Source organism: Cygnus olor, chromosome 16, assembly GCF_009769625.2.
Source record: "Cygnus olor isolate bCygOlo1 chromosome 16, bCygOlo1.pri.v2, whole genome shotgun sequence".
In the NCBI taxonomy this organism is placed as follows: domain Eukaryota; kingdom Metazoa; phylum Chordata; class Aves; order Anseriformes; family Anatidae; genus Cygnus; species Cygnus olor.
Genome location: NC_049184.1, coordinates 7586300 through 7727517, shown reverse-complemented (window position 1 = coordinate 7727517; position 141218 = coordinate 7586300). Strand labels below are relative to the sequence as shown.

Sequence of the window (141218 nt, the reverse complement as noted above, 5' to 3'; positions counted from 1 at the left end):
GCATGATGACTTCGTGGTTATGAAACACCTTTAATGTTTGTGAGCACTTCAGATGAGAAGGACAAAAGATTATCATAAAGAAAGTGATTGTTTAATATTTGGATGTGCAAGTAGCAACTGCAGGGCTTAACATAAGGGAGTGTTTCCTCAGTGTGGTTTATGTGGATCAGTGTCATCCCTTGAAGTAAGTGATCTTCTAATTTCAGACTTAGCAAGCATAACATCAAGAGTTACTGGGCTTTTATATAATTGTGAAGCTGTTACGGACTCACAGAAAGTACAGAAATGCCCTTTGTTTTCTGTACAAACCTCACTAATTCTCTTCGTAGTGTGTGTGAGTATGATTGGAGGCAGGAATTGTCATGCAGAACTTGAGAGAGGTTTTCCCAGCGAAGAAAAATGGTGTTCTCTACTTCAGCTCTAATTTCACCATGTACATAAAAAAAATGTTGGGTGCTAATTTAATTTCTGTACACAACATTATGCAGACCTTAGAATTCCTTACTGATTTTGCATACACTGAATACATTAGCTAATATTCATATTTACAAGGAGTATATACATAAGTATTTAGACACCTATATACTGTTATAGCACAACTTTTCTTGAAGTTAGATTATTGCATAGTGCAGGTAATTAAACAGTGATCTCTATACAAATTAAAAGGGTTGGCACATCCTTTTAATATGGAAGTACAATTACAGTAGTTTTATGTGCATACCGGCTGCATAAAAGCACACCTACAGTTCTGAGAACCCGGGCCTGTGTTTTGTACGTGCTAGTGCTGTTTGCACATGCAAATATGAGGCTTACTCACATAGGGAGGCTGCCTTTGAAGCCCTACCGCTGCAGAATTGCTATGTAAATATGCCTACACTCTAAGAGACAGTAGATTTTCAAATGGTTTGGGAAACACTACGTGAAAACGAAGCCTCTTCTTCCCATTCCCTGTTAGCACTGCCAGATCCGAACAATACACAGCTGAACAGATGCGTTTCCTTTTTCTTCCCAGATTGTGCTGGAGTTTCACTGGAATGCTGCAGCGCTCCGAGCAATGGCAGTTACAGACTGTCACCAGGCAAGCTGCTTGTTCAATTTATTTCTGACTTGTTTACTATTCATTATAATTTAAACATTGTGCAGACTCGAGGTAAACTGACTGTATGAACAGCTGAGTCCCCGTACTCCCGTGCACATCTGAGACTGGCAGCTCAGTAGATGAGAAGTGTGCAAATAATCCATTCATGTTGCGTCTGAGCAGATTTTGGCTTACCTCATCCTGCTTTGCTTGTGATAATGTGGATGCTTGCAAGCACAACCACAGTATTTTTCTTTTTCATATTGTGATCAGGCTGCAAGCCAGAACTGATGTCAGGGACCAGTGTAATGAAAGCAGCAGGTTTCTGTAAAAGGGGCTGAGTGAGTAACGGCACGCAGGCGGCATCGGCAGGGACACCGCAAGTATTAAGACACTGTTTTGTTTTTGAAAGTCTGGACTCAGAATCAGCTGGGAAAGCCACGCAATTCCAAGTGCCTGCTTACAATGTAGGTCAGCTGAATGCAAAAGCGAAAGCACATGTACCAGCAGCATCTGCAGGGGGAAGGGATGTCACCAGGCAAGCGCAGAAAGCCCCACGCCGCCTGTGTCACCCGTGTGTCCCGGGGGGTGACAACGTGGGCTGCCCTGCCACGGGCCGGGACCCCTCGGTCCCTCGCTCCCGCACCCGGCCGGGCCCTCTCGGGCGCAGCTGGAGCCCCCAGCGGCCCGGATGGCGGTGGCACACGTCCGGCTCGCCCCCCACCGTCACGCGTCCCGGCTTCCAAGAAGCCGAGAGCGGGCTCGGGCCGGGGAAATCCCCGGCGGCCGCCCGGGCTGCGCCGCCCCGGGGCCGGGCGGAGCGGGTCGGGCGGCGGGGGCTGAGGGGACGGCCGAGGGGACGGCTCAGGGCAGGGCTGAGGGAAGGGCTGAGGGGATGGCTCAGGGCAGGGCTGGGGGGATGGCTCATGGGATGGCTCATGGGATGGCTGAGGGGGCGGCTGAGAGGACGGCTGAGAGCAGGGCTGAGGGGAACGCTGAGGGGACGGCTGAGAGGTGGGCCGCCGCCGAGCGCCTCGGAGGTCGTCGTCGGGCCCCTCCGGGTCGAGGCTCCCCGTGAAAGTGCTTCGGGAAGCGGGTGTTTTCCTTCCCCGTGGCTGAATAAAAGCGCTGTGCCCGCACAGAGTCATTCACTTGCATGAAACCTATGAATTTTAAGCGGATCACCGTTCCACGGCGGTGTGGATGCTGTTCCAGGATGCAAGCGGTGTAATGCAAATTAATTGAACTCCCAAAGTGGATTCCAAATTAGCATCCACACAGGAAATTAATTAGGAGGAGCTTTTGCCTCTACAAAGAAAAAAAAAAAGTCTTGAGCACCACAGTGCTTTGGGCGTTGCAAATGCTGCAGCAGGATGGGGCTGAGGTGTTTAAAAAGTACCCTAACCCAGCTGTCACTGTTTTCAGAAAGTCCCAACACACCGAGTGCTTTCTGTAGACTAAACCTGAAAAGTAGGTCACCATATTCTAAACTTCTAAACAGTATAATGTATTATTAACAATTCCTAAGGGGGTATTAAATATAATTATTTCTAAGGATATAGCAAATTGAATATGTTACTGTGAGGCAAGGTAAGGTGTGAACTTGCTGCATATCATCTATGCTGTGGTTTGCCCTGTGTGCTTACTTTTACCCTGTGGTAAACATAAAGCTACCCCCGCATGAAAGAGGAAGTCTCTCTCCAACCTGAGACATCTCAGTGAGCACCCTAGTAGAAGAGTAATATTTTTATTTCTCCTTAATGGCGTGAGGATGTTTCTAATGCTCACACATACACCTAATGTGCAAGTTATGTCAAATTCTGGCTATGGTAGTATCCCGTGGCATAGTGTTCCTCCAGTTAACCAAAAAGAGCTGCCAAGGCAGGTGATGAATGAAGAGCTCGAACTTCAGTGCCGAGGGAGGCCAGTCTGTGAGTAATGGTCTGTCACTGCCCTCAGATCATGAGCTGTTTGCGTAACTCTGGCTCAGGACAAACCCAAGCCGAAGATGACGGATGATGCCATACAAGCTTTCCCTCTTGCTCCAGTTGGCTCATTCCAGTCTGATCTAGATCAGCTGGCCCCCAAAGTCATTAGCGCTCTACAGCCATTTACTGGCAAGGGTGACAGAGTTTGTGGCCTCCCTCCCACTGTTCTGCAGGATGGCAAAATGGAAGGTAAACATGTAGAGGAGTTATCTGCTGCTCATGGCCTACTCCGAAGCTTCAGCAGGAGTGAGGAAAAGAGATGAGACCGTGGCAGGTAGCCTAGGCTAGTGTTGCTCCTCCGCAGCAGCCACCGCCCAGCTGATGTTCCTGGTGTGCATGGCTGCTGTATGCACAAACCAAACAGTATCATTCTATCCTCAGGATTCAGCCACTTCCTAAATCTGTGGTTTGGTCAGCAGAATAATATTTAGTGTTTGATGGCCTCGGAAAGTGACTAAAATTAGAAATGAGGCTGAATATGATTTCCAACTTTTTTGGACCAACTTTCATGGCTGGCATTTTCTCCTTGTCCCTCCTCCTTCCCCCGCAAGTTAGCTGCTTCTTACTCATGTTGGGGGCTCAGAGGAAAGCCAGTGGTGTCATTGAACACTGACTGACTTCTTATGAGTATGTAGGAAGAATATATATATAGGACTGAAGTGCAGTTGGACATACAGGACTAGTCAGAAGCTAGCTAGCTCATGCTGTGCCTGCCCGTAATAGCAGGAGCCTGACTCGGTGACACAGGAATACTTTCCACTCCGGTGTTCTTTGTGCTCAAATCCATTCTGCTGGGCATAGCACTAGCAGCTTTGACAAACACACCTTGCTGTTTCCCCCATCGTTTTTATATATCTGAAGCAACTAGAGGCAGTAGCATGCCTGCTTCTATTAAGTGGGTTTAGAATCTCCTCCAGGTAAGCTGTTTTCTTCATCCTTAAGAGAATTCTTCCTGCTCCTGCTCTAAGCAGAACCCTTTCCCTTGACAGATGGCAGCACGCTGCAGTACATCTCCTCTCCTCTTCCCTTCCCTATCCCTTTCCTTGGTTTTGAGATTAAAACCAGTATGGACACTGAAGTCGCAAAGACTTTTTCGTCAGTAATCCCCCCTCACTGTTGCCTGGCATTCTCTGTATGCCTTCCAAAACAACCAGATGGGAGAATCATGGTCATGGGCGAAGTGGCTGAGCCACACAGAGGGATTTGATAATGTAGCCACCCCTTTACCCCGTGGTCAGGCTTGGGCTACTCCTCTCCTCTGTATTTTCACTAGAGAAAAATAAAAGGAAACCGTTAGCTCAGCAACTCAAAAAAATCAGGGAAGGAAAAGGCTTCTCAGCAAAGGCAGGCGCCTCCAGCAAATGAAAAGGAGAAGGAAGAACTGTACACAGCCTGTGACTTGGTGAATGCTGCCACACATGATCAGGGCTTCTTGGCTGAAACCACGTTACAGTGGGTGGGGAAAGTTCAGAGTGGGGAAGGCACCCTGCTGTTTGTCCACACTCTGCCGTTGGTAAGGGTCTGCTGAATAATCTTTTCCTCATACTCATATCCGATCCTCTGGGCACAGCACTAATTTTTAGGACAGCTATGGCCTCCCTCTTTTTTCCTCTTTCCTCTTCATTCATACATCTAAAAGCAGAGATGTGGCAACACTCTGATTTGAGTGTAATCTGCTGCTAATACTAAGGTCAAGGAGCTGTTACAGTTTGGCTTGTTTTCTTGACATCTCCTATGGCATTATTGCCCTTCAGGAATTTGGGCAAAATCACAGTGACACTCGTCTGAGGAACCTGCTCCTTCCTCCAAGGACACTTCGTGTTCTTGGAACTGAAGACTGTCTCGTCGCTGCTCTGCAGTGAGTCCTTCTCCAAACTGCCTAACTTCAACGCTGAACAATACCTGAGGGGAGATATTTCCGTCTCCATCCCTGTCCTAGGAGGGTTTCATTGTCCATCTGAATTTAATCCCTCCATTCTTCCCTTGGCTCTCCACCATCCCTTTTGTGTTGAAGGTCCCAGTAAATCCAGGACTGCAGTTCTGCTCACTTTTGTTTAGTTGGATGTTTCTGATGGGCCCTCTCAGGTCCTTTTGAGAATTTCAGTCAGACTGTCCAAATCTCTGAAACTTGAGCTCATGTCAGGACACAGAAGGAAGCACGTTTCTCATGGATGGGGACTTTGCTGAAAGAATGTAACCCATCTCTTACCTCAGTGACTTCATATTTGTGGGAAAACAGCAAAACAGCAAGCAGCAGCAAAAAAACTAAATAAATTTTGCCCACATCTGCCATGCTGTTAGTGTTTTGTGTGAAAGGATAGCTGAGCAGGGGGGCTGACTTTTCCTTGTTCCTTTTTCTTTCCTTTTTTTTTTTTTTTTCTTGTTTAACTTCAAAATATGTTGTCATTTTCACGAGGCATGACCCAGCCTGAGGCCTTTTTCACTTCTTTGTTTGTTCTGAAGTGGGGCCATGGTTTCCCCCCTTTCAGGCAGTCTTGGCTTCAGGCACCTCAGCAGAGTGGGGAGTTGCTGGCCCAATTTATCTGTGCAGCTTCTTCTTCCCAGCCAGTTGTTCTGCTTCTGGGGCACCAGTACAAGCCTCCCCCTTCTCCTCCCTGCTGCCTTATCAGAAACCCAGCCTAAGACCCATATGGGCCACTTGCCAACGCATAACTCTGCTCAAACATGGAAACTCTTGATACTGCCTTTTAAACTTGTTTTTCAGGTAGTTCCTACCCTTTGAACACTGATATTTTTCAGGCTGTCATTCAAATAGTTCATCAGGTCTCAACTCCAGGCTCAGAGCTTAACAAATTAATGTGCCTGATTTTGTGGGCTAGTGTAAAACAGAACAAGACTTTACGAAGTACCTAAGGCATTCTATCCTAGTGAATTCCCCTAGGAACTCCTGCCTGTGTACAAAACCTCGCTTCCAGAGTTTGGGCACAAAAACATTATACTTTCCCCATGAGCATTTAAGCTTGGGTCTCCATGTGACAAGAGCTGTGATTTGCAAAAGCATGCTGGCACGTGTGTCCTAAGTTGGGCCAGGTTTATCTATTAATGCCAACAGATAGTTTTTGCAAAGGATATAAAATCGTATGTTTTCCAGTTTGAAATCAACTTGTAGGAAGTTGGAAAAGTGTTTCATGTGAAAGATCCTATCTGCCCGTGATGAGAGGAATCACGTCAGCCCTTAGAGTGCCGTGCGACACACCGTGATTAGCATGTGCCTTTCTGCAAAGAATGAAATGAAGCCCTGCTCCGGGAAATTAGCAGGCTTGTCCTTGCCAGCCTCCATCTTCAGCCTCATATCCACAGTTCTGTGGCAGCTTGACTGCTTGCTGGATCTTGAGCTGGTGGAGCACATCCCTTCATGAAATTGTTGCAGAATGGCAATTCCTTGGTTCATCCCAGACAGGGAGGCAGGTGTAGGTGAGAGCACGGAGGCATGAATCACTGCTGTTGTGATCTTATGCCCAGTGATAATGCTAGTTTCAGTTCTGCTTGTAGAAACCTTGAAGTGTCTACCCAGTAGTTCTTTGGTTTCCTCCCAGAAAAATGATATTGCTTGTTTGTTCGCAAGTGCTCGCTTTGGGAATAATGCACAGTAGAAAGAAAAGAAGGTGTTCCGTTGCTTGGAAAATTGAGTCTTTCAGTGAAGTGAAAAATAATCCCACAGAAATGTCCACGTATGTGGAAGACTTCTGAACAACCAGATAAAGCAAAGCAGTGAGACCCTGGAACTCTCTTGTGATCAAAGAGAATAAACTCCATCATTTAATCTGCTTTTGTAATTGTAGTGCTTTATCAACAAACAGATATTGCTGGAAGGGCAGGCTGACTGGCTTGTGCAGATGTGTAACATCTGTGCACATTTGGCCTCTGGAGAGTGTCCTGGTGATTGTTCATTCCAAAAATTTTATTGGTTTTCTAGCTTTTCTCATGAAAAGGTTTTCTCCGGCTAAAGGAAGAATGCTTTTTCCAAGGTCATTTTTGGTGAGGCTGTTTTCTGGTTCGCATCCAGCAGACCAGGGGAGGCGGACCACAACAGCAGAATTAGAGCTCAGTTTTCCTTACTAAAGCAGCCCCCCAAGCCCTATCAAGGGCATGCCATTGATGACAGCCCACCCTGGGCACATAGTTGTGGGCACTGCTGGATAACATGCAGTGCAGAGGGGACAGAACTCCTGACCTACTGTTTCACTGTAATCTTTTCTAGCGTGTAAAGAAGTCGGGAGTCTTGGTCACGAAATGAATACTGCTCAGAGATGAGCACTGTGATACATTTTGAGCAGCACCGGTGAAGGTTAGGCTTCTATCCCAGCGTGCACAGCTGGCTACTACAAGTGTTCGGGATCAGAATGAGAAGGCAACAGCATCAGTGCATCTCCATCCCCATCAGAGCTGCACGTAGAAAAGGGCAGCAGACCTTGCTAGGCATATCTGGCAACGCAGGGGACATGAAGGTGATGTCTCCCCACTGTCACAACACCGACGTGTGGCTGTGTGACATGGTCCCTTTAGGACAAGATTTATGTTAAGGGAGTTTCTCAGCTCTGCCCAGAAACGTGGAGCCAGCTTCTGCAGATGGGAGGGTATTTCACTTTTGTTACTATTTGAGGATCCATGGTATCCACGAGGCACCCTGCGTAAATGGCTATGCCTGCTTTCCCTCTGAGTGTAGATTTTTCCCTTGTGTAAGCAGAAGAGGTCAGATACCAGCTTCTGTAAGAAAACACTGCCTAATCTTTCTTCCTGGCTACACTGTGATCCCAGTATGTTGACTTTCAGAACCAAATGCATGGTTACATTTTTGCCAGAGTTTCACCAGTGCAGACCAACTGTTTAAAACATGCATTTGTCCAGGTACGTGCAGGGGCGGAGAAGGGACAGTGCAAAAACCAGTGGCTTTTCTGTTCACGTTGTTCATGCTTTGTGGTTTCTAATTTCCTTCCATGTGATAAGATAATGGGAGGGTCCCTCTGGAGAAAGGTCTTACTCTTCTGCCATCAGCATCTAGGTTTGGGTGGGTGTCTTGCTTGCAGCCCCAAAGGGACACTGTCTGTGACCAGCCACTTCCCAGCTACAGAATTCAGGGAGTCCTGAATTTTGTACAGGGGAGGGAAAACTTATTCTCCAACATCTCCTTCCCTGACAGACTCCGATTTCCCTCTCCCAACCAGCTGTAGGCTGAGTGATCTTTTGTGAAATACAGACTTCACGTGTAACTTGGTTATTCGCTGTTCAAAATGACAGTTTTTTCTGAATGTTCCTCTATGACCTGGAGTGGGGAGAAAATAGCAACATACAGGCCAGCTTAATGAATGATTTAATATGAGTAACTGTGCTTTAAACTTACATACTTGATTTATACTTCATCCAAACAGAGGTAAATGCTTTATAAAAGGTGGTTTCATGGAAGGAGAAACTAAGGCACAGTTCTGCTGGATTATTTGTCCAGTGTCATTTGCTTCTGGGAATAGGAACCAGAGTTCAATCTCACATGAGAATTGGTAAATAACATTTATCCAAAGGAAATATATTCCTTTCTGGAATACTACTGAATTTTGAGATCTTAGGAGGAGGTAAAAGGATTTTTTAGGTTGGGCAAGAAAGTTCCTTCTAGCTCCTTCTTTTCATCCCTCTCCAGTTTGTAAAGTCTAGTTTAAGTGCAGCAAGAATATTAACTGGAACCTAACTCTGTCTTCCTTTTCCACCTTTCTTCTTCTTCAAAATCCCTAGATTTGGTCTTACTTGCATGAACCAACGCTGTGTGCTTGAAGCATTTATCAGCTGCCCCAGCCTTCTTGGTTCTTGTTAGCTTTATTCTCAGCATGCTGATTTCTTGTAACTCGTCTCCCTGCACTTTCATTTGCAGTACGTGGCTCAAACGCGGGGCCTTGTGGGAGCGGGCAGCCTGTGATCCCGGGAAGGGGGTGTAAGCTCAGCACCTCCTGAACAGCCCCCGCCTCCTTGCTGTGTCAGCCCATAAACTCTGTGGTTTCTTTGTTTCAGCCTGGCGAAATTCCACCACCCTGAAATCAGCTCAGCCCTGCGAGCTGGCAGATGACATGGATGGTCTAAGGTTGGCCTTAGCTTTTGCTTATTTATTTTGTTTGCTGATGGGTGAGCACTTTGTCCTCTTTAAAAAACTGACCAATTCAAAATCCAGCCACTCTCCAGTACCTGATTGCACCACAAGTCCTGGAAAGACCGCTGACATTAACACGCATCTTGAAGGAATGTTTCCAGATATAATTTTGAGCTGGACTGGTTTTTTACCATCTCTTGCAATTCAGGAGTGCGTACCAGTAAATATGACTCCAGAGACATCCTGACTGTGTCACCATGTTTGCACAGTACATAGCTTGCACAGTGCGTTTCTAGACGTGTTCGTCACCACTACTGCACTACAACTGTTAAATAATAATTGCAATCATAACTGCACCATTGAGTAAGCTACAGCTTGCATTGGTTTGGACAGTCTGATTTTGGTTTTTGGATGTTTTGGTGTTTTTTCTAAATTAAAATGGTTCTTCACATTTCTATATGTAATATCTCTCCCCTTTAGCTGTCTTCCAGCCAAGACCTCTTCCCACTGTAGGCAAAGCCGACCAGCCGCTGGGATGACCGCGTGCTGCTCTTGCTACGAAGAGTGTACCCGTCTCTCCCTCTGAAAGCAGGACTTTTATCATACAAATGTATGGCACAAGATCCCATTTTAAATGCCAAATGAGATTCTGGGAATCCTCTCCATGGTCCCAGAATACTTTTAGAACTGTTTATCTAAGCTCTGTAGTGGTATGCCAAACCACCAGGTGTTCCTGTACGCCTGGGGCTCTGCTTGTTCTGGAAGGCTTCCTTGTTTTCTGTTTGTACAGTTATCATGGTCTGGATAGTGGGATCAGTGCACCTCTCCCAATGCTGTACGTGTGTTCCCGTTGACTTAAGAGGATCTTTTCACGCTTCTCCAAGACCACCAATGTTAAGATTATTATGGTCCCATTTCAGGGTCCACTTCCGAGGAGTGCAGTGGGCGTTGGACAGGACTCTGTGCTGGCTCTAAGCTGGGTCTGCCTTGTTCATCGTAAATACCACCCATGGGCATTGCTTGCTTCGGTACAGCCCCATTCCTTCTCAGGCAGGTGGGACCTTAGCTGTGCGTTCATAAACATGTTTTGTTTAATCTTATGCAGCAGCCACCGTGTTGCTGCTGTGTGAAAATGAGCTTATTGCGGTGAAAACTGGGTGAAATTCCATAGCCTTGTGTTGTGCAGAAGGTCAGACTGGATGTCCATCACATAGAATCATAGAACGGCTTGGGTTGGAAGGGACCTTCAAGGTCATTTGGTCACTTCCCTCATCAAATACGTGCTCAAAGTGGAAGTTGGTCATTTCTCCCTGTGAGGCCTCCCATTAATCCCATATTCTCCAGTCTGCCTGTTTAAATGCAGCCACCCGTAGTTGTGTTTAGTCGAAATTACTGTTTCTGACCTGATTTTTCAGGAGTGCTGAATTGCTATAAACTTCAGAGAGGTGTGTTTTGTAGTAAGCACTTCCCAATAACTGCCCCCAGCCTTATCTGGGATGTGAGTGAGGCAGGCAGGAGGATTTGGCATGCAGGACACCGGGAGGTTAATGTGAATTGCAGTGCAGATTCTGATTCAAGCAACCTCTCTTCAGGTACCTGGCAAAGTAACAGAAGAAGAAACTGGTTGTGAATAACAAATCCTTCCTACTTCACTGGGGTGAAGGAGACCTTTACTGGGTTACTCGTAACTGTTTTGCATGGTGACAGCCAGTGTGAAATTCTTACTGAGGGATTGCTTGGTTCAGGCAACTAAATCTAAGTGCCAGTGAAATGTTGTGCAGCGCCTGATACTTCCACGAGGCCTGCGCTTTCAAGGTTGTTTACTTGCAAATATTATAGATATTGTATAGATAAACACCAGTACAAATAGGCTTAAGAACCAAGCCCCCAGATTTCTGCATGCTCAGTGATGCCTAAATGATGCAAATAGACATTCAAAACAGTGTACAATTGTTATTTAAATGGAAGTATTCAGAGGTGCAGAATTGGTTTCAGTGAACATCTTGTCTTGGAAAAAAATAATGAAGAAAATGTTTTTTAAATAAAACTTTTAATTGACTCATCCCATTTTTTTTTTCTTCTCAATTTTCAGTTTGTGAAAGTCAACATTTTTTTCAAGTAGGTACCAGGGAAGTTTTGGAAGTCTCAAAAATATTCACAGGAAAGGAGAAGCAATTCTTGCTGATCTCAGCTTGGATCTTTGGGGGAGTATGACATTTTCTACAAAATTGACAGAAAACAGGTAGGATTTTCACTGCCTGCCAGGCAGGTTTGGAAACCTGCTTGATTTCCTTCCAGCTCACCCGCCCAGCTCCTCAGGAGCCTGCTGACAGACGGACTGAAAGCTGAGAGCCAGAAACCCATCTCTGCAGCTCTTCCAACCTCTGGGCTGCCACCAGCCCTCTGCTGGAGGTCTAGTGGGGTGACTGCCGTAGCTCTGTGCAGCCCATCACTGGACTATTTCAAGCCAGGTCTTCCAGACTAATGGGTCTCCCACAGCCTGCTGGGGTCTTCAGGATCTCTGGCTCCTGGGCAGCTTGGGCTCTTTAGCAATATTAACTGGTGGGTGCCCCGGCCCCTCGGCAGTTCTCCAGGCAGGCTGCTGCGGGACCAGGTCTCCCCGAGGGCTGGGAGCTAAGGATTGCTGGTTTCCACCGGTTGTCTCCTCTGAGGGTCAGGCAGCCGTTTCCCTAGAGGGCAGGTATGCAGACTCTCCAGCTGCTCCATGAAAAATTATTCAGCCTTTTTGGTATGGTTTGGTTTGGTTTTATTCCACTACAGAGTGAAAATAGCAAGCTAAAATCCAGAATTTCTTTCCTGACAAGAAAACCAATCCATCCAGTTCAGCTTTGATTCCAAGTAACGTAATTTTTTGAGGAATGTGAATTTGTCCAGTAATTCACGGTGATTTCATGGAAGTAGCTTTTATTGAAATTACGCCAATTGAGGAATATTCTCTAGGGTATAACTAGGAGTGTTTTGTGAGAAATATTAATCCTTTTGGAAGTTGTAGAAGAAGTGAATCCTGGATCACCCTGGGAACAGACCCTTCCCATCTTTGAACACCTTCTGCCCTAAGCAACAGCGTTGAGTCAAGCCTGATGTGGATCAAGCTCACATTATTCAGACCATGTTTGCTGGTTCATGTGTAATACAGCATCATCAGGAAAAAATGTTCTGATAGAGAAACCTGGTCCTAGGGCAGTATAAATCCTTGATTTCAGACATGTAAAATTTTAAATTTGGGAAAGTTATCTGATGGAGAGCCCCGTAGGTCAGGGTTTCTTCCTGTCTTTGTTACATCTTTTTTTGGCCCACAAAATTCCACAGTACATTGTCATCAGGCTCGTCAGCTTTCCGCGTGCTGAAGCTCCCTCTTTGGATGTCAGAGAAGGCCAGCTTGTGACATCTCTGCTGAGTATGCAAGTTTTGGCAGAGGCTTTGCCACATGCTCAGGATTGTGTCCGGGACCACGCTAGCTCACTTTGTCCGAACAGTTTTCATTAGCTACTGAAATGGGCTGGGGTGAAAGGTGAAGCCTGGAGATAAAATTTCCATAGAACCCTACCAGTGAATCACCGAGAGCCTATGGAATATGGCTTGTAGTCAAAAGGCTGACAACATTTAGCGTCACAGAGCTCTCAGGGACTGGAACCTGAGTGCTTTAGCCTTTACTAAACAAATACTTTTAATGATTTGAGCCTTAACAGGAAAGTCCAGTGGGGGCTGTTGAACTCTGGAATTCGCTGCAGGGGGGCACAGGAGAGATTAGAGGCCACGACTAATCAAAGAAAATCTGCTTTACATTGTACTGCTGCTTGCACAGCCCCCAGTTCGTATCTGTGACTCCCTTCTGCCTTAGAGGGAGCTGCTGCATGTGTAGCCTGACCCTTTCTTTGCTGCTGAGACCTCTGTTTCTCAGCTTTTTCATGTCAGCTTTTTCAGTGACCACTTCTCTCCCCTCAGCTGATTGTCCCCGTTCTCGCACTGCTCCTGTTTTGAATCAGCACACCTTTTTCCATGGTTGTGGGGTAAACTGAACTGTCAGCTGAAAGGAATTTTTCAGCTGTTCTGGTCCACTGCACAGCTGCAAAAACAGCTGTGCCAGCAGAGTGGTGAGCGTGGAGAGTGGGGGTTGTCCGTGCCACTGAGTGTGAAACCACAGCCTCTATGATTACAACTGAAAAATGCTGTGATGCTAACAAACCACTAACGGCACAGGCATTGGCTAGTTCTTCATTTTCCTTGCAGGTAGTGGAAGATAAAGCTGTGCCTTCAGGTTCCGCAGAGCCAGTAGCTCTTCAAACCAGTACATCCAGATATTTAAAGTAAAAATACTCCAAACTGAAGTGTAGGTGACCAGTTGGTTTGTTTCAAGGTTCATTCCAACCCAGCTCTCACTAGGGTCTCTTACTTTTCGATGTTTGTGATAGCTGGAAGCAACCTGGGTGACTTTGTACCGAAGCAGATGGGACATAAGCACACTGTTCTGCTAACTCATCTTCCCTTCAAGCACTGTGGAGCAATAACTTTCAGAAACAACGTGGTAAGATGCAGCCAGAGTGAAGTAATATCTCAAATAGCTTCCTCTGTTTCTGCAGTGTTTCTCTAACCGTGTTCATAAACAGCTTTGAAAATGCTTAACCTTGTGCTGTGTACCCACGGTGATCCTCCTTAGCTCCTCGTTGGTCCTGTGTAATATTTAGATGGATGGGCCTAAGCACCAGAGCACCGCTCTGCATCAGACAATCTTTTGGCTGCTTTCACATCCCAGTTGGAACATGTCTCTTAAAAGGCAGCTTTTTGCAGTTTCATACTTCAACTACCAACTAAACTCCTTATCAGTGTGATTCTATCAACAGGAAACTGGTAAGAAAAAAAGAAGTACCCAACCCCTACACCATGATGTTATCTAATCTCTATCCAATCTGCTTTCTGCTTGGGGACACATTCAACAGACTGCAATAACTGTATGTCAGAAGGTCAAAGAATCCAGGCCGGGGACAACAGTACAAATAACCAGTTGGGACTAAAAGAATCCAAAGTTAAAGCAGATTTTTAAAGCTGCTTAGTAATCAAAATATCTCACTGTGCAAATCAGCCTGTTTCTTGTGGTTATAGCTCCTCGCTTTCTTACTCGTTGGAATGTTTGCCACTGTATCAAAGATGTGACAAGAGAGGAAAGAAGGATGCACAGAAAGATGGACATAGGGTTTTGTCTTAAATTGTGTGCCTGTACTTTGCATATATGGAAAAAAGTGATTTCTTTTGTAAAATAGACTTTTTCAGAGTGCTAAAGTCAGTGTTCCTGAGGGGTTCAGTTATTACAGTTGTACGGTGATACAAGACCTAGCTAAAAGCTCTAAAAGAGAGAGAAAATGATGTGGAGGTTTACAGTGCTGAATTGTTAATGTTTGTAATTACAGTTAGACTGCTGTCAGCACCTGGAAAATGCTATGGAACTATTTTGATTAGAAAAGATTCAGACTACCTCTGGTGCTTCTTTTTAGGTGGGATTGTGCTCACCAGAGACTGAACACCAGCTGAAACAGCTGAAACGTGGCCCTTACATCATATGCAGCCCTGGCAAAAGGGAAAACTCATAGAGCAGATCATCTCCCTCACCTGCCCTCCAGAAAGAGGTGCAATAAGAGCGAAAGAATACCACACACCTCCTGACCAGCTGAAACAGATGGCCTAACAATCTTGTCATCCCTTCCCATGACCCCCGTGTTGCCTAAAACCTCTGCAATCCAATTACTGCTTTTAATCTGGTTGTATTATTGCACTAAGCGTATTATTTAAGGACTCTACAGGTATGGTTAGCTGGAATATGCGTGAGGCTTGCAAATTAGATGCTTTAATGAAAGTGGACATGGGTACATGTCAACAATCTGCTTAGGAGGAGAGTGAGGAGCAGGCAAAGTGGGAAGATCGAGAAAGAGAGTTTAGAATCAACACATCTGTAGCACTTTCTCTTATAGATTACGGACTTAACTCATTCCTGGTTCCGGGACCCTTTTCTTGGAATTGGTAGGGATATCCTCTTAACAGAAGAGGCTAAAGCCGTATGTGACTCAGTTTGGCCATGTGCCAAATGAATCCTGCTGCGCTTACAGTATGAGTAACAAAAATGGGAGTAGGTTTTAAGGGTATAAACTACCGGGTAGCTTTATTCAGGAGAAGTAATAATTGGAAAAATGTCCTTAATTGGGCTAGGAGTTTAGCAGACTTCACTATGAAAATCTGTAATTGTGAAATCACACATGCTGAAGAACTTTAACTCCCCTTTCTCTCTTCTGCACGGAAAAACTGATTTAAAAAAAAAAAAAACACTGGTTTTTAAAAAAAAATCTGATTGAGGCACTTTTTAGTATGATATTTGTAAGGAGTAAAATATGTCATCAATACCTGTTTTAGACAAAGGAGAGATGTTAAACCTTAAGGATTGGTCTGGTGCAGAGATTAGAAGATGCTGCACTCGCCATCACTGTGGTGCTGCTGCTTTCAACTCTGCAAATACCACAGTCACAGCGTGAATACACAGTGGAAATCACTTCTTGTTTAGTTTGTCTACTGTTCTCAGTGAAGATCTGTACACAGAGAATTCGTGCCTTTTATTCTTAGGTGAAGTCTATCAGCTGAACTCACCTGATGATGGACTTTAAGCAGTCCTTATATTATTTGGATAGGAGACCATCTGGGAATCTTGGGTATAGCAGACACCAGCCAGGGAACTGTGGTTGAATACTTGGCTGTATTAGATCATGAATGGAATTCCAGCTTGTTGCTGAGTTGGGGAATAAAAATGAAATGTGTTGTATCTTACAAGATGCAGCAAGGAAATGTGCTGCTATTCCATATGCAGTGAATGGAGCTGACACTTGAGGGATTTCAAGAGGCATTCCTGCTGCTCGATCACTGCTGTTTGAACTTGAACAAAGCATTCTGATTATTATTAATTTTTTTTGCATCCTTGTTTCTGACTGCAAATGTAGATGATGAATCTTTGAGAAGTTCTCTAACCTCTGCAGTTAAAAGAGTATAGACATTCGGTATGTGTGTGTGTGTGTGATGTATATAATCCCAGAATGGATATTGGAACAATGCTTATTGAATAAAAAGGCTAACTTTTTGCTTGAAATATATGTGTCTTTCTAGAATTTTGGACTTTTGGTCTTACCATTTCTTGTATAATTTTTTTCCCATTTCTCTTCTTTTCTCTTTTTAAATCAAAATGTCCACAGGCTGGTTGCAGAAATGCCCCGAGTCTATGCTAGATAGATTTAGGTTTTGCAGCCACTGAAACCTATGAAAATTGTCTTCTTTGCCTATTGCTGTTCTGACAGGCAACATTCAACCTGTGTTACTGGTGTCATCTCCTTGGTCTGGCGAGCAGTGTACTCACTTCCCTTCAAGTGGTTAGGTTAGTGGTTGTTTTGTGTCTATAATTTGGCTATGGGAAACAGATCTTCCTAGCAGTGTGGTACTAGAAAAATCCCTAGAACTATTTCTTGTTTTTTTCTTCCCACTCGGTATTGCAAAACATTCACGATAAATTACGGAATGCAAGCAAATCCTGTGCTGTGATCGTGGCTGCACAGCAATGACGATCTATGCTTCCTATAGCAGGTGGGTCTGCAACAGGGGCGGGTAAGAGCTGCCTGCTGTGGGTGACACAGGTGGCAGTCAGCTCTGGCACCATGCTCTGGTGCATTTACTGCTCTTGTTTCTGTTTGTTCAGCCGCTACTTTAGCTAAAGCAACACCTCGAAGACTTGAAGACAGAGGAAGGGAGTTCAAAACCTTGTTTTGTATCATCTTAAAGTTTCACAGCTAAAGCAAGAATAACTCACTGCATTTGTGCGAAGGTGCCTTTACCAGTGCAGCTCACAAGTTAATTAGGCCTGGTCCTTGCAGAGCACCTGCTCTCATTCAGCAGGGTTTATGGGTTTGGATACAGGTCTTCACGTGGAGATAGCTGTACAGGTGTGAAAGTGCACAGTGAAATGGCTGTGCTGAAATAACTCCTAACTAATTGTGTCAGGAGCAGCGTTTTGGAATAAGGGGTAGGGTGATGTACATACTTAAGAGGAGGAAGAGAAGGAGGAGGAAAGGGGTAATTACTACTGGGGTTAGCTGAAGCATTTCAACTTCTTTGTGTAAATAAAGCCTTTCTGACGAATGCAGTAGGCTGTGTGTAACACATCCTTGCTTATTCTTACTTCTTGCTCCTTACAACTTGGATACACTCCCTCCAGTCAGAACAGCCAGTTTCACAGAAACTGTCTGCTGGTCGCAAGCATCAACAGAGGCAGAGCTGGTCCTGGGAAGCTTCCATTTCCTAACGCAGCCACTGGGGCTCAGGGCCAGCTGAGGTGAAGAGAAAGTGGAGAGAAAATTAGGTGCTAAACTGTCACATACCAGCTTTAAGTAGGTCTTTCTGAAGTTAGCTCAGCCTGAGGTTGGGTCCTTTTCCAGAAACTCTGCAAGCTCTGCTGTTACCCAGTCCATGTTGTAGGCAAATTAGAAGCACGGACCTCCTCAAAAGAGCCTCCTGGAGAGAGGTGTGTTGGGGTGGTTTGAACCTCAGCAAAAAGCAGTGGTTATATAAACAAAGCATCCTGCCCCCTGCATTTGAAAGAGAGTATTTATGAAAAGAATGCTCCAAAAACCCACAAGAGGTGAAGGGACATGTAGAGCCGCCTACACCCTCCATCCTCCGTACACACTCAGTCACTGCAAAAACAAACAAACAAGACGGGACTGGCTTTGCCGAGATGGCTAGGGAGGCTCATTCAGAGCAGCCCGCTGTCCTGGCTGTAAAAAGTGAACGTGTATTCTTTGGAAAATGAAACATTGATATGAAGAGCGGTGTGCAAATAAAGGATTAAGAGGAGGGAGGAGTGGTGGCAGGGCAGGCACATATTGCTGCTGAAAGGTGCACGGTGGGGTAAGTGAGTCTGTGTGCGTGGCGGTGCTTATTGTATGTGTGTTTAACCGAGCGTGACTGCCCGCACACAGATACCCACCCTTCTGAAGGGAGGGACGGGAGGACAGGCCTTGCCATTGCAGCCTTGGGGACAGCTCCCGGCCTTGTAAATTTGTTTCTTTTGGCTCTGCCATAAGCTCATGGTGCTGCCTTGAGCAAGTCATGGGTGTGTGCATGTATCCATGTGAGCACATACATGTGCGTACCCATGTGCATATCTGAGCACGTTGCATGTCTGCACTTGCATGCAGCTGTATCTGTGCGGGCGCGTGCATTAACACGTGTGATGCATGTGTTTGTGTGCTGCACTCTGAGTAAATATGGCTATATCTCTGCATTTCTGCCTGACTTTGTAGGTTAGCGTTTGGTGGAAGCTGTGCATGATACGTGTGAGTGTGCAGGAAGCTGGTTTTGTGTCTGTGCTTCCCGTGTGCTTAGCCATCTGAGGATGGGGCTTTTCCATCTTTCCAAAAGCATAGGCAAATCTGAGCGACTGATTGGAGCAGGATAGCTACTGGGTATCTAATACAACAGTGAGGTTTTGCCTCACTTATTTTGTAGAAGCCTTACCTGTATTTACATCAAACTCTTTGCAGAAGTGGAAGGTGTCAGTTTTGATTCCACCCACATTAGGATTCTTTAATCTGCTCTATGAACATCATGTCCTTTGGATACAGTTATACCTCAGAAGTTAAGATAAGGCCCTACCTTTTTTGTCTGCATCAGTATGATCAGTTTATTAATTTATGTTGGCTTAAACATAGAGGTCCAGTAGCAGCTGAAAGCAACTGGGAGCTCACTGCCACTGGGCAAGATGACATTTGGTTGGATTGCCTCTTGACCTAGTTGGTGACAAATGGGATGTGTATATGGAAAGTTCCCAGACTCCATAGGCAGTTACACGACATGATTGAGCTCTGAAGAGGGTGGGTAGGGACATCAGAAGTTGATTTTAAACAGGCCAGTAATTCACCTAGCCCATCTTAGGGATAGAACTGGCTGCCTGAGATGCTTAATTTATTTCCACCTCTTGCTGTAGACAACATTTCCCTGTATCCTCTTGTTTTAACATCTCTAATAATCTTATATTACAATATATTTTTTTAAAGGAAAACACTTCTCTATGCCTACCAAAGCTGTTTTTCCCTTCAGACAATACTCTGTATTTATTTATGAAATAATACTCTGATATTATCTGCACTGTGCTGTGAATCGCAGTAGCCGGTTATTATGTCCTGGCCACATCTAATAGGTGCTGTACTCAGCAGAGCTGCGTTTTGTGGGGTTGGTTGCTCTTGTAAGATGACATTACCTTGTTGTGGGTACTCGGTGGTATCTTCTGTTCACAGATGCGGTGCCATGGTGTATTGTTTCCTGGCAATGTTTGCTTTTAGCGGTGGTACCATCTAGAGCCAGTACAGGTAACAGTGTACACAGTTTGCAATGTTTAGCCCAGCTGCTTTGTAGTTAAGCTTGTGATATTGGTTTATGGAATATTATATGTTGAGAGTCTGGGTTTGCCATGTGATGATATCCTGTGTAGTCTTTCAGTTTCTTATGGGAGCTGGGAATTCTTCTATTTGAGAAATTCAGCACTGAACTTCATTTTGGTCTGCTGAGTTTGTCTGTATTGTGCTAGACTGTCCATGAGTATCCAGTGCCACTTTGTATTTGAGTGTAGATCCTTTATGGTTTTGGACTTTCCATGAAATAGCTGTGATTTCTCTGTCAGAAGGGTTTTTTTTCATTGGTTTCCCTTACTATAAGATTAAATGAATCTTGAAAAATAGCAAGTTCATTGCCGAGGACTGTGTAGTGACTATGATCAGTGTTTAATTGGCTTTAGATACCAGCAAATGTGTAACAAATTAGCTTCAGTCTAAGGAATTCATCTTTCTGCAGGCAAATTAAAAACTGCAAAAAGATCCTAATGGCACAGCAGTGATGTGGTGCGTCTCTCCTTTGTGCTATTGAAGTGCATAGTATTGTGGTTCACATGTGACTTGGTTAGTAAAGCAAGTCAAATTAACGTTTGATAATTTTAGCTATTTTACCTGAGTATTTGCTCAAACAGCACCTGATTCTAGGGAAAAAAAATAAAAAATTAAAAGCATGACCATGTGTACAAAATGCATATGTAGCTTACTGCGCAATTTGCACGCACAATTACCCTGGTGACAAATGCAATTACACACGATGTTTCTACAGTTGCATGCACAAATTGGCAAGTGCTATTCAATTCGGGATTTTGATGTAGCATCGTGAATTTATTTGGCATGAGAAGACTTCAGGAACGCAGTGTCAATCTGCGAACGCAACACGCACACCTTTCTATAGGATATGCCTCTGTCCTAGCTTCCTCCAGAAGTGGGAGCTGAATTCAGTCTCCATTGCCTGGTCAGACATTAACCTTTTCCCTGGAAAGCACTGAAGATTTCTGAACTTCATGATATGTTCATCTGTCCCTATGGAGGAAACAGCATCTCAGTCTAAGTGATCTGATTACCTGCGATAGGATTTGAGTTCTCTGCTGATGGCTGTGCCCTCCACCAGCAGAAATGACCAGTATCTGTTCTGATCTTTGGTATATGGCCTGGGAGTGTTATTTAAGATGTTTGCATGGTTCACTAGCTCAGGGGGTGTTTGTTTGTTTGTTTGTTTGTTTGTTTTCCACGGCCCTTCTTTGTTGGTCTTTTCCTCTGGCGTAGTCAGGACATTTTTCCTTTGACCAAAAAGCCTCCAACAGATTGTCAACAATCCATAGCTCTTGCCCAGCTGACAGGTGTAGTTATGTACCCATACTCCACACATTAAAACAGGTCAGCTCCATGTTTCCAGTGTTCAAGCACTTGCAAGTAAAGACCATATTTTCAAAGCAGCCCACATCTCATTCCAAAACTTCTGTAATTGTAACTGAGTGTCAGAATGGCAAGTGCCTCTCAGGTCTTTCTGGGATGCTGCAGTTTTCAAAGGATGTGGCAACTTCCTGGAAAGGTCATTACTTGTAAGTTCCTCAGAATGTTTGAATGCATGCTACTTTTATTCCAGAAGGTAAAGACACTGTTTTCCTTACCAAACACAGCAAGACAATGGCAATAATTACTTAGTGTATATTCCTGCACTATGCAGGATCCACAGACTGCGGAGTATCTCCTGTCTAGACAGATTCCATTAGTTCTTTCAGGCTTTCACCTCAGGAAAATGCCTCTTTCATTGTTTATTCCGTCTGTCCACAGGTTTACATAGCTCCATATCATCCTTGGAGGTTTTTCCTTTTATTTTTCAAGAATAAAATGTTTTGCAATATACCAGTGTGTGCCTGTGTCTCACTAACACTGAAGACAAGATGGATTTTCAGACATTCTTTTCTCTTTCTGATGGATTCATTAAGACTGATAGTGGCTTTTAGTGGTCACTTCTCTGTTTCCTTGACCCCAGGTAAACCTTAGTCTGGTGCTGGCTGCTAGGAATTAAATCCAGGGCCCAAACTCCTGTAATCACTGAACATCACCCTAACGTGGATTTCCAGAGATTTTAGACTCAGTGGTGAAATGACAGCTCAGGTAAACTTTCTGCCTACTTAAAATTCCATCTGCAGTTTCAGTTTGGCACAAAGTTTATTTTCCTATTGCTGTTTTCCTTGTCTGTATGTTTGTGTTACTAATACTGCTATTTGTGCTAATACTGATATGCACAGATAAAGCCAGCTGCAGCTGAGACTGCTCCTGCAACCCAAAATGATTCTATAATCAAGAATGGGAGCCACTACTATCTTATCTCAATTTCAAGCTGAATCTGCATCTTGAATCAAAATTATACAGATCTCTGAGTCCAGCAGGCAACATGGCAGATCAGCATGAGTGTCCACAAAACTGTTTATTAAATCTCCCTGGCACAAGCGAGCAGGGAGCAGACCGGGTTATGAATGGAGCTGCAGATTTCCTGCACCCCGTAGGTCAAACCAAAGATCTGTAGCAAATCAGTAACCTGAAGGGAATTCCTGTGGAAACTGCTTTTATCCCTGCAGCATTTTGAAGGAGATGAGGTGAGGAGGATTCATTGTTACTGACTCCCCATCTCTTGCGGAGGTGAACTCACCGACTGCTGGTGACTGATCTCAAAGGGAAGCCATCTGTGTAAGTAATGAGTGAGTAAGGAAGCTTGCAGAGGGTTGGAAGTTTGCTATGGGTTAAACTGTGTGTCTTCATTTGCTGCTGTGGCTGGAAGGAGCTAGAGGGGAGCCAGAAAGTTATTTTGCTCCATGGGAGATCACTGAAATTATTTTTCTGGCTTACGCAAGGGATCTGATTCTCCTGTCACGTAGGGAAGCTTTGTAGACAAGTAACCTTAGCTGAGCTGCTTAATTTACTTCAGTGCAAGTGAAAAGAGAAATCAATGTATCACTTCTACAGAATTGGGCAAGCAGGAGCAATATGCATTTGTCTCCCTGTTGGCCTTGTTCCTTTCACTAAGATCTTCTATTGTTAAGCTGTTACTTCTTGGGCATCTTCTATCAGTGAATAATTATCTTCTATTTGTGAAAATAACATGATTGAAATGATTCTTCGCACAGGGATATAGTGGGAAGCAAGTCTTCCCATGTGTGAAACAATATTAGGCGGTCAGGCCTAGTGATGGACTTCTTAAGGGAAAGAGGAAGGAAATTATGAGGCCGTAGCCCCCCTCCCACGTTAGACCTCAGTTCCCATGTGGTGGAAGAGCATCTGGTTGATTATGCAACCCTCCCTACCAGAGCACAATTATATATACCCTGCTGAGACCTTTTCTGTGTGATTATGGCCAGGGTCTTATTGTTTACACCATACTTTGTCATTCTTCCGTGTTAACCACTTGTCTCTGTACCCCAGAAGTGCAGAAACCTCACACCAGGAGATCACCTCAGGTCGCTGTAGGGGGGCAGTGCGAGACTCAGGGCCCAAATCCAGCAGACACAGGTGTGCTGTGGAGGTGACGCCGTCTCTGTCCCAGTGGGAAGGTTTGTCATTTGCTGCTATGCGTGGTGAGTCACGGAGCAGCACTGCAGCTGATGGCAGCAGAGGAAGCCAACAGGGCGAGAACATGAGAACAGAAAAAGTTGTTTAAAAGAGGCACACAGTGGGCAATCCTTACCTTAGCTGCACAGCCTCTGGCCAGGAATGTATGGGGAAAAAAAAGACAGTTCTTAAATGCTCTCCCTGCTCAGCATTATAGATCGGACACTGGTTTGATTTAGTGGTAGCACAAGCAGAAGGATGTTTTTCTCCTGTTGCTGTCCTGAGGAATTCCCTCTGAGACCTAAATGTCAAGGTCTGTATTTTGTTTCTTGCGTGAAATCCGCACTTATTCCCAGGTCTGAATGGGAAGTCTTTTGTCATCCTAACAAACTTCTCAGACTTTCCAGAACGCTGCTGTGTTCACACTGAGTTGGAACAAACATCTTTTAACGCTTTCTGCACAAAACCCGGAGTCGACGCCGGCGCCAGTGTAAGTGGCAGCCTGGTGGTTCTGGCAGCCATTTGGGATAAGGAGGTGCCAGGTGTTGGTCTCAGCTCTCCCCTAGCCTGCAGGAATGCAGGCTATTCACAGGCTGCTCTTCCTAATCCAGTTGGGATCTGTCGAGGCTTTCTTAACAAAAACTTTCCTAACAAATACGTACAAAACTGTAGCTTGATAGAGATCTCTTTCTTCTGTTCAAAAACCCTTTTCATTGAAAATTCCCAAGCAGCTGCAGATGACAAAGCTGTAGATAAAGCAGGCACCAGGTGAAAGCTTTCCTGGGTCATTCTCAACAGGTTTTTGGCTTTGCACGAATAGCCAGTAGCAGAAGGGCAGGAGCTACAATGAGGTCGGTAGCTCTGGCTGGGAGTAGCCACAGGGGACAGATTGCTGGGTGGAACAGGTCCATTTTTCTCACCTCTATGTTAATTCTATATAATTTTAATGCTGTAGGTTTTTGGTCAAGTGTGTGAAGAGTTGTAACTGTGACAAAGACATCTATGCTGCCAGGAGTCCCCAGTACAAATGCAGTCCAGCTGGGACAGAAGCTGAATTCATGCTGGGCATGTTGCTGGCATGGTAGATTGACTTAGCTGTAATAGTGAAGTAACAGACCCTGTTACTGAGTGTCTGAATCATACACGGTGCACTTGTTTACCATATAAACAATGAGGTGGCTTTGCTTGTCCTTTTAGCCAAAGAAGACGTACTATGTAAATGGAATGATTTAACAATATTTGACTATATATCAGTTTCTCACCTTCAAAGGCTGTCCAAGTGGTTTATTTACCATAAATCTAACCTTGGACTAAAGCTGAGATGCTTAGATACCACAGTGATAGGCACCTTAGAAATGCTAAGGCAGAGATAAAGGGAGTATCATCAGATTGGGTGAAATGAGAAGAACTGTCTGGCCCCTTCACAAATACCAAGGATAAACAATAGCGATCTTTGTACTTGGGCTGTGGGCGTGTTGTCAAGGTAAATGAGACCTGGCAGAGGGCCCTATTGTCTCGTTTCCCACAACTCATTAAGATTTACTTGTTTTATCATCAATGAGTATAATAACCAGCGCTCTGATTATGCCACAAGGACATCCCAATGCCAATGATTCATGGAACAGAGATTGCGTTAATCATCAGAAGGGTCCTCTCAAAGCTTTCCTCCTCGTCCTGTGGGAGGTGGGAATGTTTTTAGAGTGGACTGCTCAGCAGGGAGCACTGGGCTGATATTGCACACTTGTGTGAAGTCCCTCGCACCCTTGATCCAGCTTCACCCCCTTAAGATTATCCACCAGCGACACCCTTCCCTAATGTGCAGCATCAACACCCACACACAGAGGATGAGTTGCAATAGGGCTGGAGGCTACTTCACTTCGGAGTCTTTGCCAGCAAGGATTGCAGCACATAATGAATCAGCTGGATTATGCTTACCTTGAACAAGTCTGCCAAAAACTCTGACCTGATTTCCTCTCCCCCCACTCTCATATCATTGTGAGGAGCCAAATGGGCCCTGGATGCAATACAGTGCCACTAGCTAAGTTGCCAACCCACAAAATTTTGCAATAATACACCTTTGTCTTTCAGTAGCATCTATTATCAAACAGTTCATAGTTATTGTTACAGACCTCAGTGCTTCAGTGGAGCAGATAAATGTTATTCCCCAGAGAGAAGGACCAAAGGAGATACTGAAAGATGAACAAGATCTCAGAGCAATTCAGTAGCAAAAGCAAGACCACGCTGGGCTGCTCTGCTGCACCAGATGTTTATGAACATGCACCTGGTAATTTCCAGGGGCAGGCACAGTACATGAGATCTCAACACTCCAGTTCCTTGTGCTACTCCACAACTCGCTTCTTAAGGAGATGATAAAAGCTCAGCGATGCAGGTAGAGTGGTACAGGGGGGATGTCCCTCAGCAGAGGGAAGCTCGAGTATGGCTGTCCCAGCATCTTGAGCTCAGCTCAGGGGGACAATTACTGCTGGCTGTACCAAGCCCTCCACAAAACACTTTATAGATGCTAGTTTAGAATACGTTCTTGGACATATATATCCTATAATACCGGAAAACTGCCTTTAAGCATTACTTTTTCTGTGGAAGGGTAATAGATGTGTGAAGACTTTAGTCTGTTAGGCCGTGTCTGTTCCTGGCGGTTGCTTTGCTGGAGATAATGCTGCAGAACAGAAAATACAACATGCTTATCTCTCCTGCTCGTTTCTAGCTGAACTAATGGATGTACCCTAGCTATCGGAGAGTTAATTGCCTAAGCATTGTGACTAGTGTGCCTTGTAGGGATTTGTTCTCACTCCCTTCTAATAGGGAAAGCTGCGTGCAGCAGTGTCTTGTTTTCGGGTTTGTTTTTAATACACATGCAATACATAATAACATTGGTGTACGAGGCAGCAACATCAAAGTGAAGGAGAATGGAACATAGTGAGAATTGTGAGGATTTTTAGTTCCCGGGGAGATTTTTCCACAGCCTTGGACTGGACCACAAAACCCAGCACTTCAGGATCTCTCCAATCCTTTGGTCCCACTCCAGATACGGGGGCTGGAGGGAGCCCGTGGCACCGTGCAGGGTGAGAAGCATGGGATCCTCCTGGCTGCAGAGCAGTGCCTGAGGCCTGTGCCTGTCACACAGCACAATGCGGAGCTTGCCCCCATCATCTTGTGGTGTGGGGACAGAGCTCAGCCCATTCCACTGAGACCTGGGATGCAACCACCCCTAGCTGAATTCTTCAGCTTTAAACCCCGGGCAGCCCTCTGCATGCCTGACCTTGGGTCGCGGGCTCACAGAGAAGAGGGAGCAGGGGTGGTATTCCGCTGAACAGCATTGCAGACAAAGAAGGGCAGGTCCAACTTGTGCAAGCAAATGCATAAACCCATGTTTGAATATAAAAACATTTTTGTGATACTATTTCAGCATGGAGGAGCTATGGAAGTAGCTCTTAGAGACTGAGAAATGAGTGTGGGATTTCCTCAGATCCTTTGGTGTTTCTTTATTCAGAGGAGATATTTAATAGGATGCATTGCATACATCTAGCTCATGTACTGAAATAACGTATGTGTTAGGTATAAAGACTTCTTTCAAGCATTAACTGTCTCCCAAAAATCTTTATGGTCTTGTAAGACTTCATAAGTGAATTCTTTTCTCTAATAAGATCAATGACTTAATGCACATATTTGAAATTTTACAAACAAGCCAATCCTGCACAGCTTTGCCAAAGGAAAAAAAAAAAAAAAAAAAAAAAAAAAGACTGATCCAAACACCTTTTTGGTAAGTGAATTTTCATGTCAGTTATGTCAGCAGAAGTGAAGTAACTAGCTGAAATAGCCAGGCTGCCCCATGCAGAATTGTACTTCCTGTAAGCCAAGCACTTGACGGTTTCATTGCAAGCACATATTGCATTTCACCTTGTCAAAATTAGTTCAGAAAGTGAATGTGAGTTTGTTATCCATGCAAATCTTAGCAAGACAGATTTTAAAAATAAACTTCATCAAGACTATTTTCAATAAAATCGTAAGACATTATTCTCGATGTGCATTCTAAAGCATTTTTACCAGGAAGACTCTAACAATGATTTTTTTTTTCTGGTCAGTTGGAAAGCATATTTGTAATAACACACAAACTGTAAGTAGGCAACATCTTACACAATGCAGTGTGCAATGCACTGACCACCGTAGCTCCCAGGATGTCCAAAAGGCACCATTAACGATGCAAATGTTTGAGGCACATTTGCAGGACAAAATTTTAGGTAAAGATTTTGTTCGTCATAGGATACAACAGAATTCTTCCTGGTTTTCTGTGGAAAGGGATGTCCTTGTGACCGAGCCGTCTACTAAAAGCTCTAATTCTGGTGAAATACAGCAATCAATCTTAAATATGATAGTTTTAGCACCTGGGTGAGCTATATCTGTGTATATACTCCTCAATGAATGATGAATATGAATATGTTTCTGCCTATGGATCACTTTCAAAATATTTGCCCCAGCGTAATTAGTGGTGTAATTAACACCAGTCACCGAATGCATTGCCTTGTGAATGGGGAATTCCTAAGAAACTTTGGGGTGACTGCCCAAGTCTAGCTAACAGAATGCACCTCTGCAGGAGCTTTAATAAGACGGGCCGTTTCTGTGCATAGCTCAACGAGTCTCGGATGTTTTGCAAACTTAAGACTTGTTCAAATCAAAAAAGGAATAGTGGGGATTGGAGACCTGTTCTGTGGGGGCCCTTCCAGTCTTCCTCGGGGTTTTGCAACCTTCGTGATGCATCCTGTACTCTTTTCGCTGTCGTCTTGTCCACAGAGTGTGTTTGTGCGTGAAAACAGAGGAAGAGTTCTGTACTGAGTCATGCTGCAATCTGCTAGGTATGCCGGGCTGGTATACCAGGGTGGTTAAGTTGTTCTCTTGATAAGGGTAACAACAGAAAAATAGATAGCCAGAAAAACAAGGCAAGGGGAGTGGGGGAGTGAGCGTCAGGCTCGTGAGTGGTGCAAGACTGATGGCCCAGCTGGCCATCAAGATGAAGATAGCCTGGGTTGGACTTGAACTGTGACAGTCTGTCCCAGGCCGTCTCAGCACATCACCTGAATCACTGTGAACCCCTGCGAGGTTTAACAAGGTTTCATTCGAGCTGCACAAGTCAGCTCCGTGAGTGCAGTGAGATAAAACAGGACTGACATCGCCATGTGGCAGGGCAGGGAGGCAACAGGAAGAAGGGGAAGGCAGGGGAAGGCTGGGCCAGGCACGCTGACCTGAACGGCAGCAGGGCTCGTGTGCTGGCATGTGCCTGGCCATACGGCTCTTTCTGACACTGCAGCCTACCAAGAGCCTTCTCATAGGGCTAGGCCTTGTGCCTCAGATTTGTCCCCTTTATTCTCTCCCAGATGTAATTGGAATTAATATCCTGAAGTAAAGGAAACTAACAGTAAAATCCCAGTCACTTCTCTGAAGAGGGGCACCGTCCTGGTTGGCATAGTGAGACAGAACTCCGTTGATGCTAGGAGCTGCACTTGCTAATGCCAGCAGTGTCGTTCGTTTTATTAGTCTGCATGGGCTTGATCTAACTCTTGCTAAAGTCAAGGAGTGAATGGAAAGCCTGTCCTGACAGCCAGCCTTATCACCATCCGGAGAGATGGGGCTCCTAGCATGTTGCGTCTGCTGCCAAGAATTAATTGTATTCAAGTTAATGCCTGAGTTAAGACAAAGCTGTGCCTGACTGACAACTCTTGCTATGGCAGGAAACGTGAACCAAGAGGAGCTAGCCTATAAATTAGCCATTGTGTCTGGAGCACCTTCCTTGTGCACTGCAGACGGGAGAAGCCAAGTGCTTCACCATCCTGCTGGCTTCTAACGGGGTGTGCAGCGGGACTGAGACCAGATGTCCGCCTCGCAGAGGGGTTGTCACGGCTGGCAGCAAGAGGCTGCTGGGGCTGAGGGGTCGGCAGTGGGGGACGTGAGCCCTTACACTGGGCATCCAGTGAGGTGTCCCCATTGCCTGCTGGGTTCTGCGATGGGAATTGCTCCAGTTCAGTAACAGCAATCAGAACATGAACATCGCATCCCTGAATAATACCAGAGGTGTGCCCCGATTCCTCCTATTTTCTTGGGTTTATGCCAGGACTAGGATTGGTCAGATTAAGCATTCAAAAACTTCAGCAGTGTCTGCTCAGTGTCTTTGTGACCGAATGGTGAGAGAACATCGGAATATTGGGGCACGGAGCACTGGAGGGAACGTAACAGCAGCACTTCTGAGTAATGCTTCCTTCATTGTAAATAGATTTGTTTTTGTTTTGTTCGTTGTTTTGTTGTTGTTGTTGTTACTTTTGTCTGGTTTTGTTTGTTTTTTTTTATGAGTTATGAATATAGTTGCAAGGACAATTTCTGGATTAGAGTCTTCAGTTGGTAAAAACTGGCCAAGGGACCCTCCCTTGTGCCTAGACACAAAAAGGACATAAAATGCTCTTCGTCTCTGTTTTGTTTTGGTGCAGTTGTTGTTGAAAATGATGCTAGGTGTACACAGGGCGTGTTGGTGCTGGGCCTTGTGGGTGAGTCTGTCCAGAGGCTGAATAAGCCTGCCTGACGCCCTAGTACTACCTAAAGTGTCTATATTGGAATAAGCAGGGATTTTTTGTTTTCATTAGAGATTATTATTAATTACAACTATTACTATTTCATTTCAAAGTACAGCTTGGGAATTGCAACATTTTCCACTTCTCCCTTGGCTCAATATCTCAAGGCATTTCAGATTAGACTGGGAAACGCTGTCACAAGGGAACAGAAGGGACCTCAGAGGCAAGAAAAGGCTTCGGTCTCAGTCAGAAGAGCATTTACGAGCCACAGATCCCCCAGTAGTCGGCTGTACAAAGGCATCACCACTCGATGAATTTCCATGCTCCCATTTCTTTCGATTTTACAGTTCCACCACCCAGTTTAGTTGAGTGGTACATTTGAAGCAGCGCCTGTGGGAATGGCTGTGCTGTGCAGGAGCAGGATGGAGCAGCCCCGGCTGCATTTCTGCGGGTGCTCACGCACTGCCCGGCCCCGCCAGGCAGCATTGCTGATGGGCTGCGTGCCAGCAGCTCCCTGATGGCCCCCCTAGAGCTGCGGGCCCCCGGGAGCTGCCACCCCACCAGGACACTGGCTGGGTGTTGCTTTCCAAGCAGCAGGTACCAGCTTCAAACCACAGCTCATTTCAGAAGCACGCCAGCAATGCCACCCTGTACCCCCAAATCCCCTGCTTGCACACGTGGCTACCAGCTTGCACACGTGGCTACCAGCTCAAACTCCTTCACCCAGGGCCTAGCAGAACATGGGTTGTCCCACTGCTGGAGGAGCACGCTGTGTGGCTGATGCTGCCTGCTCAGCTGCTTGTTGCCGTGTCCTGAGTCCTTTCACAGCGTCCAGACACACTTGAAAGGAATTGAGAAGGGAAATTGCTCTGAAAGCACTGCACCTCCTCTGTCTCTCCTGAGGGATCCAGTTCACAACGTCCAGCCTGTTGAAAGGCTGAGCTCTCCGGGCGAGGAACGTGTATTATCTAGTTTGTATTTTATGGCAGTATATGAATGTTTGTTATAATACAACAACAACAATAATAATTAGGGCTGTGAGGCCCTGGAGGGCTGGAAAGGAACCAAGCCCTGCAGGTTCTCTCATATGTTCAAGTTTGACGAGCTCGAACCATCCAGGTTTAACCCCCAGCACCCGGTGCCCTCTCTCACCCTACCGGCTACCATTAGGAGCAGGAAGTCTGCCTCTGCCCTCCGCGTGTCAGCTGGGAACCAGGATACCCTGGGGCTTCTCAGGGGAGGAACCCGCAGTCGCTGAGGAGGATGTGAGTGAAACTCACTGAACTTTCGTGGATGTGGGCTGAGGGTCGTGAATCATCAGATCTTCAGCCCAGGCCAAGCCCGAGTGGGTCTGACAGTCTGCGCAGAGCCGTGCTTCTTTGGGATTGCAACACTGGCCTTTGCCCTCCGAGATCTCTGGGTGAAAGTCCCCCTTTCATATAATTTTAAAAACACTGTGAAGGCACTAAAACCGAGTCTTTGGTAGTAGACTAGGTGCTTTAGATATAGTGATGTAGATGACAGAAGCCTCCTGTGAAACTTCCATCCCGGTGTCTTTCATGAGCTATTCTGTCTGGGCGGCAGCGGGATCTGGAGCTGATACTGAAAGAAGAAAAAGAAATATTTTCCTAGCTCTCCACACTTAATGGACCTGGAGGGAGAAGAGGTTGCTGGTGCACCAAAGGGGCTGCACTGACGACATTCAAGTCACTGTGCAGAACTGAGGCACTGCTCTCCTTTCCCAGCGAGGCCGCCCAGCGATGAGAGCGTGGGATGGGGGTCCCGGCCCCGCTGAGCTCTCCTCAGCTCTATCCCAATTCCCACAGTGTTGCCTCAGCTAATCGCTGCCTCAGTTTTCCTCACTTGTAAAATGTGGGGTAATAACTGTGCATACCTCACAGAGGGCTGTGAGGATTCATTAATTAAACGATGTTCGGGAAGTGCTTTGAAGATGAAAAGCCCTATATAAATGCTGGGTGTTACTAGTGCTTAGTGAGTACCTTCACAGCCACAAGCAGGGCGTGCCTGCAGGAAGCAGAGCACTAGGCTGAGACTGATGGCTAAGTGCCTTTAAAAATAAATACGATCAGTAAATGCACTGGAGGTCAGCTTCTCTCTCCTCCCCCTTGGGGTAAGCTCCCACCTCAAAGGAGCTCAGGTTTTTCTTTGCCTCCTCCACTTCTGCAAAACACAAAGGAGCTTTTGGGAGTGATGAGGAGAGGATTGTGCCCGTGGTAGTGATGCTAGGAGACATCACAAGCAACTGGTTCACTCTAAACCAAACAGGTACAAAAATCTGTGTGTTCAGCGAGCAGTGTTGTCCTGACAGGTCCAGAACATGGTCTGAGCAGAGCAGCAGCTCCCCCAAGCCCAGTTTACCAGGAAAATGGGTGTCTCTGTGTGCTTAAATGCCAGCATTGCATGCACGAGCGCTGTCACTGGTTAAGACAACCGCCCCGCCGACATGCAGGTGGATGACATGTACAAAGTCCATGACTACCTGTGCAGTCATACTAATTACATGCATACTTTAGGTATACGAAGGCAAATCTGTACTTGCTTCTTCATACACACGTTTGAATGAAGACACAGATGCCGATTTCCTCTTCTTCCCAGCACCCCTGGAAAATCTAGTATTTAATATTCACCTGACTAGGCAGAAATAAGAGAAAAGGGATTTTTGATTAGTTTTAATTGTTTTAATGACAGCCTGCCACATTTGACAGATCCTTCTTGTGAAGCTTCAAGACAAGTAGACTTTTCTTTCAGGGTTACTGTGCATGTTTCTGTCTTTAGTAAGATGCACTGAAGTTCCATTTTCTGAATTGGGCAAGAAGGTCACTTCTTTCACAATTCTCCCCAGGTTTGTCAGGGAATAACATACCTAAGCAATATGTATGACCTGGTGCAGATGTCCAGATGGAACTAATGGCAGAAACTGATAAGGTAAAGCTGTGTTTACTAGCTTAAGGCAAGACTTGATTAAGAAAATCAACAGCTTAAGACCAAACTTTGAAACAGATTCAATGTTTCTCTATAAGAGATTGAGGCAAAACCTGCAAATTCTTCTGAGATAGATCTGTAAAGTGCTTCAAAGCAAATGCTAGTATTCAGTGGTGATTTATAACACTAAAATTCATCAGACTTTCATTGGGTCTTTATATTCTAAAATTGTCTAGAAAAGAAGATGTAAATACCTGAGTCATAGCTAAGCAGAGCTTATCTGTTATGCCTGGAATAATGTTGGACTGCTGAAGGGAACATGCAAGGAGATCAACATAAATGTCTTGTAGATGTTAAGGGGAGGACAAACGTCTTGGCTTTGGGGACACGGAGACCTGTGGGGAGCAGCCAGCGATGAACAAGCTCTGCTCTGTGCAGGGAGCTTTCTTTCATTCATTCTGGAGTGCCCTTTTGGCTCGTTCCTTCTTATCATAAAGCTTATCAGGCAGCTTGGCCATGCTCTGTAACACACAGAGCACCAGGCTGGGACACAAGAAGTAAAGAGTACTGCCACTGGCAGGTTGTGATACTTTGTGCCTTAGTTTACCCATTGATTGAGGTGATAACCTTCTCAGAGTGCTGTGGTGATTAATTATTAATGTTAGTAAAAGCATTTTGAAGATGAAGAGTGCTACATGCTGGCTAAAGATATTAATTACCTCAGACTCATGATGAAATTGTATATTTACATAATGAACCAGGCACGGAAGAGGTGCAGAGATGGTCTGTCCTGGTGAACAAATTCTTCTAATTCAACTATCTCTGCCATCTTCATTATCTAAATCAAATCAAATCCTTTTTTCCATGGGGAATCTGCTCGTGGAGCAGGCAGAGCCCACATGCCCCATGTGATGCTCCCCAGATGGCAAGCAGCCATAGCACCTTTGCTAATTTCAGTCCCTGCCCAGCCCATGAAACTCACCTCACCCAGAACTTGTTTCAACTTCTCCAGCTGTTCTTGGCATGTGTTGAGATTTCATAAAGCTGATGCCATCAACTCCCACACACATGGCAAGAGAGAGTGAGAGAGAAAACCCACACACAGTAACTAATATATAGGGAGAAGAGATATTTGCATGGGAGAGCACAAACATGAGGCTTTTCTAGCTGGCTCCAATGGCTTCTGACTGTTAATGCTCAGATGCAAAGGGATATGCAAACGAGGAGAGTGACTCAGGGAGTCCTTCCCAATGCACAGCTCCAGGAAGACGCACAGTGCTTCGAGCAGGGCCGCTCGATTAGTTTTTATGGAGGTCAGCTGGGTAATTCTTCCTGCAGTTCCACAGCAGCGCAAAGCGGTGTCATCGCTTGGACTCTGCCAGCCTAGGCAGGCAGCAGGTGGTAGCTTCCCAGTGGGAACTGCTTCCTGAGAGACCGGTGAGGGATGGAGAAGGTGACATGTCTCGGCCACCAGAGAGATCTGGAGAAGTCTTACTCGTGGTGGTCCAGATGCAGGATGCATCTGCAGAATGCAGAATTTTTTATTTATTTATTTTTGGAGGCAAGTGCATGATTTTCCAGGCTTTTCAGCTTCTGAGACTTGTCAGTCCATAATTCAGTATCAAGATGATGCCAAGGTATTCGATAGATCCTTTTAATGTAATAATCTCACATCAGTTTCAATGTGAAAAATCTTGCAGCTGTACACAAGGGATGGTTTGAACACAAACACGAGTGCAGGCAATGACACACTTTTCCATACTCACATTTAGATCTGGGCAAATTTCCAGGGGAATCCACATTTGTCTCCTACAGCCAGGACGTCAGAAGGAGCAATGGTTTGTTCAGCAGCGAGCAGCCAGACTACAGTCCTGCTTAGGGTTTGATCTACCTAGTACAGGACAGCCAGCTCTTGTACTTGGGATAAGACAGCAGAAATAATACCAAGACTCAGTGCAAAACATGGTTTCTTACACTGAAGTCAATTCAGTGACTCAGCCGAGAACAGAGTTGCTTCCTTTGCTGTTTATGCCCACCTTGCAGTCCAGCACTGCTTATCTGCTCTGCTCTGCCTTGTTTAGTGCTGGATCCAGTCGGTAGGCTGCAGTTGCTTCATTAGTCACTAACCTGCTGCACACTTAGAAAGTACTTATATGTGTTTATAATGATTGAAAGGCTACAAGGACAGTTTGCTGACTGCTTTATTGCATACTCAGTAAGCCCTGCAAAAGCTTGGCCAAATTGTGGGGTTTAATGGACGCTAAGCATCAGGCCTTACATTTCCTCTTCTATGTTCTCTGTTTTAATGAAAACCACAAATCTTTCCGGGTGAATTGTTTCTTAAGTGAGTTTAGAACAGTTAACACTTGCATTTGTTAATTTTGTAGAAAAACAGGTATTACTAGTTGCTTAGGACTCCAAGTGCTATCTCAGAGTTCATTGGATGCCAGCTGCAAAATCTTGGTACTAAGCCTTTGTTGATGATTAAGCCAGTGATGTTATTTTCAGTGCCATGGAGCACCTCCAGCTTTGGCTCCACAATGACCCAAGGACGACTCAGCACCTCGGACAACACCTCTGCAATTCGTATGCAGTGAAAAAAAATGCCAAAAAAAAATGTTTAGGACCAGATTTTCACGACTGTGTGTGCAGAAAGGTAACTGTATAACCACAGCACGCATCTGCTGAGATTTCTGATATTTGTGGTGACGGCACATTTGAATTATTCTTATGAATTGCATGCTTAAGCAATAAATGAGAGCCAAGTCCTAAAGCTACTCATGTCCCAATGCATGAATATGAACTGATTGTATTTTTAATATGAATGTTTGGGTTTCTGAGATCAGGCACTGAATTTTGATATGCCCTTATCTGAGGAAGTATCTGTGGTGCCTTCTCCCCAAGGTAGCACTCCCAGATCCCACTGTGCCCTGGAGTTTTGTTCCACATTTCCTTGATTGCATGATCAGAAATGCTCTTTCAGTAATTTCCCCTCATTTCTTTTCACTAATGACAGATCTTTTCTCTCTGCAAAACCACCTTCAAATTCTTGATTCTTTTACTGGGTCACTGTTAGCTTTTCTGTGCTGGAGATTTTTTGCAGATAGGCTTTATGCCAGTCTCCTGCATAAAACTGAATTACATCTTGAGCAGGTATGAACTTGGAACAATTCCTACCTCCCAGGTAAAATAACTCATCGGATGTATAGGCATACTGTGAATCCTGCACAGACTGAAGAGGCTGGGAAGCTGAAAGGAAATTTTTCTAACTCGCAGTTGAATTTCTCCTGGTGAAGGATATGTACAACCAACTGCAAGAAAACAAATGATTGTTCTGATTTATTTTCCACTGTAGGAATAATTGGTAACATTGTTCTTCTTGGCAAAGATGAATAGTTGGAACCAGACTATTTCAGAGACAAAATATCCACAGGGAGAGATTTTTGAGGCAGTCGTAGGATGCACCCTACAGAGTGTGATTCTCATGACATTAAAGCAGTGCTAATGGCACTGTGATTAACTTCTAATGAAGAAAGAAATGAACCTGAAACACAGCATAAATGTTCTACGGCAAGGACAATAAAAATGTTAAATTTTAGGCAAGGTCTGGCTCTCACTGAAGCCAAATCAGATGAGCTTACTGAACTTAGCCATAACAGGCAAAAGAATTTATGACTGTGGAGGACGAAGAAATACTGCCCTGAGTCTGAGCTGCTGAATAACTCTATACCACAGAAGAGATCCCCCAGAGTTTTGCAATAGTAACTGTTGTGCTACTTTGTGGAATTCTCTGACCCTTTGATAATGTTTCCTCCTTTTAACAGCACAATCCGCACTGCTTCTTGAAAGCTTTTAGAATATTTTTCCTTATGCGTTTATCCTAGAGGAGAAGGCAGGACTGCATTTGGTATTTAGGACAGGGAGCTGGCAATCTGGATTCTTTTCAGCTTTGTCACTAAACCGTGGTATGACTTTGGTCTACTCATTGTAAAGCGCCACAGCTTAGGGAAGCTATGGGGAGCCTCTGTGCCTTGCGGAAAGGATCCTGTGTGTGCCTACTAAAGTGACCGCCTTCCCAAGCCTGGCCACTTGGCAGTCCCAGCTCCTTCACTGCTTCTTTGCTGCCTGGCAGAAAGTACTCCCACTTGTACCATGCTGAGGTTCATGTTCTCGGGGTACCCACACATGCTTCTTTGACACAGTCTGTGGTCTCCATGGAATCGTAACGCCGGAGCTTTGCTCATTTACCTTATCCCCAACATCAGATAAGCCTCGTAGTAAAACAGGAGTTTATTTAGTAACAATTAAAATTGAACATTTAGATATTAAACTGTGAGGAAGTAATGAAGTAAAATGAAAATTATTTCAATTCTAGCTGAAATTTTGCAACCAGAGGCCAGTGTTTTAGGCTCTCCTCCCCAGAATCTCCAAGAATGTCCACGCGCTCAGGCACTGGGATCCATTAGCCCCAGTCCCGAATATACATCATGCTCCATCCTTCTTGGAGCAACTCTTTGAAGTTCTCCACACTTCTGTTCCCTAGAAATTAAGTTTTATAATATAAATGCATCTCTAATTGGCTTTTACCAAAGCCAGCAGCAATGGATATTTTACCAGTGGTTCCTCTGGGTTTAGACCTAATTGACCAGAAGGTGTGTGACCTCTATAAATACACCTGCTGGCCCTTCCTGGGAGCGAGGTGCCTTATTATTTCTCCTTTCCTCCTATCCAGCCTGCTGGCTACTGCTTCCCACCCACTCTGAGCTGCTCCCTTGGTTTCCTTATACAGAGTTATTAGTGTTATTCAAACACTGGTTATACACAGATTCTATTAAGCTTATGATTTGCGTTAGTGGTTTCCTATAGAGATCTATACATGCGACATTATGCGTATAGGTTAGTTATTGATAACAAGTTGCTCAGGGGGGACCTGTCTATGAGAACAGGAACTTCTCAGCTTTATGCTCTGACACTGTCACTTAGGCTATAATTTTCAAAACCCTCCAACAGTAACATGCTTCATTTTTAATATCTACCTTCAGGTGAGTCACTGAGCACCTCGAGCTTCTGTTAACTTCATTTGGATTTGAGGTGCTAATCTTGAAATGAGGCCACTGGCATTGGGCACCTCCAGCTTCCCCTGATTTTGGCTTTTGGGTGCTTGTTCTGGGGGGTGTACACACTAGAAACAAGCTAAACAAAAACATGGGTTTTTTTTGAAGAGCCTTCAACATTAAAATGGGACTTCCAGTTTCTAAAGGCTGACAGGGAATTAGTTTTGAGTCAGTCTTCGTGTGGTCATTTTTACTCTGCAATGAGAGTATTCTTGCACAGAATTACACTAAAAAAATTGTCAAGACACATTGTCTTTTGTTTCCATGAGTTTGCAAATATTCCCAAGCAAATGTGATGTAAACCAGCAAGACGCAGCTTTTATCCTCCCAAATAAAAGACCTTCCTGAACAACATAGACCCTCAGCTAACTTTGAGCTCCAGGGGCTGCCAGGGGGAGCGCGCTGCTGATCTCACGCTGCCAGCAGCCATGAGGCCCAAGCCTTTTGCTATGGCACCGACACGGTGCTGGGACAGCCTCTTCCTGAGCAGGTGTGCATTGCTGTGTGCCCAAAGCAACCAGGAACAGCACCGCTGTAACAGTAGCTAGAAGATTAAAATGTACGTGGCAAAACAATTCCTGTCTCAGTGCACTAGGAGCTCCTCCCCATGTAAACAAATTCTTGGTCACTTTTGAAAGTTGGACTTTGCTTAAATTATTTATGTCTTGTAAATTTAAGGTACCCTGAAAAACAGGAGCAGAAAATGGACATTCAGGCACTTGGCACCATTTTACAAAATTTCTGTCTGCATTCATAGCGGCCTAAGCAGACAGATTTATTATGGATCTGGCTTTTGATGCTCCAGGCTACTGCAAAAAGTTAAAAGCAGACGTACACTGAGGTCACTGCTGCATCTTGCTGCGAGTGTAATGTAGACATCTGGAGCACTGCTAGGTTGGCTCTCCCAAGCAATGGCAGCTGGCTGTGCAGCGGTGTCCTTCTGCCCAGGCAGAACGATGCAGCTCGTGCGAGCTCAGTGCTGCTACAGCCAGGCTACCACAGAGATATGGACAAGGTAAGTTATAGCTGCTACGGGGGGGGGGGCTCCATATAATACTGGCATGACATCACGTTTTGATGAGACTTTAATAAAACTAAGTTTCCCAAAGTCCTCTGGTGAAGGACATTATGTGTGTTCAGTCTGTTTCATTGCCTAATTATGAACAGCAACTAAGACTTCACACACATAGTTTGTAATTATTTGCATTTTGCAAAATTCCCTTGCCTTGACTTCTCTATTACTAGTAGTAGTATGTCTACTAGCAAGGCAGACTGCACATTTTATTTATCCAAGTGCCATAGACCAAGCCACGTCATCAGCCTGACATCTTCAGCTGACAGCAAAATGGCCCAGACCTGAAGCAGCTGGCTTGATGCTGCTGTGATTGTGGCTCACATGTACCTTGACAGAGACTCCACACACCTTAGTAAACTGAATTAAACTGGTAGTACACAGGCATGCAGCACATACCACCGAGGCTGATTCTGCAGATCGTCAGACCATGAGTGAGCTTGCCCACAGGAGCAGTCCAACCTGAGGACTCCCAATGATTGCAACACTGCAGTGAGATTATTTGCATACATGAATTTGTGTGTGTGGATAAGTTCTTGTATTTATCAGTCCCGTAGTTCCTAGGTACCATCAACTTCCAGTGACCTTTCTGGGAGTTGGCAGCGTTTAGGACTGCATCGTATCCCATGCATCTGTCCTAATTCAGCGACTCACTTAACTGCGCCAGTAAGACTCATACATATCTTCATGCGATTTACGGAATGGGGAACATGTTGAGTACCTTTATGCACCTCTAATCAGCGATTTAATTGTACTTTCAAAACACTGCTTTGAAAACTGCGCTCTCAGTGAAGAATAAAGCCAATGCTAATGTTTTTTTCCTCATGCTATTACGTTGGGTCAGATTGGGAAATGCGTGTGCCCGTCAGTGAGTGGGCAGGCAGAGGCCACCAGGCCGGCTGGCTTCGGGGCCTAGCTGGCGAGAGCTCACTGGGGCCTGGGCACCAATGTCCTACACAAAGGCAGCAGTTCCTCAAGGAGATACCTTGAAGCCAAAGTAACTGAGCAGGGGTTCTGCGTTATGTTATTTCTTTTCTTGTTGGTGTCTGTACACTGCAGTCACGGTGGTAGGCAAACCACAGCATGGCCTGATTGTTTGGGCAGACGGACAGAACAATGACAGCCCCTTCTTCACAGACTGTGTCTCCTGAAAAATGCTCGTTTTCTGACTTGGCTGTGGGGTTTTGCAACAGTATGTAGTGAATATGTACAAATGGGAAAGTCTCCAAATGGTGACTGGGACATTAGTACGAAGTATTATTAATAAATGAATTGACTTTGTTTTTATTAGCTAAATAAATAAACCTAGGCTCATATTGTTGGAGTGAAACTAAAACTGGGAGAGACAGCATTAAGAACACAACTAGAATAAAAACTGCCACACAGTAAATCAAAGAAAAAGAAAAGTACATGGCTATTAACGTTCTACTATAACATTCCTCACAAGCTCTCTGCAGTGTGGAGAACTGCAAGCCAACATTTTTCAACAGTCCCAAAGAATGTGAAATGTAAATGTTTAGAAGTGGTTTTTCTTGCCAAGCTAAGAGCAATCATAAACATCAGCTTCTACTAGAAACATTTTAAAAAGATGCACTCCTTGCTGCCAGCTTTTGAGAGCAACACCATTTAAATTAGATTGGAGTCTCCTTGGATTCTTGACACTCCGTTGCTGCCTTTTATTTGCCAAAAATTGTTGGATTGATGCTGTTTGAATTTAAAGTATGAACTGCAACTGTATTAAATATGTTGCTTAAACATTATGTGGATAAGCAATCAATTAACCTGCCTAGGATTCATTTTGAGGAAGACAGAGGTCAAAAGAAAACGTTGAGGGAAAAGAACCGTTGTTTTAATTATTATACTTATTTTCTGTGGCATTACAAATGTGCATGGTGTTTTCCTGTCAAGTGGCACTCACAGATCTGTTGAGATGTAGTATCGCTGTAGCTAAAATATACTACAAGCTAACCATGGCTTACTTACTGTACCCACTCTGCCTTTCAGCTGAGAGGCCTGTAAATATCATTAATAAAATTACCCAGTAAACTGCCATTGTAGATCTGTATTAGGTAATACTAAACTGCTGATTCTGACAGCACGTTATTTCTTCACAATAACATCCTCCCATAAATTGTCATCTGATAATCTTAGCCAAAATGTTAAAATACAGGAAAATTGAAATGCTTTGCAAACTAAAGCCAGTTTCAACTGATTGTTTTAGTTATATCACCCTCAGATTCCAAACAAATCAAATTATATAATTTTAGCAGTTTTCTAAAAAGTAAAACATTTTAGCTTTGGGATTCAAAGTTTCCATTTTAGTTTAGTACCTAATTATATTCTTGGAAACCCTTAAAGCAAAATTAAATATTTGAATCAAACCATTTCCGTACGAACCAAAACATCTTTTTTGTCAGTGCTGCTAGTGAATCAAATTTAATATGTTTTTAGAAGAAAGAGCCATCTCTGATCACAACCCAAAGCATCTCCTTATATAATCAGTGTTCAGTTCACCCCTTATTTTGCACCGTGAGAGCAGATGGACTTGGGTTCACCTGGTTATTTGTGGATCATGGTTATTCATCTTTGCACTTTTCATTTTGATAAAAGACTATGAAATAATCTAGGAAAAATCTGTTCTTAGAGAAACTTTCCTGGTGTTATGTATAGCATCCTACTTGTTTGGAACAACTTTGTAAATTTGAAAGAGGATTTTCAAAGGCATAGAGAGCATTTTGGGGTACCAGTCTCAGATAAACAGATTCTTAAAGAAGGATGACAAATCTAGTGCTGCTTTGAAAACTCTGTAGTACTGAAATAGTAATGCTATGTGGTGTAATCATGAGATTTCATTTTCAGAAACAGTAATATATTTTAGTTCTTTTTTTTCTTCCTTTTTTAATTTGTATTTTGGGATGATCACATGCTACTTTTACAGGGTACTTCTGCAAGTGTGTCTGCTGGGACTGTCCAGCTGCCCTGTTCTCCTCCAGTAGTCCCGTCTGAGAACAGCTGAACTTGTGGGGCATATGATGAAAAGCAAGGAGAAAACACCTCGTTATTATAAGCAGAAGATGTTTTGAATGGATGCAGAAGACTGAATTAATTTCCTCTTTTTCTGTCTTAGTTGCTACAGAAACAGTGATCTTTGGAGTTTACAACTGTTACCTGTGTCAAAGAAACGGAGACTATAAATGAGTGCAAGAGCAGAGAGTACCTGCAGGCATTAAAGGGTGTAAGGACATGAAAAAGACCCAACAGCAGCAAATAAGAAGATGTGAACTATGCTATGCTCACAGTGGAATCATTAGGAATTTTGCCATGAGAGCAGAACTGAGTTGTTCTTCCAGGTATGAAATGTACTGCAAATTACAAATATAGAGCTCACATTAAGAGGTTAAGACAGGAAGCTGTTTTCTTTCTAGGATGAGCCAAGAAGCTGCAATAGCTGGGTCTCTAAACTTGTGTATTCTAGCCAAGCCTTGGCAGAAGTCTTGCTTCCAGCATCCCTTGAGGGTGTTTTTACTTCCCAGTAATATATATCATAGTTCTCCCATCCCTTCCTTAAGTTCTAGTGTCCTTCTGTCTCTTTTCCATCTGATCAAGAGCCTACACAGTAATCCAAAATACACTGGAGTCGGTAGATCTCTTTGCACTGTCTTTAATAGGCTCTGAATCAGAACAGAGAGGTCATAGTTATTAGGTTTGTAATTTGTTTTGCAGATAAATTGGAACATTTTGCTATTGTTTTGATTTGAACCTCAGATAGTCCTAGAAATAGCAGAAATAGCACATACATAAAACAAGGTTCATGCCAATGGAACAATCAGAAGAGTTTATGTATGCCATCCCAAGAGAAATGGGATCTTAGTGGCGGAACCAGGAAAGCAGTCTCAGAGTCCTCACTTCCCTCCTTGTGCTCTCACCATTTGATCATGCAAACTCCCCCAGATTATCATAAAATTGTGCAAAGAGCAACATCCAGTAGAGACCAGCTCTGCCTGGCTCCAATGAGCCTGCCAAGGCTGTTGGGATAGCGAGGGAAGAGACACACAATTCATTTTAAGAAGGTTTTCCTCCCCTATTTTGTCGTTGTCTTTGTGGTGGTTTGTGAAATGCTGGGAAGGAACATTACAATGAACAGAAAATGTTCCAAGGAAACCAGCCTTCTCCATGCCATTGCCCAACAAGCACCCAGCGTACCAACCGCAGAACTTAGCATAGGAGTGTATGACACACACATGGGGACTATGATTTCTGCTGGGGTAAGGTCTGTCTGAATTCACAGCGCAGAGAATTAGAGCCTGTCCCTGCCTGGTCAGGCTCTCCCTCACCTCCAATACAGATGCAGGTGCAAAATTATCAAGACTGTATTTTTTTGCATAATTTAAAGCCATAAAATGGAAGCTGCCTTTGAGCATTTGGCTCTTCCTCTCTTGCAAGTTAGGGCCAGACGCAAAAGAAGACTTAAGCACCTACAACTCAGTAGGTTCCTCCCTGCTCAGGATAACATTTCTTCCAGTACCAGCAACTTTATGCCTAGACATGCCCAGAACTGCTGTGATCTGAGCAGCTTAGTACATAGTTCCCACCTAAAACCCATTGGGATCCTGAAAGAAGTAAAGGAGCCTCCATTTTCTCAGGCCAGCCAAATCAAATGGAGTGTTCTGAACAAGCCTCATACACACCAGCAGGACCAGTCCCCTTGCATGGTACAGTCATAACTACTTTTTTTAAATTTGACCAGAGGGGAGTGGTGCTATCTGGCTGAACAGTGCTTTTGACTGACAAATACAAGCAAAGTAAGAGACGTTCTTAGCCATTTCATGTAAGGGTCCAGGCCTGCCCCGGTCTTGTGGGGATTGTCTAGGAGAGTAAACATTCCCTTTGGGAATGAGATTGGAAATCTGAAAGCTTCCAACACAAAGAAGAAAGGAAAAAAAACACACACCACACACACATACAAGCCCCTTTCAAGGAAAACATAAATGTAGAGAATTAAAAACAATAATAATAACAACAACAAAAAAAAAAAAACTGAAGAAACCACAGTTATTTTGCTGGCTAATATCATGAAGACATGATAGTACTTGCAGCTTCCTGCTTGGACCTGGCTTGCTCCAAAGTTATTTTGTGTGTTAATCATGTGGTTTAGATGATGAAGATTAGGTCTGAGTAAGCTGTTTCAGATAAAAGGGGAAAAAGCAGCAACCAAACCTTCACCCAAAACTCCGACCTAAACTTTTCTAAGCTTTGGAAAAAAAAAAAAGTATTAACTTTTCATTATTATTTTGTTTTGCAATTAAGATTTTATTTAAAGGTACTATTATTAGCTACAGTTATTCATTCAAAGTTTTAAAAGTGCAGAATGTTGTAAGAAGGACTACTGTTATCAGTACAAACACAAAAGTACATTTCTTTCCCTTTTCCTGAACTGAGCTTTTTAGCACTTTTTTTTTTAAATTCTTTTTATTGTTTCCAGTATAACCAACAGCATACTGTGTAAGTTTCTACACAGTTTTTTGTTTTCTATGCATCTTGGCCTGGAATGTTCAGTTACAGATTTCCTGATAAAGTCTCCAGCTGACAGCTAGCAATTTGGCCAATGTTTCTCAAAAAAATAGGTATATAAAATCACGTTCCAAAACCTAAACGGAAGTGTGTAAGGGGTCTGATTCTCAAAAAACAAGAATTGCTTGTTGCTCAGCAATTTTGAAAATTAAACTATGTTCTGTAGTGCTTTACTGTGTAATACTTTTAGATACCTATTTTTAAGTATTTGCCTCAATGGATGGGATACTTTTGTGCTTGATTTGCACACATTTGGCATGTGGTGTGCAAAGGAAATTCATACCTTCTCCATTTATGCGCTGACTGGGCTACTCTTTGCATATGCGTAACAAGTCCAATATTTGCTTATGCAGACATTATATAAGTACAATTGTAACTGCTGGCCCAATCCTCCATTGCTTTTAAATTATGCAAACTGGGAGCCTGGCACTTCCAGATGTGCTAGACAGGGTTTTACACACCCTGTGGACTTGCTCTGAGTCCCATGGGTTTGGACACAGCTGTAAGGCGGTGGGGAATCAGGCTCTAGGATATGTATGAGAACGCTTTTATTTAGAAAATCAACTTTCTAGAAAATCAAGTCTCCTGCATTTCAGTCCACTATAATGCACCAGTGTGCAGCAGAGCTGACTTGAAATGACCCATAATGGACTAGCCATGGGGCAGGGTACCGGTCAGGAGATACCGTAACATCAGGCATTTCACAACAGAGCTGGACCTTGATCCTTCCAAAGTGCAGGCAAATAAATGAGATGCTCAAATTAGGAGTCAAGCTCCTTCACTGCAGTCACTGTCAAGAGATATATACCTTTAAAAAGAGATTGAGTTTCTCAGACATTATAGAAACAGGGATTCTAACAGTTAAGCATGATTAATCCAAGCCTGAGAGCCAAGAACATGCAAAAGTGAACTGTCACTGGAGGACATAAGACTGTGGCAAGCGCTGTCTGGAGACTGCTATTCAGTCGTTTGATTTTTCTGCACATCTGCAATTACTGATTTCAAGTGGGATTGTTGGAGGGGATCTACTTTTCGTGACAGCTGCTGTTTGTGCAGCAGTTCAAACCCAACTGCAGTTAGGATATATTAAAAATGGAATGAGTAAGCTGCTCTAGAGAGTGACTTCCATCATTATAAACTAAAGAGGCTTGGATTAGCATTTGAACTTTTTGAATGCTTATTCTAATTAAACCACAGAATCTTCTGAGAGCTTCATCCATCACTAATTAAGACATGCAACCATTTATCTGTGGTTCATCCGTGCACTTAGCAGTTTGTGCTTTAGTGGGACTTAGTAGTGCAAAGTGTCTGCACTGGGGTAAATGCCACTCAGAGAAACACATGGACTAATGAACTCTGCACTTTTATATTAACCGTCTTACCCCTTCCGTACCCGGGAATACTAGTGTGGCTTCAGATGTGGAGCTAAAACAAATAACACACTTCAAAAATAAACTGCCCTAGGAAGTGTCTCTGAGCTTTTTAATGTTGAATTAAAAAAAAAATAAAAACACGTGAATGCAAATAAGTTTTCCTGCAAAGAATGCAGCACAAACTTCCGCGTGTTTTGGTAGTATCTGAGAACCGGAATATAAAACTGCCTGTAAACAACAGTGAATCTGACAGGTCTGTTTTATTTTTCTCCCTTCTCCATCTTCCCCAGTATAAATTAATAAATATTGATGAGAAAGAGAAGCAATAAGACTTATCTATTAATTTCTCTCCTTTTATTTTCTGGACATGCTTAATTTAAAAGTGTGTTGGGGTTACCTTTAGTCATATATATGGCTGTTTGAGCCTTGTATTAGCCATGATTCATTCTGCATATCAGCACAAGGTGGTGATCATGCTTTCAGTCTATATCTGTTCCATGATGCTCAGTTATCTGTCTGCCCTTGAGCTATCGGTAGGTATGGATTTGCATGTACACTGTTGTCCTATGACAATAGTATGCCAGGAATGACCGGTCTGGTATTACCTGGTCAGGTGAGGTTCCATTCAAATAATGTACATGCCACCAAAACAATTCAGATCAAAGGTCTGTCTTTCAACAGAATTAAAATGTACGGACTTCTAAAGCAATTTTAGCAGTTGGCTTTACAAATGAACTTATGTCAGCTGCTCTGTATGATGACTGACTAAATTACTTATATACCTAATCTTATCTAGCTATCTGTCTGTCTGTTTTTCAGCATTTCAGTACCCATCACCATATTATCTAGGCGCCACCATAAGATTAAGAAGCTCTGTAGTGACATTCTCAACATGATCTGTTCAGAGGTCATTAGCAGAGCCTTTCATACTGGAAGACCGGAGGAGAGCAAGGAAGTACGCAGCAGAAGGAGAGAAAAGGAAAAGAGGCGGTAAGCAGTTGGAGCCATTTTAGTTGTGCTCATCCTGTGTGGCTTGCTTAGCTAGTACTGAAATGTAAGAACCTCATGTCAGCTGTCTTTATTTTGATATGAGGACTATAGTACTTGTTGTTACACTACTGTTACATCAGAAAATAATCTCACACGGCCTCCAGATTGCTGTCCCTGTGCTTTCTTCAGATGCTGTTTACCTGCTTGGTCTTTATGATTTCTGTATATTACTGCCTCAGAGCAGGATATTTCTCTCAAAAATTCCTAGCAGAGAGCAAGCACTGCATCTCAGAGAACCACCTTCTCCAAACTAATATATTAGCTAACATTTTATTTTTAGCTTAGCATGTGAATCCTACAAACACCTTGAGCTTGAAGAAGGAAGAAAGGTGGTTTTTAATGTACACAAAGTTACACAGGACCCATGGAGTCAGGAGAGATGATTTTGTCCCACGAGACCCAGTCTTGCTTCCACTGAAGTCACCTGCTGTAGGCTCTCTGATTGCCATGGGCGCATGCTGAGGACAGACAGGGGCACTTGCATTCTGGAAAGGTGACACTGCCTCTACTGTGTTCACTGATGCAGTTTTTTGCTACCGTTTCAAGAAATACACTGGTAGGTGAAAAAATGGCCAAAGCTCTTTATTTCACCGCTGCAACTAGGAAGCTGGTTCAGTCCTGAGGAGGCCAATAGCAGTATGCTGACGCACTCAAACAAACCCTCTGGGGGTCTTTTGTACCCCTTTTGGTACAAAAACACGGGGATTTACACTAGGGGATAAATAGGTGGTTCCAAAGCAAGAAGGAAAGAGCCAAAGTTGGAAGCTAACCACAATACGTGGGTGTAAGCGATTACCAAAGGCTTCCAGTAACTCTGCTATCATCAGAGACTGTCTTTATGGGTATGGCCTCAAGAAGTTTCCCTCCACTTAATTAAAGAGGCAGATAAGTATCTAGGTGGAGTGTGCAGATAGGTTCTGAATGAGTTATCCACTAAGTCTGGTTCGCTGCACCTATTGTTAAAGCCAAAATATAATATCAGATTAATGCATTATATTTGCCTATTATAGCACTATGTCATCATTATATGACATGTTATAATTAAAGCCCTGCGTTAGAAACAAAACTATTTGGCTTGGGATAAGTTGCCTTTATGACTTCTGTGGTTATGATTTCCTCCTTTTCTTAACCCCTTAAAACTGCATAATATAGCTATTTGTAACTGTATAAAGAAAGTTTCTAGTTTCAGATTCTAATCTCGGGTAATTCAATGTAAATAAAGTCAAAATCTGGCAGATAGGCTTTTCCTGTGTCTGAGTATTTGCTAATAGAGGGAAATGCCACGCTGCCCGGGTTGAAGGAGTCACAAAGATGGGCATTAGATTAAATGCGAGCACACACAACTCGCCATCTAGCCCTTTTAGTCTGGCCACATCACTTCCTGATTATGTACAATTTCCCATTACTTTTTAGGAGAAGAAGCCACTCAGCATGCTTTCACTCTTCTTTTTCCTTCCTGGAACTACAGGAGGAAAAATTGGTTATTAGACTGGTTTCTGGACCTAGCTCTCAGGAAACCATGCTCACAAATGCAAATCTGCAGAATGGGTGTGTGATTGCATGCCTGACTTGGAGATACGATTTAAGATTACAGTTTGGGTAACTGACTATGTTAATGTGTTTAATTAGTGATTTGCATATGCAAGCTTTTAAATTTCAGTAGTTGGTGATTCATGCAGTTAAGTGCCAACCTTAGCCTTGCTGTCAGGTTTAGGTAGACAGTGTGCCAGCAGTACCCCCTATCTCCCACATCAAATGCACAGGGCAAGTGTTGTCACCACTCAAAAGGTAATTTCCTGAAAATAGTCAGGCTTTGTCTATTTGAGAAGCAAACGTGCTGTGGGGTTATGAATTTTCCCGCTGTTGTTTGGTAGCAGCTTTTATTATTCAATATTTTGCAATACCCTTATATAAATCTAATTGATGTCTTTTATATTAGTAACCAAACTTTGCATTTGTTTAGTTTGGAGATGACCACCTTAATAAAGGTTAATTATGAGAAGACGGTTGCCAATAGCTAGGGGTGATATCCCACTGTCTTAGTCAATCGGTGAGAGTTTATTCTGTTGCTGCAATGCTGTTAACTCAATAGTTTGCTTCCTAATTCGTGGGTGACCTTTTGCCTAGACTTGGACAGAGCTGGGTTTGGCCTTGGTAACTTGCTTGTGCAGTTTTAAGCTTTGAGCACTCCAAGCGCTATTTTGTTATTTCTGTTTCACATACATCTTGGAAATGTGTGTTCGCTTCACGAGCACACTTTCTCCCGTGCAGGAAGGCCCCAGGTGTAAGTGCCAGATTTCTCAGGTCATCAGTCTGGGATATATGCAGAATTCGAATTTATAAAGCTTGCTGGAGACACATATTTAGCATTTCATCTAAAATAAGAACATTCCTAAAGTGAAAAGTAAATAATGTAAAAATAATAATATGCAACAAGGTGATTTTTTTTTGCACAGAAAAGTTATTTCGTCAGCTTTTGCTGTCGGTAGCCTGGCCCCAGCTCAAGATGGGCCCGGCTTCCCTGCACAGCTGCTTGCTCACACGGGTAAGTCACTAAACTTGATCCCACTGTGACTGCTCCTGTTTGCACAGAAAGGAAGCTGCGAAGGGATGACTCAGAGGGCAAAACGGGATGTAATGGGCCACACATGGGCATTCCAGAGGAGTGTGTTCTCGTCAGTGCTAATTAATTTTCTGCTCTGCAAAATACTTAACAATACAAAACACTGGTAATTTCTTCGTTCTTTAAACATTTCCATCAGTCTCTTAAAGGTGTTTTTATGAAGTCCATTCTGTCCTTTTCCATGTTGATTGATGAGTCAGACCTAATTACATCGACAATTTATGATCATGACATGTTGTCCCTGAGTAGCATGTTATTACAGACTTAATAAAACTGCAGCCGTACCCACCAATATCAGGAATTACATACTGTCAAAGGGAAGGGAGTTTGAAAGGAAAATGCTGAGGAGTCAGAGAAATTCTGTGAACACAGAGCTCAGATTCCAGGAGAGGAAAAGGAAGATAGTATCTGACTTTAAGATCATTTCAAATACCTTAAAAAGTATGAGGCATGATAAAAATACAGCCCCTGCAGAGGATTTCATCATGAGGGATAGGCTTCTGTACTCACCGAGTCAGAAAAATTACTTTCTAATAGCATCTGCCTATTTTACATACATAATGAGCCAAATTCTGTGTGGTCATGCTACTGCCTGGGGAGTGTTTAGAGTGAGGGACAATTGTGCTTCTAGTCGTTTTCACCAGAAGACTGTCCTGAAGAGTGCACGCTACAAAAATAACTGAAGGCTTTCCCTGGTGAACTCATTTTTATTTTTAGCATTTAATACAAACTTTAAGCAATTAAACGTGGCATTATCGATGTCTCTTATTTCATATTTCACACTTATTTAAACAAATAACACCTGAAACACCCGCCTCTATTCTCCCACATCCAGGAAGTGTCTTTCTGCGGAAAAAAGAAGTGGAGCATTGAAGGGTGAAGTAACTTGTCCAAAAAACAAGTTTGAAACAATGCCAGAGACAGGACTATACTTTCTTTTCTCCAGACTCAGTAGGTCATCATTCCTGCCTAGTTATATGGGGCAGAGTAGCAGAGGCTGAAAAGCAGCTATCTGGGCGTAACATGAAGCACAGGACCAGTGCAGCGTGCCCCTGTACCACGGCAGGGCCCCCCAGCTTGCTTCGCTGTGTAGAGAGACCAAAGCCCTCCGGAGATCCCGAGCTACTGTTCGGTCCCTGCAGGGAGGCTGGACGAGGACTCAAATTATCTCAGAGAGTAAGTTCTGTGAAGTGCTTATTTGGAGGTCACTTTTACCCTTCTCCTCCCCTCAAGACATTGCGGTAGTTGTCAGAGGGAAGAACCTCACACTGCATTTATAAAGCTTATAGCAATGGGCTTTTCTGTCCTAAATTTGTGCACAAGTGGTTTGGTTACAAACAGCTGTGGATGTTGATGAGCAGTGCATGCAGGAGGCTGAGTCAGTCAGAGTTACCAGGACATGAGAGTAAAAGGCAGCATTCCTCACAGGCGAGTTTTATGCAATATTAAATGTATTTGACGTGGATAATTAATTTTCCCATTTGTCCTCTTTACTTCCTACCCAAGTGCCAATGAGAAACCCTTCTCAGCATAAAGCCTGTTTTGAAGCAAGGGATGCAGAGGCCTGAAATGCTGGTGTCTGAAATGCTTGTTTTACACCGGCAGAGCCTAACTGCTAAATGGTGAGAATAGGGAATGAATATGGGGCTGTTGGGAGGTGCTCCTCACCCTCCTCTTCTCTGACTGCAGATGAGGATGAAGCCAGCTTCTGCCATGTGTTCACAGGCAGAGGCACTTGCTGCAAAGATAACTTTTCCTTGAGGAAGAAAACCAACCCTATAATTTCCGGACATTGGAGTAAGCAAAAAAAACCCTCAAAATGGGAGCAGCATGCAAAAAACAGAACAGTGTCTGCCTCAGTGTACAGAAACCAAGAAGTAATAGACCCAAGAGGTCTATATTGCTATCTTCCTTATAGGAATCTGTTGATCAGGAGATTAGGAAGGCACTACCCAGAGAGCGCAGCTACTACCTTGATTAGCAGTTTCATAGTCTCGTAAAAGGCACCTCGTTTTGCTCTCCCATGTAGGTGGAGCTTTGTTGGCAGGTGGAGCATAGGAAAGGATTGCCAGTATTTTTTTTTCCACATCTAATCCTGCACTGAATGCCTAAGAGGAGCTGTTGCAGAGGAGGGGTGCTGCCGAGGGCTGCCGGCTGCATCCTCCAGCTCCATGGGCTCCCTACCACACAGTCGCTGCTGGAGGAGGGGACGCAGACACGTGAGGGGGTGTTTGTCCCTGAGCTGCCCTGTGCTGGAGAATGCTGCCCTGCTCCTGCCTGTCTGGGTACGGCTGGGTACTAACCTGCTGCTGCCCTCTGCTACCCCTGGTTAAACCAGTATTTTGCCTTTTTTTTTTTTTTTTTTTTTTTAAGAGAAACCTTGTAGTTTTACCTGTCATAGTAAACTGACTCTAATGCCAGTAAAGCATGCCTAATTGGCAGGATTTAGAGACTGATCATTTCAATTTATGCCCAGAACAGGTAGGGCAGCAAAGAAAGCCTCTCCCACCCAACCCCACCCCTTCTCACCAATGTGCCTCAACCCTGCCCTGAAGGGACCACCTGGAGGGCTGAGAAGGGAGTTCCCTCCCTGTGCGCAATAAAAAGGCACAGTCCTACCGTAAATACCAGGGTGAGCTTATGGCTGTTTAATAGTTAGTGTACCTCTGGTAATAAAGCTCTTGCAGGGCTCGTGCAGAAGAGTACCTGCTAGTGAATTAATGCAAAAGCAGGAACCATTGGATAAGGTTTTGCCTTTAAAAACTTGGCAAAACCCACCAGAGGAGAATTTTCACTTCGTGTTACCGTGAGGTCAGTGAGAAAAGAGTTCAGTGCCCCTAGCGTGTCTGTTGGAAACAGTTCCCATCACTGCCACAGTTTGCAATAGCCTTCCCAGAACCATGCACTGGTTGGTCTCACTTCCTTCTTTTAAAGCCTCTTTGCCCCATGGAGATCTGCCTTGTAGTCCTTTTTGCCAAACCCTCTCTAATCTGCCAACCTCACTTGTGAACTGTATCCCCTGCAACCAGGCACAGGATTGTATTGCAACAGGTTTGTTTGCATCATTCTCACCCATTCCGGGTGCCTCATCCTCCGCAAGCCAAAATCCACAGGAGCTAATTCTGGAGAAAGGCACAGCTGACCCATATTTGGTACAGACGGAGGAAGAAAAGTACCAAGGAGTAGTGGTTTTCCCCTGTAAAGTGGGAGTATCTGTTCATCTAAATAAAATGCCCTGCAAAAAAAACAAACAAAAAAAGCCCTGTGCAAACACCATGTCACCCTGAGCCTTCAGCAGACCCGTCTTATGCAATTGCAGAACTAAAATAAAAATAACATTTTCCAGTAGCCATTAGTGGCACTCAGATTGCCCAATGCAGGCATCATTGCTTTTCTCAGCGTCTGCTTTATCAGTTGCCTTCCAGCCCGTAGAAGTCCATGGTTCTTGGCAGCGGCTCCTGCTGATGTGGAGTGGGTTGTTGCCTAAGAGTGCTTTGATCACCAGCCAGGTACTAACACCATGCGTTGGAGCAGTGGCTTGCCAGCCCCGGCCAGCATACACACTGAACGGGCTCCTTCAGCACAGGAGGAGGAAATTAGGATTCGTTTTGGCCCATCCGGGTGCATCTCATTCACCATCTTTTGAACGTCCAGATTTTCTGCCATGTTTTCTTTCCCAGGATTTATGCCAGCTGCAACACAGCAGTAATCCAGAGGCCAGGCAGCTATCTATGCCTGGGACTGGAATGGTGTGTTTCAGCAGAGCACTTGGCACATCCAAAACTCGAAAGCTGGTGTTCAGCATTGTTTTGCTTCTGCTCAGGTATAACACATGCTCAGGTGCTAGTGCTTTGTTACCCTGGGACCCGATGGTAGCTGTTAGAGCATAGGCAGTGTCCCACTAGACAGATTTTCCTTGTCCTGAGGAGTGCAAAAATGCTGAAGCCACCATCATCACCTTTTGTACAGGAAGGGACACCCACATCAGCCCATGTGCCTGGGTATCTCTGTAGAAATTGAATATACGATATGAAGGTGCTCAAAATTTTCTAGGGCATGTGGTATAAAACAGAGGAAGGCACAAAAATCTTCCCAGAGACACAGTGATCTCAAATCCATGTATATACAGATCCATGTAAATGCATCCATGTAAATACAGATCTGTGCATTTATCATTGCTCATGGGAGTAATAATAGTTCCACTGAAATCACTGCAGCTACATGTATAAAATGAAGCACATATGTAAGATCAGGATCTAAATATATAATAGGCAAATATACCTGCAGCTATGGCAACTGCACTTACAACTAGAGATGCACATATGTGCACACAGTTCCTATTACATTTAGGGGCTAACTAACGATCTAAAGATATATGATAAACTGGCGAAAGAACCAGGACCAGAAACTGTGTCCTTCCGTTCTCATGCTTTGCTAAAACCCAGTACTTACGCCTTGCTGCTTAAGTTTTGTCAGAGTTCTGCATTCATTAACTCTGCAGCTATATAATTTGCTTTGAAAGTGTTTAAGGATACTGCGAACCCCATAGCTAAAGTCCTGCATAAAGGCCTTCTGCCTCCTCTCCTCGTCCTTCAGATCTGGGGACTCAACGCAGCAGTCAGAGCTGTTCTTAACTTGGAGCAGAACAATATTTTCTGCCACCATGAGTGGTCATCAGGAGCACATCAGCAAAACCACAGTGCTGCTTGGAAGTTACGTCTTGACTGAGCTGGTGTAAAAGCTAGCTTGCATGCAGAAGTTAGGCATAAGTGGCTATGGTCCAGCTTGCATTCCTGTAAGCAATCAAACTCCTTGATAATTACCCCTTTTTTTTTTTGTAATTCTACTCATCTCATTGTGCCAAGTTATCCCACAGATTTTGTTCTGCTCCTTGTACATTTAAATGTTAGACACACTTAAGTATCTCAAAGAATTACATTCTAGGTTCCCTTTCTCTCCTTTTATATTTCAAAAAAACAATAGAGACAGAATCTGTGTCCTCCTGTTCCCTATAAGACACCTAGACTCGGAGAAATGCAGCGAATCGCAGTCAGAAACATCCACCCCCGAGTTATTGTCTAGATGACAGAGGCTGGGGAAATTAGCAAAACAATGTTTCTGCTAGCTAGCCACCAGTGCTCTCTCCTTCTGCTTCTCAAACCGGCTCCAGGCACTTTCTCTTGTTCTTGTGATTCCCTTCCTGAATTACTTCAGCCAAGTAATTGTTTCATCATGTTGCACAGAAATATTTTCCCATCGTGTCACCGTGACATTCATTTCTAAAAGCAAAGCCTCTATGCTCACTTACACAAAATATAAATCAAGCTCACAAAACTTTTGTGGACCTGGATCACAGGTGAGCTAATGTAGGAGGGGAACACAGTCAGTGGATGAGGCATTAGAGGGATTTTTGCATTGTTTGAAGGAGACTGATTCCTGTTAATGTAATTTCTAGACAACATCAATGAGCTACCTACCACAGGCTTAATGAAATGCTGTTGCAATGGACTAGCAAATGCAAGGTATTTATAGGAAACAAACCAGCTGTTGCGCTTCTTTTATGTGGGGATAGGGACCATAAGCTTTCGTAGCCTCTGTCAAAAACTCAGCTCCTTACTCTGCCTGGCATGATGTTCAAGCCGATCAAAACGAGGTCTGCTGACAAAGCCAGCACTTCTGTAGTGTGCTGTAGGGAGGGAATGCGTGAGTTCTGAGATGATTTATTATTCTGCAAATTGTATGAAATTGTAAGCCCTAACTAAAGCCTCTGATTTAAATACCCTGGACTCTGAGAAAGTGCTTTGAAAGCTATGTAGTGTGTAATACAGAGGCAGGAGCAGATGGGACAGGGCAAGGCAAAAAACTGATGTAGATCAAAGCCTTCCTTAGACTGTAATTAGCTAGAAAATATTATTGGAACTAAATAGCCCAAATTTGTGATGGCTTAAAAACAAATAAGGGTTAAATTTGGCTCTGCTCTGTGAAACTGTGACAACCAGTCAGAAGGTTTGGAACCAAATGTGTCCCTCTTGTAAACACAAATCAATTAGTTTCAGCAACTATTAACCCATTTATCCGAGTTGGGAATTCCAACCCTATTGTTTTTCACACCCATCCAGATCTAACCACCAACATTTGTAGGAGGGGAAGAAAGCCCTTTATTCAAAACAAAGCAGCCAAACAATTTAGCAGGTGGGAAAATGATCACAAAAAGATTTTAGATCCCAGTTGATAGAGCTACCCAAATCAGAATCAGAGCTGTGCTGAACTTGAGAGCTCTTCTTTACTGAGGCTCAGGACTCAAATCCCACAGCGGTTGTGCTCCCGGCTGCTGAGCTGCAGGGTCTAGTATCACTGCAAAGAGAAACTGTCTTGGGATTTCATGTAGTTTTGCATCAGGATTACACTGCATCATATGTCTCACATGGTCCTGATGTCAATGCACGGCCATTTCCAGGTGTTTACATATTCTGCATGGATTGGGCTGCTCAGCTGCCCAGGCTGGGTCAAAGCAGGCCTCAATTCACATGATAGAATCAGAAACCTCTGAAATAAACGGGATATTATCCAAGTTTACAGCTTGTACAAAGTTTAGCTTTCTGTTGAAAAGATTAAACTCTCAGAATTTGTTTTGGGTCCCAGCAAATAGTTAAGTAGAACTTCATTATTTTAATAATTTCACTAGTCTGTTCAGGGTGCATCGCCCAAAAGAAGAGCCAATTCCCTCACATATTTAATGTATAGATTTTGCCACATGGTTCTACTTTTACTTCACTGAGTAATTAAAAACGGTAGTCAGAGTTGGAACAGAATTGTTTCCTTGGGAGTACTTAATTATATTCCTAGTTTTGTTTAGATTTCTTGATTGTATTAGGACCCTTGCAACATACATGCATAGGTTTACATTTTACTTCACACTTCACATTAACGTATGAGTTTTGCCCTAACATTCTGACTACTAAGCATGTGCACAGAGTTAAACACACAAAAAATAGGCTAACCCGCAGGAGAGTAGTGCGATTTCTTTTGTATTAGTTCTTAGTAGGAAAAAGAGTCAGAAGCAGATTCATCATTACCCCGTCCACCACATGATCGTCTCTAACCAGAACAAACCGAATGCAAAACCCTGCCGTTCTAGTTCGGTGATGGTTTAGTTTGTGTTGCTCTGAATAACAGGAAAATGCAAGACAATACTTATTGTATCTTAAGTGATACCATTATAAAGTGATACCATTATAAATGACAAAAGAAGATGTGTAATTTGGCCTCATATACATTTTTGTCTTTATTAAAGCAGATACTGAGTTGCATTGACTTTTATTCTTGTCACAGCTAAGGAAACATTGCTTGAAAACTACCTAGTATGAGAGTAACTTCATATTTTCATACACATCCACATCAATAACAGTTGGTCTAGCAAGGAAATTGTAAAGGTGAACACTTCACAAAGCTTTTTTTTTTTTTCAGGTTGTAATTTTGATATAAGAAGGTTATTGCAGGAATGAGGAAAAAACTATACTGTTACCAAATGTGATTGAGTCTCCCAGCCCAATAACCCTTTGGTGCAATTTGGGTGATTTTATTTGATAGAAGATAAACAATTAGTATAGAAACAAGTGTAAATTTTCCTGCATCTTCCAAGAGTCAATAAGGGAAGGCAGCAGGCAAAGTGTCAAAGCAACACCACACAATGTCAGAGCGGTATTGGGGCTATACACGCTTTGGACAGATAAGCAGAGGCTAGCAATTGCTATTAATAGACAGAAGACCCGTTAACAAAATCATACTTGTGTTTTTGAATATTTTGGTTTAAAATGATACATATGATTTCTTTTGCAGAACTAAGCACAACTGAATTTAAACATTAGCAAATGATAAAACGGTGCTAGATGCTTTGGAAATGGGATGCCAGTGCTAGGGATGTGGTCTTACAGATATGTCTAAATAGGAAGAAACTCTGTTATTTTGGTAGTAACAAGAAAGATCTGTACGAATCAGTCAGTGTAGCATACAATTTGAAAGGGGAAAAACAACCCTGAACCAAATGACATTTATAAACTTCCATAAAATTTGAAACAGACTCGTGGAGTAAAGGCCGCAACTCCTCTGCGTGGTTTACCTGCAAATAGCCTGCAAAGTCCTACCGCAAATTGCACTGAGTCACTTTAGGAAGAGAAGCTAAAGAAACCTTGTAAGAAGACAACTGAGACGCACCAAGTACTGCTTTCAGTCAACCGAATCTTGCTTGTAATGGGAAGCTATATCAATATTTGGAGCCGAGCCCCTGTTCGGACAGGGATTTTCCAATTCCCCCCCCCGCCCCCTTGATTAGAAAAAGTATGTGGACTCTTTTGTCTGCTTTAGTACTAGAATTAGTGCTCAGATTCATTTCCAAACTACTTTTTCCCAAACTGTTTCCAAACTTCTTTTTTTTTTTTTTTTTTTCTAGGAAATGTTTTAATTTCAGGGGCTTTTTCATATGCTTGTTTATAAAGCAGGGTATTTCATGACCTCTACGCATTTAATCATGCTAGAAAGCTCCTAAAATGTAAGTTCTGTAGCTAACAGAAGATTAAGAATTAAAGATTCAGGAATTCTCTTTCTGACTCTTTCAGGTTCCTTCTGAGACTAGTGTAAAATTAGTGCATTTGTGTTCTCGGTTTTCCTGTCTGTAACTGCGTCCTTTTGACAAAAACTCATCACTGCACAAGTTTCCTCCTGAATGAGAAATCTTTAATCCAAATGAAGAGATACAGGGCAATACAGCAGGAATTTAAACATTCTTTAAATTGCAGCAGCGCTGCCCTGACTCTCCTGAAGCAGGCAAAGTTTAAGGACGGGGATTAGCTCATTCGTGCCTGACAGAGCTCTGTCTCCAAAACTGGACTATCATTTAAACAAATATAAATACCTTTAGTACATCTTATCTTTCAATCTACCCTGCCTCCCAGCCCTCATAAACTGAACTTTTGTTGGAAGCTTTGTCATTTATAAAGAAAGAAAGAAATGTATCTGAGGACATCTTCAGTCCTGCAGCAATTCTGCCCTCAGCAGCACTCAGCTCCGACTGGGAACGCAGCTTGTGAGTTTGGGTAACATTACATGGCCTACAGCACAACAAGAAAATAGGATCTAACGATGTGGATAAGTTTCGTAACTAGAAGAATAGTAGAATAAACAGCCACAGGAGGCTGGAGAAATCAGCGTCACGAGGGACAGTCAAGACAAGATCTAACGTCTATCTTGCCTGCAAGAACTTGAGTCAAGCCGGTGCAGGAGCTAGCTCACCCGAGAAGATCTATTCTTAGGGTCTCATAAAACCAACTTAACTGTACAAATTAAAAAGCAAACAGCAGAAATCTGTAGCAGGTCTAACACTTCGTGCTTACCAGTGCCCAGCTCCTAGCAGGAGCTACGGAGGCACTGCGGGAGCAGGGAACGCACAACAAATTTCAGGAAGAGCTCCGGGAGTTTGCCCCGCCAGAGGAAGATATGATCTTAAGCGTCAAAAATGCAGAACAGTTCTTTCAGTAGAAAACATGCTTTGCTTAGAGAAACATTAGAAATAAACAACAAATTCGATATTTGTCCTGAAATCCGCTGCTTTTTGTATTGGAATGTATAGCAGCCAATTCAAATGCATTGGCTTGATCCAGAAAAGCCCGTCTGTACTCAGCTGTCCAATGGCACAGACAGTTAAGGAGTTTCTGTTCGGAGGCACTCGACTTAAAAACTTACTGCTTAAATTTGGCCTAACAGGAAAATGGAAAATGCTGAGTAAGAGCCGATCATTTTCTCAACTCCCTGTGCGTAACCAGCTCGAGACTGTTAGCTGCTCGCAGAGCTGCGTGCGGCAGTGAGCAGCGGGGGCTCGGGAAGAAACGCGGCTGGGGAGCCGTGCCGAGCCTGGCTCCTTCCATCGGAGGCAGAGCCCCAGCTCCCCTGGGAACAGAGGTGTAGCCCAGAACCAGCTTCCTCCTTCTCTGCCCCCCCAGCTTGTCTGCCACTGTCCCCAAACACAGAAGCACAGAAACAAACGCCTCTCAACAGAGAAACTCCATCTACAGGTTTTTAGGAAAATGTCTCAAGAGAAAGGATAAGGGAGTTGTTCGTGTGCCTCTCACCTGGCCGGCTGCAGGAGAGCTTCCTGAGCAGTGACCGAGTTACCGGCATCCAACAGAAATGCTACTTTCTGGTGTTTGTTCCTGTAAACTACAAACATAAGAAACGCTGAATCACAACTTAGAGAATATAAACTCCTTAGAGAAAAATATATATATATAAATAAATTAAAGCTTCCTCCCTTACTTTTTCTTCCTCCCTCCCACTTCAGACTCGGAGTTACTTTGCCAAGGACTGGTCCCGGTTTGGACAGCACACCTCGCTCTACATGTTGAGAACAGCAAGAAGTGCAAAAACCGAAAACGCCAAACAACCACCTCCTCCCCAAACAATACCCAAGCGGCAGCTAAAGCAAGTGATTAGAGGAAATAAAATGAGGCAACGAGAACTGGCTGAAGCTTCCAGCCCTGCTCTTTACTGGCTTTCTCTTGGGGTTTTTGTTTTTGTTTTTCTCTGAGTCACAGAGAAAGTGAAAAGACCAACTGCTCCATCCTGCTCCCTGATCACAGCACTGAGCCAGATGCAGCTAGAGTTTCAGCTCTGCCTTTAAGCTAGCTTCAAACGTGCCTTCCAAATAAAACAAGCTACTTTTTTTAACCTAGTCATAAAGTTTATTAAAATTGTTCATTAATGCTTCAAACGTAGCAAGAATGCATAGATCCCAAAATATACATATGTATTTTCTTATAGAAATAGATTATTCTTTATAATAAAAAAAAAAAACGTAGGAACATCTTTAACAGATTACTCAATCCATGACTGACAGTTACACGAGATTGCATCATGTACGCAGCATTCCCAGCCATGCTTCAAGGATTGCATCACTTCGCCCTGCTCTCCTCTCGCTGTGTTAAATACCCCCAGCGCCCAGCAGCCCGCAGAGCCCCGCGGCCGCCGGCCCCCGACCCCCGACGCGCCCCCGCGCCCTGGCGGCCTCGCCGGGCCCCTCCGCCGACGCGTAAATAAAGAGCAAACCGAGCAGAAAGCCCCGCCGAGCCCGGGGGGAGCCCCGGGGGCACGCTGCGGGCCCCCAGCCCCGGGCTCCCCCGGCGGGGAGGGGGCGCAGCGGGGAGCCGGCCACCGGCGCTCCCCTCCGGCCGGCCCCGGGGAAAGGGGGTCAGCAGCGCGGCGAGGAGGCGAGCAGGGGCTCGGGCAGCTGTTTGAACAAGTTCCTGAGGGTGCTGAGCTCCCGGGAGAGCTGCTCCACCTTCTTCTGCAGCCGCTCGTTCTCGGCCGTCAGTTCCAAGACTTTGTGCTGCGTCTCCAGGTTGCGCATTTTGGCTTTGTCGCGGCTCTTGCGCACCGCGATGTTGTTCCTCTCCCGGCGCAGCTTGTACTCGTCGCTGTGCTTGTCCACGCACTTCTTGGGCTTGTTCTTGCCCGCGGGGGGGGGCCGAGTAGCCCCCGCCGGCCGCGGCCGACTTGGAGGACTCGGAGGGGTTGGGGGTGCCGGGGGGGCTGGAGGAGGACGAGGTGGACAGGTTCCCGCTGCTGCCGCTCGGCACCGACTGGTAGCCCAGGTAGGAGCGCACGGTGCTGCCGTAGGGCGAGGACATGCCCCCCGGTCCCGGCCCGGCCCCCCCTTCTTCCTTACGGGGCCCTTTGCAAGAGTCCAGGGTCTCGAAGACCGGCTCGGCTTTGGTCTCCACGATCTGCGGCGGGAAGCAGCCCGGCAGCCCCCCCGGCTTGTGGCTCTGGCTGCCGCACGGGTGGCCGTGCCGGCCGAGGCTGATGTAGGTGTAGTCGGGCTTCTTGCCGCCGCTGCCTTTATAGTCCTCGGCGAAGAGATCGGAAAGGAAATCTTGGCCGCCGCCGCTGCTGCACGGAGGCTCAAAGTTGCCCCCTGCTGCTGCTGCGGGAGGAGGCGGCTGCGCCGGCTGCTGGGATGCTAAGGGGTCCAGGTAGGGGCTGAAGTCGATGGCTCGCTCGTGGTCCCCTACGGTCAGCTCGGTCATGGAGCGGCCCCCGGCCGCCCGCGGGTGCAGCTTGTTGAGAGCAGCCAGACAGTCCGCCTCGTAATAGAAATTCGCCACTTCCATGGATTTAAAGGCGGGCGGCTGGATGGGGAGGCATGCTGCGTCCCAGGCCACCAGGCGTTGCATGAAAGCAAAGGGGGATGCGGGGAGGAGAAGACGGCGCAGGGGGCCCCCCCGGCAGAGGATCGAGCTGCCGCCGTCGGGGTGGGGGGCTCCAGACCCCGCCTCGGGCTCTGGCGCTGGGCACCGCGGCTGCTGCGCTGCCCCCCCCTGCGCCGGCTCAGTCCCTGCGGCTCGGCGGGGCTCTGCCGCTCCGGGTGCTGCGGCTGGAGCTGGCGTTTCTCCTGCGGACCATCTGGTTGCGGGGCCCGCGTCCTAAAAGCCTCTGCCTTAGGAAAGTTCCTCCGCTCGGTTATTTATAGGGGCGGCCGATCCCATAGCAACAGGCGCGTCACCGCCTGGCCGCCTGCCACGCCTAGCCGCCGCCGGCCCCGGCCCGCGGGTGCGGAGCGGGTGCGGAGCGGCTGCGGGGGCCGGCACCGCCGCCGGGGCCGCCCGGGACGGGGACGGGGCCGCAGGTGCCCCTCGCTCCCCGCCCGGCCCCGGGGAGGGGGCAGCGATCGGCCCCCGGGGGTGCGGAGCAGCCCCGCACCCTGCCGGCTGCGCGCGGTTTGGGGCCGCAGGGGTGCAGCGCTCCCCCCCTGCCAGGCTCGTTTAGCCCCCGGGGAAACGGAGGCAGCGGGGGGTTATTTATTTGTTCGGTTCGTCTTTTTCCAAGCTCTTTTGCCAAGGCAGGGGAACGCTGCGACCAGAGGGCAGACCGCGCTATTCGCCGTGCGGCGCTCGGGGGAGGAACGCCCGGCGGCCGGCAGCGCTGCCCCGTGCAGGGGAGCGCAGCGGCGTTGTCCGAGGGCCAGCAGGGAGCAGGGAGAGGCGGCTCCAGGCTCCCTGCTCGCCGCTGGAGCGGTCACAGCAAAGCCACGGCTCCCCTCCCCGTCCCTTCGCGCCGGGATGATGGCCTTAAAGTTTGTCTCGGCGTATTTGCTTTGCGTGGTGTGGTGCAACTGTCAGGGTACACAAGCGATAGGGGATCTGTGCCCTGAACCCAAAGGGGACCGGCTTACAGGCGGTTCTGAACCAGCGAGGTACGTGCACGGCAACATGGGAGCCCAGAGCCTGCAGAATGGCAGGGTAAGTTTGGGAAGGAAGACTGAATCTTGCTGTCCGTTTTAATTAAAGACACCCACCTTGGGAATCAAACTTATATTTTCACTCTCTTACTCCCACATTTACCTGTCTACAAGCTGGTGATTCATCGCCAGAATAAAGGACATTAATTTAAAACAAAACATATAATTAAAGGAAGTAGGAGTGTCCTTCGCCTCAGTAAAGAAGACCTAGCACTGCAGGGAAAATGACACTGCCTCTTAGAATAATGTGAAGCAATCCTGCGGTGTGGGAAATATTGTAACGTTAAGCCAGAGGAACAGGTATTGCATTATACGATTCAAACAGTCAACTGTTCATAATGTTCAAACCTCAGAACTGTGAAAAGAGGAAGAATTCAGAAATCAGTCAGTGGACCATCACACTTTTTCCTTCTTGCATTTTTTAGCTTTCTTTGCTTTTTCTTCTCGCGTTCTGAAGGGATTTTTCTTGCCATAACAAAAGTACCCTAACAGGTTTCAGGCTTCAAATATTTCTAGTTCCATCTTTATCTACCAAGTTAATCTTTGGTGAATGCACCAGAGATTAAATTGGAGCTGGGCCTGGCCAGAGATCTGGGTCTGGAGGTTGTAGTTGGAGCCCATACCTTCATAAATACAAACATCTGTATTGGGTGCAAATACTGGCAAGTCGTAGGGAGCCGGGGCTTGTTCTCCTGGCTGTTTACCCTCTCGTTCTGTGTCTTTATCCTGCGTTCTGATCTGGCAGTTACATCCAGCGGCTGCCCTAACTGGCCCTTGCAACTGAACTCTTGAAAATCGGTCTCATGCGCTTCCTACCTCCAAAACAGCTCGGGAACCCACAAGCAGAAGGTCTCCTGCTGAAATGCGTGTTTGGTTTTTCTTGGCATTACCCCGACGGGTTGCCACGGCTGCCACGGCCGCTGGCTAAAATCGAACGCTCAAACCGATCGGTAAGTTTCGTGGGCATTTTTTCAAGACACTCTTGGAGATCTGAATTTGCCCTCTTCAAATTTCTGCCCTGTTCCCTGCAGCTCAGCAGCAGAAAGCCGTACTCCCGCCCAGGCTGATCTTCCCTAACAAAATAAAACGTCTGTGCAACTGTCATGTGAAATAGATTATATCAGGGATGGTGTGGCCCACACCTCCTTTTCCAGGCCAGTGCTGAGTAATCCCATAGTCACTGAGATCACACGTCAGCCGGAGTGGTAATTGAGGTTGGATGCCCAGCTTGTCCCCTCCTTCCCTTCTCCCCCCTCACCTCCCTGCTGCACCAGGATCTCTTTAAACTTCCTCCAGCTCACCTCAAATCCCAACATCCACTCTCACGGAGCCAACGTCCATTCTCAGCTTCTCATGGGAACCTTGTTGGCGGGACTAACCACTCATCCAAAACCCTAACGTTCGGCAAGCAGGTTTTGAGCTAACTCCGGTCTCTTTTAAATTGTTTCTGCACTTGTCATAACAAATGCACGGCCAGAAATGGGGTTTTTGAAATGGGAACAGGTGTAGGGCGAAGCTCGCACCGCAGAGGATTGGGTGGAGGTCTTGGCACACCGAGCTCCGTCCCTGCAAATGCCACGGCTTGGCCAGGCCAGGTGTGCAGAGGCTGCTAATGGTCCTGGAAAGCCTTCTCCACACAGAGGTGCCTGGGTAGGAAGAGAGATGCAGACCTTCCTGGTGAAGGGATCTGGGCACTGGCCTTACTCTCCATAGCGGGTCTTCTGACAGAGCAGATTGCAGCAGAAAGGCAGCATTTCTATGAAAAGCACCTTCTTTTTACTGATTTCGTGATACAGTTTTTCAGAACTAGTCAGCTGGGGAAGGAGATGGCATTAGTCACAAATTAGTGAGAACATCAACATTTTTGAGCAGCAAAAGATGTTTTTCTGATGCAATAAAATCCAGATTCCTCTTTATTCGCGTGTGAAACAATATAGATACTGGAAGGGTAAGACAAGGATATGAAAAGGGGAAAAGTGGAGGAAAGAATTTCATTGTCACTGCTCAGTGCTGTCATGAATTAAATTCTGCTTTCCAGTTTCCCTTTTGTGCTGTAGAAGCCACACATTTCCAGCTGCAGGCTCAGACCTACAATAAAGCATTGCAGAGACTTTTTTTTTTTTTTTTTCCTGGAAATTGTCTCCTTTTCTAGGATTTCTTGCAAATTTTCCAGTTCCCACACTCCAGGTCTATAGCAGCTGTCCCTAGAAGGACACTAGCTTTGGGGAGGTGTTATTAGTTTAATGGTCACAGATCAAACACTGAAGCATTTCTAAGAAGGTCTGTGGGCTGGGGTTTGTACTCTAGATAAAGGCTGTCTATAATTTCTGATGCTTCTTGCTGTAGACCCGTCTCACGTATTACTTGCCTTGCAGTAGCTCATAGCTGATCAATAAGATCAAGGCTCCATCATGCTAATAAAAACCCTGTGTGAGCACAGCTGCTCACCCACAGACCTGCAGTCTGAAATGCGATGTGGAGGGGCAGAAGAAGGGCAAAGAGGCAAGAAGTTAATGCTAGAAGCTGACATCAGTGAACAAGGTGCTGTAGGTGGTATGTTGGAGGTGAGCAGAGAGGAGAACGTGAGGGGTTTCAGAGCAGACTGGTGTCCCCGCGCGTGGGCACACTGGGGGAGAGCACAGGGGTGGTGTGGGAAGGTCTCAGGGGGTAGGAAGTGACCTTTCCTGAAAGCCCGGCTTGAGCAATGTTACAATAAAAGCTGCAAAATAGAGAAGTAAAATTGAAATTTATTTCTGAGCATGTTGTGTGCTCTGTTTTTAACTTCTTCCTAGCCCCAGGTCCCTCTTTATACAGCCGCACACCTTCTGCCAGCAACGACTCATAAGTTGTACCTGGCAGAGGCCAGATTTCAATCTATTGCTTTCAACTTGCTCTTCTCCACTGTTAAAAAACAAACAAATAAACAAAAAAAAAAAAACAGCATTTATGAAATGTCAGGCAGGGACAATGTCTCAACTCAGAGAGAGGTTGGCAGGGACAATGTCTCAACTCAAAGAGAGGTTGGCTCTCCTTCCATCTCCCCCAGCTCTTAGACCAGGCCTGAGACTTTGCCTCATTTTAACATAAAAAACTATTGCCACATGCTTTCCTCTCTTCTTAAACCGCAGCTGTGGTACTCTGCATTGCAGTCTCCAGTGGCAGGGAGCTCCCCAGGCGAGTTGCAGGCTGTGTCTCCTGGCCTCCTTCGGTTCTTTTGTTACAGACCAGAGTCCTCCCCCTCCCCGAGGGCTCCCTCACCCCTTATTCCCATGTGACTTGGGGATGCTTGGGTATTTGTTGGTCTTCTGCTGATTTTCTGCTCACCTCTGACCTAGCATGCTTGGCCTTTGCAGTGCTAGGTTGCTCAATCCCCGCTTTATCTACATGTTGCTCTTTGCCCTACCGAGTGCTGCAGAGACGACACCTGGAGATTGGCACCACTGCCTCCAGCCAGTGGGACAACATGAGCAAAATACCTTCCCCTACCAGACTCTGAAAAATTTCCAGAGCAAATTGGAGGTCAGAGCACCCACTCTGTGGCTCTGTGAAGGAAAGAAAAGGAGGGGGCGTCTGAGTGCACACAAATGCCCATGGAAGGGAACAGCGACAAAGCAGAAGCCATAGGCGCCAGTGCTGTATTGCAAAGTCTGTACTGAAGTCATTTGGCTGGCAAGATGTGGGTTTTCTGTCTGAGCAGGGACAGCAAGAGGTGACTTTGTGTATTATGAGTAGCCGGTCTCCTTGCACGCTCACGACCCTCTGCGCCACTCAAAAAAAAAAAAAAAAAAAAAAAAAAAAAAGTAGAGAAGTTGCTGTCCACTAATTTTCCAGAAGTTCTCCATGGTTATCTCACATTTCCTAGGTAATCAAAATCTCCTAGTCTGATGACTTTGTTACAGAGCATGCATTAATACTTTTTTTTCTAGAGTACTCAGGCTTTCAAAAAAATTGTCAAGGAAACAGGAATCTAACCCTTTTAGGGGACTCTGGCAAGTGTCAGGAGTAGATATTGTTAATTCATTTAGGAAATTTTCAAAAGAAAAGAACTCTTCAGGGGACCTGAGGCTGGGGCCAGGTAACTGGAACCTCAGGGTGTGTATTGGCAGGGGTAAGGTAAACCGAAGGAAGACTTAGGTTGACAGAAGAGTGTGCCTCAGTGAAGAATAATCAGATTTTTTATTAAAAGCATTAGAGGTCCGCTCCCCAGACTTCACGATTACTTTTTATTCAGCTGCTTTCATCTTGTGTTGAGCACCATGCGGAAAGTGGGGCTGCCAGGGGATCAGTTAGGACTTGTCGGTGGTGAGCGCTGGCGTAGAAGAGCAGCCCCTGGGCTGGTCTGTGTCATCTGGCAGCTGGCCTCGATGGCCTGGGCACCAGGTGGGGATAGCCGCCGTGTTCTGTCCCCCACCCACTTCATTTCTGGGTCCCAGTCATCTCCCTATCTTTGCATTTATGGCTTTGGAAGGGAGCCGTAGGAGTGGCTATTCCAGCTCTCCCACCCACTGACACTTTCCCATGCCAAAGAGTCCAGCAAGGGAGCTGCAGCCAGTTTCTGCTCCCTTCGTGCCTCATGGATTAGGAAGAATTGCATAAGTGAGGGTAAGAGGCAAGAGAAGTGAGTCTCTGAACTCTGGCTGCTGTGCACTGTGGCAAGCCCTGGTCAGTGCTGTGTGAGCAGGGGGTCTGTGTTCAAAAATGGCTTCCAGATCTTTGTGGCGGGCAGCTCTCGGGTACAGATGGGTAAGGGGGAAATACAGAAAAGAGGCGAGGTGGCTGCTGTGAATTCACAGGGTGACACAGCAGCCAGGACCTCTGGTGCCCTGTAAATTGAAATCATTGCCACCACTCAGCCTCAGTTGTGAGGGCTGCACTCTGCTCCTCTCCAGCACGCTGTTGAGTCTGCAGCTGGCAATAACAGGAGGCAGATAAAAGACCAGATAATTATTTTCACAAAGAATGTGCGAAACCTTGTTGAGGTGACGTCTGTCATAGCCAAATTGGCAGACAGGCACGGAAGCTGGAAGGGGACATCTGCCCCGTGCTCCCCTTTGGCACTGAGGAAGACCCGTCACCGGGGCAGGGCTGTTCTGTGTGGGTTTTATTTTTTATTTTTTGGGAAGCTCCGTTGCTTTTCCAAACAGGGGAAGCCTGGAACCGAGGGCTGGCGGACCAGGCCTCACCTGTACCCGGGAAGCCAGCGGCCCGGCCCGGTCGCTAGGTGGCGGTACGAGCACGGGCACAGCCCAAAGCCCAAGGCCCAAGGCCCGGGCTCGTACCGCCACCTAGCGACCGGGTCGGGCCGGGCCGGGCACAGCGGGGCCACATCGCCCCTCAGGCCGGCCGTGGCCGTGTCCTTGGTCGGAGAGAGGGGCTGCCATGGCAGCCTGAGAGGAAGGAAGCCGGCAGAATGCCTGGCGAGGCCGGGGTGCTGGCCCCTCACGACGGTGGTCAGAAAGTCCCTCCAAGCCTTCTCACGGCTCGTTGCAGTGAGAGGCGACCCGTCATGACGTGGTTCGTGTCTGTGTTGCTGGTCTCCTTTCAAAAAAAAACAACACAAAACAACCCTTTAAGTCTCTATTCTTTCAGAGAGGGCCAAAAGCAACCCTTTAAGTGTCTTTATTCTTTCAGATATGGCCACTTCTTTACTGGACTCCCTGCACATGGTTTGTCAGCATGGTGAGTTGAATCCCCTGGGTTTCGAGCCCTGCCGTAGCTGGGCACACACTGCTCTTTGTCGTCTGGAGCTGTGTCTTGACAGACTTTTCAAAGCTGGGGAGAACTTGTCCCTGCTGCCTGTTCCCTGTGTGTCCCCAGTACCACCAGGACCTGGCAGGTCGCCCTTGCTCAGGATACCTGCGCACAGCAGGGGCCTTTCACAGTATGGGGCAGGGAGCTGAATACAAACAGCACTGCAGGGGCTTGGCTATAGGCTACCCTTAAATAAACCAGCCAGGGATTTAGCTCTTTCATAGGCCTCTTTATGGTAATATGGTCTATGATGTGCTGCCAATACAGTCTTCATCTTCTCCAAATAGCGTCAAGATTTTACTGCATAATTACCTTCTTAATACAGATTTCTGTTCAGAGTCTCAAAAATGTTGTCCTAACTATACTGGTACTGTACCATGTCACCAATATGCTGTCTGATGCATCACTTTAATTCATTTTATTTTATTTTTCTGTATTTCAAAAAGGCATTGGACTCATGCAATGCTGAATCCTCATGGCTTCCTCCCCTTTCGTGGGACACGGTCATAATAACTGTACCAAGTCTGGGAGGTTCACCTGAGTCTATGAACTAACCTACCATTTCTCCCACCTCCTCAGGTAATGTTAGAGGAAAGAATGTTCTTCAAATGTGTCCCGAGCATTGGTCTGTCACTAAGGAAGAACCAAACCCTTTCCCCAATTGTCTTCTGCCTTGTCACAATGAACTGAGATTAAAATGGGCCGCAACAGCACCTTTTTTCTGATGCTAGGTTTCACGCTGAGAAGTTACACTGACATTATTATGCAGCTTTACTCTGGCAGATACCAAGACAAAACTAAAAACCATTTTCCAGAACATTATTACACATTCAAAGCCAAAGCTTGCTAGCAATTTGCTGCTTTTTTCATACTGAAAATGTCCTATTGCCTTGACAAAACAAGATGATTAACAGATGTTGAAGGTATCTTGGCAAACCCTCCCAAGAACTGCACCTCATATAAAACTGTTTATATCTTACATCTAGCTTACACGTTTGTAGTGGAGGCATATGGTCACATATCTCAAAACACATTTAAAGGTGCCATATCCTACTGAATCAACATTAATTCTTTCACATTTATACCACTTCCACACTAACACTATCAAGGTCACTGTGACCCTAGCAGTATCGTAGAAAGATCCTTAGCATCAGAGCAGCCTAACCTTGTAAATGTCTAATGAAAACATCAGTATCCCTTGATGCCAGACTGTTCCCATCACTCAGTCTAAACACAGCCCAGTCCAACAAATTGAGGCACCCCAAGCTAATGCCTTTTAATTGGTTTATTACCCAATTAATAGAAAGCACAGAGAAATCCTCCCTCAGACAAATACCTTCTTTTGTCAGCAGCAAACCATCACTTACAGTTTCCAGAACTTTTGATACAGTAAATGGACTCATTGAATTCCTGAGCCATCTTTTCATTAAGAACTGATAATTTGAGCATATGTTTCCACCTAATTATTAATCAACTTGTGATTCTTCAAACAGCATGGCAAAGTCTGGGAGGCTCTTAACCTGCTCCAGAAACAGTAATTTCGGCGCACTGCTAAGTGACAACATGGAGCAGTTCCTTGATGGTCGGGTTTGTTGGGTTTTGTGAAGTTCCAGGCCAGAACAGCCTGGTCACAAGCAGTGTTTCTCTCCTGCTGTCTGGAGGGGAGCCCACATGCCCCCCCCGAGGGAACAGGAACCACATTTCTCCTGGTGGGTGTGATTTGCTGTTGGGCAGCCGTCGGGGTGGGACACAAGCCCCAGGCCCAGCCAGCACCAGCCCAGGTTGTGCTTTCCCACCACACGTGCCTTGCTGTCAAAGTGTGGAGAAGTGTCTCATCCCTTATGGTGCATCGTCTGCAGACACATAACCTTCGAGTTAGACAGACATCTGGCTCAGCATTTTGCCCTCTGTAAATGAATCTGTTCTTAACTGTTTAAATAGAGTCTGCTTAATTATTTGAAACACTTGTATTTTTAAAGCCATTTTATTTGATCATCAAATAAATATGTTTTAAAAAATTAACAGGCATGCCGCAGTACTTAAACATCGCTTGGGGCTTGTTTATCTGTCTTTTTGTTCCATGCTGGAATGTGTTTGTTGGGGCCCAGCGAGTACCTTAGTGAGTGTCTGTTATGGAACACAGGCCGGATTACCAAATAAAAGGACCGAAATTAATGGTATTGGCAGGAAAACAACATTATTGGCACGACCGCAGTCTGGGCGCCCCGAGGAGCAGAAGGACTTCCAGGGCAGCAATCAGGGCTGCACCCGCTGATGGCCACACGCCTCCCCGCCCCGCATGGCGCTGGGTGGCGGCACCTCGGCGGGCAGCACCGGGCCCCGGCGCCGCCAGGGGGCGGGCGGGCCTGTGGGGACCGGGGACAAGGGGACAGGGGGACAGGGGGACAAAGGGACGGGGGGACAGAGGGACAGACGGACAGAGGTCAGCGAGCAGCGCCCCGCCCTGCCGCCCTCCCGCCGCCCTCCCTCCTCCAGCCGCTCCCTCAGGGCAGCCCCTCCCCTGCCGCCACCCCATTGGCTGCCCCGCTCCGTGCCGCGCTCCCCATTGGCTCTCAGCTCGCGCGGCGGCGCCGCCGATAGGCGGGAGGCAGCGGCGGGGCGGGGCCACCCCTTCCCCCCCCTCCCTCCCTCCACCTCCCGGCCCCATTTCCCGATGCTGCCGCCGGGCGCCTCGGCGGGGCCTGGCCGCCCCTCGCCGCCCGCCGCCCCCGGGGAGCGGCCCCGCGGCCGGGACATGGCGGGCGGCACCGGCACGGCCCCGCAGCGCCTCCCGCCCGGGGAGCACGAGCAGGAGGCCGAGCCCGAGGGCGGCAGCCGGCGGTGGGGAGCGCAGCACGCCGGGGCCCGCGAGCTGGCCGAGCTCTACTCGCCGGGTGAGGGCCGGGGGCTGGGGAGGCGGCGGGGCTGGGGGGGTTGCGAGGGGGTTTGGGGGCTGGGGGGTGCCGGTGTGGAGCTGAGGTGGGTGCCCGGGGTGCTGCCCCTGCTGGGAGGCGCCTCGCGGGAAGGGCCCGCATGGACCTGGGGGGGGGGTGCTGGCTGCGAGCCGCTGGGGGTTCGAGCCAGGATCTGTCCGTCATGTTCTTAGTATCGTTATTATTGCTATTATTATCGTCGTTATTAGTGCTATAAAGGTAGGCTTTCTGTCCAAAGGTAGGTGAAGGGGGTTGGTCACAAAGCAAGGGAACAACCGAAGCTTTCCCTTCAGAATGTTCCATAAGGGGCTTTGAGGTGCCCGCTGCAGGCCCTCAGGAGGGACGCTGGGTTTTGGTTCGGGTCCTGCCCTGCAGCAGCCCGTTGTTTGACAGAGCCCAGCAGAGTGACAGCGGCTGGCGAGTAATTCTCTCAGCCCGTAGCTTGAGAGATGCAGGGTGTTTGCCGTGAGCTCCTTGGCATGTGCAGGCTCAGAAGCGGGGAGAAGTGTCACAGCGCTCGGTGCTGCATACCTGCGGTTCCCAGCTGGACGGCCTAGCTCGCACATTCAGAGTGAGAAGCAGGAGTTTTTACTCGCACAGAGCCAAGTAACGATAAGAAAACATGCATTCGTTAATTTGTCAGTTCTCTAGACTGTTCAGGGCAAGTCTGTGCCCGTTCCGGCTTGTGTTGGTTACATCATCCGTGCCTTGAGAGAAGGCGCTGGGTGACCTTTTTCAGCCATTGGTAGTGATCGCTTCTCTGTAAAGCCCAGGGATCGGTCACCGATGTAACCCGTTCACTCTGCTCCTGCTCATAAGATTTCCCTCCCCAAGCAACCTGCTATCCTTACGTTTACCTGCAGATGGAAGTTCCTGGGAAGTCTGTGGAGTAGTGAGTGTGTGTGTAGGGATATCTGGCAGAAGCGACTTGTGGTAATGTTTTAGATGTGCAGATTTCTCCTGTCATTACACAAATAACTTATGTAAACAGTGTCAGGACACGTTACGGCGGAAGCATGTGATGGTGAACTACTGAATTCTTAATAGCGCAGATTACATACAACTGTGCCGAGTGAATATGGCTGTGGAGTATTTCCACGATTTCTTTGAGCGTGTACTTCCTGGGTTTGGCACCTTATCCCTTCCTGTGGGCCGTATGTTTAAATTTGAGTACTTTTTAAACACAAGTTACTGGTCTTCTGGCCTTCTGTCCTTTGACTGCTTCGTCTCCCAGTCTGTCCAGAGCTGGAGCTGTGTTTCTGGACTCAGGTGTCTTTGGACGGGTGGTCTTGGGATCCCCACGTTCAGAGTACGGGCGGTGTTTGCACAGACTGAGCTCGTGGGACTTGCTGGTAAGGAGCCCAGTGCTTCCTTGCAGTTAGCTAATTGTTCCGTGAGGACCTACCCATTTAACTCCTCTAATCAGGGTGTGGTTTTCTTAGGCTGGAAGTGAGTGTTAATTAATTCTTCCTTTCATTACCCCAGGGATCTCTTTATAGAATCTCGCACATTGTGACCTGATGCTATATTGAAACACACTTGTTCTTCGTGTGTCTTAGTGTTAGGATTCGCTCCTCTGCTACTGCAGAGGACGTTAGATTCTGTATTTGTGGCCTTTCTAGAACAGATCTCCGAACAGCAGGAGTCTTTGTTCAGGCTTCTTTAAAAGCTGCTGTTGTAGGCACAGTGGGGATGATACCGGTCCTCTTGGATGTTCCCAGTCTCCTTTTTGTTCCGCGGTGCAGCTGAGAGCTGATTTAGCGTTTGGAAGGAGAGCTGCGAGCAGGCAGTAGGTCAGCGTAGCGGAGTAATGGGTAGGGAGCTCTGCTCCAGAACACAGAGGTGCGGCTGTGCCAGGGCGTGCTCTCAGCCCGTGCTGACTGCTCGCCTCACGCCCAAGTGGCGCACAGCGTGCGGCGCCGCAGGGGCAGCGGCAGCGGGCTGCGGGAGCTGCTGCTCTGGCCAGCCGCGGGCGAGAGGCGGCTGCGCTGGCTGGCCCCGGCAGAAGACAAAGTCTGACCCGGCTGGGCCAAGGTGGCAGCCGAGATCTCACCCTGGGATTTAGCTATTCGCGTTCTGTTTCTGGTGCCTTAACCCACACGGGTCTCACATTGAGTGTTCTCTTACTCTCAACATCAATGCCTTGTGAGGATCTAGCGGTGATTAGCAGCAGAAAGCTGCCTCTCCGTCTGAGTATTCAAAACACTACCACATCCTGATGTCTGTTCTTTTTCAACCAGCATTAAATTAGGTTATTGTAGAGGTGCTAAGTAGTATGGGTGAATACGTGCCAGTTATTTCTCGTTGCATATTCAGTCTCTTGTTGTAGCAGGATGGCTGAGAGGTTGTAGTTTGCTGTCTGAGAGCAGGAAGGCAAAGGTAAGACCGCAGGAGTTGGGGGTTAAGTAAGCTCCAGAAGTGTACCTGCAATGTTAGGAAAGCAATTCTAGGGCCACCAAGATGCAGGATGATGCTTTTTCCTGTTAGTACAACAGCTTTGTTTACAAGCTCTGAGGTTTTGAACATCGTGGCTCATAAGGTGATTTAACTACAGGGCTTCTGAGGCCAGAAGCTTGTTCCCAGATTCAGCCATACCAGCAGCGCTGAATATTGAATATTGAGCGCTGTGCGAATTTGAAAAAAGATGTGATGCAGAGGAGCTTTATGCCAGCAACCGCAGGGGAAGAAAACTAGGACAATATGAGTTGATGTCTGGTTTGTCACTGTTATTTTGGGCAAGGGTAGAGGGGAAGGGGTTAGCAGTGGCTCAGGGAAGAGGAAAGTCATTTGACAAACTACTTACACCTCTAATGAATAATAAGCCTCTGTTTCACTTCCCTGTCAGACAAATGGAGCAGGTCATCCAGACAGTAGAATAGTCTGTATTATTTCAAACTTCAAAGTGTCCTCACAGATAAAAGTAAAACATGCTGTTTTCCTTCTTTTCCAACAGGAAAGAGGCTACAAGAATGGATCTCCGTCATCTTATGCTTCTCTCTGATCTGTTTCAATTTTTACAATCTTCTCTTCTACTTGCGACTGGAACACACGCGCTCCATTATTGTTGGGATATGTAAGTAAAAAGTGCTCGCTTTTGTCAACAAGGCAATATTCTCTCTTGTAATGCTGGAAACAAAAGTCTCATCTCTTATGCTTCGCTTCCTACTGGAAAAGGAGAAAGGCAGTTGTGCACATGCAGTAGTTACTGCAAGTGGAAGGACTCTTCAGAGGGAGAATAGCCGTCAAGACTGTCAGAGTTGGAAACACCAACCTGATCCACAAAATTACAGAACTTCTTGGAATGCAAAAGTTCAAGAGAAATCATACAAAAGGTGTTTCAGGCATCAAACAGGCTTGATTTCTGGGGACTGATGACTAAAAATAGGTATCTTGTAGCATTATGTTTTCACGTCGGGATGTGAATTTTGGCCTTTATCCTGAATGCTGACTTCTTTCCAGCAGTGTAGCTGAAAATTCCAGGTGCAGCTTTCGTGTAATAAATGTGACTCTTGGGGTCTCATTACTTTGATTGGAAGTGGAGCCAAGCAAGCTCAGTCTGATATCTTTGCCTCAGATGTATGGAGGTATTTAAATTGGCTGGATCTCGGCAGTACAGAGCTGGTTCTTCTTGAATGACCCTTCCAAGTGTAGCGTAAGTTGCAAATGCTCTGCTGCTTCCTTGCAGCGACAGAGGGTATGTCTTCGAGTGGGATGACAGAAACATTGCTGTTCTTTGGCTCTTGGCTCGTAGATCTGTGATTGCTTTTCTTTGAACTTGGAGTTTAGAAACCAGGTTAGTCTTACCAGGACTGATATTTTGATTTAAGCAACTTCCCTCTTTCTGGGTATTGGTTGGAGTGGGGAACGGGAAGGAAGAACTTGTTTCTGCATCCAACCGTGGACGAAAGAGGTTATTAGGAATGCAGTATTGGCTCTTCTGCCTTACCAAAGGAAAAGCTTATCTTAGAATTAGGTGGCTATTAAAAGGGTCTCCACAACATTCATTACATCATCCAAAGTCTAAACGTGTGCAGAACTTGAATGTTGTCTAACACTTGGAGCAAAAAGTACTGGTGCTTCTATGAGCTTTCTGTAGTCAGCATAGTAACGAAATGTTTTTGCACAGAAACTTCCTGGAGAGTGAGCAGAAGAGAGGGCAGGGGAACGGGCTGAGCTGCAGCTGTGGTCATCTGTGGCTGCCTTGGTCTGTTGGGGATGTCCGGCCAGCTCCTGGTAGCTGGGTAAGCCTCCTTTAGGTGAGAATGCTCTTGGTGCACAGCTGTCGCTGTCTGTGCCCTGTGTATTTATTTTTTAAGTACTGGAAGGCTTTAGAGATTTCCTTGGAAAAGCTAAAGGGAGATAAACCTTGAGAGAAGCTCTGCAAACAGTGTCTGTTGGCTACATATGTATGGGAGGGAACATGAGAAAAGAAGACTTAAGTTTTAAAAACTGGAAGTCAGCTCTGCAGCACCTACCTTTTGTTATTTTCTGGTTTGGTATGAGGGAAAGAAGAGAACAGTAACTTAGCACTTCACTGGACTTCTCGTATACTTGTGGTGCATACTGATGGCTGTATTAACGTCTGGCTTTGGATGAATGCTGGTTACGTGTTTTTGTATGGAACATGTTGTTAACTGAAAGGAGAATAAATCCATTAGGGCACCATATAAACTGCCTACAGGTGTTCAGCTTCTGTGCTTTACAATGAAAGCAATTTTTCTACGGACTGTGTGAGGTGTTGCGTGTTTCAGAAGTGATAGCTGTTCGTCATCGCTGTTGTATATTACTAATGATTAAAAAACCAGCAGATTCAAATAGTGATAGGTGCTATGAATTTTTGTCAAAGCTGAGGATTGCTAACACCTGATGTCTGCTGAAGGTGACTGGCTTTTTCTCGGGCGTAAGGAGGAGCAGTGTCCTCCCACTATGAATTACACCAGCTCGCTTGTTTAGCTTAGTCTTGCCTGCTCTTAGCTGATCAGGTGGAGGTGCTGAAAGGAACAGGGATGAGCATGGCATGAGAACTGCTCTGTGGTGATGGGGGAGAATCAGTAATGATTGCCGACCTGGAGTGAATGCAATCTGTTTGCAACTGGCTTTCATCTCAAAATTAATATTGATAAAAGCTTAAGTTCTCTGATATCCTGTTTACCGGTGTAACTGATAAAGCAGCCAATTCACTGATAATGATATTTAAGTAGTAGTGAATGATTAAAGCAGCGGAATCTGGATTCTGTGTAAATAAAGCAGTGTGGAAATAACTGATAATATGCACAAAAATGAGTGCAATAAAACAAGGACTGCACACCGTTGGTTTTGCTGTCAATGTATCGCTGCATCAGGCAAAGCACGGCTGATGTCTCACTCACAGCGATGATGAGCTTTTATTAAGTTTTGTGAGACTCCTCTGCCTATATGTGCCGCTTCCTCACTACTCTGTGCCACGGGTAAAATAAAGGAATATTGTCACGGACACTGTCAGGTGGGTTTCTGCTGAAAGCTTTCCTGATGCTTACATTAGAATATTGACCTTTGAGTTGGGATCACAGGCCAAACCTCCTGCTAATAAAGGAGTTCGAACCAGCTCTGTCTTGAGTCCACATCAGGTCTTCGTCTTTGGAAATTACAGTAATGTGAGAAATCCCTGAGTGATCCGTGATCTGAGGCTGGGTCTGATCTGCTGCCCCGGCCGTTAGGACGGATTGTTGGACGCCCGTGTGCTCTCGTGTAAATGCTTCCTTTCTTTTAAGAAACAGGGAGCAGTTTGAACGTCCTGCATCACTTGACCTAGCTCGAGTCCTGCGTCTGTAACTAGAGGCTGTTATCCTCGGTTTCGATGCCTTTAGAAGCACACAGCTGTAACACGGTTAGGCTGTAACTAACTTAATCTGGAAATTCCTGGGACAAAGGTGGTCTGATCCTCCTCCCGCTGGCGGTCTGCAAGCACCTACTTCCTCGTCTGCTCAGAACGGCTCACGTGGCGCGCTGCGACTCGCTGTGCTGAACCACCTGCGGGTGCCCGGGCAGGGTTAGCAGGCAGGCGCCAGCGTTGGGGTGTGCGGCCCAGCTCTGGAACCAGGCCGTCTGCGCTGACAAATGCTCGTCGTGCGGGAGAGGAAGAGGAACCCATGTGGTTCTCTCCTCTCCCCGCCGCTTTAGCAGGCGGGAGGCAATTCCTTTCCCTTCACGTGGTCAAAAAAGTGTAGGCAGAGGATGGGTGGCTTTTCTCGTCTGTGTTAAATGCAGACCTGCCCTATTCTGAATGCCTCCAGCTGCTGAGGAGCAGTGAAAATCCCCCTCTGTGTGCGAGCTGATGGCTGTGCGGACTGGAACCTGGTGCTCGGGTTGTGCAGACGTGCACAGCTAACCCTGGGGTGGGCCTGGCTGGTAAGGCTGGCTCTGGTGAATGCTAAAGCCCCCCATTTTCAGCTGTAACTGAACTGTTCCCGCAGCAGGACATCATCCTAGCGGTACAGCCGAACCGCAGCAGCCTCAGCCGCTTTGTTAGAAGCTCCGTAGTGCCAGGGAGCAAGGCTGGTGTAGGTGGCATTTGTGTGTAAGCACCAAAACAAATGAGGTTGTTCTTGAAAGCTCTTACACCTCCAGGCACGTTTGTGGTGCCGAGCATATTACTCAGTATACACGAGGTACGTGATATGTGCTGTACTAATAGCAGCTAGATAAAGGTGGCAAGTTGCAGCATGGATTCCCTTCCCTTTTTTTTTTTCTCATCCTTGTGACTTCCTGTAGGGTTTTAAAGCCTTTTTTTTTTTGCCACATTGGTTGGCTTGCACTTTATCCGCAGACATCTTATGTTCTTAATGGATCTTGTTTAATTGCGGCCTTATGAAAATTAGTTCTTAGGTTTGTGTTACCTGTTCATATGCATAAAAGTCCCCCACATATGCTGGTATATTTAGGGACATCCTGTGACACAGCACAAGGTAAAATGAGTCATTGCTGACTTGAGGGATAGTGAACTAATTCCTGTAAGCCTTTTATCACGTTTCATTATTGCAGAAGTTGTGGGTTGGCCAGAGGGCGCATGCAGAAAGAAATCACTTGTTTCGTTTTCAAAATAGAAACCTTTGTTTTAAGCTTGAGTAGCTCTGCTGCAAAGCTGTACCTTGGTCAGCTGCATTGCAGAGCCAAATGAGGAGGGTGTAATGTATGAAAGCTCTGGCACGTGTTGGAGTAAAAGCACTCCTAGCTACCATAGGCGCTTCATGAAGTGGGCTGCTTTGCATGAGCATCAGCTGCTTTGATTCCTGCTGCCTTACAGCAAGAGGCAGAACCTTCTGGTACAATCGTGATGACATCGCTTGGTTTCGGATTTGCTTTGTACGTTAAGATGAGTTTCCATTTGAAATTTTGATTTAAAAGATCTTTGAAATTACAGCTGGGAAACCTCAGTTAACGAAGGAAAATTCTCCTTTGCTTGCTGGCCTGAGCAAGATAAGTTTCTTGTCACCTGCTGTCTTGTCCCATCTGCTGTAACTGTAGGTAACTGTGTTTTACATCCTAAACTGTACCGTCTTTTGAAGACAGAGACTCCACAACTTGTCCTTGAAGAGGTAAAACTTTGATTCAACCACTTGTTGCATTTCCCCTGCACTAATACAGCCTGTTTGTGTCTCACCATCTCCCGTTAACTCACACGACTGCTGCTTGGAATGGAGGAACTTAGGAGCTCCAGGGCGTTCCTGCTCCGAAGGATCCTGGGGGCTGTCAGTCTCAGAAGTAGGATTACAGAGCGTGCTTGGGCAGATGATTTGGCCACTAGCTGTCTGTCCTCCGTGTAGCTTGGTGAGGGGATGGACTCCCCCAGCGTGCCAGCAGCTGTTCGCAGCAGGACGGATGGGGGAGATAACCTCAGGGGAGAGGTGAGCCGTTCCCCTGCTGGGTGCTGCTCACGCTGGTGGCAGAGGGAAGCTGGGGACGTGGCCCCATCTGTGCTTCCATGCTTGTGTGCGCAGCGGGCGTGCTACTGCTCTTTCTGTCAGCAACGGGGGCTGAGAGACAAAGGAAGCTCTGTTTGCTCGCTGTGTTGTCAGGGGCTCTCTTAAAGTTGCAGGGACTTTGGCTGGAGGATTTAACAACAGGTCTCAGCGGCCCTGATTTGCTCCAAATAGTGCCTCTTTCAGCTCAAAACGCCGGCAGCGCTGGAGAGCTGCCCTCATGAAGGAGTGGGCTGTAGGGAATGTTGCCAGAAGTGGCCAACTCAGTGAGAGCGCAGACCTTGAACAGAAGCAGTGTTATCGCCGCTCACGTCCCGAGCCAGGCAAACGTGTAGGTGTTGGGTCTCCTGGGGTGCAGACTCGGGTACACAAAGCTGCCCGGTGCTCCCGAGCGCTGAGCGCACCCGGGTGGTTCCTGGGAGAGTTTTAAGTGGGGGAAAGCAGAGAATTAGCTTGATTATTCGTACTAATGAAAGTATTGTTTGGGGGTTTTTAGTGAGGGGAAATTTTGCTCTTGATTTTCCTTTAGTAGCCATTATTCTCTGTTCTCTTCATTTTCTTCTGGAATGGTTTAATTGCTTTTTGTTTGTTTTTTTTTTCTGAGCATGTGTTACCAGAAGTACCCACAATGGTGGTACTTGTTTAAGAACCTAGCGCTCAGGTGAAGTTGGCAGGATTTTGTCTAAACGTGCCAGCTATTTTACAAACTCTCCATCAGCTGGAGAAATAGTAAGAATAGCTTGCTTAGCACTAAGCTAAGGTTAAAGACACAAAAATAAAATTGGGCAATTCCTGCTATTAAGTTTATTGGATAGTGACTCTTAGCCAAGCCGTGCCTTTGGTAGATGAGTATTTGCTCTAGGATCTGCTGATGCTTGCCTTCAGGACAAACAGTACCCTGATTCCTCGGGGATCTCTGGTAGCTTCTGGCAGCACCACACGCTGTGTGGTTCCTGCCCTTGAGGCTCACGTTCGGGTCCCTCTCGGCTGGAGGCGAGGCGAGGGATGTGCCTGTGCTCCTGGCGGTGATGCTGGGGGGCAGCGGGCTTAGTGAGCAGGGAGTACCTGGGAGAAGAAGAAATGTCTTGTGTGTTAACATCCTTGCAAAGTAAAGTTGTGTCACAGGCTGGGCTTTTTCTAGTCCCTGCAGCATGTGTATCACAGACGTGTTTATTTGAAAATCCAGCTCTAATATAACATGACTGTTATTTATAGGTAGGTCTGTACACCCGTCCTTTATCTCATAGTTCAGCTGTTCTCTGCTCCCTCGCACTGATAGCTGTACTTCTGACTGAATGTTTCTCCTTATGACTTAACCAAAGCGATTACCTCTTCTCTTCTGAACTGCTGTGCTCTGCGCTTGCCCACGTGGTCAGGGATTATTTTCTTAGTGCCCTAACTTGCCACCGGATCAATCCCCTGCCTGCTCTGTGATATGAGTGTCTCTGCGCCGCAGTAAAGCGCTGACTGTGGGTGCAGGTGACAGGTATTTTATTTTTATAAGCATATAGGTATCAAGCGATCGATACTTTAGCACATCAGTTTCTAGAAATCACAAGATTTCTCTGTGGAGTTGGCCACTCTGCCCTGACTCTCAAGCGCTGTTCTGTTCAACTAGTTCCTAGTTGCTGATTCAAAATGGCTGTACTTACCCATGGCGTTATACAGTACTATCAAGTAAAACTCCTTGTTGCAAGCGTACAAAATAGCTTATCTGTTGACATGTCTGAAACACGCAGCTCTCCTGGGCTTCCTTCCGCCCTGTGAGCAGCCGGGCTGCGGGAAGCGGGACGTGAGCTGCTCAGAAGAGACGCCCATGTTGAGGTGGAAGCTCTAAGCCCTTAGGTTGGTGCTCCAGGAAGAGGAGGAGTAGGAGCTTTTCTGTGACGTGAGCTCCTGCGTGTTACGTGGCTTCTGAACAAACCGCAAGCAGCAGCGAAAACTCCTGGCCTCGATTCTGCACCTGGGTCAGCTGCACTTGAGCCCTGATGTGCCCAGCAGGTGCCGGGGCTGCTGCCTGAGTGCCGCCGTGGCCTCTGGCGCGTCCCCGCGGGGGCTCAGGTGTGGGGCTTGGATCCTCGGCAGCGCCCCGGGGGTGCTGCTGTGCCTGTGCCAAGGGTCACAGGTACGGGACGGCTGGAGGGGAGCGGCTGTCCTAGTAACTGTGTGCATCAGTCCTGAAACGTCAGCAGCCGACACAAGCTCACTTGTACGCATTTGCTCTCTGTCAGTGCTAGGCCTCTTCCTTTTCTCCTGATTCAGCGGTCTGCTTGCACAGCCAAGAAATCCTGGTGTTCTCAGTGTGTTCTGCAGCTCACTTAAGTGCAGTGCCTTCTCTCCCCATGTTTTCAGCATACTTGCTTCCTCAGCTAGAAACCAGAGCTGGGCTCCTCCATCCCCCTGCCCAGCAGGTGGGAGTAAAGGAAGCGGTGTGCGCAGAGCAGTGGTTCTGTTACAGATCCTGCTTCCAGTACTGTGTAAATCCACTGGTTGCAGTTCATATATGTACACTGTCAATAGCCTCTCTTTCCTGACCTTATGATTAATCTTATAACTCATGTTCAGGGTTGTCAGGCTATTGTACCTCACCCTCCCAAACCTGATGACAGAGCATCAAGATCCGTACCACACTAGAGAATTAACTGGACGCCTGTACCTTGATTCTTTTTTTCCCCTTTTTTAACTGGGGACAATGCTAGGTGTATGAGAATATTGAGATTAATTCCTTGCTGTCTGCTGTGCCTCCTGAGCCTGCAGGCAGGATGCAGTGTTACAGTGCTTGTCACGTATAACCTATGGTACAGTCTTTGCTCTCTTCTTACATCTCTTCACACACGACTACCGAAGGATCAGCGAGCCCTTCTGCAGTACAGCTGAAATATGGCTTATGGTGGTTAGCTTTTCCAGGCTGCCATAGTGTAATTCACTGCTGCAGGCACCCTTCATTCTTTCTTCTTTCTTTGTTGTAAACTGGTAAAAGCTAACATGAAATGTCTATTGAACTGTCAGTATTTTGTCTCTACTCTTGTTGTTCTTCCTGCTGTTATTGCAGACTCGGATGCTAACGTGTGCTGGAGGCGCTGTGGGTTAATCGGGTGATTAGCTCAGCAAGAATGGTATTTGAGTAGTTGCAAAGTGGAGTGCTGTTCAGATATCTTCCCCCTGAATCAAGGCTATTTGCTCTTTCAGCTGCTAGATGCAGATCCAAAAGCTCTCGTGCTCCACCCTGTCTCACTGTAGCCTACGCATGTGGTCTGAAATAAAACAAGCATACGGAATTTACCGGTTATAAAATCTAAGCTATATGCACCACAGTCAGGTGATACAGAAAAATATCTTCTATATACAGAAAGTGTTTTCTACTGTATTTAAGAGTTTGGGCTGACTGGATTGAATCCAAATGGATTCAGCAGTGGGGATCTATTTTTATCGTGGAAAGAAATCGTTTGGGTGTAGTAGGTGCCACAACAGTTGATCCTGATTTTTTTCTTTTTTTTTTTTTTAAACGATGGGGGGGTGACAAAAGGCATGTAGAAGTGAGGAATTAGCTAAGCAAAAGGTAACCACCAGGAGGGGTATATCTGTTCTGCATGCACTGTAGGAGACTGCTGTGTCCTGAAGCTTAAGAGCACTTGATCAATAGTAACGGAACAACCTGGTCCTCATCTGTGCTCTGAAAAAATGCCTGCTCTTTAGCAATCCTGCTAGTGTTAAAAGAACCTCATCAACCTGGGCTTTGGAGGCAGCTGACCTCAGTGTCCTGATTGGAGCAGGAGGATCAGGTGAAGTCCAGACTGTGGCCAGTGTAAATAAGTTGTGGGGCTTAGGGGGAAAGATGCACGCTGGTGGTTTTTTTTCTGGACATAACTCAGATTGAGTGTTTGAGAGGGGGAGGAGTAACAGGATGCCCTGCATTTAAGCAAGGTGAACCAGTATGCCAACTGTAACTCTTGATTGGGATTACAAGTGCTCTGCCTAATTGCTTAGCGGGCAGAGGTGTACCTGCCCATCACAGAAGGCCTCAGTACTGTAGTTGAGGAGCTGTGCTTGGAAAAGTCTTCAAACACAGAGAACCAAATGCTGCCTGGTGGAGGAGAAAGCCAGGAGCTCTGCTAGCTTCACAGCCCTCTGAAGAAGAGTTGGTAAGGCAGTCAGAGCAAAACAAACCTCCTGCATCGCATCTGGTCTTGCAACTCCCTGCTGCTTCTGGTGCAAAGACTGCTACAATGGGTGACCTCCGTAAACAACCTGACTTTTGTAAACATCACTGGGGGGAACCGAAGAACTACATTCCAGCCACTCCGAGGTGGCCCTGTCACTACTTTGGTTTACGTGGATGGCTGTGGGCAGTTAACAGGCTTCTGGGAAGTGAGCTACCAGGCGTGCCGACTGTAAGTGACTGTGCCTTGTGCTCCGTGTCAAACGGGAGTAGGGCATTGCTAACTAAGCTGCTTTGAACACACCATCGTTGTAGTTCTGTTGCTGTGACTCATTTAACAAAAGACTGCAAGTTCTGTATATAGCACTTGAATTGGCCTGAAGTTTGTTTGATACCTGAGGAATTTGCATTGAGATCAGACAGAATCAATTCCCAGGTGTATGTATAAAGGATTTGATTTCTAACCAGTAGCTGTGCTGAAATCTAGGTAGTGCTTCTGCTGGTTTTGTGTGTGTTTTTTTTAACCAGAGCTGCAGGTAAGAGGCGTGTGCTGCCTCTCCCTTTGAGAGCATTAGTGCTGACCCCACAGAGAATCACCAGGTATGCTTGTGTTCACCAGGTGGGCAGTCTGAGACTGACTGAACAGTCGGGTCCTGCTGTTCATGTACTAACCTGAAAGGACAGCACTGCAGTGAAAAAGGATCCTGATTCATAATCTGGTTATTCTTCAGATATAGGCCCCATTCAGGCAGTTTATCTCTATCAAAACCTTCTCGGAGCAAGACGTGCAGGCTAGCAGTGCTACCTCTGGATGCCTGTGTTCCTTAGAGGGCAGCGTCTGACCATCTTCAATCCCTCAGGCGTAGAGATCCCAAGGCAGCGTCACCCTCTGTGCTGTGTTGCTATAGCCGTGTGACGATGCTCTATGCTATGTTCCCCCAGCCTCCCCATTAAAAGTAAGGGCATCTTCTCTGAATATTCTTCCTCAAAAGTGTAGTAAGCCTGGCAGTAGGGCTTATGCAGGAGGGCTTCTCAAACTGTGCTGGAGGCTTCGTAGCTCTAGGTCTTGGGAACCTGGCAGTAGGATTTCTTCTACAGATGAAGAATGATAGGATGCCTGTTAAACACCGTCCAATAGATCGGTGACTGACCGGGAAATGTACTGCTGTTCTGATCAAATAACGTTCTTATCCTTACTCCTAAATGTCAGTGTTACCCAGAAACTTGGGTAAGTAAGAGATTATCCAGAACAGGAAGGCAGAAGTGTGACTTTGTGTGCAAGAATTGAAAATCACCTTTACTTGACCACAGTTTTAAAGTTCTCGTGGTTGGCATCTAGAAAAATCTTGTTGCAGAAACCTCGGTTTAATGGTGTGTCTAAGTTTGTGCGGATGTATCACAAGTGTAGGCTGTCCCTTGCAGAGAATCATCGGTTTGGTTTCCAGGGCCTCTGCCTGTAGCATTGCAGATGATATAATCACAAAGTTGTTTGACATTCCAGTCTTATTTAGTCAACAGTCTTGCTGTACCAAGGAGTGGTTTCTTAATTGGTGCTTACGTAGAGTCATTGGAGTTCAGTGCTCCTTGCTTACAGATGTAAGGGACCATGAGAGAAGAAGAAGGGTCTGCAGATAGCAGTATCTCTTGGGGTAGCTTTAACAGATGCTCTGTAGCCAAGTAATCTGTTAAACACCACAAAAGAAGGAGACGGGCAGGTCCAGGGAGAAGGTGCATCTAAAATAAGATCTAAGTGACTCAATTTAATGTTATTAGTATTTTCTGTACCAGCAATTGCAAGGATTTTCGAGCTGTTTTGTAGAGAACTGGTCAAGTACAAAGTCTTGGTGTAGCTATAGTGAAGACTGTCCAAACAGTGTCTCGTTAACCATTATTGCTAGCTGGCTGACCCTATTCACATAAAGGTTTACAGCCACATGAGATCTACCCAAAGTTAGAGGTAGATAAGCAAATAAACTTGTAAGACAAATAGAAAATGTGAATATGTTAGTGAAAAATGCTTTTGTGTATCTAACTGTATGTGTCTCTTCATTCAAGTTGCAGGAGTTATTACAGCTGACTTTCTATCAGGATTATTTCACTGGGGAGCAGATACCTGGGGATCTGTGGAGCTACCAATAGTCGGAAAGGTTTGAGATTCTTATTCTTAAGCTTGAAAAAATTAATTACATGCTTTTCTGAAACCCTTCTAGTATTCTTAGATGTTAGACAGGTACTTTTCTTGTAGACTTGCCAGTGTAACCAGCTCTTCCAGCCAGTACCCTCCTCTAAATGTCACGATGCGCTGTTGGTACAGTGCTCCCAGGGCTGTGTTTACACTTGGCCTAGGTGACATGTGCAAGGTGACACTGTTCCGTTTTATCACCCTGATTAGGGTTTGCACACAGTTTTGCAATACCAGTGTTCGCAGACCTTGCCGAGGGACGGTGGGCATGGCCTGTTACACACCAGTGTAGGAACTTGACTAGAGACGAGACTTGTGTAGAGCTTCCAGAAGGCTAATAAATGTCAAGAAGTGCAGAATTTACCTGGCCTGCTTCAACAAGAGTCTATTCCTGGAGCTAAATTCTCTAAAACCTCTATTGAAAATACAAAGAAGCTTTAGCAAGAAATTTTCTAGTTCTGTGTGCACCTGCACCTTATTGTAAATGTAATAGTGATGACTGAATATTGAGATTTGAGGTGTATTATACATCTGTGGCTACAAGTGCCGGATGCTTAGACGAAATTGCACTGACTTCTATAATAAGCTGTAATCTGTTTTTTTTAATAATCTTCTTTTTAGTTACCATTAATTTCTCCTCACAGTGCAATGTTAGGAGGATCTCTGTTTTCAAAAAATATATGGGATATTCCTTGTAATTATCCAGAAACAAGTGAACCAGCTCAACAAAATTAAGTCTGTTGGTTTTAGTTTTATTTTTGTTTACCTTCAATAGATTTGGTAGTCCTTGAATGCCTGTATCTGTGGACCATAGTTCAAGGGGAAAAAAAAAAAGCACTACAGGAAGCTATGCACTAAATAAACAACAGAGTTCAGACTGCTCAGGATACCTTTGCATAGACTGTACGTGATGTATGTGTTGAAGGCAAATAACTACAAATGTTTTACTGTCCCTTGCCTACTTAATAGATCTGCTGTTTCCTCTCTGAGATCGTGTAATTCAGGTGCTATTTCTACTTTTTCTGTTTTTCTTTTCCGTGATAACTCTTGAGTTACGGTGTCATGTTTATCACTTTGTTTTCTCAGGCTTTCATTAGACCCTTCAGAGAACATCATATTGACCCTACAGCAATTACCAGGCACGACTTCATAGAGACCAACGGAGACAACTGCTTTATGACACTAGTCCCATTGGCAAACATGGCATACAAATTTGTTTCTTTTTCCCCAGGTAAGCTGTTACTCATAACTTCTGTGGATTTAGCATTTTTGTAGCTATGTAAATGAGCAGTTCTTAATAAGAGGATAAAAGAAGCCAATGTATGGGAAATGACTAGTAATAGCTCTTGGAAGTGTGATGCTCCCTGGAGGAGGGAAGGGAAACTTTTTCTTGAAAGGGAAGCAAACTGTTTCCTCTAGCCCAGCAGTGAAGCTGGCTGAGGAATCTTGTAAGGAAGCATTAGAAGTAAATGTTCTTTCTACAAGAGGAATCAAACTGTGTGCACACAAGGAAATTCATTGTTCTAAACCTTATAAAAATGCTTCATCTGTGTATAAATAACTTTATTTGCACACTAGAAGGGCAAGAATTAAAGGATGAATTTAAATTTATGGATAAAAAAATCAGACTTTAGCTTCCTGTTTATGGTGAGTTGACAGAAGTTGGCGCATACTGGTCTGTCTTGTGACATTCTGAAATTGCTTATGGTACACTGCTCTTGTGACACTAGTGCTAAAGCAACTTTGAGGCGCTTGTTAGCTCCTGCAGCACCAGCCAGGTCTGGCTTGGCAAGACAATGTTTTTTTTAGTGGAAATTCACATTTTTGTAATAAGTACTTAAAGGTATAAGTCTTGTTTTGCAGAAGCATTATATGAAACATGTCCTTGGGAGTGTTATGTCTTTGCCCTCATCATCTTCATCACCATGACGAACCAGATTCACAAGTGGTCTCACACGTACTTCGGTCTTCCACGCTGGGTCATATTTCTACAGGACTGGCATATTATCCTGCCACGGAAACACCACAGGATCCACCATGTGTCGCCACATGAGACATACTTCTGCATTACAACTGGTACTGTCATCTGGTTCATAGCTCTTTTTAATAGTCTAGTACAATTCACCTGGCAAGATGTAATTCAGCGACAGTCTATTAAATACAGAAAAAGACATTGTGAAGCTAACTGTACTCTTAGTTTTGCTGAAGTTATATAAAGCTGTATTTGTTGCATTAAAAATGTGTGAGGAAGATTCATGATTAGCCACAGGGTAACTTTCAGTGGGGTAGGCAGTGGTACCGAGGTCTAATTGCTTGGTATCTTGGAAATCTTACACTAGCAATGCATTTTGCTCCTTAAAGTGTTAAAGCAGGTGGTGGGCCTTCTTACACAAGGAGCATCATAGCACCTGTAAGTGCAGCTTACCTTGAATGTGTGCTTCTAAGGCAAAGCTTCTGGACTTCTAGCATTCATTCATTGTGATTTGGGGCAGAGAGGACAGACTTGGAGAAAACTGGCTTTAGATTCTTCTTATGTCTATGCTCGATTTGACACCCACTGTACAGGCTGGGGTACTCAGTCACCAGTGTTGCACAATCCTGCATAAGTTATCAAGTTAATCAAATGACTCAATATAAACTGCTCTGGTTCTTGATTCTGTCATTGGCTTTGACAAACAGTTTGTCAGTTCTGAAATCTCTACGAAGAAACAAATCTAGTTGTTATAGCCAGAATGTCATATAAAAGCACTGTACAATTCTGTCTGACTTGACAGATCATGGCAATAATCTTGTCACTGTAAGAGCTCTTTTTTTAGTTCTGCTGTGTCCTGAAGTGGTCCAGGTAGAACGCTGCAAGTTGGTGTTTGACCATTTAGGGTTAGTCTTAAGCTAGTTGCTTTTGTGTTCTTACCTACAAAAACAAAGTTCTTCTGTTCAGTCAGTGCTTTCTGTAAGTGTTCATACCATGCTAATCTGCCGTAAGATGGCACGATAGATTTATGCTCGCAGTCTTCCAGTGGAGCAGTGTTTCTGCAGCCCTGCTTCTAGGGCAGAAGTGAGGGGGAGGACAAATATGCAAGCACGTGCTATTTAAAATGGGTCTTTACTTCATAAAATATGGCCATTAACTGTAATGCACCTGTTAGTGACTAAGTGCAGAGCACATTTAAGAGAAGACGGCCAAGCCCAAAGAGTGTACTTGGTTTCAGAGCTGACCTGTGCACGTAAAGGTCTGCCACTGTACCACTGCCAGGGAAGGAGTCAGGTAACAGAACTTTCTGGTGATCCGACTGCTAAAGCCTTTGGACTGCCTGCCGTTTTTAGACACTGGGAAGGAGGAGTCCACTCCTTGAGGGTCCGTGGCTGTGCTAATAAGAATTACATGGAACGACTTCCTAAAAGGCATCAGTATAGAGTGAGGTGAGCGGGGCTGCAGTAACAGACGTGCAGAAGGAAAAGTCACGTCCAGCTACAGAAGCTGGCTGAAAACAGCACCCATTCTGATAGATCGTTAAGGCTATAATTACATCTGGTTGGGAAGGATCTAGCTGTATAGAAATAGGATACTTTTCAGCAGTGAATATCGTGAATGTTCTTTCATTTTAGTGTTTGTCAGATATGCGCATAGTCCAAGGCTTCTCCAGCAAGACACTCGCATTCCTTCTGCTGCCTGCGTCACTGCTGTGCGAGTGCTACTTGGGTCTGGCAGAGCTGGTTCTGCAGCAGCTTTTCTGTGTTCCGGGCTTGCTCATAGTATCCTGCACTTGAGCTATCTCCTTCCTCTAGTGTGAACTGCCACTGCTAGCTCACTGTTTCCATTGTGGTAACAACAGCTCCTTCATTCCTGCCTTTGCTTTTGTTTTCTTTTTCTTCTTTTTCCAGGAACGTACATGAAATAAAGTATAATGTGTGTATTTACTGAGCAGCTGTGTAAGTGTGGGATAACAGAACCCTATGTATATCCATTTCTTCCTGGTTGTAGAAAAATGTCTACAGGAGAATAATACTTCCCAGTGCTGATTTTTTTGTAGCTATTGCAATATTTAATGAGGCCTAAAGTTACTATAATAGTACATTGTAATAAAATCCTGTGAAGTTGCTTCTTTGTGCACTCTGAAGCCAATTATTTGTGGTTAGGTTGGCTTCAAAATACAGTATCAGAAAAGCGAGCTAGCTAATGTACTAATTAATATCCCAAAAGTGAGATGTAAAGCCCTTCTGAATTCAGCATGAGGCCTATTAAGCCTGTATGACTTCTGTATAACAAAACACTTCTACAAAGCATTCAAAATAGGCTAAACTTGTAGGCTAGGAAAGGTTCATTTAAACTCTTGCTGCATGCAAAGGAAGATGGTGTTTACTGCCACTTTTCGATAAAATAATAGAAACCTGTCCCATATCAACCCTTAACAGAAAGGCTGTTATGGGGAAGCAGAAGTGGTAGCTGAGCTGCGCGCTTTCAGGCATGTGCTGCTAGCAGTGCTGCCCTTTTAATCCAGGAACCGTCTACCTTCAGTGTCATTAAGTGCAGCGTGGTGCTACAGCAAGACCTTCCCATCACAGGCTTCGTGAGCAATCACTTAAGCAAATTTAAAAGTATTGTGCCCTCCCTTGGTAAAATTAAAGTATGAAAAATTTAAAATAGGAAGTTGATATTGGAACTACCAAAACTTGAGGTTTTATTTAAGGAAGAACTTTGTTTACTTTGAGCCTTAGTGTTGTTTAGGTCCCAAACTGTAACCTCAGTTTTTCTAGGAAGAGTAGCATTGATAATGTATTTCAGAACCATGTTGTGTGCATGTATTTTCCTGCTGTACTAACTAGCTAATGAGAAACACAGGGAAAAGCCAGGCTGGCTTTGGTGATGGGGTGGGGGGGGGTGGAATAGATAAAATTATTGGGTTGTTTTTTTGTTTAAATTTCAACACTAGATATACGGCTCTACTAATATAACTGTCTTGCTTGTAACACAAATCCCTTCAACTTGGTCTCTTTTCTGACAGCTGTGCAATAGCTGTAGAGTAGTCCCCTTAACTCTTTACATTGACCTTGTGCTTAAATCAAGGAATATTATTTAATATTTCAATACATTGAACTTCGGTTGCTATGACAAACTAATGCTTTTTTTTCCTTTGATATCATTTAGGTTGGCTGAACTATCCGTTAGAGAAGATAGGATTCTGGAGGTGTTTGGAGAACATTATCCAAGGACTTACGGGGGAGAAGCCAAGAGCAGACGACATGAAATGGGCTCAGAAAATTAAATAACTTTTGCCAGCCTTCTGCAGTCCTTATCTTCGTTGCCAATGTTTCTTTTTTTTAAAAAAGCCATCAGCCAAACTCAAGACCTGCAAAGAAATAAGACTCTAAAGCACAAACTAAAAAGTGCTAACAGACTGTAATTAAAAGAACTAATTCTTAAAACAATACTTGAAATGAAGATATTACTCTTACTGAGCACCTTTGTTTAGCCATGTCGCTTGCATCTTAGAAAATACTTCATCACTGTATTTCATAAAGCTGTCAGGCAAGCCAGAAGGCAGGACAGTCACTCCATTGGTACGTGGTGGCATTGTAAACGTGTTGTATCAACATTATTTAACACTTCAGAAATAGCTTGTTGCCTCAGACCTGTGGGGGAATGGTGACAACAGTTTGTCACTTCATGTTTGAGTCCAAATACACTGCATGAAAACAGTGTGTCAGTACTGGAAGCCTATAAAACCATCACTGTTCAATGCACTTAGTGTTTGGTAACCTTATAGTTCCAGCTTCACTAGTAAGTAAAACTGATGTAATGTGGAACAGACTTTGAGAATCCCACTCCACCAGTGGGCCACGAATCCTCAAGTGTCTTCAGTTTCCCGTAATGTAAAATTATTCTACTCTCTACATGGAATTGAGCAAACCGTTTCTGCATAAGCCTTCAACTGTACCTTAACAAGCCTCTGCGGAGGGGGAGGGCACCCAGTACAACACATGCTCGCATTTGTTTGTGTGGAGTGCTCACTGATGAGCTTTCTATTAAGTGTTTCCTACCCTGACAATAAATGTTTAAAATAGTTATAGCATTGGGCACATTGCAAATAGCTGTATTCAAGAGCTCAAGGTATCAAACTTGTAATGTTAGAAGGGAAATGTCAATGACTGGTGTTTTGTTCTTTTTGTTTTTTTTAAGGTGCTTGCTTGTTTCTGTAAATAATATAAAGCCTTAATCTCTTCTGGTGTAATGGAATAATATTTTAATGTGATGTTTGAATGTATATAATATATTTATAACAAAGCAGTTGGATAATACTAATCGTGTTTGTGTCTTGTCGCTCTTCATTCATATATTGTCAGTGTTTTAATATAAAATCTTGATCCTGTTCCAGGCACCTGAATATTTTTCAGCCTGTTAGGTCTTGTTTAGGTTGAAGTGGTTATTTCTTCAGCTTAGTAGGACCTTGACCCTATGTTACACCAGACTTTAGCACCTTTCCAGAAGTGCAACTAACTGCAACACATTGGATGCTAAGGAAGAGCTCTGCTGGACTGGGCGGAAAATGTTCCCTTAGTAAATTCGTAAGTGTTTGCATCCAACAGACACTTAAATGCATGTGATTTGCGTCTTGTTACCCTCCTAGCTTAATGAAGGTCAAACCTAAGACTGTCTTCCCTAGTTGTAAACTATTAAATTCAAACTGTGATTTCCTGAAGTGCATAGTATAGGAGGGTTTAAGTCCTAGGTTCAGAATAACCTTGTTCTCAGTTTTTAAATATCAATTTCCAATGATGGACCACCTTTTAAAGGGTTGGGACCTGGCACCTCTCCTTCAGTTGAGTCTGCTCAATGCTGATGGGCCTGAGCTGGCTTCTACAAATTAAGGTCGCAGTTGGCACCATGGTTACAAGGCATTTAATATGTTTAAACGGTTCAGACCCTTAGGGAGAACTTTTTACCATTAAGTGAAACTGTCTCCAGTTACCATAGTCAATATTGTGTAACCATGTAGATTTGACAGTAAAGAATGCTTCTACTTCAGTAAGCATTTAGTTTCTACTATAGTAAGCATTTAGTTGTAAGTGGGGAAGAGGAAGGAGTACTCTTTAAATGCTGCTATTGGGGTAAACAGTTGTATAATATTATATTGCCTTCGTTGAAAAGGGCAGGTCTCCCCATGCCCTCCATCACAAGCCTTAGTGAAGAAGGCCGTGTATTCATGTGTCGCTGGGGAGGGCAGGCAGGAGTCTGCAAGCTCGGTTAGGGAACATTGTTGCAGGCTCACAAGTTCTTTGTAAATTATCGCCTACTTCTCCCAGATACAGATATTTAAGAGGTTTGATTCTGTGCCAAATCTGTTGAGTTCAAAGTAGATCCTACTAGTAGTTCTGTCACTACTTGTTCTAGTTTCCAGGCACTGACTGTTGTGTATTACAACCTGAGATGTGAATATAGATTTAGGTGAGAAAAAGGGTAACGTCCCCTACTGTGCAAGTCACTGCAGTGATTTTTACTCCAAATCAGTTAAGTTAGATCTAGTAATATTCACACTTTGTGGCTGAAACTTGTTTTAAATTTCTTTGGTATAACAGGTGTTGAATTAAAAATATGCTGAATGCTGCTGCAGTGGGATGCAAACCGTCGAGTCCAGAGCAAAAAATTCTACTCCCTCTTCTCCCCTTCCAGTGTGCGAGTGTCCTGCAGTTTTAGAGGTGTAGAGTACAAAGCTGTGAGTACAAAGATCTGCAGTAGTTATTTTTCACATCTTGACAAAAATTTTAAATTCATGCCCACTTCTGTCCCAAGACTCCTGGACTCCTGTAATCCGTATTCTAACAGGTTTGTAGTCCTTGTTTTTCTCCCACCTGCCCTTCTCATCCCTTTTCTCCCCCCTCCCTCCTGCTCAGCCCCAGCTGGAGTTAAGTAAACCAGTGTCAAAACCCAGTACAGAACCTGAAGGATGCTCAGGTGTAATGCAGCCATGACCACCAAGTCATCTAAGGCTTACCTCTTACCAGGAACTTAAACACCGCATCAAAAGCAATACTGCACTGTATATAACAAATGGTCTGAAACACACAGGGTACTGGAATTTGTACTTAAAGGGTGCAGTAAAAGAACTGCTTGTTGACCAAACTTCTCTCAGCCACTTTTACAGCAGTCTTGCTGCAAACAAATCTGAGCTGCTCATACTGGTGGCTGCTGTGTCTATCTACCTGCTAATCTTGTTCAATTATAAGAAACTGGGGCAGCAGTTAATCTCTGGATGCTGTTTTACGTGCTCTGAGTGACACTGTCACAGTTTAATGCGGCACTCGACCCCATGGCAGCTCAAAGTGTCTCTCGGGTTCTGTGTTAATGCCGCTGTTTGTCAGGTTGGGGCAAGGCACGCAGCCTGTGAGCACGTCCTGGTTTTGTAACCCTTGAGCTTTCCCTCTGCCGTGAGTGGAGGTGAATCCTAGAGCTTTCTGCTCCTAAGGGGAGGATTAATGAACACCTCTGTGTTGGCTTATTTTTTGGTATCCAGTTTGTTTCCACAAACTTCCACCTATTTAAAGTAGTGGATGCTTCTGTAAAATCAGTAGGGCAGTGCTGGAGGAAAGGGCTATGTGGATCCTTCTCAGCAGATGTAAATCTGGCTTAAGATGAATTTGTCTTAAGTTGATTAGGAACAGATTAGAGCTAAAGCAGAATAAGCCACACCTTTTAAGCTCCAGAGACGGCCTGTGTTTCAGTTGGACTCATCACTTTCAGAGGGTGTTTGATCTCAGTCTCTGCCACGCCTGCAGCCGGGCACGGTCAGCCTCCTGGTCAGCTTCTGGCTCCCCACAGCTCCGGGAGGAGGCCAAACGTACTGCCCACTGCTGCCAGCCCTGCAGTCACCTCTAACATGCTGGCTGCTCATGGCAGTGTAAGGGCCGAGCAGGAGCAGCTGTGGTTTTTTTAGATCTGTGGGCCCTGCTGCAGGGTGATCCTACCGCTGTTTTGGGCCTCGTCTGCGGGGGCAGCATTGCAGCGAGGTTACCTGATGAACATCACCGCGCAGTGCCGGGCCGGGCCGCTCTGCCTTAACCAGCAGTGAGTGCTGCTTCACGCTGCACGTGGATGCCTTTCAAACCGCTCAGCCTGCTGATGTCTCAAGACTTATGCAATAAAGTTTCATCTTGCTGCTGGATCCCTTACTGGGTTCTCCCTGCTGGTGTGCAGCCTCTCGTGGAACACCGCTGACAGACGAGGGGCCCCTTCTTCGCCGCAGCGGTCGCTGGAATAAACCCGGAGCAGTCACACCAGACAAGGAACCGGGACTCTAAGCCAGCCTAGAGACCACAAGTGTGCTGTCAGAAGCGCGTCTTTCTGGCATGTCTTTGTTCCTAAACTATTCAAAAAAATAAAAGCCCAAGGCCTGCTTTGGCCCACAGCCATTTGCACGAGCAGGGCCACCGGCTGCAGGCTGGCCAAATGCTGCCTTTGGTCCTTGTGCAGAGCAGTGCCAAAGCGGGAGGTTTGGGCTGACGTGTGGTGCCTGTATGTATGTATGTATGTGTGTCGTCCTCCTGGAACTTGGCTAGCAGCCAGCCCGGAGAGGGGAAGGGGAGCTCTTGGGGGGAGGAGGCTGCATCACCACCCGCCTTGCACCCCAAAACCTCACAGTCCTGCTGGGGCAAGAGAAGTGGCTGCCCGAGCCCCAGCACTGGTGTCGGGGTGCTCAGCAGCAGCCTCACCGCAGGCTTCAGCTCCTCTGCGCCAGCTCCCCACCTCCTGGCCAGGTTCGCTGAGCTCTCATGCCACCTAGCTTCTTGCTGCTTTCTTCCTCTCTCACCACGCTCAGCCTTGTCTATACTGCAGCAGTAGAATTGAATGAAATAAATCCAACCAGCGACACCAACACTGCTATTTTTCAAGTAGTCTCAAAGAAAAATTGACAGCAGCAGTACCTCGGCCCCGTTTGCTGCTAAGAGCTGCGTGCTTTGGAGTTGACTTAACGGGGTGAAGGGCTCGAATCAAAGAGCAACGCGTCTCCAAAACATTTACCTTCATAATGATTTCTGCAAAATTTCCACATAATGTCTAGGGGCGACATTTTTGGAATATGCATTGAAGACAAAGCCGAATTCATTTCCTTTCACTTTTTTTCCCCCCTATTGCTGTATTAGCTGTAGGGAGGCACGGGAAGATGTGCCGTAGGTAAAGCACAGCACTGCAGGTCTGATGATGTTCTTTGTCCTACTGGCAACAGCTTTTCCCCATTCATATCTGCCTGAAACTGTTCCATTGCCACACGCTGGACAGCAGCAGCCCTCTGGAGCTCCGGGAGAAGTAGGTGGCTGTACTTTGTGTCCTCCACGCCGGAGGGACGCTGCCCTGGAGGCGCTCAGCCTGCGGTGCCGCCAGCCAGCGAGTTACTGCACGGCTGTGAGCGTCATAGGGCAGCAACCAAAGGGCAGCTCTTTGAAGTCCTCTGCGACATGACGTACCCTGTTCTGATATTCTCCTTAGCTGAGAATATAGGAGGGTGTTTGGGAGCAATAAATAAGCTCAGACTGTCACAGCGTGAACGTTTTTAACACATCAGGAGAGCTACATGCTGCTGGCGCTCTGGCCGTAACAAAACCAGTTTACCAATTATTCGTATTAATTGCAACTGGACGTTAAAAGCTCGAAAGCAGGCGGGTGTCAGGCACACGGGGGTGCCTGAGGTCTGTGCTCCCCGCGCCCGAGGCGCGGGCCGCCCTGTGCACCCACGGGTGGACGCAAAACCCGCGCGGCTCCCGCGCGCCCGCCCGCGCGACGCAGCCTCGCGGTCCCCTTCCGCGCTCCACAAAAACCTCTCCTCCTCCCCTCGGCCCTCAGCGCGCCCGCCCGCGCCGCGCCGCCGCCTTCCCGCGTCGCGCTGCCGCGGGGCAGGGGGCGGGGCTCCGGCGGCAGCGGCGCAAGATGGCGGCCACCACGGCGGCGGGTGAGCGGGCGGCGGGCGCCGGGCCGGGGGGCGGCGGGGGCGGCGGGCGGGCCGGGGGACGGCCGGGAGGGGCCGGGGGGCGGCGGAGCCCGGCCGCGATCCCTCGCGGGGCTCCCCCGGGGGCGCGGGGGCGGCGCGGGGCCCGCCCCGGCCCTGTCGGGGGAAGGCCGGGCGCTGACAGCCCCCCCCCGGGCGCGGAGCCGCCGGCCCGGCCGTCGGCGCCTTCGGGGGGCCGCGGGGGTGGGCGCCCCGCGGGGGGGCGGCGGGGGGAGGCGGCCGCTGGGCAGGCGGGAGCGGCGCGGGGGGCCGGGACGCGGCTTCCCGCGGGGAGGCTGCTGCCGCCTGCCCGGGCCGCGGGAAGGGGCCCGGGAGCGGGCGCCGGGGGTTCGCCGCCGCGGGAGCCCGGCGGCTTCCCTTCGCGCTGGCGCCTCGCAGGCCGGCGAGCTAGTTCCGCTTCTGCCTAGCCGGCTTCGTGGGCCTGCTGCAGGCCCAGGCCAGGTGCGAGGTGCCCCTGCAGCGCTCGTTGCGACTGGGGCGGGAGGGCACCGAGCGGCTGCTCCTCGGGGCGCGACAGGAACGGCTCTGGAGCTCTTCTGGTGGATAGGCCTCTGTCGACGGCTGTTGCCAGCTCTTAAACGTTCAGATGCAGACAATTCGTAGCTATCAAGCTTATAAAAAGAATCTGCGTCTGGCAGTACGTGATTGCGAGGTGTGGGAACGCTAGATTAAAATACACGGAAAATGTGGTGGAGCCTTCTCATCCTTATGTCACGTTATTCCAGCTACTGTACTTTCCCAATAATCCTTTCAAGCTGCTGACTTCTCGTTTTGGGTTTGGCTGGAAGAGCAAGGCAAGTGTTTTCCTTTTAAAGCCGGTGCAGTCTCATGAATTAATGGTCTGGGTGGTCGTGGAGGGAAGGAGGCTTGGACTGCGATGGTGGAGACCAAAGCCAGTCCTGCTGCACAGCTTCCCTTTTGCTCCAAACTGCCTTTGTGATGAGCAATAGTTAAGTTAACCATCATCTGCTAGCCACATTGTGTCTTTTGGATTGCTTCCTGTTATTTCACATACTTCTGAAAGCTGCCTCATGTCTTCGGCGTTGGAAGCAGAAAGCAGGATGGAGCCAGGTAGATGTGAGTAAGTTGTCAGTCTGTTGCCTCTAAAATGGGGGCATCAGGCAAGCACTGTACTTCAGCAACCCGTGAGATCCTGTTTGGTTAACTGCTGCTGGCAAGAAGAAAAAAATACTGAAAATCAGTGTGTGGCTTGAAAAAACACGTTGCAGTAATGCCGAACTTCTGCAGCGAGCCCTAAGTTTGGTATTGAGGAGCCTTCGCACGCAGTCCGGTGACATGCGTTGATGTAAGCCTTAGGGCTCTGTCCAGCTGTAAACCACGGGCTGCCCTTACAGCAACGGCCTGCTGTTTGTTGTTGCTCTGGTGAAGTAGGATGGAGATTGTCCTTTTCTGCTAAAGGGAACAATGTAGCGTCCAGTTACTGGTCCTGGTGGTGCACTGCAGTGCGGCTCGTGTGGTTCCCTCCTGCCACTGCTGAAGGCATTGTCTAACGCGTACGAACGGAGCCAGGAAGTGGCACCTTTTTGTTCTCCACCACTGATTGATTCGCTGTGGGGCTCTGGGCGAGCAGCTCAGTACCTTTGTGCCTTTGTAAAACAGGTTTGGCTAACACTTGCTTCATGGCATCTTAATGTATTCATATTTATTTTTAAAACACTTGAATGTGTTTGTGTCCTGGTTTCAGTTAGGACAGAGTTAATTTTCCTCCTAGTAGCTGGTAGGATGCTAGGTTTTGGATTAGGATGAGAAGAGCGCTGATAACACGCTGATGTTTTAATTGTTGCAGGGCAGTGCTTACACCAAGCCAAGGACTTTTCAGCTTCTCGCTCTGTCCTGCCAGCGGGCAGGCTGGGGGTGCAGCAGGAGCTGGGAGGGGACAGACCCAGGACAGCTGACCCAAACTGGCCAAAGGGGTATTCCATACCATCTGACGGCATGCTGAACAATATATAGGGGTGGCTAGCCGGGGTGGGGGGGGCAGCTGCTCGGGGATAGGCTGGGCATCGGTCAGCGGCTGGTGAGCAATTGCATTGTGCATCACTTGTTTGTAAACATTATTAGTAGTAGTACTATTACCATTATTATTATTATTTTCCTGTCTTAATAAACTGTCTTTATCTCAACTCACAGGCTTCACTTTCCCGTTTCTCACCCCCATCCCAGAGAGGGAGGGGGGAGGGTGAGCGAACGGCTGTGTGGTGCTTAGCTGCCGGCCAGGTTAAACTGCAACAGTTTGATACCCTAAGTTTGTGGTGGTTCAGTAAAGGAGCTTAAATAGAGGTTGAATATGAAAAGTATTTAGTCATTGTTTGAAAGCAGCTACTAACTCAGAGGAAGATATGGTAACAAATGTCCCTATAACTTAAAAAAAAAAAAAAAAGTCAGGGCTGATGCTGGAAACGAGACAAGTATTGTCTAACACTACACAAGCCTTGTATTTAAGAAACTCACAGAAATACTTAAAAGGAGAAATGTTATGATATCAGGACCACTAGTATCCTTTGTCTGAAGGAGAATTCCCTGTTGCCAATGATGGATTTTCTTCTTTCCTCCCAGTTCATATATGAACAAAGAGCTGCCTTTAAGCATCCCGATAAGGCTCTTCCTAGGAGGCTGCAGACACCCAAGCCGCGACGCCTGCCCGTCCTTCAGGCTGGGATGGCAGGTAGGACACCCAGCTGGCTGCGGTGCCAGGGCTTCCTCGGGGCCCCGTGGCTCAGCGGGCGCTCTGTGCCCCAGCTGGGCTGGTGGGGCCTGCTCCCACCCTGCTGTCCTGCGTTGCTGTGCCCTAGCCGTGGTGGAAAGGCAGAGTAGTTACAGCGGGTCAAAAACTGGCCACGTTGGCCTGTGGCATCCTGTTTTTCCAACTTTCATCATGGGAAAAGTTAATGACCTGATTTAACCTGCTGTTCCCCTGTAGGTTTGTTTAGGGGGTCTGTTGCAGGGCGGCGGCAGACGCTGCGTTTACCAACAGCCTGCAGGAACAGAGCAGTGAAATGATTTGCCCAGGTTTAAGTTATTCAAAGTGAGAGGATTGTGGAGAGCCTCAGAAGGACAGGTCATTAGGGGAATGGGCACGACAGTGACAATGTGTGTGGTTTAATATGGCTAACAGAGAGGAAAGCACAGACTGGTTTTAGTACGACGTATTAAAAACATGTATTTGTAATTGCTGGAGGACCCATAATGTCACTGTGAACTCAGATACCCTTGTGAAAAGCAAACCAGCCATTGCAGTGCAGAAGAACCTGCTTGTGGAAGGATATGGAAGGAGTACCCTGCCTTTGTAAACGGGTCGTGATGTCTCCTTTTGAGTGTACGGCACACAGTATTCATTGTTATCTCAAAATAAATATCGCCAGCCACCAAGTGCTTTCTCAGCCTGTACGTAAAATACCTGAGGGTAGGAAAAAGAAGTTGAAGAGAAGCTGGAGAGATAAATTATGCATTCTTAAATGAGATGGAATATAGGAGCACGTGAAGTAGCAGGTGCTGAAAAAGTTGATTGCAGAGCCTCTTTGTGTCTTATAATGCTGCAAGGATGGAGTAGGGAAAAAGGCAAATAGTTCCAAAATTGTACCAGAAGATAGTTATATCTCTTCATCTGTAATGATATAGATTATATAATGTATTTGAAGAATGACGTTCTGGTGGAGAACTTAGAACGATTCATTGGGATATTAAACGTGTACATGGGTTAGGATCGTAGAAGGTGGACCACTGACAGATGTTGTGAGGTGTATTAAGGTTTGGATTTTCGGTTGTCAGGGTGCTTTTAACAGCCACGCATCCAGACAAAATGACTTTGTTTCCACCTGCTGAGGGGTTTGGGCACTCCCCCTGAAGCCCGAGGGCAGTGTATCCCGGGGGCGAGGTGCGGGATGGGGTGCGCCTCGCCTGGCCCCCCGTAGCTTGTACCCTTTTGGGTGTTAAACTGCTGGGATGCTCCGTAGCTAGCATCCTCTGTGGCACAGGAAACGTCGCCTCAGTCTGTCAGCGCAGCATCTTGCTTTTCAAAGCTCATCTTAAAATCCGGGAGTCTCCTTGCGTGCTCTGCTTTTGGCAGTTGGTATGAATTCGATGCTTTGTGGGTAGAAGACGCAGCTGGGAGGGGAGCGCTTGGCTCGTGGGCACTGACAATGGTTTCTTTTCACAACGTAAAGAGGAAGTGGTGCTTTTTCCTGGTGGGATTTAGTGTGTGGATTTTGTCCAGGACACGAGTTCGGGATGACTTCTTCTCCAGAGTAAATTTTAGCTGAGCTGGTAACGTTGTGCTTTTCAGCTGATACAAGTGAGGGAGCACACCTGACTCTAACTCCCCTGCTGCTGGAAAGCTTTATTTGGCTTCAGACCTCAGCGATAATGCCAGTCTGCCTCAGGCATTTTAAAGTCATCTCTTTACAGGTAATGTGCTTAAAGCACTGAAAGACAGGCGCGGTGCTCTAGCTTACACTCAGCAGAGAACACTAAATTGCTTCAAGTGCTCCAGAAATTATTGTGAACCTGCAAAACATCTCAGGACCTGTCTGCATTATCAGAGTGGAAACAGTGACTGTAAAGAAGATGCAGGAAATCTAAAGTTCCCGTCTCCTGAAAGTTTTTGTGACAGTTCCTGAAAGCCTTTTATTGTTTTAAATATTACATCACTTCAAAAGCTTTACATACCATTTTGACAAGGAATGATTTATTTATTTTTTTACAATCGCAGTGCTGTAAGGATAAGCTAGCAGATTTCTAGATAGTGGCAGTCTCTGCAGAGAGATGAGAAATATGTTGGAAAAGGTGTGTTAAAGGCTGAATAGCGAAGTAAGCAACAGGAGGGGCTTTAACACATTTACCGACGGAGGTGTTTAAAGTTAATGGACTTCGGTTCTCTTGAATTAGTGTAAATCAGGAACTAGTACAGAAAGCAGAGTTAAAATTGGCCTCATTTGGGGGTTGCTTCCACTATATAGCTGGGGAAAATTAAAAGATTAGTATAGTCAGTAAACGTTGTTTTTAACTTGTTGAAAACATGCTTTGAGTCTCACATGAGTGTGTGTAAATATAAGACAAAATCTCAGACTGGTAGGATCATTTTTAAAACTATCGCAAGACAGATTAAGTTGTGGATCTGCGGATCTTTGGTGGTGCTGTGATACAGAATGAGTCTGAGAGTGCTATAAGGTCCTTAAAACCCAAGCTGTCATTTAAGTGTGTTGCAGGAATAACTCTGTTTTCCCTAGTGCAGAACATCACGTAAGGAGATGCCAGCAGGCGCAGTCACACTCCTCTCGCCCCATGTCAGCTTGCTGTCTGACAGCCTCGCAGCTCCTTGCTTAGAAAGCAGCCCAGTGGTGAGATGTGGGGAAGGAATTCGCAGGTGGCTTTGCGCTGTTTCACACGTCCCTGAATTAGAGATAATGAGGAAATAAGCGGTAGAAACAAAAACTTGAGCAAGGTCGAGGTAAATAACTTGGCTGGAGTGTTAAAGACGAGCTTTGGGCAGTGGCCAGTTGCTGGCTGGCTCGAGGCACGTGTCTGAGGGTCTCTAACCAGCTGTATGACAGATTCGGGCGCGTGGACAGCACGTGGGGCTACGGGGAAAGTATATGTAGTGGTAAAAAATGGCAATAAAGGTCTTCTGTTCAAGAGCCATCAGGAGTCCGTGTCTCATTCCCGTCAGTGAGATGCCTGGCTAAGGAATGCTCATCAGTTCCGCTCCCCGCAGCGGGGCTGGTGTTTGGTGGAATCTTTGAAAAGGAAAACAACAGGCCCCGAGTCCCTCTGAGGCTGAAGAGGATGCCACCTGCAGCCTAGCAGCTCCTGAACTGCAACGTCAAATTCTGTAAAATTCACATCTTGACCTTCCGGAACGCTTGGCCTGTGATTGGGTTTTATTCTCTAGTTCTCCATAGTAATATTTGATGAACCTCTTGTAACCGGTGAATTAGTGTCCAGGTGAGGCTTTGTGTCTGCAAATTTACTGAAAGGCGAACTTTATCTGCAGAGCCTGGACAAACCTGGGTAGTTGGAGACCTTACCTTGGCAGTACCCTTATAACTGAGCTTTCCTAGGTTTGCTCTTGTGATGGAAAGTAGGTATCCCCTTTTGCTCTGAAATGTTTCTTCAGTTGTGTTTCTGTATAGTTCTGTGAGGTCAGGCTAGCTGTATGCTTGTGTCGTAGATGAAGTCACCCTCTGAGAGCCTTCCCAAGCCGCAGCACAGGCTAAATTAAATCCATAAGCGGAAGTATTTTTGACAACCTGATTACTTTTTAATCGCCTCTTACTTTACTTAGGTTTTCTCTGACCGTCAGACAAGCAGGTTGGTTTGGGTAGTGCCTTGGAGGTCTCCAGAGCTGTGCTGCAGAGGTCACTGCGAGGGGCCGGGACACGACGCGCTGCTCGGCTCGGCTGGCACAGGGCGTCTGTCGTGGGGACTGCCCTGGGATTGCCACAGGCATTGCTTGGCAAGTGGTGTGGGTGCATGGAACAGATCAGATCCCTTTCTAGGAATTCTGGTGGACAGCAGACATGATGATGATATGTTTGCACGCAACCGCAAATGATAAATTTTGCTCGGCTTTGGCCGTTGAGGCCCCAGCAGGACGTGGTGGCTGACCCGTGCGCATGGGGAGCCTGGCTTGGCCTGGCGGCTTCGTGCAGCCTGCCAGGCTGACCGGGGCGGGCATCTGGCCTGTTCCTCTGCCTGGCTTGGGGGCAGGTTAGTTAGAAATGACTTAATCATATGGTCGTAATCTTTTATATATGTACGAGTCTGTTTTTCTCCCTGTCGAGTCTCCCGGGAACGTGTCAGGGAAGGGAGCTGACCTACAGTTCTGTGCCCGTGGACGGGCCGTGCGTGGTGCTGAGGTGCTGCTCTTCCACTCACACCTCGCTGCTTGGGCACGGACATAAAACTTCTTGAGGAAGCAAGAGTGCTGTCGCACAGGGTGACGTACTATGAAGTGACCAGCTGTCTCCTGTGATTTTTTTTTTCTGCGAAGAGCATAGTTACAGATACGCGTTCTTTGCTTTTCCCACCTCTCTTTGCCGCTAGTGGTCCCGCAGTGCTCACAGGTGAGCAGGTGCTGTGGAATTACCAAAGGCTTACCTCAACGACTGCCGTGCGATGGGAGCCAGAGTACGATGGGACTAGCTCTCTGCAGGCTCCTGAGCTATCAGAGACCTTGAAATTCCTGTGTGAGTGTTTTAGGGCTCTGATTCATGCTGAGTCTGATTCATGCTGAATCAGAGCAGCCGTGCCTTGGAAGAGCTCTGAAATCAAGTTGCCTTTTCCTCCCATAACTTTGCCAACCCAAGTCTAGCTCTGGTTAGCAAGTGTCAGAATTCAGGCTGCCTTTTGGTCCGGTTGTGGCCTCTCTGAATGTGTACACGATGGTGTAACTTTTAATTACACATCACATCATTTTCTTTGCTCAGGATTCCTGCCTTATGCAGTGAACATGATGCTCAGAGGTGGGGTAGGTAGTTGATATTTCTGGTTTTCTTCTTCAGTGTGTGCCCTGTGTGCTTTCCGTAAGGCAGGCAGTGCTTCCACCGCGGTGTTGAGCCCTCCTGGGTTATTTTCTTGGTCTAAGAAATCTCAGTAAGTTCCCTTGGTGTTACCGAGTTCCAAAGTGTAGAGAGACTCGGATCGCACTTGTTGAGCATCGTGATGTTGTGGTCCAGAAGAGAGTTTTTTTTGGTAACCCCACAAATTCGAGGCAGCTCTCCTGCTCGCTCCGGCTGACCGCTTCTGTAAGCGGGGAGTTTCGCCCTGGGTTTCTAATAATAGCACCCACGGCTTCCTTTGTGGTGCAACCTGCATTGTCTGAGCGTTTCTGTGACGGGCCGAGGGTGGGGTTCCTCCCTCCAGAAGGACGTTGGGCTGTCCCCGCCGGCTGTCTGCGCTGGCGGCTCCATTCACAGCGTGCCAGCAGGCAGGGCCGCCCGGGCAGCCGCTTGGCCCGTGGCGGGGCCGTGAGTCACCACGGGCAGCAGCTGCAGGAAGCGCCGCGAAACCCGTGCTGTGTGTAACCGACACCTTCAGCACCGGGCTGACTTCAGCACGCGCTGCGTCTGCTTCGCTCGTCCCCCCCGCTCTCTCGGCCTCCGTGCTGCAGTCAGGCCGCGCTCTTCTCTGCTTCCCTTCACCGCACCGTGGGGAGCGTGGTCAAAGTGGGCTGGCTAGTCTGGTGTAATTCGGGTACTTGAGCCTGTCTGTGCCCGAGGTATGCCAAATCCATGATAAGCTGAAGACTTGAGGGGTGGGTGCTGGAGTTGTCGTGCCGGTGGTCTCCAGGAGGTCCTGTTCCTGCTCAGGGCTGGGGCTGGGTTCACCTGGTGGTGATGGCTTCACCAGCCCCAGCTGACTCGTTTCCTTTCCCAGCCAAAGACTTGGGTTACTCAGCAGCCATGGAAACAGCACAGCCTCACCGGTAGTTAAAGATGTGGATTTGGTGTTGGGATGGTGCTCAGCTGCCCCTAATTCGTTTGGTGTGGTGCAGCTGGTGCAGGTCTGGTGGGGCCGTCTGATGCCTCTCATCTGGGCCTGGGTTCCTCCTCATACCCTCGCTACAGCTGTGCAATTGCATCGTTTTCTCCCAGCGAATTCTGGAACATGAGTATTTTAGATGTGGTATCAAACTGGCCAACAAACTAATTCCAGCAGTAATTTACTTTTTAAATTTCTTTTATGCTTGCTTTGTAGTGAATGAAGTGTTGGCAACTCTGATCACGCAGCAAAATCAACGTTGACATTTAGTTTCTTTAGGTCATTCGGGTCAACCTTAAAGGGGATTGCAAAGACACCAGAGAACTGTCTTCTAGACTTGAAGCACTGCTACATTTCACAAAGCCTTACATCCTCTATTTTCCATGCTTTCAATCAGCTCCAGAGATGATTTTCAAAGCTCTTGCTTGGTCTCTGCCTCATGTCCTCTTACGCTTGCGGTATGCCATGAATGCTGGAAGAGCTGACTTCTTACGGAGGAGTCCACGGGGTTCACTTTGTGTGCTTCAAGGCTAATTACCCATTCTTCTGCTGTACTAAATCAGCAACGATAAATAAGGGGATTCATTATGATTTTCTGCTACTGTGTACTGGTGAACAGTTAATCTTGGACTATTGAGGGGAAAAAGAAATCCAAACCCCAAATTCAACCTTTTTTTTTGTATGTCAGGTGAAAATAACTGCATTAAAAATATCCTGGCAATAATTTGGTTTCTTTTGTGAAGAAGCGTGCTTTGCACAGGTACTTTGAAGGAGAAGTGGTGGCCTAGAGCACGCGCATGTTTTGTGGTGGCTGAGGTATGGACATCTGGAAGAAGAATGAATAGTTGAGTGCCATGTGGCCTGAGCTGCTTCAGCACAGCCGTAGTGTGTGACCTTGGGTATCTCACTTAAGCTGTCTGTGCCACTGTTTCCCATTAATGTAATGGGGATAAAAAAAAACTTCCATTATTTTGCTGTGTGTTTTGAAGATAAATGTGCTAGCAATTAAGAAGTGCTGAAATTCTTTGGTGATAGAGGCCATAAGCACAAAGGACAATATTGCTACTGACAGAGCCCACTTAAATTAACTTCAGATTAACCTACTAATGTTATGAAAGAGTTTCATTTGGTTTGAGTGGCGTTTTTAAAAGCTCTGAGAGACGACACCATGGGAGGCTTGACATCACGCATTTTATAGAATCTTGCAAATTCTTGTACTATAGATCTTATAGACAAGCGCTAATTAGAGCTCCATAGAACTGTTTGTATCTCTGCATGGTTAGAGACATTTCCTTCCATTTTACTGCCTGCTCTAATATCTGGCATATCATGCTTCTAGCATATTTGGTACTGCTTGAAAAATCCAAGCTAAATACGAAGATATCTTCTTCAGACTGTTGAAGTATTACCATTCAAAAACAGTGGCATTTTTATGTGTTTTACTCAAAATTCTTCTGTGATTATTTTTAGGAGTAAAAGTTCCTCGTAATTTTCGTCTGTTGGAAGAACTTGAAGAAGGTCAAAAAGGAGTAGGTGATGGAACAGTTAGCTGGGGCCTTGAAGACGATGAAGATATGACACTCACAAGATGGACAGGAATGATTATTGGACCTCCAAGAGTAAGCATCCACTTAAAATACTAGTGTTACTTCTTTCTTTCGTACCCTTTTCCTTCCCTTAATCTAACCACCGAAGTAGAAAACAAGTGAAACACAAAGTGACAAAACACTTTAGCAAGTGACTTACGTTGAAGGATCAGCTTACATATAATAATGGGTTTATGTATCTGTATGTCTTTCTGCTTGTGATCTGGAATATTTTTAGTACCTTTCTCTGGTTAGTTCTGTTACATGTCTGCTTTATATTTACAGATTCATTAAGACATAACTTTTGAGATTCCAGGATTCTAGTATCCTGTACTCTTGAATACAGCAAGGTTTAAAATCCTTCGGCTAGTGAGATTACATATGGAGCTAATGTAGGTAAAACCTGGATGTTTTGTTCAGTACTGCTAGTCTTTCTGCTGTTCCTTGTTGAATTTACGGAGTTTGTTTTCACTGCAGCAGTACTGACTTGCTCTTTTACAGTTTCAGCTAACTCAGGAAACTTGAATTTTAATGAATTCAGTTACTTTTCTGAATGCTCTCTCCCAAAGTAGTGTCTCATAATGCTACCATGGTCTTTGTGATAGCATTGCTGCATATTCTCTCCACCCCACGCCCAATGCCAAACCCTTACTAAACTGTGGGTCTCTACTCCATGGTAGCGAACGTTAGGGCTAAATTGTACATATGCATGTATTCTGAAAACCGAACGTCCCTCGTCTCCAGTTTTACTGTGTATCCCTGTTCTGTTTCATTATTATTCTTGCTGTGAAGTGCAAGTAGCTAATTCTCCTTCCTGCAGTAGTGTATGTTGTCCTTTGTATCTGGCTTCACATTCGCTTCTCAAAAATTCCAGTGTTATCAATATGGAAATGTTTACATGCCTTTAATCACTCTGCTGCCCGATGTGCTTCCACTCTATCAGTTGCCTTTTCTGACTCAAGATGAGCTCGTGCAAGAATTAATATTATAACAGCATTATGCGTGCAGTATTTTGTACCGCATTCGGAAGTGTTCTTTGCTTTTTGTCTGCTATTGCTATCTCCCCAGTCGTGATCATTTCATTTAGGTTGTGATATGCCCAAATTTTTTCCCAGAATGGCATTTGATTTTAGAACATTGCGAGAGCTTTAAGGAGCTTACATTAGGATTGTGAAGAACAGGCACTGTGTTCATACACGTTAGGCAAAATTTAAGCAACCTTGAAATCTAATTTAGAAATTTAAATAGGAACTGAAATGAGCAAATAAGCAAATGTTGACTTGTCAGCAGTGACAGAAATCTGTAGTTCATGTCATACTCCCAGCCAAGGCCAGAGGACTATCACAGAAGGTTATTCAGCTGTGCCTCCTTTATCTTTCTGACACATTTATAACTACTTTTTTTTTCCCCAAAAGTGTCTGGACTTCTAGAATTCAGCTAATTGCTCAAAAGCCACAGGCCGTATTGAGAGAAATTCTGGGAACTTTCAGACATTCTTGTTAGCTAGGAGCTTCTTCTGTTTTTAGAACTGTTCACACACAGTTCTATTAGTACCCTTTTTTCTTAATAGGACGTGGGCAATACTGGCTCTGAAAAAAGAAGTCAAAACTCCTGGTTTCCTCTGGGTAGAAAAAATCACACTTGTAGCAGGTGGAAGAGTCTGGTGTTGGGCATCCTGGAGGGAAAAGCGAGCTGTAGTGCCGAGCTGGATGCGTGCTGCTGCTCGGAGTGTACCCGCTACCATACATGGAAGCGTGCGTCTCCTTCCCAGACTGCGGGTGGTTTCGCAGCCAGTGATTCATCTTGTTTGTACGAGCTACTTAAAAACAGTGGCACTGTCAAAACTTCAGCTTTGTCTGTGCCTATTTTATATTGGCTATAGACATGCGCACGGTCAAGGATTTCCATTCACTAGTCTTAATGTGACGTGGCCGTTTGCAAAGGCCCTAAAGCACTCCCCGAACCTCTATACTGTTAACTCTGAGCACAAAGCACAATCAGGGGCTCCATCGGGAGCCAGAGGAAGTCCAAGCTGAGCTGGCAGGTGACTTTTTTCCCCCCAGACTTTGTGACAGCATTTGGTTTGCCACCATCCTGGCCGGGCATATGAAAGCCTGGCTGGCCAAGGCGCTGGAGGGGCCGCTCTGAAGGGGTGCTGCTGCTGCGGTGGGTGGCTGCAGGCTGGGTTAAGCCACTTGATTTCCACGGATGTGGAGCAGCTGAATCAGGAAGTCAGATGCTAGTGGGGGTTTTTGATAACCGTTTGCATCAAAACGCTCATTAGTATCAAGAGAAATATTAAGTTGGGCATAACAAGCCCTTGAAAAGGATCGCACTGAATTCTGTATCAAGGAGAAGTTTTTGTGTGCCGGGCAGCTGTTTTCAAGACCCCAGTGGAGGCATGATGCTGTGCTGCAGCAGGTGAGGCAGGAGCTGGTACCTGGTTCTGGGCTTCTGCGCTCACATAGTAGCCTGGAATTTTCGCTCTTGGTCAGTGCCTTGTGAGTTTTGTGTTCACTGCAATGCTGAAGACGGAGGAAATGTGTAAGAAACTCTAGATCTGGACAGCCTGCCTGCCTAAACTTCCCCATGATGATCCTGTTCCTGTTAAATGCTTCTGTTCCCTGCTTTGCCTGGCTCAGCTGGAGCTCGGTGCCAGGCTGCACCGTACCAGCACATCAGAAATATCCTGTGTTCCCAGACTGCGGAATAACTGTTGTTGTTTCTCTTAATTACTTTTAAATATTGAAGCATCAGTGTACCCTTGTTACATTTGTCTCTTTTCTACACACATTTATTAGGTAGTTAAAAAAATCAGGACTCCTTTTAGTAGCTGTTAAAGTATTTAACTGCTCCTGCTGTGGAGACAGTGATGCTGCTGCTTGGGATCAGGCTGTCCTTTGAAACTTAGTGAAACTTAGGAATGCTCATTCCCTTTCTGAGAACTGTCGCATTGGGTTATGACCAAAGAACACTTTTAAGTGTAGTTCTAGGACGGGCCAACTGTAGATAGCTGTCTAAGCTAATTCCTGAAGAGCAACACTTAATACTCTGAATATTGTAAGAATGAACCCAAAACAGAGGTAGCCTGCACAGTGTGTAAGTGGCTGCCCTTCTGTTTAGCGGTTTGTGTCCCTGAAATAACCACTGCTTTAACCAAATGATTGTTGAACTGCCTGATGTAACTGTTCCCCCCCTTTCTTTTCCCCTCAGACAATTTATGAAAACAGAATATACAGCCTTAAAATAGAATGTGGGCCTAAGTATCCAGAAGCACCTCCATTTGTAAGATTTGTAACAAAAATTAATATGAATGGAGTAAATAGTTCTAATGGAGTGGTAAGTTTTTTGGTTTTTATTCATTTTACATGGCTTTCATGTGCAGCTTCAAATTAATGCTTTACACTTGCAGCTTGCTTAAATACTTGTTACTTGCTGGTACCATTTTCTTTGAGTAGAAGGAAAGGGGGGTAGGAGGGAAGTATACAAGCCAAGTATATTCTGGATTCAAAATGTGGAATTTCCCTGTCCATTTGCAGCTCGCAAATAGTTTTGTCCTGTGTGGATTTATTACTCTTTCAGGAAAAAAATGCTTGCTTTTGCTTGCTTTAGTTTCTCTCACACAGACTTCTTAAAGGATCTTTAAGTGGAGGGTGCGTGGGGGAGTTAAGTGTATCAAAATTATTGATTCTGACGGGAATGGTGTTTTTGTCTATTTTAGGTGGACCCCAGAGCCATATCAGTCCTAGCAAAATGGCAGAATTCTTATAGTATCAAAGTTGTTCTGCAAGAGCTTCGGCGTCTAATGATGTCTAAAGAAAATATGAAACTTCCTCAGCCACCTGAAGGACAATGTTACAGCAATTAATTAAAAAAAAAAAAATCATGCCCCCTTTATTCAATTTAAGCTGTCTTCATTTTCCACAGTAGTAAATTTTCTAGATGCATCTTGTAGACCTCAAAATACTGGAAAGGAAGTTCCCATTCAAAGGAGGTTTTTCTTGAGATACTGTAAATGATACTAATTTTTTCATTTGAAATATAAGTTGTGCTATAACAAATAATCCTGTCGTGTAACCACTGTCCACATAGCTGAACTTCTGGTATCAGGAAAAGTCTATTTAAATTTATTACTGTCAAGACCAGTGTGGCACATCTAACTTAACTGTGAAAGCATACATCCCACAATCACCTTGCTGTGTGTCTGGCCTGGGTTGTTTTTTCTTTTTTCTTTTTTTTTTTTTTCTGTCTTTTGCAATAGAGTCGAAGCTCAGGGCTGTTTATTAGAGTAGACACAAAGGTTTTTGCTTCCAGTACTACACTGGGCTTTACGGACTACTAACGGGGATGTGTGCTAACCTCAGTCATCCCTCCCTTTGTGCTATCTCTAGTAAAGGCTGAATGTGACTGTGGTCATTTTTGTTTTTGTATTTTTTTAAATGCCCTGATGATCTGGGGCAAGCTTTCTTTCTTCCCTTTTGCCAAGGCATAGATTGTATTTCTCTTCCTGGTCCCCCTCACCAGTAATGTGGGCATTGGGTGAGGGATTCAGGGTTCTTTTAATCTCTTCCCTCTTCCCCTCTTTTTAGTGGGGGTGCTGCTTTCTTTTTGCCCCTCTTTGTGACTCTTCTCACCCCTGGACAACAGGGGTAAGCGTTGGGGCAATAACTTGACCTGTTCCCTCCTGCTTATTGTTCTGGTTTTGCAACAAATGTAGTCTTCACCAGCCTGGGAAACAAGAGTATCTATTCTGCTTGCAAACTGGGATTTTCCCTGCCCCTCTGGCACTGCTGCCGCACCGCCAAGCTGGCCACGGCTGATGTTAATAGACAGGCTTTTGGTGAAAAGAGCAGTCATTTACCAGGATTGCCCAAATCTTCTGCTGCCAAACTTTAACGGGGAAGCTCTGCACGTCCAGACTAAACACACACTCCAACTCGAATAGTTGTATTTTGGTGCTTTGGATTGACCCGAGAATGTTAATTAACTAAAACACGGCACTTATGTTTGGCCCTTTTAAAGATCTGACAGACAAATCAAGTCAGTGTAGACTTCAGTAGGATTCTGTTAAGTCTTGGAGGTGAAAACCCCTCAGTGAAGATGCTGGGGAAGTGGTGCGTACAGCAGATTAAGGACCTTTACTGGCTTTGCATCCTGGCAAATCACTGCCTTTTCTGTTTTACTGTTTTGGACCACTAACTGCTGAAATGTGGATGCAAGCTTACATACAAACAACCTAGTGTGTCCGAAGTTTTATGAAAAAATTTAGTGTTTGTGTAAAAAAAAAAAAAAAGGAAAAAAAGAAAAATAAACACATTTGAAAGCAGCAGCTATCAAGTCAATGAACAATTGATGTTTCCATTAACTCTTTTGAGGAAAATATTAGTTGTAAGGATTTAACATCCTCTGTAATTAAAGTTTAACATAACAGTATTCCATAAGCAGCCTTTTTATTGTATCAGACCATTGCCTGATTTTAATATAATAAAAAGTGTGCATTAATATTAGAAGGCTTTAATTGTATTTATGTTTAGAACTTTGATCCCTTATGGAATTTTGGATTTGTTGGAAGTATCTTCCTACAGATCACATGTAGTTAACAGTATGTAAACTGGTGGTGAAAGGCAATTGTCTTTATCTAGCTGCTGCTGCTGTGCCAAGGAGAACCTTTATTTTTAGTTGAAACCTCAGACAGACTTGGCAGTTGGTAATGTTATGTGATAATAAGGAACCGCAGGAACGACTTTCTAGACATGTACTATCTGAAGGTGCTCTGTTACTGCGATGACCTTTGTGTGCTGTAGTCCCGAGGAAATCAAATCCACGTACAGTTGCATGCTACACTGTCTGTCAAGTTAAAGAAGAACTTCACAACCTGAAATTTTACCTGTTTTTTCCTCAAATAGTGAACTGTAAAAAGCAGATCTCCTCTGTAAATCTCGATTAAAAACGGGGCTGCAAGATTTTGCCCTTTTTGGGTGTAAAGTGTCTCCACTAAAGAAGATTGCCGGAAGGTACTGGTTGTGCGTTCACTTTGATGTTGTGGTGAAACCTGCTTCTTTCTGGGTGTAGGAATGACAAGGGAACAAGCTGTATATGTGAAACTTGCTGCTGTCTTCTAGCCTGGAATACTAACCAGACGTGTGGTAGCTCAGAGGGTATCTGTGAAGACAATGAGACTAATATTTGTCAGCATCGTGTGCGTGTGTTTCTTTGAAATAGCTTGGTATCGAAAGATGTTAAATGGGAACTGGAACAATGCTCGATCATTACAGTGTGGTTATTGGGTGTCTCTGTTGTACAGAGCTGTTGTAAGAACACCCCTGTCCTGTTCAGGAGGACGTGGTTGGTGCATGTTGGGTGCTTCCCCAACCTTTGTACTTCAAGTAATGGTTCTAAAGCCTTGAAACCATCTGATTTGCTTTGCAAGCTGCAAGTTTGACCCGAACCACACTTCTCTGGGATCTGTGCTAGCAAGAGTCCTGTGTTAACACAATTTGTCGTACAAACTTGAGCTGTACTTAAAAAAAAAAAAAAAAAAAAAAAGAATGGTTCGCTGTACATTTTCTTACCTAGGAACTGTACTCTTTGAACACGCCGGTACTCCAGTGCACTGATATTCCACTCTAAGTAGGGACAGTTTGGAAAAATAACACACTAAGGGTCAGCTGCCATTGAGTCCACATGTTGTAGCTTTGTCAGCGTGTGTGGCCTACACCTTGCATAGTGGAAGGGACCAGTCATCCTGCAGCCACCATGGGATTCTGGGTGCTGGCTCATGCTTCAGAAATGAAGGCGGGGAATGAACCCACCTCTTCGCTGTATTTATTCCACCTGTGGCAGTGTAAAGACAGGTTCTTAGCTGATCCTTGCTGATCCTCGGTTTATGTGCTGAACTGGTGTGTCTGAAGGAAAAGATACAAAGAGGTAATAAGTAAGTGCATCGGCCATAAAATAGGTGCTGTTCCCTGGAGCCGGTACTGCTGGAAGTGACTGAAGCGTTGCTCAGGGAAGAGGCTGTGGTTTGAGCTGGACCTTGCCACCTGACTGCTCCTGCTGCTGCCTCGGAGGGGTTGCACAAGGCGTCGTGGTAGCAAACGCCCCGGACACGTCCATAAAACCTCACCCGCAGTGCTGGCGGCGGTCGTGAGGGTGTTTGGCTCGGCTGCAGGCGTGGGGACGGTAGAGGGAGCTAGCAGGCTTTGCAACGCTTTGGTCCAAGCAAGGTGCAAGGGCTGCTTCATTTAAATGGTAACTCCTCTTGTGGGAACCGCTTTTCATACTTATCCTGAATCAATTTCAGTTTTAAAAGCCTGTTTAACGTGACTTTCTTACTGCACAGGCATTAGGGGAAGACCAGCAGTGCAGTGAGGTTTTACTTGTTAATAAAGACTGACCGGTGCTTGCTTCTTGCTTTGCTACAGTTAAACTCTTTGTGTTTTTTGGGAGCATGTGCTTAAATATGCCTTTTCTGAACTCTTAGCCTATAGTGCTTTGTACTTAAATTTTAGGTTTCTTTCATCGTCATTTAGAGTAACAACTTTTAAGCCAAAAAGTGTCAGCAGCTGCTCTGTACGATGCCAGTGCTGTCTGAGTTTCAACCTGGGGAATTCATACAGGGACAAACAGCAGCACAGCAGGAAAAGCAGCCAGTGCACGCAGAGCTGAATGTAGTCGTGCCCCTAATTCTTGGGCAAACAGCCTGACCAAAGAACAGGCTAGCCTGAATGCTTTATCTTAGCTGTACTTAAGAGCTGCGATACCAGAGCTCCCTCTGGAAGTACCAGGCAGATGCAGCGTTAAGTTATGCCAATTTTAGCAAGGGAAACAGAAGCCAGAGACTTTTTCAGGAGTCCTTGACAGTGTAAGAAGCGTTGAGATGTGCTCTCACTCCCTTTCCAAATATCAGTCTTTGTAGTGTCTTGCCTAGAGTTGTAGGTGCTGTTTGTGGCTTACCGTGCTGTTTGCAGTAATTGGCCATTAGGCGTTTGAGGTTGGTGCTTAACCTCCAGGACAGTGTTTCCTACACCAAGGAACAACACAGGGAATTCAGTTTGTTTTTTTTTTTAAGCTGGCGTTTGCTTGCACTGAAACAAGGGAGTTCCAGTTCTACACGTACCTGTAAATATGTGCCTGCTTCAAGCTCTACCTACCTCAAGCTCAAAGACGGTGAAGAAATGTGATGATATTCTTAATATCTTTTTTTTTTAACTTACTAATTCAAATTTAAGAAGTTTTCTCTGATGGCTTAGAGTTTTCCTCAGTCAGTGGAAATTGCCATCTTGCATTAATCTTTGGCTCGGATGCTATCCAACAGCCCGTTAACTTTGCTGTTGACTAAGAGTCAGGTCCCTTAACAGCTTCTCGTTTTCTCTGGTCCTGCTGCAGCAGATTGCAGGGGAAGGTGCTTAACTTTTAAGCCTGTGAAGGGCCCAAGTGAAGTCAAATAGAAGTTAGGCACATGCTTAAGTGCTTTGTTGGAGCAGAGCCAGCATGCTCAGCCTCTGCTAGGAAAGAGACTTTTTTAGCCTTTATTGAGTGTCTTCTCCCTAGCCATCCTTTCTGGGTGCTATGTCCCCTGCGTTCGTGCCTTTATGTTTTGCCCATGTCTCCCCCATTTGTTGTGACAAAAAAGCAAAGAGCAGAAGACAACCTGGAAGATAAGGAGATAAGATAGATTCTCATCACTTTATATCTGTCAAGCATCTTGTCGCCTTTTTCAGCCTTATCTCTTTTTAAATAAAGCCTACAAAGGGTTTTCAGAAATGTGGGTCCTGTCCTAATTTTCTGCCTCTCAAGCTAGGTTGTTGGCGGCTTTGCCCTGACTTGTCTAGAAAGCCTTGCGGTACGGTGATGGGTAATGAGAGGGGAGAATAAATGTCAGATTCTGTCTAAAAGTCCCTTTCTCTCTCAGTTGCTCAATGTTTTTATGTTGTCTTATTTCATTAGCTCTCCACTCGTCAAAGAAAGCGTCAGGATAGCCAAAGACAAAATTTCTTGGGGTGGGGAGGAACAGCCAAGAGTTCTGGAAAGCGAAGGGAAGCAGACTTCTGAGCTGTCTTTCTCAGAAAAGAGTCCATTTTCCCTTCTCTTTTTACACGTCTGCTTTAAACCCCCTTGTCCAGAATTTGCCTGATACACGCTGCAGAGAACAGCGGAGTTGTGTGCCTTGTGCTGCAGGCTGCGGGGCAGATAGGCGCTGATTTGTGGGGTGTGTGAGTGCTGGCAGATTTAGTGCGGGTTGGGGTTGAGGCAGCGGGGCTGGCAGCGTGGGTCCTGAGCGCGCTGGGGTTGGGGCAGGGTGTCGGGGCGAGCAGGGGGGCTGTGAATTGACAACCAGCTGCCTTCTCTTCCCTCGGAGCAGGGGGGAGCACGTGTCAGCAGGACGCACACACAGGCCCACACCTTCAGGAGTATTCCTGGAAATTGGGGGTAATGCTTAATTACAGCTTTTTGTAATCGCTGGGGCTCGGCCGCTGTGCAAATGTAAATAGGGTCGTGATAAAGAGCGCCTGTGTGTGTAATGCTGGGGCAGTGACTGGGCTTGGGAAACAACTGAGCAGAACAGAGATCGCAGTAAGATATTTGCCAAGCTTCTTTCCCTCCAAAGAGACCTCTTAAATCCCTGGGCTACCAGATTAAATGTTGTCCAAGGTTAGCGGCCAGATGTTTCTCAGCTGCTTGGACTGCTTTCCAGCTGAGAGCGAGTGAGTGGCTATCCAACATGCAAGCATTAATATAAACATTTTAGAGGCCTTGCCTTGAGCAAGCCATTAAAAACTTCCCACGATACTGAGAGTGCTGCTGGCTTCCTCAGAGAGCATCAGCGTTTTGTAGATCACACTCGAGCACCCCGCGCGGGTCAGACGCGGGCTGCCACCTGCTAACGCAGCGCTGGGGCCGCGCCTCCCCCTCGCTTCGGTGGCGCCAGAGCAGTGTGGTCCCTGGAATTTGATTATTTGTGTTAGCAGATAATTTAGGCCAGAAGGCTTAGAGTGTTCCCTTCCTTCTCTGGATGTCGTCATGCTTCCCAGCAAAACACAATCCCGGGTCCTGTGTCCCTTCCCTTCCCCTCACCCCGCCAGTACAACAAAACCGCTTTCAGCTTGCCTCCTTTGCAGGGTCACTGTCCACTAGGTTTAAGCTCATCTGTGCCTTGCGTAGGCCTGCCAGGAGGGGAGGATTTGATCAAATCCAGCATGTACGGTCACGTTTTTAATTACTGCATATATTAAAAAAATGAGTTTTTAATGTGTGGTTCTTCTCCTGAAATATTCCCAGTTCCACTTGTGAACTCCTGTCGATGTGAAAGGAACATCCCTCGCAGGTCACTGCTGCTTCTGTCCGGTCTCAGTGCCTTTTCTCCAGCACCTGGACTGCTCTAGTCCTAAAGCGAGGAGCATTTTGATCCAAACCCGGGTCCCACCGGAGCTGAGGGCTGCGTGGCTGTATAGGCAGCCTCTGCTCTTCTCACTGGGGAGTGCATCGCAGGCTGGAGCTGGGGGTGAGTTTGTGCCTCGGGCTCTGTTTCTGCAGCGTGTATGACAGTTGCCCGTGGTCTCCTGGCTTCTTGCCTTGAAGCTGCTCTGTGCCCAGGTGGCAGACGCCCCGTGCCTGCCCGAGGTGCTGGGCAGTCGCCGTGATCTGGGGCTGCTGCCGGAGCTCCTCGCAATGGGCTGCGGTGGGAGCTCAGATCCCCACTGGAGGTGGCTTCTCTTACACAAGGTTTGAAAGTCACTGGTGGTACGGGCGTGTGTGAAGAGGGAGGTTTAACAGAAATGACTTGGATACTTACACCGGAATGGTTCACGTTAGGCTTCTTGTGCAGCTCCTGGCAGCTTCGCTGGGGGAAGACAGTTACTTGACAGAGACAACTACTCGCTGAGCTAATGAACCCCATAGCACTTCGTGTGTCTGTAACTGGGTTGCGGAACCCATGGGAGATGTTAGCTGTGCTGGGCACTGAGCCGGAGCCCCTGAAGTTGGGGCAAACAGAAAAGCAGAAAAAAAAACCAGCACATCAGCAAACCCAGCCTGAGGAGGCCAAGCCTCTGCTCTCGAGTCGTTCAAACCCTGCTCTGCTGTCCCGTCATGGCGGCGCACTGTGCAGAGCAGCAGGGAGAGGGATTCCTACCGAAGGCGGTGTGTCCCCGGGCAGGTCGCGCCGCCAGTCAGCTTCTCTGTGAAGTGGTCTCTGCTTTCTTCATTCCCTGCTTGGGCAGGAGGTGTAACTCTGTGTGTTCCGACAGGGTCTGGCGTTGTTTACATAGGCTGTGCCTGGCCCGCAGGTTGAATCCATCAGTTTGATAGCCCCTGACACTCTTACATGGGGCGAACGCTTCCTGTTTAATTACCTGTAATAATAATAATAGAAAAAAGGGTTGGGAATAGAAGTTTTAAACAAGTTTCTCAGTACGGTTGCATCCAATCAGTTCGCATGCTGCAGGTTAATCGGTTATCTCTGTGAGCAGTGGAATTGTGTAGGGCAGAAATGTGCTCCTGCCACCTTCCCTGCTGGGCAGGCGCTGCTGCCAGAGGTGCAGAGGGGCCCTGTGCTGCGGGGTTGTTTGGCCCCTGCCTTGCTCGGGCTGCCTCCCCAGGCACCAAAGCCCTGCGGCTCCGTCCTGCTGCCCTTCCCTGCTCTTCCATCGAGGTCTGAGCGAGCGGGGCTGCGTGCGTGAGGGGCTCCAGGCACTCGGTACTGCAGGCCTCATTTCCACAGAGCAGGGCCTCTGGTGGCACTCGGGTGACTCGGTGAGCCTGTCACTGCTCCCTGAGTGGCAGGAGACGTGCGCAGATGGGGACAAGGAGAGCTCTGGAGCTGCAGAGCGCCGCAGCACGATTTCTTTCGCCATCCCCTTTCTGAGCATATCTTGCAGGACGGCTTCGCTGCGCGGCTGTGCTGGTTTGGTGCGGTGCGGCTCTGGCAGTTGGGTGGGCCAGTTGGAAGGGGAACAGAGTGAGGGACTGGGGAGTCGTGTATTGGAGGAAACTTGCAAAATTATGAGATTAACCCGCACAAAACAACGATTCCTGCTGTTGCCTAGGTGAAAACGGAGGTTTCTCCTACATCCTGAGAAGCAGCGATGCTGCGGTAGGTTTTAACACCTACTTCCCATTAACGAGTATTCAGCTAACATCAAAGCGTGGATTTATCCCTTGCAAAGAACATCCCCGTTTTCATCACGGAGACCACCTGCAGGACATACGGCCTGGACAAATCGACCTGCTGCTCCTCAGCACATCCTCAGCTGGCTTCGTGGGGCTGAGGTCCTGCTGAGCACATGGTGCCGTGCATGCCCCGCACTGCTGCCGGGAGGTTCGGCTGCTGCACCCTGCTCCTAACGCCCCCAAACGTCGTGGGCTTGAGAACCACCAAGCTTGACCCGGGCTCCACGGCACGGACTGGGGGCCAGTGTCGGTCTGGGAAGAGGAGGCGGCTGTGGGAGTTCATTAATAAGGGCTGAAGCCGGCTGTTGCAGGGGGTGTGAACTGACGTGGATTTATGGCGGGGAGAAATTGCTGAGCCGAGTTTTTAATGAGATTACCAGCTCAGCTGGTGAGAGCAGCGGTGCTGATAACAATGTGCCGCCACGCGTGCAGCTTCTTGCCCGTGCCAGCAGGCAGCTTGACACCTGGCTCAGGGGCAGCCCCAGCCCCTCCTAGCAGGGGAGGCTTTGGTTTGGGGGTCCCTGGCGGTTCCTCTGCCCTCTGGTGCATTGATGGTCTTGTCAAAGAAGTGGAAGGAGCGGATGACGTGCCGATTAACTGCTCCAAAGCTGTTTCAGTGTTCCTGCTTTAGGAAGGGTGAAGTCAGAGGGGGCTTTGGCGAAGGGCTGGGGCCTGGGGGCAACAGGAGCCTGCCTGGGGGCAGCATCCACGTGCTGCTGTGGGGGCACGAGGGTGAGGAGGGCGCGAGGCTCAGCGTGCAGTGTGGGGAGCAGGGGCTGCTCCTATGGACCCCACGCACCCTGTGAGCGGGGGGAAGGCGCACACGGGTGTGCTGGCTTACTGCAGGCACTGCTGGCGGTGGAGCCGAGTGCTCCATCCTTGCAGATACGGCTTCCTCTCCTTTAACGAGAAGGAAAGCTTTTCTCCAGAGTGGTGCTGTCTTTTCTGTAGGAGATGTGGGGGGAAGGCCGGTGGCTTGTCCCTGTCGTTCACTTTCAGCCTGAGGACAGCATTGTCCCTGGGTGCCCTGTTTGACCCAGCGCTGCCGGCAGCCACCAAGTGCCTGGCAGCCCTTAGGCTGCAGGAGGCACCGAGGGAGCTCCAAAAACCTGACAGTACTGAAAAACGATTTTCAAACATATTTACCAGCTTGTGTAAAACATCATGAGAAGCCTTGTGGCTCTGTCTGGCACACCTGGGTCAGTCCAGGTAGGATTCCTCCCTTGAGATCGGGTGATGGACTTGTCCCAGAGGCACGGGCAGTGCAGCTGAGCGGGATGGAGCACTCCCGGCCCGACTGCTGCTCCATGCCCAGGGCCCCTCGGCAGCAGCAACATGCCCTGCTCCTCTCTGGGCTTCAGGTTCTGCCCCCTGGCCGCTTTCCTGTCTCACCTCCTTGCACAGCAAACTCTTAAAGGATGTTTTTTTGCCTGTACTTACAGCGCTGACCTTGGTAGGGGCGAGGAGAGGAGGAGCCTGCCAAGATCAGACCAATAAATCCCAGAGGGACCGCTCTTAGGTGCGGGAGAAAAACTGACCCTTGCAAGGTCCACGCCGTGCACACAGTGCCTGTTCCAAAGTAATGTCAGCTCTCTGTCCCTGTGTTGGCTGCATTCACAGCGCTTACCCGTGTGCCCACCCACACGCGCAGGCAAACCCGAATTTATCAGCATGCCTCACTGTAATGCACACTTTCACGTCTTCTCGTGGAGTAGTCAGCCATGCTTTTGGGTTTAATTCTAACATTTAACTTCACTGGAACAATTTTTAGCTTTTCTGTAGAATAACACCTGTGTCTTTGATGTGTCCTGGTGTGAATGAGACCAGAAGGTAGCTTCTCTGGCTGTTTTCTTGTTTTGTTTTTCTAAGATTTTAGGAATGTCAAGTAATTGAGATGCTCTTAACAGAGGGATGTGAGGAAGCAGCTCGTTCCCAACCATTTAACTCCCAAGTGTGTGCTGCTGGCCCCCCACTAATTGACAGTCGTAACTGTGGGGTTTTGGGCTTCATTCTTGAAAGCCCTTCCCCACGCCCCCGGTAATCCCACAGCCCCGTGCTGTTGGCCGCTGTGCGCCCCGGCTCTGCCTCCTGCCGGGAGGAAAAGCAAAACCCGAGCCCTGGAGCCTGCTCCTGGGGCTGCTCCTAATCCCCGATGCCGCAGCCCTGTGGTGCCGGTAACCCTTTGAAGGACGGCCGTGGGGTCTGTACGCAGCTTTTGTTGCTCAGCCTAATTCCCACCGTGGGGCTTTGGTGCAGGAGGCACTCCCCAGCCTCTGGTGAGGTCTGGTTTGGGATTTTAGAGCAGGAGGGAGGTGAGTGAAGGCAAACATCTGCGGTGGAGCTGCTGCTGGGGCCTAGGCAGTGCCTGGGAGACACAGCGCTCAGTGCCCTCTCTCCTGGGGGGGAAGAGCTGCCCCCGGGCTTGTCAGCAAAGCTGCCTGCTGCTGGGGTTAGGTGCAGTGCTCCGAGACCGCTCGAACCCTTTTGTGACAGTCAGGCATCTCGCATGAGATGTGTTGGCTTTTGGTCGGTGTCTGTCAGACCAGCTTGTAACTGGCAATGTCCATGTGGAAAATCCTGGAAGATCCCGTTCCTCCGGCGGGAGCGAGTGCCTGCAGGCACGGACCTGCTCAGCCACGGGTTGGGACGTGGCCTCCCATCTGTTTCCATTCCCTGCGTCCCCGGGTGGAGGAGGATGCAGTGTGGCTGAGAAGAAAACGGAGAATTTTTTTCCCCTCTGTCTAGCAAGGAAGGCATTGCTCCAAGAGGGAGCTTTCTGCCCAGGATGCTGAGATGGGTGTTTTCAATCATTCAGTTTCCTTGTACTTCTCACTCAGTTTTTACCCATTCCAATTTATTTTTAATGGCCCTGACACCATTGTTTATAATAATAAACAGCAAACGTGTGGACACAATGAAACCGTTTCAGGTTGGAGTGTTTTTAATAACCTTGGAGCAAGAAATAGACGCAAGCCTAAATCTGAAGAAACACGATGAAGACTCTCTCCTGCCACAGTGAAATATGATTTCAGAGTCGCTGCTGTGCAAACAGCCCAAGATAGCTATCGTTTCACTGCTTTGACTCCCAGCCAGCCGCTTCAGACAAGACTCCCCTTTGTGTCACTCCGAGCTGACTTCCACGCAGTGCTTTTGTCTTCCAGACATAACCCGATTTAAGCGAAGAAAAGCCAAGGTGGCAGGTAAAGATATTTTATTAATATGCTAGGTTTAAATCAGAGAAAAGCCAAAAAATCTGGAAACGGCAGAGAGCAAGCAGAGATGGAAGCTTCAGAGGGCTGAAGGTAGGTGAGAAGCTCTAGGCTGCGGCTCTGCTGACCTTTTTAATGGGAAATGCCTGCGCCACAAGTGGCACAGCTGGTGCTTCGTCGGCTTTGCGGGTGGGGACACACAGAACTGCGGCCGACGTAACACGGGGGGCCACGGCTTTGTGCTCGCAGCCCTCACGAGCACACACGATCCCGACCGGGGGATACGTAATTCCCATCAGGGATGCTGCAGCGATACAATGCAAGGGAAAAAGTGACGGTCTACATTGTTAGGCCTCACACTGTTTAATTAAGTAAAATGTTATTAGCTGTTTTCAATGGTGTAACAACTTGGAGGGAGTCATTGCTTGCCAAGAAAAATAATCCTGCGGGTCTCCCGGCATCCTAAGCAGGCTCGTGGCTGCAGTTCAAGGCAGGAATCCAGGGCTGGCTGTTAGAAAAATGTTACCCTGCGCCTGACGCCGTGGGTCTGTCTGTCAGGAAAACAAGTATTTGTTGCCTGCTTCTGCACCAGCTCAGCCCTCGCTGCCTTGCAGGGCTCCGTCCCTGCTTGTGGCGGCCCTGTGAGGGGGCTCATGGTGGGTGGTGGCCGCGGCCACGCCGCCACAGGACGGGGCTCGGCCTGAGGGAGGCCACGGGGCCTGGAGGGCTCAGGCTCCCCTCCAGCACTGCCGGGCAGGGTTGGAGCAGCGTGTGGGGTGTCAGACATGGGGAGGGACACGCAGGGCCCTGTGTATACCCAGGGAGTGCCGTCCTTGGTGCAGGCACCTGGCTTTGTGCACCCAGGGCCGCGGGTAGGCTGCGTGGCCGCGCACGGCTGCCTGTCTCTGCGGGGCCTTCTGCCGGGTTTATCTTCCCACAGCGGTGTGCCCCCCTCTCCCCGCTCCTTGCAACGCCCCCGAAAAATAATAAACGGCGGCAGGCTCTGTAAACACAGCCTATCTCCAAAGCTGCTTGAGATGTAGACAGGCTCAAGTGAATTAGTTGAGCGAGGGCTTAATTGCCGTCCTGTCTGTCAGCGTGCGGCGCTGAGGGTTAGCAGGGGAGCGCTGGGGCGCGGGAGATGGATGAGGTCCGGGCTGGGGTGGCAGCCGGGGTCACCGCTCCTCAAACCAAGTCCCCGGGTGACCCCTGCGGAGATAAGTGCTCCCTGCTGCCAGGAGGGCCCGTGGTTCGCCCCGACCACAGGACAGTGCGCCCTCCTGCACCGACATGGCCCTGTCGGGGCTCAGGGCTGCAGGTCCCCATGGTGGCCTGGTGTTGGGGACTGTCCCGGATGGTTTGGCACCACAGGGGTTTCTCTGCCAGGCCGGAGATGCTGCAGGCAGGAGAAATTCCTTCAGTCATATTTGGGAGGAACAAAATATGAATCCCCCCTTCCCTTCCCAAACGCACGGAGAACTGTATCATTTGTGTATTACAGAATAATCCCGCAAATCCCAGGTAATCCCAGGCAGATGAATGGCCCTGCGAGGACCAGATGCGTCGCTTTGGGACGCTGGGGAAGTCGGCACAGCTGGAGTGCCACGGCACCGGGCTGAGCTGGGAAAAAAAACAACCAGAGGCCTGCTCGGACCTGTCACAGCGCGGGGGTGTTTTTGGGGTAGAAATGAGAGGGGTCCCAGCAAGGGCATGAGGGTCCTTCACCAGAATGAGGGTGTTGTGGGGCTGGGGGCCCAGGGCATCACCCCCAGGGATGGGCATTGCAGAGGCAGCCCCCAGCAGGGGTCTGGCCAGGCTCTGCCCCACGCCCCCCCCATGTGAAGCCGCAGCCCCCTGTGCCTGTGGAAAAGGAAGGAGGGAAAGAAAAAAAGACCAGCAAGCCCCAGTCCTTAGATTACTGTTTACCCCCTCGAGGAGCACAGAAGTATATTGTCCGTTTAATAGAAGCCTATAAATCACTGAAAAACATTTATAAAATAATTGAAGGTAATGGGAACCATTTGTTTAAATAACATCACGTTCATGCCCCAGAGGTGCAATAAAAGTTAGATTAATTGATAGGATTTTATATCTCACTGTGAAAAACCAAGTCACATTCTAGACACCGACAGTTTGGGAAAGTTGCAAATTCATCAGGCACCCAGCTACTATCAAAATAGTCTCTTCCATGCAAAGAGGCACATTTATATGACCCTGAAGGGTTTTGGGATGAGAACTATTTACTTAAACTGTGAAGTGAACTAGCCAGTGTGAGATCCTGACCCAGATTGGATTTTTTTTTTCTTCCTCTCCTATCTGCTGTTTCACTTTCTTCCCATTATGATAAAAGGCAAATAAATATCTCTAAACCAAAGGCTCATTCCTAATCCAGGGCTAAAGTTTCCTGTGTCCGTCCGTGCCCATGAGAACAGCCCTGCAAAGGCAGCGGCACGGGCTGGGGGTCCCCACAGGGGCAGCTCCCGGCCCCCTGCCCGGCAGCACCCTGCCGGGGCTGCGCACGCGGAAATTTGCCGGGTGCGTCCCAGGCGCCGCTTCCCCGTAACCGTGCTTTGTGGTTTATTCGGGTAAAGGGCATAAAAGTGGAACGGAGTGTGGTTTCTAGCAAAAGGGCAGCTCGTGGGACGATGTCGGCTGCCTGCAAGCAGGGGCTCCCCGGCCCTGCCGCCTCCCTGCCTGCCCCGGCACCCATGCTCAGCCCCAGCCGTGCCCTATTTTTCCCCAATCGCACTCCGGGTTTGATTCTCTCCCCACATTTTAACTGACTCTGTTGCAAGCTGGAGCCAGGCCAGCAGTGTGCGAGTGAGCCCAGCTCCGTGAGGCATCACAGCGGCGTGTGGAGCTGTCACCCCGCTCACCCCATCATCCAGGGCACCTGGGTGACGCCGCTGGTGTTTCAGGTTTGTTTTTTTCACAGCAACCTTCACTGCTCTTCCTGGCAAAGTCTCCAGTCTCCATCGTCTCAGCCCGGGATGCAGATGCCTGGGGCTTGCAGCGGGGGGGGGGGGTGACCCCACACCACCCCATACCACCCCACACCGTGCAGAGCCGGTGCTGAGCTGTAGGGCAGGACCTGCAGCGAGCCGCGGCTGCGAGCAAGCCACGCCGCAGCCCAAGCACGCCGCGCAGCCCAGCTTCGCATGAGCTTTTGATAAAGGCACCCTGTCAAACAAGGACTGAATAAATCATGATGTGTTACCAAGACGCATTACAGCTTTTAAAACAACCACCATGGCATTCTACCCCACGGACTGATGAGTCTGGGGATGCCAGATCCCTGGCGCTCCGCAGCCTTGCTGGAGCCAGCTCACATCTGGAGTGCAGTAAACGTACCCAGAAGCAAGAAAGCAGCTCTGTAAGGGTCAGGAGTACAGAGAGCGGCTGCTGACTCCAGGCGCCACCCCAAAACCCACATGCATTTCCTTGTGTAAACACATGTGGCCAAAAGGCAGCCATGGTCACCTTTCTCCAACGTGAGCCCTATAAAACCGCCAGCAAAGTGAGGAACAATGTCACTATTATTGTTTTAGAGGAATTCCTCCGAAGCAGAAAAGCATAGCCGGGCTGCCTACAAGGGTGTCTTTAAAAGCAGGGCTGACAATTGACTCCAGAGCCGAAAGGAGGAAAAAAAAAATCCCCCCGGGGTTGATCGTTTGCAGTTGTCAGGAGCTTCCCGAGCCCGTTAACCTGCTGGGCCCCCGTGCTGCGTGGGGCAGCGGGGTGGGCGCGGAGCCCCTACGCTCCCCGTGCCGGGGAGCCCGGGCTGGGGCTGGGGGTGCTAGGGCAGCCGGGGGGCTGGGGCAGGGAGAACCCAGCACAGAGCCAGGGCTGGCAGCTGCCGTGTTTAGGTGCTGCTGGAAAGCATCCCTGAAGCCCCTCCTGTCCTAGCCGTGCCCAAGGAATAGACCCCGGTGGAGCTGGTGTAGCCAGAGGTGCCAGTGTGGGCACCGCTCGGGGTTAGGTCCTCACATGCCTGGAAAAAGGGAAGCAGCGGTGCCTTTGAGGGGGGCAAGCAGTGCCCGTGTGGGATTTGGAGTTGCTTTGGGTGCCTGCAAGCAGCTGGAGGGTGTCCTGCCGCTGCTGCGTCTTGCTGCATGCATTGCCCAGGGGCGAGGCCGGGTGCAAGTGGGCAGAAATGTGAGGAGCTGAAACTAGGGCCGGATCCTGCCCGTGGTAGCAGAGGTGTAAGTTGGGACTCACTGGCAGGAACTCCTGGGGATGGCAGCAGAGCGGCAGCCAGACCCATCCCTGTCCCCTCCCGCCCTTCCCGGCACTAATCCTTGCCTTGCTGACGCTGGGGGCCATGGGGGGGGGCGTGCTGGCCACCTGCAGGGATTTAACACTCGTCCGGCCCGAGCTGAGCACGGCATCCAGCACCACTGATACTGGGCGAGGGGCTCTAACTGGAAACATACGGGAGAGGGGAAGCGGCACTAATTACATAAGAGGCTTTTCTGATTGCATCTTCCACGGGCGAAGCACCGGGGGTCTCCTGCAGCAGAGCCGTGAAACCCTGGCTCCGTGCACCGAGCCCTGGGCTGAGCCCTGTGCCGGGGGCTGCGGCACCGGGACCCCCCCGGGCTGGGGACGCTGGCGGTGGCTCGGGCTGGGCGAGGAGCCTGCCGCCGGGCTGGGCTCGCTTCTTCTTCCCCCGAGCTGGGGGAGCCGGGGGCTTGGGGCAGGCCCAAGGGTGGCTGTGAATATGCAGCGAGGCCGAAGGCGTGGAGATAGGGAGATTCTCCACGCTTAGCACCTGATTGGGATGACCTTGCTCCTAGATAAGGGGCTGTCCTCCGGTGGGACGAGAAGGGTGGACGCTTGAATTTCAGCGATAAGCCCATCAAATAGTTAAGTGTGTTACAGGCGGTATGGCTGCCCCACAGAAGAAGTTTCTCCAGTGAGTCAGGGTCCCAAAAACCTTTCTTCAGGGAGCTTATCTTATCAGGCAGGGAATAGAGCGCTTGGCGAGGAAACAGGGCCAGCTCAGCCTGAATAATGGCCTGCGCAAAAGCATTGCAAAACTAAAGGTACGTTTTGAAAAGTCTTGACATGGCAGACAGAGGGGCGAGGAGAGGGGAAGAAGAGGCTTAGTCACGCTGGCCATCACCCAAAGACGTGGTGCTTCCACAGGCGAGATTTTTAATGTCCTTCCTAGGACAAAGCTTTACCTTTGCCTCCCCCCTTCCCCTGGGAGAGCAACCTGGGGCTGTTCCCAGCCAGATCCGCTCTCTAATTCCCTCCATCGGGGGCTGGGGCCAGCGAGAGGGATGGTGTGGGCAGTGCAGGGAGCCAGGAAGCCCCCTTCCCCTGGGCCACCAAGCGAGGGGAGCTGCTGAGAAGCTGCTGCCCACCCTTTTGGGGGGAAGCCTCCAGCAAACCCACCGACAGGTCCCCGGGCTGCGTGCTGGGGCCGTGGCTGGGCTGCAGCCCCATGGCCCCAAAAAGCTTCCCCGTTCCTCTGGGTCCCTTTATCATCATGAGCCAGGCAGTATGAGAATGCAAAAGTCGGTGTGAATAACGTGAGTGCTGGCCAAAGTGTTGAAAACAGCTGAAGTTCCTGGGAAGGAAGAGTGTCAGCATTTGGGGAATAAATACCTGAAACCATCCCCAAAAGGAGGAACATTAACGTAGGAGCCTGCTCCCCGCTCCTCGTTTCTCCCTGTGCTGACTGTGATCACAAATCTCTACCTACTTGGGAAACTCTTCTCGGCTTAGTTACCAACATTAAATTAAAACCTCCTCAGTGCCTTCTTAAAAGCCGCCGTGTTCCGGCAAACATCGGCGAGTGCCCGCGTGCCGGCAGGCGCCGCTTGCAGTCCCTGTAAGCAAGTGCTTGAAAAATTCCTCCGGGCTGACACGAGGGGAAGCGACTAATTTGCAAGAAGCCTTTGGTTTCTGCCTGCCGTTTGCGTCACCCCGAGGACACCCACCCGCCACGTGAGCTTCTCTTGCTGGTGTCTTCTGGGGGGGGAGACGAGGAGGAGAGCGGTGCCTGAAGGCGCTCAGGTGGCACGACGTCGAGGGCTGCAGGAACTGTGCCGCCACCGCCGGGGCAGTGTGACCATGCTCTTATCGGGGCAGGAGGATGGGTCCCACCGCCAGGACGTGTCCCCAGCGCTGAGCAGAACCTCAGCCCCTGATAGTGCCAGGGGTCCTGAGGTGGCCACGCAAGCGTCAGGCCGTTTGCACCCATGGGGGCTTTGCAGGCAGCAGCTAAAGGACGCACATCACCATTTTTGTTTTTTTTGGGCGGGGTTCACCAAGTGGCTGCCCTCAGAAAGGGCTTTAGAAGAGGTTGTGGGTGCTGCTGGGTCCCCATGAGGATGGAATAAAAGTCGTTTTTAATGTGGATTTTACATGGTTTGACGTGGACCCTCAGTCGCAGGGGAAGGAGGTGTCACAGATACCTGTGATGTTCCAGGCTCCTTCTTGAGACATGGGCAAAACCAGCGGGTGGAAAATGTTTGGGGCCGGCTCTGCCATCTGCCTGCTGCCCTCTGGGGCCTGGGGCTGCCCTGGGGTTTTGGGGGGCTCTGTCCTCATCCCCGAGCACCCTGCGAGGTTCCCCCTGCTGCCGCACGATGCTTCGCTCAGCAAGGAGCCCGCACAGACACGGGAAATGAGCACTGAGGAGGCAGGAGACGTCTTCTGGGGGCTCCGTCCAGGTCTGCAGGACCGGGCTGTTCCCAGGGCACGGCCCCGCTGCGTCAGCCCCCGCGCCGCGCACCGCCAGCGTCCCAGGCAGCCTCCCTTTGTAGTGCTATTTTTAAAACACCAAAGGAGAGCTCCCCTCGGTCTGCTAGAAATATGTCTCTGTCCCCTCCCGGTATCTGCAGCAGCCAAGAGCCCTGCTCAATTTCAAACCAGCCGGAGTTAGCTTTAGATATTAAACAAAACAAGCAAACCGAGAGGGGCTTGTTGTGTAAAAAAGTTCCTCCGAATTAGCCGTATCTGGCTCGTGATCCCTTTTTGATTGAATGCTTAATAGCAGCCAGGTGCAGCCAATAAGGGACGCTCGCCCGCGCCTCTGGAAGCAGCATGGGAACGCTGCGTGGTGGGATCGTCCGAGAGGCGGCTCGGTGTGTGGGCTGCTCGCGCCCTTCCTCTGCTCCCGCTTTCATCTGCAGCGCTCGCAGCCTTTGTTTCCTCCCCTCCGCGCTCGGCGAGAGCGAGGGGAGCGCCTGCGCGCCTCTGTGTGCCCACGTGGACCCGGCCGCACGGCAGCTTGTGCTGGGGTGCGTGTGAAAAAACGGGCACGTGTGTGTGTCGTGACACACGTAGGTGATTGGGCGTGTAACGGGCAGGTTCTGTGCACGCAGGTGCAGGGATCGCCGTGCGCCCTGCAGCCGGACGAGCCTGCCCTCCCCACGGCGCCGCAGGTTCAGCAGCTCTCCCAGCGCTCGCACGGCTGCGGGCACGTGGCACTCAGGCATTTTTCCGTCCTCACACTTCCAACTGTGTCTGCTGGTGCTTAAGCCCATTTCCATCCCCAGTATGTGTACGTGGAGTTTTATGGCATTTTTAGAAACATGCTGCCTTCGTAGATGATGAGAAAAAATTGACGCCAGGGAGGGAGAGTGTCCAGAAGCAACCTGAAGACATGGCTCACCTGGAGCATGCTCTGTGCCTGCAGCATCAGCAAAGCACGGAGCATGGGCTCGACTTCTCCTGAAGCCAGAAAGTTAACCACATGGGCCCAATTCTGAGCCAGGACGCAGCAAGAGGCTCGGTGGTCCTCCTTCACCATCCTCACACCAGTGCCCGGAACAGCACTGCTGGTCGGTGCCAGCTGGAGTTGCCGGAGCTGTGCTCTGCCCACGCGCCTGTCCCACCCTGGTGTCACCTCCGGGTGACGAGCTCAGTCCCTGGACTCCCCAAAAGCAGAGAACGTGGGTTAAACACCAGCATCTCCTTAGGGGATCCAAGCTGGGCCTGAGCCCCTCGCTCGCACGGGTAGCTGGGCTCTAGCCCCCAGGAACAGGACTTACCAGCACGTCAGCGGCGATGGAGCGCCTCCTCTTGTTGAGCTCCATGTCCAGCGGCGTCCCTCCGAGCACCCAAGGGTGAGTGGCTCTTTTGGGGGCTCCCACAGCCCTCTGACCTCGCAGGCACACCATATCCCACTCACGGATATCACATCCTTGCTGCTGGGCACGGAGGCCAGGTGCCCATCCAAGGAGTTCAGGGGGATTTAACTGCGTGGTTCGGCAGGGCCGGCGGTGCTGTGCTGCTGGCTTTGGTCCGTGCTTCCAGCCACCCGTGAGCGTGCACGTGGAGGGGTGCTGGAGGCACCTCCCATAGAAATGTGTTTAGGTTTTAGGTCCTTTTCTGTCCAGTATCCCCATAAAAATTCACGTTTTGTGTCTGTCCATTTTTTTTCTCCAAGTGAAGCGATTTCCACCCGGCACTGTTCTGGAGGAAGATCTGCGGCGTGTCGCTTCTGATACTCATCCGTGTAGCGTTGGCTGCAGCCCGCGTGGTTACATGATTTATCGATCTCCCGAACCCTCCAGAGGAGCTCCGTGATTTTACAGGAACAACTCCTTAATGCCTGAAAGCAGAACGCGTGCCAGAGCGTTTTCGGTGTGTTAAGATCCAGAGAGTTGTTAGAGCGTCGTTAGTGCCAACAGGAGAAGAAATCCTTATGGGCTCCTGCAACCCGGGGCAGGTGCTGCGTGCGCCTCGGGGTGCGCACCGAACCCCAGCCCATGCCTCCTTCCACCACGAGCCTGGGGTTTGCTCTGACGGTCAGTCCCGGCCCCACTGCTGCTACGGGAGCTCTGGCACCGCCTGCCTCGGCCAAGCCCTAACCCCGCTGTGGCACAGACAGAGGAGACGTGAGCTGGCAATGCGCCGGCCGGCCAAAATGAACCTGTGGGATGTACACGCTCCGGCAGAACGCGTTTGCACGGGATCAGCACTTTGCATCGTGTGGCGACAGCGCTTCAGAAGCACTGGAACCAGATTTCCTCTAGCACTGAACCATAACTCAGCTATTCCACCTGTGAGCTAGGGACGATAATACTTCCAAGCTATAAAAGGGTGATAAGATTCAGGGTGAAAAGGCGCTGTACTGGAGCCAAGCCATTCTCTATTATCAGGAGGTTTCAGGTGTGCGCGCAGCGCCGCACAGAAAAATAAGTTAAAGGCCTGTTCCTTTTCCTGGAGAGGAAGTGTTTGTAGGATTAGGGCATATTTAGACATGGCACAAATGGGATTCCTAAACAAAGGGCCGGGGGAAGGAGCGCCTCGGCGCAGCACACGCCATTTCCCAGACCTGAGAGTGTTTCCAGATTTGCTCTCCTACCTGCCTGTGCGGGTAAAGCTGTCCAGACCCCGGCGCCCAGGATTCACAATTTCCATTTTAGGAGGTTGTGCAAACAGGGGCAGGCGCTGCGGCTGCCTGCTCCCCTCTCGCAGGCAAGGTGGGCTCGGGGGCTGCACGCCTGCTGCTGGCCGGCAGCTGCTGCTCGCCCCGGACCTGCCTGTGGCCGGCACGGTGCTGTGCGTGGTGCTGGGCACGGGGCGTGGTGCACTGCTGGGCGTGGTGCTGGGCGTGGTGCTGGGCACGGTGCTGTACGTGGCGTGGCCAGCCTGCACAGCCTTCCAGGACAGGGGCTCCTTGCCTGCCAGTGCCTTTTGCTGGTCACAGGGGGAAGACCCTTTTCCATTAATCGACACAAAATAAATTGGACTTAAATGCTAAATTGCAGCATCGCGAGCAATTTCTACAAATTACAGGCAGGGACAGAGATATATTTGCCTCGGGATTGTGTAATTAACAGCGGGGGACGTGCAATTCTCTGAAAGTCAGCATGCTCGGAGCACGAGGGGCCGTTTCCTACAGAGGAAATCGGTGCGGGCTGAAGAAAGACGGTAGTGTTTGGGCTGGGAACCACGGCATGTCTGGGCTAATTAAGCTTTGGCCCAAGTTTAGGAAACAAAGAAGCGTGATGCCAGCTTGCCCCTACAGAGCGAGGAAGGGATGCTGCGGGGGATTTTGGATGTGGGACTCCTGGGGGGGCTGAGACCAGGAGGCTACGCCAGGGCAGGGGGCGGTGGTGCTGCCACCACCACGGCTTGGGGGGGGGGGTTATGTCCCCACCGTCCCCTGGTACTTCTGTACCCATCCGCCTCCCTTGGTCCTTGGAGCCCTCCCTCCGAGGTCCTTGGAGGCCCCCTGGCCTCTGCTCGTGCCACCAAATGTCCAGAGCCACCTGGAGCAGGCGGCCCCACGCGGGGCACCCCGGTGTCACCACGAGGGCGAGCCCTGGCGCAAGCAGGACATGGGGCTGAGGTGTATGAGCAGTGCTGGGCAAGCTCGTGTTTCTTTTCTCCCCTTTTTTTCTTTTTTTTTTTTTCTTGTTCCTTGCACCAGTCCTGGTGCATGCGCACTGACGCAGGCCCTCGCTGGGCGAATTGCTCTCTCTGCGCGGCGCGGGATGAGCAGATGCATGGAGCAACATGTGCTGCCCTTGGCTTGCAGCAACGCTAAATATGCAATTTTTTTATTTACACCCACAATCAGTTTATAATCTCTGGCCAAGACTTCATCTCCTGGATGTGAAGATTTGGCCCGCAGAGGGATTTCAACTCGAAGGCGAATGGGAAATATGAAAGGGCCCTCTATGTGGGAAGCGATTCAGCTCGCCTCCGGCACAGCGCTGTGGTTTTTCCGTCCCCCTGGGTCTCTGCTGGGAGACGTCCCTGGGCCGCCAGCTCTGCCTGCGGCCGGCGGCTGCGGTGGGACCGGCGCTGCTCCGACCCGGCAGCACGGAGCCCTGCTGCTGCCGCACAGTGAGGTTGGCCCCGGCCCCATCCCCGTCCTCATCCCCATCCCCATTCCCATCCCCATCCCCGTCCCCATCCCCATCCCTGTCCCCATCCCCATCCCCGTCCCCGTCCCCGTCCCGCCTGACGGGGCTTGCTCCTCTTCCATGGCCGGGTACCCGAGGCTCCTTCCCAGTTCCACTGGGGCACCGTGGAAGCACGGAGGAGCCAGGGCTGTGTCCTGGGGCCAGAGCAAGGCTGGGATTGTGCCGTTTGGCTGTGGGGTTGTGGTCAGCCCAGCTCCACCTGGGGAAGGCAGCAGGAGCAAGCAGCAGCCCCAAGCACAGCCCGGCCACCCGGGGGGCTCGGCCGTGCCGCTGGGTGCCCTCAGCCGTGGAAGGGAGCGGGGCCGGCGGCGTGCTGCCGGGTGGGCACCGCGTCTCCCTGCAAGTTACTGCTAAGGGTAAGGGGCTGGTCTCTGCACGGCTCGGAGGAACGAGAGGGGGACAATAAAATGAGCCATCGGGGTGCAGCCGGCATAGTGCCCCGGCTGTGTGGCCGGAGGACGGCTGCTCGCGTGGCAGCGCGCTGGATGCAGAGACAGCACCTGGGTGCTGGTGCCTGCAGAGGGGGGATTAGCGAGAGGGAGCCGGGTCCTGCTCCCCAGCCCCGCTCCAGGCTCTGGATCCTCGGCAGGAGCCGCAGAGCCCGTTGGAGAGCAGGGTGCGGGCCCATCGCGGCGTGCCGTGGCGGATGCCGCTCTGCTGCGTGCGGTGAAGGTGTGGGGCCTCAGCCCGCAGCCCTGCGGCTGCACCCTCCCCTGCCCCGGCACAAGTTAATTGTTTTCTGCGAAGGAAAAAAAAAATCATTTGGGGAATAGATGGAAAAAGGAGATAGCGTCAGGCAGTCATGGCCTGTTCTCCACCTGTTGTTATTTTGGTCTGGCCCAATCAACCTGCTAGCCAGGCTGGAGCCAGAGACCATCTGGAAAAACTGCCGTGTTTATAAAACTGACATGGAGCAGCACCCCAGGGCCCTGACCTCCCACACAAATCTGGAAATGATTAAAATGGCCCTGGCTGTCTTCGCTGCTGAGCGCTGCCTGCGGAGAGCAGCCCACCGAAGACATTTGGAGTTCTCATTAGCGGGCTGGAAAGGCAGCGCCGGCCTCCCGGGCGCCCCTGCCCTCCCCGGGCAGCACGCAGAGCCCGCCGAAAAGCGGAGCCGAGAGCAGAAATGACATCGGGCAGCGCTGGGGGAGCACTTCTGGGGCAGGGCTGGTGCTGGGAGATGTGGGAGGATGTCGGAGAGGAGCAGCGTGCAGGCTCTGAGCTGGGTCCGGCTGGCAAAGCGTGCGCTTCGGGTGCGTGTCCCCCGGAGCTGCCTCGCTGCCCACCCCGCTCACCGGGAGCCCGAAGCCCCGGTGCCTGCACCCCATGCAGGGAAGCCCCGGGGCACCCAGCAGGTCCCTCCCTGCCCCTAAAAATCCACTGCTTCGTAGACAGCAAGCCTCTGGTTTTCTAGCTAGCTGGAGCTAAAAAGCGAAATAAAACCGGTGAGTCTGATTTCAGTGGGAATTAGAAACTGAGCCCTGGCGCCAAAGGCAGAGTGCTAACCACCGAAAAGCTGGCTGGAAGCGCGGGTGAGCTCCTCCTGCGAGTGTATATTTAGATGAATGCACTGCGAGGCTCCAAGTCGCTGCTGTGGGATCGGGGGAGCGTCCAGCCTTTCCCTGGGAGCAGAAAGGCTCTGACAGCGCCTTGGACTGGGCCCTGGCTTTGGAGAAACCCTCCCTGAGCAGCTACCCTTCCCCACAGCACAGCGACCTGGCGTCATCCACACATGAGACGTCGCTTATCACAGCACTTCTGTGCCCTGGCAGGGGGCGAGTGATGCCTGTCCAAAACCCAGGCCAAAATCCCGGCCACGTCACCTCGCCAACCTGCACCGGGCAGGGGACATTTGGCCAGTTCCAGCCCTGCCCAGCCTGCTGGGCAGTGGTTTAATTAGAGAGGTGTGAATAATGAATTATCCGCGACTCCGAGCCATCTATGGAAAATTCAAATCAACCTGCTTTTCGTTTACGAGACGTCAGCGAGCTGTCTGCCAAGGGGAAGGGGGGACGGAAAGGAGCCAGGCTGCGCCGCGGTGGGGACCAAGCAGCGCTCCCGCGGCGGTGCTGTGGCCGGAGGGATGGTGCTGTGGCCAGAGGGATGCTGCATGGTGCAGCCCCGACCTTGTTGGGTGCACAGGAGTCCCCTCAGTGTGGTCACTGGGGCTGGAGCTGCCCTGCGTGAGCTCCGGCACGGCTTCGGCGCTGGGAGGGAGCTGGCAGGGCCGTGGGAGCCTTGGATGCGCTCCCCACCCCTGGCTCGGGCCATTTCTAGTAATTTTTTTTTTTTGGCATGAAGAAGGGGCTGGGTATTTCCCCTGCGATTTGCGGATGCTCAGGGGGTGCAGCCCCCATGGCTGGGAGCTGCCGGCGGTGCTGGCACCCCGAGGCACGGCCCTGCGGTGCGTGTGGGGTGGGCGCAAACCCTTTTGCAAGCGAGGCTACCGGGATTTATAGCCGCGGCTTGGGTAAACACTTGCTTCACCCGGCACAAGGGGCCTTAATCCTTGAAAGGGCCCTGGCCTTGGGCCGGGAGGAGCCGTCTTTGCTGTGTTTGCCTTCTTCACTGCTCTGCTTTACCTGCCCAGCCGCACTGAGCTCTGGCCCTGGGTTCGCTGTCGCCACTATTGTTCCCCGTGTTATCGGGGGAGGATGAGCAGATGACAAGGACAGGGACAGGGAGCTGGAGGGGACGGCTGGGCTGCCAGGAGCCTGGCTGGGACAACGGGGAGCTTGAACTTGACGTGGGTGTCCCCAGGCAGAGCTGGCCCAGGATGCTCCGGGCAAGGCTCTGGCTTTCACCGCCAGCTTTTCACCCTTGCCTGGGGCGATGCGCAGGGGCTGTGCCCTCTGCTCGCTGGAAGGACAGGGGGAAGATGGCTTTCATCCTGCCCTGCGCTCCTGCCTCTGGCCATCCTGCCCTGGCCTTGAGCTTGTCCTACTCTGGTGCCCCCAAAATCTCACCCAGAGACTCAGGGACCCATCCCTGGAGCTGCCACCGTCCCCTCCACGGGGAGGACCTGCGAGGGAAGGGCACGCTAAAACTTTCAGCCTGAATTTCAGATGCTTTAGTCGGCTGCTGATAAGGAGGGGGAGCCCTGCACTGCTGCCAGGGCTGAAGGCTTTGAAAGGGGCAGAAAATAGAGCTGTCACATCTTTTGTCCGGGGCCAGCTCTGCTCATTGATCTCTCTATCAGATGAGCAAACCGATACATATTAACCCAGAGCCAAAGCAAACACAGAGCGAGTGCTGAAGAAGTCCAGAGAAGTCTTTTTCTCCCTCTTGGGAAGCCGAAGCAAAAGCCCTGGGCAGGGGCCAAGCGGTCTCTGGCTGATTTTGGCCCTGCAGGCAGCAGCAAGCTGCTCCCCAGCCCCGGGGGGGCACGGGACCCCCGCCGTGGGCACAGCCGCGCTTGTGCTGCTGCGTGCCGAGGGCACGAGGAAGGCGCCACGCCGCTGTCGGCACGCTCGGCTCGGCCAGATTATTAAATTAGAAACCCCGCCGTTTGCCAAGGGAAGGGCCGCCCAGGCTGATAAACCCTGGGTGATAAGAGCAGGTAGCACCAGGTAAACGCTCCTGCTGCAGGTTGGGAATGGGCGCTCGCGGGGGCTGCAGCGTCCCCGCGAGGGATGATGAACCCTGTGCTAGATTACAACCTGCCAATTGTTATTTTAAATGTATATTATTGTCAGAACTTGTTATAAAGATGGATGATGAAAGAAAATGGCGCTTAGTGGCAGTTAAATGCTCGAAGACGTTGACAATACCTGTGGGTGATTGAGTTACTGCCGATGGACAATGAGCAGCTCAGCCCCGGCAGCAGAGGGAGGTGCGGGAGGTGTCAGCAGCCGGGCTGCAGGCATTGCCTATGGGCACCCAACTCTGACCCCAAACCTCACCCCAAAACGGCTCGGAACATGCTGGGGGCATCGCAATGGCCTTGCCCTCGGTGCTCATCCCTGCTGTGGGGAAAAATCCCTCTCGGCGTGCCCTCGGCCGGCTTCCCTGCAGCCCTCTCCTTTGGCTGGTGCTGCAGGTGCCGCTGGGGAGCCGTTTGCCCAGCACGGTCAGAACAAAACCCTTGGCTGGGACACGAGCACTTTGGTGCTTTTTTCCCTGGGCGAAAGTCTGCGTGGCTCATGGAGGTGGGGGATTTTTGCTGTGATGATGCCCACGTCTGATTTTTTTAATAAGTTTTAAAAGTTTCATTTCCACATGCTTGTCTTGGATAATTTTGGTTCAGTTTTTATGTTAATCACTGTGCTAAACACTTTTGCATTAACTTTTGTATTAAATAGTGTGCTAAATACTCTGTGAATGCAATATATTATATGGAGATGTCCATTCAGGTGGTACAGAATTTATTTTTACATACAAAGCAGTACAGGAATGAGAAGGAGTAAAGACTATAACCTGAAATGATGAAACCCCAAGAAGATGACGGCATCTCCTGACATCAAAATGTCCCCATGGCCGTGGCTTGAGCATTGCCCTGTGCTCACGGGATGCTGCACCCCATTCCCAGAGGATGCTGAGCCCCATCCCCTGGTGCCTTGGGGAGAGCTCCCAGCAAGCCCATGGGGAGCCTTGCACGGCTCGCAGGTGGCTGGGGACAGGGTTGGGGACAGGACCACAACATTCCCCGCCACCCCCCAGCCCCATGCCCTGTCCTCCCCGTCCCAGGTCCCTGTTGGCTCCAGCAAGCTGTGTCTGTGCCACACGAGCATCCATCCCGTGGTGCCACGAGACCTCCTTCCTCCACCTCTGCCCGCGGCTGCTCCCCAGCATCCGGCCCTGCTGAAGGAAACAAAGGTGGTGGCGGTGATTCAGCGCTGACAGAAAGGGGCTTGAAGGAAAGCGGCTCCGGCTGTGTCAGCGCCGTGCTGCCTGCGGGCGGCAGGAGGGAAGCCATTCACGTCCGGGCCCTGCAAGGCCGGCGGTGCCGCGCTCACCCCGTCCCGCTGCTCCCGCTTCCTGCGGGATTATCTCCGCTTGCCGGCCGCCAGGAACTCGCTTCCAGCCGGGCCGAAGCCTCAGGACAGGATATAAACAGGAAAAGCCGTCCGCGTGACGCCAGGGGTGCCGGGCAGCGCGCCTTCCTGAGCAGGCTGCGCGCCCCCCGGGGCAACCCCTGCTCCCTGCTCCTTGCCCCCAGAGCTGGCACAGACCAAGGTGACCGCACGGGGACACCTCGGTGGCACAGCGGAACTGCTGGCTGGGCTGTGCCCATTCCCCAGGTGGGCAAACAGAGGCAGGGTGCACCAGGCTCTGGGCAGCAGGGTGCCACAGGGCAGGCAGCTTTGGGAAGGCACTGCCCACATCAGCCTGGGATTTCTGGAGTGGCCACCTCTCTCCGGAGCAGGGAAGGAGCACGTCTTCGAGGCTGGCTTTCTGCTAAGCAGACAGGACCAAGGCCCCTATCAGCCAAACCACGTTTCGGCGAGGGAAGCCAAAAGCTGCGGCACGAGGGGAGCAGGTGAACACCGGGGTTTGCTTTGCACCTTGCGAAGGCTGGACAGGAACCGGAGGAAACCGCAGCTGCTGATAAGCGGTGGCTGGGAGCGGGGAAGGAAGCCGGGGCAGCCCCAGCCCCTTGGCTCGACCTTTCCTCCCTGGGGAATGCGCTGCCTCAGCAGGAAGCGTGCCCTGTGCCCGGGGCTCTGCCGGGAGCCGCCGCTGGCTGCCCGCTGTGTGCTGGCGGTGTCATCTGTGATCCCCTTGGTGGGACACAGCCACCCACCCAGGGGTAGCCCTGGTTCCGTGGCACGTGTGGATGCCTGGCACATGGGGTAAGACAAAAGGGATCTGAAGTGAGTCTGAGTGTGAAATAACCCTCCCTGCAGGCTGAGCTGGCTTTCGCATCCTGCAGAAGGCTCTTCAGGCTTGAGGCCCCACTGGGGAACATTCAGCCTCCTGCAGGGGGTGAGGGAGCTCCTTGGGAAACCGAGGCAAAAGCTGGGAAAGGCTGACCCGGTGCAGGCAGGTGGGCAGGCCGAGCCCTACAGTGCCACGCACTGCTGGGGCTGACATCCTCTGCCATAGGGCTGGGGACACCACGGCACCTACAGGGCCCTTTGCAGCCACCAGACGGGGCAGGGACAGCTCCTGGCTCAATCTGCAGGGACGGGGATGGGAAGCGAGCGGTAAATCCCGCCTGGCCCCCGCAGCTACAGCACAGGAGGCTTGTTCCAGGAGCAGTGCTCGCCTGAAACGCGGCCCAGCTGAGTCCGTAATGGGGTGCAGGCCTCCGCTGAGCCTTGCTGGGGGCTGCAGCACCCCCAGAGGGATTTGAGGCTCCAGAGCACCACGGACACCACAGGGCCGTGCTCGTCTCGCTTGGCTCAGGCCCTTCTCAGGACTCAGTGACCAAGGGTCGATGCCTCATGGAGGCAGCTCGGGGTCCGGCAGGGTTGGGGACAGACCAAAGCCCGTGAGCAGAGTGTGAGCGGCTTTTACTTCCCCGGCACACAGGCACAGGCTGTGCTGGAGCCCACACCTTGCCCTTCCCTTAAAACCGGCCGGACACCGCAGCAGATACAAACCCTTTAGCAGGCCGTGGGTGGAAGCACGGCAGAGAGAAACAGGGGCACTGCGAACCCGCTGCAGGCCGCAGGTCTGTGCGGAAAGGAGCTGGTTCCTGCTGCTTCCCGTGCCCTGCTGCCGGCGACCCGCCGAGCCCTCGGGGCTGAGCCGCCCCAGGCAGGAAACAGGTGCGGTAAATATTTGTGCAAAACGGCCAAATTTCCCTCGCAGAAGGCGCCATGTGTTTCCCCGGCGGTGGTGAGGGATGAGAAGGTGCTGTGCAGAGCCCGGCAGGTGCTGCAGGGTGCCACGGGACCCGATCCTCCTCCATCCTGGAGCAGCCCCAGCCACAGGGTGAGCGCGGTGCCAGCACCCCCCCAGCACCAGCTCGGGGGCACTGGGTGCCAGGAAGCAGGTGCCAGCACCGTGGGGCCACACGCTGCCTATTTCCTGCCAGGGGAGCTCCGTGCAGAGGCTGGGGGCAGCCAGGGCACGGGGCTGGTACCCCCTGAGGCGGTGGGGGGAAGGATGAGCCCCTGGGGCTGGGAGGTCCCACACCAGGGGGGTTTGGTTGGAGAAGGGTGGTCAGGATTTGGCCTGCTGGTGTCAATAGGAGCATGGTGCGGATGCAGCCTGCAGCTGCGGCACCCGTTTCTGGTGGCGGGTGGGTGTGCTCAGAGAGCGAGCTTTGGTTAGAATTGAGCCTGAACAAACCCGGGACCCCGAAGAGCTTCCTCTGAGTCATTTCACAGCCACGCAGTGGGAGAGAAATGGGAATGTTCTATCTGAAGCAGCAGGGCGAGCGGAGCCGGGGAGGCACAGGATACAGGCATTGCTGAGCTAACACGCACCCTTTACAACCCTGACATCTGCTCTCTGACCTCCTGAGCTCCGATTGCCGGCAAACCTGCTGCGACCGCCTTCCCCGTTGGGATTTCCTCCTCCTCCTCCTCCTCCCCCCCCCCGGAGCCCTGGGGCAGGCAGGAGCAGTGGGGCCATGGGGCCTGCCCCAGCTGGGCCGCTGAGATTTGGGGCTGGAGGCTGGGGATGGCCTCTGCGAACCTGCGGGGCTTCCACAACGTTTGCTTAAGGGCTGCCCAACGCTGCTGTGCTCCAGACCCCCAGGAGAAGCCCTGGCAGTGCTGCTGGGGGAGCTGGGGCCCCATATCCCACTGGGACCCCCAGCCCGTCTGCTCCTACCGTGGCCTGAAGCCCCGCAGCATCCCTCTGGGCCGCCTCTCGCCCAGCCGCTGCAAGCCCCGACGCTCGTTTCTCTCTCCCCCCTTTTCTTCTCCCTCTCTTTCCCCCCTTCCCCCCGAAGCTCTTTGTCTCTCGGCTCCACGGAGGAAACAGACCTTCTGAAAATAAACTCCCCCTGCTTTGATCTGGTTTATGGGCACGCACTGTTTATAGCTCCGTGCGTACGACTTGACACCTTCCCACCTGCGGCCCCAGCAACTGCTTCTTATCACAGCCACTTTGGATATTAAGGGGCCGGCGGGGAGGGTGCTGGGGAGGTCCCCACAGCACCACCACCACCCCCCCCCCGTGACACCACATCAGGTGTGAGGAAGACGGGCCGGTGTCCCCCCCGTGTGC

The 141218-nt window shown here is 48.1% G+C and overlaps 3 protein-coding genes and 1 long non-coding RNA gene across 11 annotated transcripts; 3 read left to right on the top strand and 1 right to left on the bottom strand.

The window, feature by feature from the left end:
- Window positions 1-60624: 60624 nt before the first annotated feature.
- Window positions 60625-61974, bottom strand: CEBPB (CCAAT enhancer binding protein beta). Its single transcript, XM_040576442.1, is given in 2 exon segments — window positions 60625-60994; window positions 60996-61974. Coding segments are annotated over 2 exon segments (984 nt in total). The 5' UTR covers window positions 61688-61974; the 3' UTR covers window positions 60625-60702.
- A 182-nt stretch (window positions 61975-62156) lies between these two features.
- LOC121079322 lies at window positions 62157-70899 on the top strand. 2 transcript variants are annotated; one of them, XR_005824977.1, is made up of 4 exons: window positions 62157-68265; window positions 68383-68430; window positions 68949-69081; window positions 69996-70517. It is a non-coding gene; the product is annotated as an uncharacterized LOC121079322 (long non-coding RNA). The 2 variants fall into 2 exon arrangements; XR_005824978.1 differs by having other exon boundaries at window positions 62157-63701; window positions 63783-69081; window positions 69996-70899.
- Window positions 70900-71239: 340 nt separating this feature from the next.
- On the top strand, window positions 71240-92031 carry LOC121079320 (plasmanylethanolamine desaturase-like). The gene is made up of 6 exons (XM_040576409.1): window positions 71240-71396; window positions 74389-74508; window positions 85608-85699; window positions 86821-86965; window positions 87598-87810; window positions 90881-92031. The coding sequence occupies exons 1-6, from the start codon at window positions 71258-71260 to the stop codon at window positions 91000-91002; spliced, it is 831 nt and encodes a 276-aa protein (XP_040432343.1). The 5' UTR covers window positions 71240-71257; the 3' UTR covers window positions 91003-92031.
- Window positions 92032-96414: 4383 nt separating this feature from the next.
- LOC121079321 (ubiquitin-conjugating enzyme E2 variant 1) lies at window positions 96415-112124 on the top strand. Of its 7 annotated transcripts, XM_040576416.1 has the most exons (5): window positions 96415-96674; window positions 99309-99417; window positions 106701-106849; window positions 110030-110155; window positions 110538-112124. In XM_040576416.1, the coding sequence occupies exons 2-5, from the start codon at window positions 99411-99413 to the stop codon at window positions 110682-110684; spliced, it is 429 nt and encodes a 142-aa protein (XP_040432350.1). In that variant the 5' UTR covers window positions 96415-96674; window positions 99309-99410; the 3' UTR covers window positions 110685-112124. The 7 variants fall into 7 exon arrangements, with proteins under 7 accessions (XP_040432350.1, XP_040432344.1, XP_040432347.1 ...); XM_040576410.1 differs by lacking the exon at window positions 99309-99417 and having other exon boundaries at window positions 96565-96674; XM_040576413.1 differs by lacking the exons at window positions 96415-96674; window positions 99309-99417 and adding an exon at window positions 97507-97525.
- Window positions 112125-141218: the final 29094 nt, after the last annotated feature.

Coding starts and splice junctions, on each gene's coding strand:
- LOC121079320 (XM_040576409.1), top strand. CDS start 71,258: ATGGCGGGCGGCACCGGCACGGCCCCGCAGCGCCTCCCGCCCGGGGAG. Junction 71,397..74,388: donor GGCCGAGCTCTACTCGCCGG/GTGAGGGCCGGG, acceptor CTTTTCCAACAG/GAAAGAGGCTACAAGAATGG. Junction 74,509..85,607: donor CTCCATTATTGTTGGGATAT/GTAAGTAAAAAG, acceptor TCTTCATTCAAG/TTGCAGGAGTTATTACAGCT.
- LOC121079321 (XM_040576417.1), top strand. CDS start 99,316: ATGAACAAAGAGCTGCCTTTAAGCATCCCGATAAGGCTCTTCCTAGGA. Junction 99,383..106,700: donor AGGCTGCAGACACCCAAGCC/GCGACGCCTGCC, acceptor GATTATTTTTAG/GAGTAAAAGTTCCTCGTAAT. Junction 110,156..110,537: donor TAAATAGTTCTAATGGAGTG/GTAAGTTTTTTG, acceptor TGTCTATTTTAG/GTGGACCCCAGAGCCATATC.